The sequence below is a fragment of the Danio aesculapii genome, chromosome 13 (genome assembly GCF_903798145.1).
Source record: "Danio aesculapii chromosome 13, fDanAes4.1, whole genome shotgun sequence".
Lineage (NCBI taxonomy): Eukaryota > Metazoa > Chordata > Actinopteri > Cypriniformes > Danionidae > Danio > Danio aesculapii.
In genome coordinates this window covers 32,960,387-33,096,485 of record NC_079447.1, presented here as the reverse complement: position 1 = coordinate 33,096,485, position 136,099 = coordinate 32,960,387, and the positions used below count along the sequence as shown (strand labels likewise).

General features: G+C 36.7%; 5 protein-coding genes across 5 annotated transcripts in view; 3 read left to right on the top strand and 2 right to left on the bottom strand.

Annotated features, from left to right (window-relative positions):
* LOC130239805 (BEN domain-containing protein 5-like) overlaps positions 1-2,644 on the bottom strand; it is a 3,865-nt gene extending 1,221 nt beyond the window's left edge. Inside the window, exons 1-3 of the mRNA XM_056471133.1 lie at positions 2,264-2,644; positions 2,064-2,176; positions 895-936 (exon numbers count right to left, since the gene is read on the bottom strand). Coding sequence (XP_056327108.1) covers positions 895-936; positions 2,064-2,176; positions 2,264-2,295 — 187 coding nt within the window. The 5' untranslated portion in view covers positions 2,296-2,644. The remainder of the gene's footprint in view (positions 1-894; positions 937-2,063; positions 2,177-2,263) is intronic.
* Positions 2,645-18,182: 15,538 nt separating this feature from the next.
* Positions 18,183-85,213, top strand: dctn1b (dynactin 1b). The gene is made up of 30 exons (XM_056470972.1): positions 18,183-18,517; positions 26,080-26,331; positions 26,425-26,503; positions 26,599-26,630; positions 32,460-32,480; positions 42,015-42,032; positions 45,475-45,495; positions 50,020-50,193; positions 55,678-55,875; positions 56,617-56,821; positions 58,554-58,632; positions 58,720-58,879; positions 60,547-60,651; positions 60,756-60,947; positions 63,574-63,687; positions 65,064-65,216; positions 67,075-67,235; positions 67,366-67,534; positions 69,489-69,557; positions 69,634-69,846; positions 70,441-70,602; positions 72,891-73,022; positions 73,114-73,239; positions 73,622-73,764; positions 75,652-75,821; positions 77,447-77,559; positions 77,644-77,830; positions 82,704-82,777; positions 82,858-82,947; positions 83,030-85,213. Exons 1-30 carry the CDS (start codon positions 18,485-18,487, stop codon positions 83,165-83,167), a joined length of 3,783 nt encoding a protein of 1,260 aa, XP_056326947.1. The 5' UTR covers positions 18,183-18,484; the 3' UTR covers positions 83,168-85,213.
* Positions 85,214-88,595: 3,382 nt separating this feature from the next.
* si:ch211-132e22.4 (psychosine receptor) lies at positions 88,596-89,495 on the top strand. Its single transcript, XM_056471477.1, has one exon. It carries the CDS (start codon positions 88,596-88,598, stop codon positions 89,493-89,495), a length of 900 nt encoding a protein of 299 aa, XP_056327452.1.
* A 5,423-nt stretch (positions 89,496-94,918) lies between these two features.
* Positions 94,919-111,655, bottom strand: desi2 (desumoylating isopeptidase 2). The gene is made up of 5 exons (XM_056471467.1): positions 111,129-111,655; positions 102,906-102,978; positions 100,658-100,751; positions 100,424-100,565; positions 94,919-95,852 (listed from the first exon to the last, which is right to left on the bottom strand). Exons 1-5 carry the CDS (start codon positions 111,165-111,167, stop codon positions 95,610-95,612), a joined length of 591 nt encoding a protein of 196 aa, XP_056327442.1. The 5' UTR covers positions 111,168-111,655; the 3' UTR covers positions 94,919-95,609.
* A 9,371-nt stretch (positions 111,656-121,026) lies between these two features.
* Positions 121,027-136,099, top strand: part of adss2 (adenylosuccinate synthase 2) — a 45,706-nt gene continuing 30,633 nt past the window's right edge. The window contains exons 1-2 of the mRNA XM_056470425.1: positions 121,027-121,337; positions 134,821-134,923. Coding sequence (XP_056326400.1) covers positions 121,158-121,337; positions 134,821-134,923 — 283 coding nt within the window. The 5' untranslated portion in view covers positions 121,027-121,157. The remainder of the gene's footprint in view (positions 121,338-134,820; positions 134,924-136,099) is intronic.

Below are 136,099 nucleotides of genomic sequence, written 5' to 3'. Positions count from 1 at the left end.
GCTACAAATGCTGTATTCTTGACTTATAAGCACATTTATAAAGGCTCAGTTAAATTCTAAACAGGAAAAAAGAAAATAAACAACTTTGTTCATTTCTATTCAATTGAAGATACACAAATGAAACTGTATCAAATAAAAAATAAATCTTTGCAATTTTATCTAAAATAAAATTACTGTACAGTTTAAACATTGCATCCTATTAAATTGTTAAATTATTATATTGTTGTTGTTGTTTTATCCAGTTTTGTCGTATTTTGACACTGCTGTTATTCAGCAATGTTTAAATTTTACAGTAATTTTACTTTTTAGATGAGTTTGCAAAGATTATTGTTCATTGTACAGAGCCCTTAATTGTCATTTATAAGGGATTTATAAAGCATGAATAGTCCTCACTTTAGATTAGGTCACAAAACTGCCTGAAGTTGAGTTAATAAAGCATTTATTAACATACAAATTAACTATTAGTATATGCCTGAATAATCAGATATATAAATGTTGATTTCAATAGTGTATTAATCATTTACTAACTCATTCTGAATGATCTTAAAAAGACAACTACTCTTAAATACAAATGGTTTGTAAATAATGTGATACTTTATTTAGTAATGAAAAATCAACCAGTCACAAATTATAAAAATACAATCCTTAAGCACATTATAGATGTGATTATAAGTCATTAATACAGCATGTGTAGCTGCCGTAATAAACTGATTACTAACGTTTATTAATGTGGAGTTAATGCTTAACAAATAATGAATTCACTAGATGCCAGTGCTTAATAAATGATTTATAGTGTGTAGTTATTATAAAGTGTTACCAGTTTTTATTTTTTTTATTTGCGTTCCCATACTGTCCCAACTTTTTCTGATTTTGGGCTGTGTTTGTTGCACTTACTTTGTACATTTATGGTCCCCTTTGGTTTTGGTGGTCTAGAATCTGTGAAAATTAGAAAGACAAAAAGACAAATGACAATAATCCCTTCAGCATCTCCTGGATCTACCCTGTAGATATTAATCTGGGGTCGTCTCAGTGGAATGACCCGCCAACTTATCCAGCATATGTTTTACGCAACGGATGCCCTTCCAGCTTCAACCCATCAATGGGAAAAATTCCATACACACTCATTCACACACATACGCTTCGAACAATTTAGCTGACCCAATTCATCTATACCACTTGTTTTTTTTTTTTTGGATTGTGGGGGAAACCAGAGCACCAGGAGGAAACCCACGCCAACATGGGAAAAACATGCAAACTCCACACAGAAATTCCAACTGACCCAGCTGGGGCACAAACCAGTGACCTTCTTGCTGTGAGGCGATTGTGCCACCCACTGTGCCACCGTGCTGCCCTGTAATATAATATTTTACTGATATTTTATTTTTATTATTATTATTGGTTTTCTACAGCAACTCTTTATAGCAATATTATTGTGTTTCAGTATATGCCCTTTGGGTCTGTTGTTAACAGTGAAGCTGATCGTCAGTCAGATTTAGGGCTGCTGAGTAAAATTAGTAAAAGTGGGAGAATTATTCAATTCCAAGTCAGTTGGGCCCGTTGGAAGGTAGAGTTTGTGTGAATTGAAATGGTAAATTGCACTGTAAACTGTCGCTGCTGTCGGTATACCTTGCAGAAGCAGAAGAAAACAGATGTGATATAACAAATTGGATGGGCAGTAGATGCTCCAGTCATCCAAAAGAATGCAAGTTCTGAAATGTTTCCACACATTTCAATAAATTACATAGTTAAATAGATGTGTCTATGACATCATATAATGGGGCAAAGTTTTAACAAAATATAAAATTAGTCATTATTTGTGAACCTGTTAGAAAATCTGACAAATTACAAAATTAAAAATTGTGGCAGTAAGAAGATTTTCTGTGCTAAAATAATAGTTGAAATCAATAATAATAATAATAATAATAATAATAATAATAATAATAATAATAATAATAATAATAATAATAATAATAATAATAAATAGTAGTTAAACATGAAAGATTGCATTTTTCTTTGAATGACATTCTCAGAGGTCAGCGAAAATAAGGCGATGAAAAGCTCACCAGATGAAGAGTTGAGTGATTTTAGCAACTGTTGCTGCAGTTGCATGTTTAATGAACGTAGCTGTTTATTCTCCGCCTCAACTTCTGCACTTCGTTTCATGTGCTCCTCTAGCCTATAACAAAATTACATACTGAATGTTATGACTAGCTAAAACATTGACAGAAACTCCTAAAATAATCTCTGTAAAAGCATCCCTTACTTCTGTTTAGTTTCCTGCAGTTGCAGAGACATTTTGTTGACCTGTTTTTTGTATAATAGTTGCTTTTGTCTTGCCTCCTGAAACAGTTTTTCAGGTACAACCCCACCATCATCATCATCATCGTCGTCGTCATCGCCATCATCATCATCATCATCATCATCATCGTCCACCTTATCCTCACCATCATCAACCTTGTTGGACAGGTTATCAGCTTTTGTTTTTTTGTTTGGAGTTGGGCAGAGTGGAGACAGTTTTCTTTTGTTTTGTCGCTCTTTTAGTAAGGCCAAAAGGTTTTTTCGTTTGGCCTCTTCTGCAGCTTTTTTCTGATTTGTTTGGACACATGCATAAAATATTAATTAGTAAAAGCAAGTGAAATGCAAGACTACATCCAAAAAATGTTTATATTAAAAAGACAAATATAAATATCTTAAAACAATATAATTGGCTCATTCTACATAAATGTCCTTTGTTGGTAATGAGGAGGCTAAAGGTTGCAAAATGTTTAAAAATCTATTTCTTTGTTAAAATTTAAACTTAGATCACATTATTCAATTTTAATTACCTTAGAAACACATGATGACAGCTTAATGATTTTTAATTTATTCATTCATTGATTTTCTTTTCGGCTTAGTCCCTTTATTAATTTGGGGTCACCACAGCAGAATGAACTGCCAACATATGTTTTATGCAACGAATGCCCTTTCAGCTGCAACCCATCACTGGGAAACATCCATACACACTCATTCACACACATATGCTAGCCTACCCAATTCACCTTTACCACATGTTTTTGGGACTTGTGGGGGAAACTGGAGCACCCGGAGGAAACCCACGCCAACACGGGGAGAACATGCAAACTCCACACAGAAATGCCAACTGATCCAGCGAGGCTCAAATCAGCAACCTTCTTGCTATGAGGCAATTGTGCTACCCATTGCACCACCAAATATGAATGCCTTGAAATTAATACAAGACTGTAATAAGGAGGAGGCGACACGGTGACGCAGTATGTAGTGCTGTCACCTCACAGCAAGAAGGTCGCTGGTTCGAGCCTCGGCTGGGTCAGTTGGCGTTTCTGTGTGGAGTTTGCATGTTCTCCCCGCGTTCGCGTGGGTTTCCTCCGGGTGCTCCGGTTTACCCCACAGTCCAAAGACATGCGGTACAGGTGAATTGGGTGTAGGCTAAATTGTCCTAGTGAATGAATGTGTAAGGATGTTTCCCAGTGATGCGTTGCGGCTGGAAGGGCATCCGCTGCATAAAACATATGCTGGATAAGTTGGTGGTTCAATCCGCTATGGCGACCCCAGATTAATAAAGAGACTAAGCCAAAAGGAAAATGAATGAATCAATGAATGAATGTAATGAGGAGGGATATAAGCAGGACTGTAAGACTGTAACAAAGGCAAAAGGCTTATGAAGTGTATGGCAAATAATAACATTTATTATTATTATTAATATAGGAATCAAAATTATAAATAAAGCAGCATTTAATGTATTCATATTCTGAAAATTTATGAATGTATGGCAATTATGATTACAACTAATGCTGGTGAAAATATTGGCATGAGTTAAAGTAGAAAGGAATATTAAAAATATTTAATATCATAATATGACAATTTTAACATTTTGTCCATTTTGAATTATGTGTAACTTTAAAAGTGATGCACAAAGGATATAAATACCATGATTAGAGTCTGATATTATTAGCTGATAATGGTGATAATTTGAAAACTTTCACGTGGTCGAAGACAGATTGCAGTACACACAAGATTATGGAATGGCATTACATGTTTTTTTTTCCATATCTGAGCCTTCAATGTATAATTTTTAACACAAGTAGTCTGTCAATACATTCAAGTACCACAAGATGGCAATAGCTAAAATTTCACATGTATACCACCAACAACGTTACATTTATGATTTTGGCTTCCTCTTCTTCGGAGCGCGGCCGTGGAGGTGATGAGTCCTTGATGAGTTTAACACGAACCCGCTTACCCTGCGCAAGCACTTCTTCAACCTCTTCTCTGGACTCTGGAATGTTAATAACACTTAATGTAAGTACTTAAACTACATGTAACGTAATACAATGTCTTCTGTCATTAAAAACAATGTTCAATGTTAACCCAGCTCGCTGCTTTACTAACACACTATGTTCGTTAGCTAACGTTAGCACGGACAACAGTTAACGTTAGTGCCTTGACCAATCTTTCAATGACATTTAACGTTAATAGTGGCGATATAGAGTTTTCTAAATGTACTTTTATCACATTATTAACGAACTACTGAAGTTAACATTATAATGACTCACTCTTTAGGAGCAATATTTGTCCCTTGAAATATTTATCCTGCCAGCGCACCCAGTACGTTTTGCTGAGGTCTCCCGTTTTCGGGTCAAAGTCTTTAATATCGGCTATGGGGACGATTTCCTTACACCCATCTTGTATGTACTTCACGTAGGCGAACATGGCTTATTACAAATTATAAAAATTATAATTACGTTATATTATAAAACCGAATAAACGTGAAATTACGGTAACGGAATTAACGATTTTAGGCGGGAAGTCACTGTTGATACTGTTGCCTTGGTTACAGCGACTGCAGTCACACTGTACGTTACAGTGCAGGGGTTCCATGCAGTCCTATTTATAAAACTTCTACACAAATACTTCCGCATGACAAAACAAGAACAATATTATTAATCCAATTTATCTTATTGTTAAACTAGTAAACAAAGTAGTTCAGTTTAAACATACAAGGATTAGAAGATATTTAAACAAATATTAATTTCACCTGATAAATAAAGTTTATGTGAGGACTGTATAGCTTTTAGTAAATTAATTACTTTGTATTAACCATCATACCATTCTTGAGTAGTCCTGTTAATAATTATGTTTATGTCCTTTTTAAATTTAGAATGCCAAATCGCAAGTACAAACTGTACTTAGAGCCGAAGAGCACAGTTAAATTTCCCCATGGAAGACTAAAAAGAGGACAATTGGATGTAAGTCAGCTCATTATAATTACATTATAATATATTAAATATAATTGTTATATTAAGTTAAATATAAACAATTATATTGTATTAAAAGTATGTATGAGGTGAGAGAATTATTATTATTATTTTTATATTAAAAAATAATGTTGCAATGGTCTTTAAGTAAATTTTCAATAATTAAACATATAATGATTAGTTATATTGTATTAAAAGAATGTATAACCAGTCTTACCTGCAGATGGTTTTTTTTAAAGGTGACAGAAGGTTTGGAATCACTTACTGCCGATGATGAGGTGAGAGAATTATTATTTTTATATTAAAAAATAATGTTGCAATGGTCTTTAAGTAAACTTTTAATAATTAAACATATAATGATTAATTATATTGAATCAAAAGAATGTATGACCAGTCTTACCGCAAGATGTGTTTTAAAGGTGTCATATGGTTCAGGATCACACACTGCAGATGTTGAGGTGAGAGTCATTTTTATTGGTGTTATTTAAAAGAAATAATGCTGCAATGGCCTTTAAGTTAAATGTAATAAATTTAATTATGTTCGTCATTATATTTTGTGAATTTACAAGATTCATAATTCACACTGTAGAACAGTGGTTCCCAACCTTTTTCCCAACAAACACATTTACGTTGTAGCGATGTCTGTACAATGTTGCATTTTTTCAAAGGCAATGTCGCCACTTTTGTGCTCGCTACATTGTTACAGTGTAGAAATGTAAGACCTGAGAAGGCTGTAGCAATGTTGTTGTGTGACATTCAACAACTGTGAGATGACGTTCTTACTACATGTATTATTGCTTTTTTTCCTGACGGTTTATCAGTACTGCCTAGAATACAGGATAAGCAGTAATAATTTTTCAGCATTACTTAATATTAAATATTGTTCATTCTTTTTTCTTAATTTAACAACTGCATGTGTAAACTTTGAAGTGTAAAAATGCCACACAAATAAATATAATCAAACTTTTTTTTATTATATATTTCAAAACATTTAATATACAGTACACATCTAATTATAAACAAACAGTATAAAATAGTTTAGATTATATTAAATAATTAACTATATATAAAGGGTTGGCTAAATTAAAATGTCAATTGAGAAGGTAAACAAACAAGTAAAGTAAACAAAAAAGCATTAAAATGTAAATAAATAAATATATTAAATTTGCAGGCACTACATTGAAGATCTGGACTGGAGAATACAGCAGACCAGGTAGCGCAGCCGAAGACCAGGCGTAGTTGTTGGTGCAGAGAAAGCAGTAAGAGAAAGAAATCCAAAAGAGAATCCAGTTCAGAGATGGATCCACAGCAGGCACAAGTCAAAATTGGCAGTAAAAGAAAAGAGAATAAGATCAGAGCTTAACACAACAGGACTACACAAATGACCACTGATGTCTTATTTAGCAAGAAGAAATAAAGCAATACTCACGTCTCCTCGGTCGTTAAGATGCCGAATGCTTTGTTGAAAATTAAACGAATACTGTAATGTTTCAAAATAAAAGATAGTTCGGAATCAGATAATAAATAAAACAAACAATCAGGAGCTTTCTCCTGTAGGTATCAAGGTTATTATAGTTAACAAAAACGAACAAAAAAACGAAAACTAAAATGTAAAATAATTGTTGTTAACTGAAATAAAAATAAAAAAGTTTTTCAAAAAACTAGAACTAACTAAAACTGTATTGTGTACATACAAATCTAACTGAAACTAACTAAAATTATAGCAAAAACCTCCTTCGTTTTTGTATTTGTAAATGTATTTAATACATAATCTTACTGTAAGCCTTTTAGAAGTAAATCTATTTACTCCGCGCTGCAGGTGTTTGACCCGTACGGCACCTCAGAGTCTGTAGTCCTGCTGCCATTGGCCACAACGAGCCGGTTCTCCTCCAGTAAACTTCGCTGTTGCTCCCGCGACAAAAACAACGAGTGGACATCACAGCAGCATGGTGACAGCATTACATACATACAGAGACTTATAACTATTACTTTAACACGTTTGTGCCCAATAATGGGTTTTATCTCTGTATCGCGATCCTGAATGAATCTTTTTTAACCGGATCTTCTAAGTGAACAGGTTGAACTAGTTCATCTAATTGAACTGAATCATTTGAAAAGATTCACGTCTCCAGTAAGCACTCGTCCACAAATTACATACTTTTTAACAAGCGTAATACCCCCTCTAACTCCAAATAATCCAATATATACTCTTATTCAGTTATTAGAACAGTGACGTTACACTAAGATCAAACTTGAGAAGCGGTTAACCGATAAAACTGCGCATGCGTGATTCAGTGAACCAATCACAAACAGTATGACAGCCTGCTGTAACTGAACTAAACTCAAACAAATGCAGCGCGGGTAAAGCGAGGGCTTAAATGAGAGGATCTGGTGAAATGTAAGTTTATTTCATAAAAGAAAATCGTAATGGAGTTTAAATAGGTGAATCATGCTTCAGTTGGGTTGCAAAACTTTACTGTAATAAATGTTTCAGATCATGGTGAGGTTTTAACTGACTGAAATTACTATTGCTGACTTTATATCTGAACTTCCCATCACTACTGTGTATCTAACATCAGAATCAGCCTTGCACACATATTGTACTTAAGGCTGCTGTCTTGTGGGCTATTGTATTTGAAATTGAGGATGGGTAGATGGTAGTGGTAGATGATAGTGTTCATGTGTCCTCTGAATATAGGTTTCAAAAAAATATATGACAGAGTTTTTATTATACGATATTTATTCTGTTGTTTTTGAATCATGCACCTAACAAATATCCTCATTTAAAAAAAAAAAACTGAAACTAATAAAAACTAAACTAAAACTGAGTCATTTCAAAATAGAGAAACTAATAAAAACTAGAAAATCTCCCTCCAAAACTAATTAAAAATAAGGTCACAGTCACAGACATTGCTAATAAGAAATGTCACTAAACTTCAGTAGTCTGGAGCTACTTGTTTTTTGGACTTGTTCTTTGCAAACTGCGCAGACGACTCGTGCCATCAAAAACAAGCAACACCACAAACCTTTCATCATTTAAAACAATGGCACCCTTCCAAATATGAAGATGCTAAGAAATTACAGACCCAAACAAGTGTTGGTAAACGTGGACCATTCACAAGCATCAGTGCAACTACCCAGCAGTCTCATGTCATCATTTTTGAAAGCTGTGCCTTATTCAGTAGTATATGCTTTAGCGCCAAAACAATCCATTAAGCTGTTTTCACAGTTTCAATTTAATTAATCAAGTGGTTTGAATTAGCTGGACAGTCTTTATAAAATATTTCCAGCACTAAAAGTATTCTTGGATTATCTCAGAAGAACGAACTCGGTCTGAAGTATTAGAGAACTCAAACTCGTTGTGTGAATGGAGACGCTCCATGCATGTCTCGATGTGATGCGCCATTTATAAAATAAGAGTCTGCATAGGCCTAATTATGCCAGTCTGTCAGATAAAATTGGTTAAAACACCCGTGGATATAACCGAGATCTGCGCATAATAGTGTTTTATGCATCCCGCAATATGGATAGGGCAAGGTAAACTGCACACGCTTGATTATGTAATGCATAAAGTCATGCATGCGTCTCACAGCGCAGTGTAACTGAACCCTTAAATGTCCATGCTTAATCAGTCATTGATAAGGTCTATCAATTAAAGGGTTATCGACAATCAATCGATCATCAAGTAATCGTTAGCATCCCTAAATAAAATATATTAAAGGATATTTTACCCTAAATTCACCATACTCACCATTAAAAGGAGAGTTCATCCAGAACTGAAAATTTTGTCACCATTAAGTCACCTTTTTGTTGTTCCAAACGTGTTTTAAATTTTATATTGTTTATATTGTGATAATTATCGATTTCGAATGAAATAAAAAAAAATGATAGTGATAATTTTTTTTGCCATATCACCCAGCCAGTGTAAGTAGCATAAAAATATTTATTTATATATTAAGATTTATTTTTATAGTATTTTGATGTTGTCATGTCCACATGGTGGCATATATGAATTGTTGTATATATATATATATATATATATATATATATATATATATATATATATATATATATATATATATATATATATGTGTGTGTGTGTGTGTGTGTGTGTGTGTATGTATATACAGTATATATATATATATATATATATATATATATATATATATATATATATATATATATATATATATATATATATATATACACACTATTGATTGAAAACTAATCTTTTGTATCAAAGATTTCATGCTTAACCTGTCAGTCACCTAAATGTATTTGCTGTCTTTTTGGAATTGCAATGCCCTGAACTTGCTAGGTGTACTATGGCTTTAAGAGTTTTAACTGAGATTGAAACTACAAATGAACAAATGTTTTTCCAATGTTACTGCAATGTTATTTGATTAAACAACCCCCATAATACATTGTACTGTATTTATCTTGCACATGTATGAATGCAGATGAAGCATGATCATTTATCAATGTGAATATTGAATGTACTATATATATTGTTGTGGTAGCAATACTACAGTATCAATATATCATGCAAAAATTCGGTTGCAATAAAAAAAAATTTCAAACAGATGTTAATGTTCAAGAATCTTCTTTTTTTTAAATAATTGTAATATATTTGTGTGAAAAATTAGGAAGGGGTATGATTTATTGCAGGCCAAAGATTTACAAAATATTAGTATACTTCTAAAGGACTGCTTGACAATGCTAGCTTAATTCCAGTTTCAGTATTTCTTTATTTCAGTAATTTGAACAGAAACTAGCAACTAAATGAATCTTAACAATACCTTGCTGGTAGACCAGCTTAATGAGACCTTGCTAGTTGACCAGCATGACCAGCAATACCAAGCTGGTAGACCAGCATCACCAGCAAACTGAAGCTGGTCTACCAGCATGACCAGCAATACCAAGCTGGTAGACCAGCATGACCAGCAAGCCCAAGCTGGTCTACCAGCATGACCAGCAAGCCCAAGCTGGTCTACCAGCATGACCAGCAATACCAAGCTGGTAGACCAGCATCACCAGCAAACTGAAGCTGGTCTACCAGCATGACCAGCAAGCCCAAGCTGGTCTACCAGCATGACCAGCAATACCAAGCTGGTTGACCAGCATGACCAGCAAGACCAAGCTGGTCTACCAGCATGACCAGCAATACCAAGCTGGTAGATCAGCATGACCAGCAAGACCAAGCTGGTCTACCAGCATCACCAGCAAACTGAAGCTGGTCAACCAGCAAAACCAAGCTGGTCTACCAGCATCACCAGCAAGACCAAGCTGGTAGACCAGCTAAACCAGCATTGACCAGCATAGACCAGCATGAAAATCATGCTGGTCTATGCTGGTTTTTTCAGCAGGGCAGGAACGTGGTTGAGAAACACTGATATGTAGGCTATAAAATCAACATTTTTATTAACGGGAAAACGTATGCTACTTCCATGGAAACTCCAGAGAATAATTTCATAATGTCTATTTGAATAGATTTCAGACCCCATTTTATGCCCTTTTCGGCATAAGTGCCAAAACAGCCCATTAAGCAGGCATTTTTGTAAACAGAGCGCGGCTCGCGGGCGGTGAGTCTCTCCCGCTGTGCGTGACGTCGCGCTCCTCAGGAAGTAGCTGTCACGTCCACATTGTGCGGGAGAAGACACAAACACAGCACCAAAAAAATAAAAAAAACGCCACGGTAAGTTTAAATCCATGGTTTAAATTAAAAAGCATGAACGAACCGTTGAAAATAGCCTCACATCCTCGATTTTTTTGCTACTGTAATTGCTCATCCTCTGTGAGGGATGAAGCGGCTGTATATAAATAGGCGGTGGCTAATCGATGACAGGATTGACGGGATGCTGGCGATGCCTTCAACATCCCTTTTAATAGTCCGTTTTTATTATTTAGCCTAGTGAAATTACAGTGGAGGTTGTTGAATTCTGTAATATTTATTTGTTGATTCATGGGGAACAGATGAACGAGGCGGCATGTGCTTCATCAGTTCATCATCACTGCACGGGAAATAAGCAAATGTACACAAACACATTGCTTTCGTTCTTCTTTTATACAATACACCAGTTCTTTCTGTCGTTCATTCTAACTATTTATTATTTTCAAAAAAGACAGAGTCAGATTTCTACATATAACACAGGGTGTTTTATATTTTAGTGCAATCAAGCATGCTGTCATACATTAAAATGTAATTTAGAATAACATATCGTTTAAATTCCAAAACAATCATGTCAGGCATATTTGGACAAAAAACATTTGATGACATTAAAATACTTCACTATTTTAAGATGGAATATTATTTCACCCATATTTTGGCGATTTTATTTTCACAAAAATAAGTTGAAACATAAAATAGACACTTTAACAATAACTATATATATATATATATATATATATATATATATATATATATATATATATATATATATATATATATATATATATATATATATATATAGTTGAAATCAGAAATATTAGCCCCTTTTGAATTTATTTTTCTTTTTTAAATATTTCCCAAATGATGTTTAACAGAGCAAGGAAATTTTCACAGTATGTCTGATAATATTTTTTCTTCTGGAGAAAGTCTTATTTGTTTTATTTTCACTAGAATAAAAGCAGTTTTTATTTTTATTTTTAAACATTTTAAGGTCAAAATGAATAGCCCCTTTTAGCTAAATTTTTTTTTCGATAGTTCACAGAACAAACCATCATTATACAATAACTTGCCTAATTACCCTAACCTGCCTAGTTAACCTAATTAACCTAGTTAAGCCTTTAAATGTCACTTTAAGCTGTATAGAAGTGTCTTGAAAAACATCTATAAAAAATATTATTTACTGTCATCATGGAAAAGATAAAATACATCAGTTATTAGAAATGAGTTATTAAAACTATTATGTTTAGAAATGTGTTTAAAATTTTTTCTCTCCATTAAATGGAGGGGCTAATAATTCAGGGGGGCTAATCATTCTGACTACAACTGTATATATACAGTGCTCGGCATATAAAAGTACACCCTCCCCTCACAAATCTCTGTTTAAAATTCATATTTTTAATAGGACATTTTTAAAACTGGAGCTTATTTAATAAAATAACTTACAATAATGGTCCAAAAACTTGTACACCCAAATGTATACATTAATAAATAAATTCATTCATTCATTCATTTTCTTGTTGGCTTAGTCCCTTTAATAATCTGGGGCTTCGCCACAGTAGAATGAACTGCCAACTTATCCATCATATGTTTTACGCAGTGGATGCCTTTCCAGCTGCAACCCAAATTTATATGATATAGAAAAATATTAATTACAAATTTAAAAAAGAAGAAAACTCAAAAAGCAAAAAAATAGAAAAATTTAATTGAAATTTTGTAGGTTGTAATTGTTTTTCAATATTTCAATTTCTAAATATGTTTGGTGATTAAAATATTATTGTAATAAATATATCTGTTTATTAAATCTGTTTTGTTTAAATGCACCAAAATACGTTGCCTATATTCACTGAGAAATGGATCAAAATATTCATCTTCAAAATGGGGTGTACTCAATTATGCTGAGCACTTTACACACACACACACACACACACACACACACACACACATATATATATATATATATGTATTTCCAGAGTTCACACTTAGCTGATGATTCATCAATAGCTTGTTTGGCATGCTGTCCCGGGAGAGAGCCCCGAGCTCAAGGGATCCTCGAGCCCGGGGCTTCCTCCCGTTTACAGAGCGAGAGGGGAGCCTGAGCTCGGTGGATCTCAGAACTCCCCATCTGCAGTAGCTAAGGGAACACGTGAGGGAAAAAAGGGGGCTAGACAAATGCTTCATTGTTATGCATGATGTGTATATTTGGATGGTGGGAGGAAAACGGAGAACCCGGGGAAAACCCACGCGGACACGGGGAGAACATACAACTCCTCACAGAAACACCTACCCTGGCAGGACCAGGGTTGGCAGTGTTCTTGCTGTGGGGCTAACAGTGCTAACCACTGGGCCTCTGTGCCGCCCGATCTAAAGTGAAGGAGGAGAATGGGGAGGAAGGGGGGTGTCTTCCAAACGAAGATAAAGTGGACTGAAAACTGTGGTTATTTATAGTAGCTTATGGCTCATATGATTGGATGATACTGATTAGCTTAATACGAGACCGGCTGTGATAAATCATAAGCACATGATCCTCTCGAAATTAGTTTATTAATAAACCTCACATATATGAATTGGTGTGCAAAAGTGTTTCCCTCTTACAGATTTCTTGTTTTTTGCACGTTTGTCACATGTTTGTGTTATAGATCACCAAATAAATTTATTTATTAGTCGAAGATAACACAAGTAAACACATCATGCTGTTTTGAAATGTGTGAAAATGTGTTTGTTTGCCCCTAAACCTAATATCTGGTGGGGCCAATCAGCAACAACTGCAATCAAGCATTTTCAATAACATGCTATGAGTCTGTTACAGCGCTGTGGAGGAATTTTGACCCACTTGTCTTTGCAGAAGTGTTGTAATTCAGGATGGTTTTCAAGCATGAAACTTCTCAGACTCCTATATGTAGGTTTAGCAATTTCATGTTTAATGCAAAGAGTAGGTTTTTTTTATTGCCTTTAATTTAAAATAACTAAATATAAGGCTAAAATGATCTAAAAATGTTAATTTTAGAAGAAATGTTCGGATGGTTTCCCAGTACTGGGTTGTGGCTGGAAGGGCATCGGCTGCGTAAAACAAACACGGGAATAGTTGTTGGTTCATTCCGCTGTGGCGACCCCTGATAAAAATAAGGGACTACGCTGAAGGAAAATGAATGAATGAATGAAGTGTTCAGATGACACGGTGGGGATGAGTAAAATGTAAAATATTAATATTTGTCTTATTCTGTCAACAACTAATAATATTTAAATGACAGAAAACAAATAATAACATAACAAATAAGAATATATTAAGTAAGTATCTGAAGTTAAAACACCCCACAGTCCAAAGACAGGCAGCATGGGTGAATTGGAAAAGCTAAAATTGGCTGTAGTGTATGAGTGCATGTCTGTGGTAATGAGAGAGTGTGGGTGTTTTCCAGTCTATAGTGTTTCCCAGGACTGAGGGTTTTACTCTCTGTCATGTGTTTCTGAAAGGGCATCCAGTGCATAAAATATTTACCAGAGTAAAACATTTACACATATGTGGGTGTTTGTATATGTATAAAAAACAAAATTTGTTTTAAATAACACACACACACGCACACACACACACACACACACACACACACACACACACACACACACACACACACACACACACACACACACACACACACACACACTCTCTCTCTCTCCTCACATTGTTATTTTATTATCCTCTCTGTCTCTGTATGTTACATTTGCATTTCCTATCATTCAAACCACATTCCCTACCAAACCCACAACATCCTCTGCTGACCGTCTATCTCTGATACATACGAGAGACGCTGTTTCATAGAGTGGTCAGATTTATCTGTGCATTATCTGAACGTCTGCTCTCAGACTGTCCTACAATTGCTTACTGTTTTTTGTGAGCATGCTGTTTTCAACTGTAATTGTATGGCAGTGAATAGTGAGCGCATTTTAAACATCAGCATTTGCTTTCTGTGCGCAACGTGTAATAGAGAAATAAGCCCTCAGGGGATTCGGTGCAGTGGTAGTTTATAAAGAGTGTTAATCCTGTCAGCGTGTGTATGTGTGTTTGTTCTTCTGCCGAGGTTGTGTGAGCCTCTCCTCACTGTGTTCAGCTTTATATTGGAAGCTGCGTCACATTCAAATAGGCCTGGAGAGAAACAGAGAAGCAGTCTTAAAGAGACCTGCACCTTAAACTGCCTTTTATGCCAAGGGTGCAAACATTTGTGTGTGTGAGAATGGATTTGGTGTTGTCCGACCGAGAACTGTAGTAGAAAGAGAGCTGTTAAAGCCAGTGATCGCCTCCGTACAAAGCCGTACATGTCCTTTGGTAATCCAGTGATTAATATGTGAAGGATAATAATGTACCGTCAGCTGGTTATTATCGCAAAACAAATCCTCACAGCTTGGTCTTGTACCACTCTGAAGGAGGGTATTTTGCTGTAATGAAGTACATTAGGTTGGTTTTTGTGTTTTTGTATTGTCCCTGTTAAACATGAACACAAACAAATAAATAAGAAACTGACTGCAGACGATAATCAGTTATTAACTATTTAGTCTCTTATTTTACAGCAAAGCAATGACAACATTTTGACCAATCCAAAATTATGAGTACTTAGTAGAAAGTATTTCATAGCTCAGTAACATATAATTTGATAAATTAATTGAAGTGATAAAAATTGTGATAATGGTGAAAAATTAAAAAAAGCTATTTACTTAAGGGGATTAGTTTCATTGTATATAAAGTGGCAGCCAATAAATATATTTATACAACAGTTCTGTCTGGTACTTGAATTTGATTGGCTGATAGCCATGCGATATTCTGCAAATAATAGCACTCGTCCAGCCTCTTCACCCTTGTGTATTACTCCGCCCACATACAGCAACAAGCTGAGGACATACTACAGTTTGACAAATATTGCTGCTGTTGGGCAACATAATGTACATTTGAGGCTTTTTTAGTCGAGAATGTAGTTGTTTAGATTGCATCTATGCAGTTTATTTATAAGGATAGTGGCTATTTTAAAATATTTATCATTTCTGAGAGACAGCACATTGGCTGCCATTAGCCTGTCTCTGAGCAAAGGACATTGTTTATCCACAAGATGGCGACAGAGACCGCATAATAAGCCCTAAGAGAAAATCAGTGTAATTTCAAACTACAGCTGATCAAATCATAATTAAACAGGTAAACGACTTTTCTAAGTCGATCTCTCTCTTTTGTATGTTGTAGTATTTATACAATAGTGATATTGTGATCTCCCAATTGCAACGGAGAAATACTGGGAGATATCTCTGTAGACTGAGATGGCATTTCATGTCGTTCAGCCTTATAATCTCAAAATGTGAGCAAAATCACCTGTTTTGTCATCACTAGACATTACACTAGATCAGGGGTTCTAAACCTTTTTCACTTCGGGGCCCACTTCTTTCTCCTATCATTTTTTAAAGGCCCACCTGTCTGATATTTTTTCTAAAATGTTTGTATGAAATGCTCATTTAAACCTTTATTTATTAACAAATATATATATAAATATATTCAGTTGTTTTGCCTTCTATTATTTTCTATTATGAGAATTTTATAAAAAATATATGTAATTTAAATATATATAAAACTAAAACTATAAAAAATATATTAAAACTATATATAACTTTTTTAAACATACACAAATTCAAAGTGAACCACAGGTCAACAGGGAGATTGCAAAAGACCAGCTTCTGCTTTAAATAGGACTGACTGAATATCTACTATTAAATATCTATATTCATAAATATACAGACAGATGTAAAATACAGTAAAACACCCTAAATCTGTTAAAAACGCGTCGATCTGATGGCAGTTAAGTTTGCAGCCAGATATAATTGAGAGATCGCTGACAGGAACAGTGAACAGCTCCGCCAGAGTGCGTCTGAAGCTCATACGCAAGTCATATGCATATTTTACATTATGGCAAAAACAGCATTGAGCCTTGCTAGATCGTCCAGTATGGGTGCACGTTCGGCTGTTTTTGTGTTGAGTTTAAAGTAATCAACCAGAGAACAAGAGAGAGCGCATTTCAATCCCTTTAATAGAGCATATTAATAATGAAATCCAAAAATTCTAGTATAATATTGAGTTAAATTTAAGCTATTTCGCGGCCCACCTGCAGGATCGCTGAGGCCCAATAGTGGGCCACGGCCCACCGGTTGAGAATCCCTATGCTAGAGAATCATTCAAATACTACAGTGGCTCTAAAATGACGTTGGTAAATGAGCAACGGTTTCTGCTGTTTTGACGTCAGCTGCAGATGTGAATGAATGGCAGAAGAAAGTAGTTCCTCTTACAAAAGGATTTCTGTGTTTAATTTTCTCTTTTATAAACACGATCTTGCCATTGAACTGTTGCATAAATGCAATATCACACTCCCACCAGTGCCGATATAAAGCCACATCACACTGCTGCTCGTGTGATATTGCTCATATATATTATATATATATATATATATATATATATATATATATGTATATATATATATATATATATATATATATATATATATATATATATATATATGCAGTATATATATATGCAGTATATATATATATATATATATATATATATATATATATATATATATATATATATATATATATATATATATATATATATATACTGCACAGCTGTTTTAATTTAATTGGTTGTATTTTGCATTTTGCACAGTCAGGCAGAAAATCACCATTGGTATATTTATATTTTAGTAGTCTCTATTGCACTTTTACACAATTTGTATATATTTATATATCTTTTTTTAACTAGATGTTATAATATTTTCTGCTTTCATTTTGATTTCATTTTATGTGCTTTGTAACTTGCATTTATTTTTAAAGCAAATTCATGAAAATGTCCTTTAATATACAATTGAAACCATAATAAAATAAGTTTTTTTCTATTTTTAATGGTGAAATACACACAAAAAATTTCATTTTTATAATATAATTTTTATTTAAGGCCTTTAAAATAATTAGTTTGAAGTGCCAATCAATTGTTCTTTTTTATATTTAGGTTTACCATAATAACACTGGGTCACACTGGTCATAAATGACAGCGTGTTTAATAAACAGTATTTACAGTATGTTCTCTATTTCACTTTTAATCACTCAAATTCACACACAGGTACATTTAATCAATATCCAGTGTTGGAGGGCTTTAGGACCCAGCTGCGCATCTTTTCTCTCCTGCAGCACAGACATTAGCGCAGTTGCACTGCTCTCACACACTCACCTACCAACACAGATCTGTCAGACAGACTCACACACAAACGCACACACTCACATGCATGTCTGTCTCAGTCTAATGACAGTTTACACACGTTGAGCGGATCCTCTGCGCTCTCCTCCTCCTGCATCTTCTTTTTGGGTCTCAGTCTGAAGCATCATCCTCTGGACAGAGCAGTGATGATGATGATGATGATGAGATAGAGAAGGACAGACAGAGGGACGGTGCTTTGGGGGTTGAAAAGACTGCACTGGTTGCTGAAGCAGGGCAAGAAACCTTTGTGAGTCTCTCAGCAGGAGCAGCATGTCTCAGATGAAGCGATACACTTACAGCAGGGTGAGTGTCACACACACCTCTCTCGTGTGTAACTGTAATGAAGTGGAGTGAGTGTGTTTGGTGTTGTTCATGTACAGGTGTTTTAGTGTCAGCCGTGAGAGTTTGCGTGGGCTCGCTCTTCTGGAATTTGTAAGGCTCAGCTTTTAGCTAAAATGCACTCGCTCGTGAACCGCTACGATCGAATGTTCTTGTGTTTTTGTGAGGCAGTTTAATGAGTAACACATTCAAAGGACATGCACAGATTGATGCGATGCAGTTGATTGTTGGTTCTGCTTTGATTTTGTTAATGGGATAGTATAAAAGTCATCATTTATTCACCCTTATGTCATTACCAACTAAAATATATATATTTCAAAAACTTCCATTGTATGGATAAAGATTTGCTTAGATTTTAGCATTCATCAGCATATTTTATTTTCATTACACAGATCAATGTCAGGTCAACTTTTGAATGACTTGTAGGTGAGCAAATGTTGACAGACTTTTGATTTTTAAATGAGAAGTGTTTCTGTCATGGTGGTGGTACAGTTGGTAGCGCTGTCATCTCACAGCAAAAAGGTCACTGGTTTGAGCCTCGGCTGGGTCAGTTTGCATTTCTGTGTGGAGTTTGCATGTTCTCCCCGTGTTCGAGTGGGATTCCTCCAGGTGCTCCAGGTTTTATGGGTGTTTTCCAGAGATGGGTTGCAGCTGGAAGGGCATCTGCTGTCTAAAACATATGCTGGATGAGTTGTCGATTCATTGCGCTGTGGCAACCCCTGATTACTAAAGGGTCTAAGCCGAAAAGAAAATGAATGAATGAAGGAATCTCTTATCTGAGATTTAGGTGTCTTTTTTTCTGTGTAAAAACAAAATAAAAAAGAATTTTAGACTAATTGTGGTCCTTGGTGTTTCATATATTGCATGTCAATGGTTACTGGTACTTTGAGAGTCAAAAAAGCAGGCAAAACTAAATTAATATCTGTAAAAAGTTATTTAATTCTGTCAATACATTCATTCATTCATTTTCCTTCAGCTCAGTCCCTTATTTGTCAGAGGTTGCCACAGCGGAATGAACCACAAACTATTCCAGCATATGTTTTGCACAGCGGTTGCCCTTCGCAACTGGGAAACACCCATACACTCTCATATTCACACACACACTTATACACCACGGCCAATTTTGCTTACTCAATTCACCTATACCGCATGTCTTTGGATTGTGGGGGAAACCTGCGCAAACGCGGGGAGAACATGCAAACTCCACACAGAAATGCCAACTGGGGACTCGAACCAGCGACCCTCTTGCTGTGAGACAACAGTGCTAACCACTGAGCCACCGTGCCACCCCATCAATACATTCAGTCTGGGTAAAAACTGCACTTTATTACAACATTCTTAACCCAAAGCATCTGCAAATGGTCATGAGCCCATTCATGACATACAGTAAACAAACTTCCAGTTTACAAAAGAAAGGGAGAATGCATGTGTTGTGTTCTTAATTATTGATAGTTACTGTGTTAGTTAATTTTGCTCACAATGGACTTGTAAATTGACTACTATTTTAGTCATACAAAAAAAGTCTTTAATGTCTGACTAAAGAAAAAAGTCACCTAAATTTGGACGCGAGTGAGTAAATTAGCAACAAATCTTCATTTTTGGTTAAACTATCCATATAACTTACTGAATCAAAGCCTTTAGCTAAACATCACCCTCAGCCAATAACATGGTTTAATGTAGTACATCTCGTGACATAAATCTAAGGCCATTATTCCATATAAAACATTAATTAGTCCGGCTATATAAACATAAAATCTCAGTTTATGTGGGCTGATGATGACTAGCAATGAATCCCGACAAGAAGAATAAAACCTGTAATTATTCACATTATAGGAAACAGCCAAAGAGAAAACATAATATATATAATGTCTCAATATCAAATTAAATTCAAAGTGTTTTGTGAGGATTAGGTTTAGAGGACCGGATTAGTACATTAAGTTGCCATCGTGATGGAAAAAGAAATTCATATGTTTTTGTATTTATCTTCAGATGGTCATTCCCCTTTCCTTGGTGTGGTAAAATACCAAGGAAAGGGGGGTGCACATCTGATGACCGGCTGTAACCACCAACCCTTATACAGAGTATATCCCTAACTGGTGCTGAAGGAAGAAAGGTGGGGGAAATTATGCCACTGACCCACAGCTGGTGCAGGGCAGAGTACCTGTAAAGGTGGGCCAGTTACGATGGTCCCATTGTGTTTGGCATATTTCATCAAATTTGATATACCTATGCAAACCTCTATTACACATTCACACATGATTTAGTATTTTAATCAGTTCAAATGATAGGCTTTTTGGTCACATTTTATTTTCTCGCTATTACCAAACCAATAACCATAATAATAATTAATAATTCCTTACATTTATATAGCGCTTTCTGGACACTCACATTGGGGGAATCTTCTCATTCGCCACCAGTGTGCAGCATCCACCTGGATGACACGATGGCAGCTGTATTGCACAAGACCGCACACCACCTGATTGGTAGACAGAGTGATGAAGCCAATTATGATATGGGGATGATTAGGAGGCCATGATGGGCAAATTTGGCCAGAATACCAGGGTTAAACTCCTCTTTTCGAAGGACATCCTGGGATTTTTAACGGCCACCAAGAGTCATGACCTCGGTTTAATGTCTGATCCGAAAGACGGCACTCACTGAGCAGTACAGAGTCCCCTTCACTATACTGGGGCATTAGGACCCACACAGATCGCAGGTTGAGCTGGCCTCACTAACACCACTTCCGGCAGCAACTTTTCCATGTGGGCTCTCATTCAGGTACTGACCGGGCGCAGCCCTGCTTAGCTTCAGTGGCGACCATGTGAGAGTTGCAGAGAGCTAGCTGCTAGCTATGACATTTAGCTCAACCAACTCTTAATTTGCTGCTTATTAATAGCTATTAGATAGTATATAGATAGTATAGATAGTATATTAAGATAGTAGTTGGGTTTAGGTATTAGGTAGGATTAGAGATCTCCAATAAGATCATGCAAAATATCTATTTTCTAAGTACTAATAAACAGCCAATATCTTAATATAATAAGCCACTGGTTAATAATGATAATTGTTACTTAAACTATATTACTATAACAATATTTTATTGCTGAACAGAAAATGCATAGAAATTCTACTCAAACACAGAGGCTTTGTGTCCAGCACATACATATAGAAGAGCTTCACATTTGTGAGGAACTTAACATTATTTAAATACTTTACATTATTTCGATCCAACCCAACAATCACTTTCCTAAACCCCCAAACTGCCTCAGTGAGTGATTTCTGCTGAGTCATGAGTCAGTTAATTGTAACTCGTGTCCGGTGCACATGACGTATTCTTCGTCTTATTTCAGCATTAGTCAGCAACTTCATTATATTACATTTATCTGTGGAATGAATGAAAATGTGCCACTGCAGTCAGTCTCTGCACAGTTCTGTGTTTGGGAGTTTCAGGAGAGGTGACTTCCATCACTTGTGCTTCCTTTCTATTGTTCTGGTGTAACCTAATAATGTTCCCAGCTCTTCAGAGCATTTATAGTTTACAAGTAGAGTCAGCAGGAATAAATAATAACCATGCAAATATTGTGCCTTAGACTGTTATTGTGTAACTCTGTATTTAGTTCAGTTTATAGAAATAAAACTCTATTTGGAACCCATACAGCCTCAGTGTGATTAGACCATTTAAATGTCTAAATGAGAGTGAAATGGAGCAGGTCTCTCAGGATCAGCTGGTGTGTGTGTGTCTGTGAGTGAGAGAGCTTTTTCTCACTGTGGCTGCAGGTAACAGCTCTTCTTCAAGAGTCTTCTGCAGTAAAGATTGAGGCTGCGTCACAACTTTTTAAGCTTTGTGTGCTGGTCCAAGTTTTCTTAAATAACCCTCAATTTCCTCTTAGACATATAATCTGGAGAGCATTGGAGGCCAGTTCAGATTCCTAATGAGGAGAGTGTAGATGGCTTAAATTCATTTTGTTTTTGGCTTAGTCCCTTTATTAATCAGGGGTCGCCACAGCGGAATGAACAGCCATCTTATCCAGCACATGCTTTCACAGCGGATGCCCTTTCAGCTGCAACCCATCAATGGGAACCCACACACTCTCATTCTCACACATACACTACGGACAATTTTAGCTTAGCCAATTCACCTATACTGCATGTCTTTGCCTTTGGACTTGTGGGGGAAACCGGAGCACCCGGAGGAAACCAACCTTGCAAACCTTGCATGGGAGAACATGCAAACTCCACACAGAAATGCCAACTGACCCAGCCAAGGTTCGAACCAGCGACCTTCTTGCTGCGAGGCAACAGTGCTACCCACTGTGTCACTGCGTCGCCCACAACAAAAATGACTAGACTTTAACAAGTTTGACATTTTCTTGTAACCCTTAGAGCACTGTTGAGCACGTTCTAAGATGACAGTCTAGGCAGACCTGAAACATGGGTTCACTGCTGAGCAGTAGTGTAAAAAAAATTTTTTTTTTACTTTTAGTTTTTTTTGTCTCAGCATTAATATATTCCAGGGTTCATACGGTCATGGAAAACCTGGAAAAGTCATGAAATTTCGACATGCCATTTTCTGGAAAAGTCATGGAAATGAGTTTAACAAATATCTGTATACTTGAATAAGGGCTGCGTGATATTGGAAAAATCTAACATTATGATATTTTGTATTTCTGTGATATATATATACTGCAATGTGAATAAAATTTCACCTGATGATTTAACAGATTTATTTGGATAGATTGGGGGATCTCGAATAATATATAACAAATAAATTACAAGCATAGATAAATAAAGTATATTAAAGAGAAAAGTTAATTATAGTTTTCAGGCATTCATAATTCAGGTACAGATATTGAATAATCTACACTGCATAGTCTTCATTGTATACTATTTAATCTTTATTAAAGTTACAAAACTTTTCTTGTGGCCAGATGTTTAAACTCTGAAATATTGAAACGTTCACACAGTCACAGGCCTTGAAGGAACACTTTACTCAAAGATAGACTTAAAATGTACTCACTATTTACTCACACTTCACTTGTTTCAATACTATAGGAGTTAATATATATATTCTTTTTGTGTTCCTTTAAAAAAAGAAATCTCATTAATGTTTGAAACAAGTGAAGGGTGTAATGAAAATAGGAAGTAATATTTGGGTGAACTATCTCTTTAAAAATGCATGCAGATGATAAACTTTTACTCTATTATGATTAAACTTTATCGTTGCTGAAGCGATATATCGTGCAGCCCTAACTTGAATATAGGTTAGTGTCTTTACTTCTTTTTGTGTTCTTGGTCAAAAACTTGCTCTCACATGATTAGTGCTGTGTAACCATTATCAAAATCAATTTTACAGAGATATAAAAACTAATTTAAACTAAATAGATTGTTGGCTGTTTTATGATATGCTGTAATAAATTTGAATGTCATTGTTTTTCTTATTATTTACCATGTATATGTAAACATTACATGAAACATTACATCATGAAAATGTACTTGAAAGTTCTGGAAAAGTCTTGGAAAAGTCATGGAATTTTAGTAGTAAAAATGTGTATGAACCCTGGTATTAAATATGATATTTTTTAGTGCCTTCTTTAAGTGATTGAGTCATTTATTCAACCAATTTGTTTAAAAATGCTGCTTCAGTCAGTAATGAAACAACTGTATTTTTTAATCACTGAATCATTTACTCATCCAATTTGTTTACAAAAAATCTAATTAATTCTGATTAAAATAGTGAATCTTTTTTATTAGTCAATGAATCATTAATTTAACCATTTTGTTCTAAAGCAGTGATTTATGCTAGAATTAAACAATGAACTTGCACTTTTTATTAATGGATTTTTGAATCATTAACCCAACTCATTCATTCCCCATTCAATCCATTCCTTCTAAAATGAAGAAATGAATGAACAAAACTTATTGTTTCTTATTATTACTTCTGAAATGGCGAACACGCGCATTAAAGATGACAGAGACCCGCTAGACCCACCCCATGTCATTCACCAGTTAGAAAACTTTATAGTACTTTATAATACTACATTTTTAAATAAAACCTGTATTATATCTAGCACGTTGTCAGTTATGTAGCAAGCAAAACTTGTCATAATGTGCAGTATTTCATGCATGTAGAATCGCTGGTCTCCCTCTCTCGTGCTTTGCCCTAAAGCGACAACTGTATGCTTAGTGGTTGGCCGGCAGGGTGCAGGAATTAAAACCATAAAATAAATACCGTAAAAAAGACAACAACTTCACCTCAGTAAAGCAGGCTAGGCGGAATAGCGCTATTGACTTGTGTTTTGTTGTTAAACTAAATAAAAATCTGCATTATCGATGCTATAAAAGGTCCCTTATAAAACTAAAAATAGTCACATCAATCGTTCATCTAAAGATTTCAGTGGCTGAACAACACTTCTGTGCATATAACCCATTCATAACAACAAAATCTACATTAGCTTTGTGTGACTAAAAGAGTTTTAAAACATAACATTACCTGTCTAAAAGAAATACTTCAGACATGGTGTCGTCCTTCCTGCAGCATGTAAAAGTAACTGCAATATTGATTCAGGATTTTCAAAAGTTTTGATTCAGCATTTGTTTTTACCACTGACCGCGGATCAATGTACAATCTACATTTGTTGACTGACAGTTTGGGCTACTTAGCAGAATTATGGGAATTATCGGCCCAACAATATTTAATTGGATAAATATTTTTTAGTCTTATGCCTTACCCAGAATAAAAAAATACATTTAGATCATTTACTTTAATCATTACTATTGGAATGTGAAGAGACTTTCAACCAACACAACAAAAAATGTCTCTTAAGACAATCACCTACTGCACCTTTAACCAAGTTATTCACAAAACATAGATTCATTCTTAACACTAGAACTACTGAGGCAACTGTTAAAATAAAACGTATATAACTGTAGTACTCAAAATTTTCCTGAATGTATTTCATTGTAAGAAAATAGACTTTGACTTAACATAACATTCAAATAGATTGCATTTCAGCACCAGACACACTGTCAGACATGTCAAAGGTGTCTTTGAATAGAATGAATGTGTGCCTCTGTTGCCTAGCAACTTTCTGCTAACAAAAACATTATTTCTGATAGCAAAACCAGATTTTTATTTTAGACATCAAAAACAACATTTCCACTGCAGTGCTCAGCTTTGCAGGAGGTCTAGTAACTTGTACACATTTATAGGCTTTGTTAAAAAAAGATCCTATTTTTATGGTAGTGACATTTAAAGATTACTTGCTAATATTCCTGTAGAAGCTTCGCATGTAAATATGACTAAAAACTCAATTCGATACAGTCTGTGGCCATTGTAGTAGTAGTAGTAGTAGTTATGTAATTCTGGTAGTTCCAGTGTTAAACAAATAAGTGATGGAATCATTCATTCATTCAACTGACTCATTCAAAATGCTGATTCATTTTTAATTTAAACAAGTGAACTGTGTCTCGATTTAATCAAAGGCCCTTTTATAGATATTTAAGCTTTATTGTTTCTCCGTTTCCAGACGACGAGCAGCGGCAGCAGCAGAATGAGTTCAGATGGAGGTGGGCGTCCTGTAAAGGTGGGCTCTCTGGTTGAAGTCATCGGTAAAGGTCACAGAGGCACCGTGGCTTACATTGGAAACACCCTCTTCGCTTCTGGAAAATGGGTTGGAGTCATTCTGGATGAACCCAAAGGCAAGAACGATGGTACTGTGCAGGGCAAACGATATTTCCTCTGTCAGGAGAACCATGGGATATTTGTACGCCAATCACAGGTACTGTACTTGCTGCTTATATATAAACACTGACAGGTAAAAAATAGGAGATTTTTACTTTGGGTTCTTAGAAACTTCTGTGAACTCTTGCAGATTCAGTTAGTAGATGACGGGGCTGATACGACATCTCCTGAAACGCCTGAAGCCCTCACCTCCAAAATGCTGAAGCGAGGTAGGAGAGCAGTTTCAGGCACAGACTGCAGCGTCTGCATGCACCCATACCTCCACGTAAAATTGTAATGAACTCTTTTTATCTTTCCTTCTCAGAGATAATTGAAGGCCTAAAGTCAAACAAAGTGGTGAGTGAGGAAAGGGACCTAAACAATGACGAATATGTTCTTAACAATTATGTTTCTGTGTAATTGTGTACATTCACATCATGTTTTCCCAAACAAACGCCAATGAAAAGTGATTAGTCATACGAAGTGAGAATTTTGCAGACAAGAAAGATCTGTTTGACCTGAGCCACCGGTTACGTTTAGATTTTTGAAATGTCAAGTTTATCTGCAATTGTTGATGCACACAATAATGCCTTGTTCACACAAAGGACAAGAACTATAATAATAACAGTTACTGGAAGTCTACTGATGAATAACTGAATTAGGTCCAGTTTATCAAATCTTGTTTTAACATATTTGATTTGTTATCAAAATTTCCCCTAAATCATTATTCGATGATGGTTAAATAAGTTTGCTTCTTAACAGATTTGATAAAAAGACATGTAACTTATAAAATCAGTTTTTTATTATTGGAATTATTAGAATTATATTAGAATTAGAATGTTCAATTCTCTGATTATATAAACATTTCGTCAACTTGAAATTATAAGGTTCTATCTGCGTTCTAAATGATTCTGAGATTTTGAGCTTTAAAGTTTTTGCATTCCATATAGCAAACAATATGTGTGTAACAGTTCTCTTTTATGCATTAACATGACAGAGACCCTAAATATACTCTTCATGTAAATTATCAAAATTCTCTTCAATTTGCAAATTGGGGTAAAACAAACAGGGTAAATGCAGATAGAACCTTCTAATTCTGAAAAGTCATTTTCTGCTTGGAATTATAAGGGTCTGTCTGGCAGAACATTAATTGAAGCATTACTTTTCAAGAAATACAATCAGTCTGCTTATTAATTTAATTTAAAAAATAAAATTGGTGTTGTAACAATATTTTGATGTTTGAAAAAGTAAAATTTTTGCTTTTTATAACATTTATGTAATGTTTTAAGATAAATATTTTTTTCTTGTTCAAATTAAGCATACAAGGCTTTGCTAAATATGCAGCTATTAATTTTATATAATTAATATGAATTATATAAAATTTATATGAATTATATTTATTGACTTATATGCTCCATGAATTAAATTAAGTTTTTACCCTTCAAGGCTTAATATCAAACTTAAAGACTTTAAAAGAAAACAGACAATGAACAAATGAGTTTAATAAACACTAAAAAATGTTTCAGTGACTATACAGTATATACAAAAGTAAAAATATTTCACATTAAATATATTACATTTTCCTAGTTTCTGTTTCTTTTTCAACAATGTCAAATTCAACATTTAATTTAAACGATTGTAAATCATCACATTTACACACATCTTTTCAGTTTCAGGTTTCTTCTCAATTTTGTGTGGTTGCAGCATTATTTAGTCGACTCTGATTTTGTGTTTCTTTCTGGTCTTTCCGGCTGTCATAGTATGGAGCAATCCGGTGAAATGACAAAGAAAGCTGATCCCGATTAGTCACAGAAAGAATCTTATAGAACCAAGCTAGAGTTCAACTTTATAGATAAAACTTTTTTTTTTACTTTTATAAAAAGTCTTAAAAAAAAACAACTTATGAAAAAGATCACATAATGTAAATAAGTTGTCATTTAATAAGAATATGTCAATAACTCAATTTAGACAAAAATGTCAGATAGAATATTATAATTCTAAGATGATGAATTTCTTAAAGTTTTTTAAATTTTTCTTAAAGTTTTTCTGTCATTCTGAAAACATTCCTCGAAATATTATTAGAACGCTAATTTCTCTGGTTATAGAAACATAGAAACTTTAATCATCTTCTATTATTATGAAAACACATTCATCACACTGTTATTAAAATATTTAACTATAGCGGGGAAATTAAATATTGAACACGTCACCATTTTTCTCAAAAAACATATTTCTAAAGGTACCATTGACTTGAAGTTTTCCCTGGATGTTGGTAACAACAAAAAAAATCCATATATGCAAATTTAATTAGTTAACAAATGAAGTTATGTTTAATAAAATGAAATGACTCAGGGGAAAAGTATTGAACACATGAAGAAAGGGAGGTGTAGAAAGGCAGTAAAAGCCCAGACAGCAGCTGAAATCTCTTAGTAGTTTCTCAGCAGCCCTCTGCCCTTCCTCATTATAAATTAATATTAGCTGCTTCAGTCCAACATTTACATTAGCAGGATGATGAAGATGAAACCAGGGTGGACATTTCAGCAAGACAATGATCCAAAAGAGCCAAGGAAACTTTCAAATGCTTTCAGAGAAAGAAAATCAAGCTCAGATTTGATAGACAAGACCCACAGAACCATCAAGATTTTCACACTCTGTTTAAAAACTCACACCTGAGAAAGTCATGTGACCTCATTTTCCTTATGAGAGGCGTCTTTAAGCTGCTGTCACCAAAAGAAGCCTTTTATATAAAGTATTAAATACGTTTCAGTAGTTCAGTACCTTGTGTCATTCCATTGTTATTACACATAACTCATTTTTCAGATTTTGTTTGTTTGTTTTGTTTGGGTTTTTACCAAAATCTGGTTCAATTCCTTGTCAACAGCTCCTTTAGAAATATTATTCCCAGGAAAAAAACACGACGATGTGTTCAATACTTATCTTCCCTGCTGCATATGGGTCAATTTATTCATCGTCTGAAAGGAAAGACTTTCTATTGATGTGTGGTTTGTTAGGATTGAATATTTGATGGATATGTTACAATATATGATCAAGATGTGTGAAAATCTGGAACTTGAGGGCTAAAAAAAATCTAAATAATGAGAAAACAGACAATAATTGAAATTAAGCAATTAAGCAATGCATACTATATAAAAAATGTATTTTGATACATTTACTGTAGAAAATATGGAAAATGTCTTAATAAAACATGATCTTTAATTAATATAATGATTTGGTACAGTATGGTACTCTTTTGGGTACACTTTCACTCTGGAAACGACTATAAAAGCGTACCAAACTGAACTGTATACCGTATCGTATTACTCAGTGGAAACGGGCCATTAAAAATATTATTCGCAGAAAAAACATGACATAACATGACATGTTCAATACTTCTTTTCCCTGCTGTATATGGTTATATAAACATTTTCTTAGCATTTTATATGATTATGATTTTTGAAATGTTATTTGAACATTCAATTCTCTGATCATATAAATATTCTGTGTTTATGGAAAGTGTTTTACAAAACAATTGAACATTCAATTCTCTGGTTATATAAAAGTTTAAACCACTGCTTTTTAATCTTGATTAACCTTCTCAACTTTAAAGTGGTATCCACTGTATAATGTAAATAATGTTGTCCCCATGCTTAGACGTGTGGATGCAAAAAAAGGTTATTGTTATATTTACTGCTCTTTGTGTGAATGGGCCTTAATGGTGTGGTTTGTCACTGTCTGCACCAGAAACAGCAAAGAAATGAATGTAAAAAAAAAATCTATGCTAGAAATGTTGAAAAGTGAAGAATGCATACTGTGTTTCAGTCATAATTTTGAACAAAGCTCAATATTCAGTTCTTTGCAGTTTACTTTCTACTAAATGGCTCTAATTAAATAAATGCTTTGAGAAAGAAAAGAAATCTTTGAAATCTAGAAATCTTTGGCACTTAAAAATATTATTTCCTTCTCGAAAGTTCATTCACATGGAAAAAGAACACATTGTTAAAGGGTTTTTTATTATGTAGATTTCTCACTCTATAAGACCATAGGTGCTCTTTCGTCATCTCTGATTAGAGCCAGTCAGATAGGAGCTCACTGTTTCTGCTAGTTTTGTTTGTAATATGCAATACACACATACAGTATATGCATTTTGAGGCTGACACTACTTCAGGTGAAAGTATTTTATATTACCTCTCCTTTCCAGTAGAGGGAGATATAGTAACACTCTCCTGCAATGACACACGGCTCATCCTTTCTTTGTATCACCAAAGTGAACCACGATTTCCTTCTGATTCCACCTATTACATGAATTTAACAAGCATGTCTTTGCAGTTCCTCCAAACCAAAAGGCACATATTATATACTGCATGAACACACATTTTGTCTATCCCTCTTGTGAAAAGGAAGTGTGCTTAATTGAATGTGTCACCCGCAGAGTACTTAAAAAAATTAAATGGTTATATTTTTAATATACAGTGCTTTCATGTAATATACTGTAATATTAATGAAATGAAACGAAAGACCACTTAGAAACACTATTTTCTTAAAGACTTGTTCCAAAGCAGTTTGATGTTTTATTTGCTTTGTTCTGTTGAACACAAAATCAGATATACTGTAGAATGTTGGAATCCAGTAACCATTAGCTACGTTTCAACCACCTGTTTTTCACAAATGAGTAGGATAAACATTTGATCTGCTATAAAAATTCTAATGAGCTACACTGGAAAATCATTTACTAAATTATAGCATGCCTTTCAAAAAATGATGTGATTTTGTTTTAACAAATTTTGTGATAAACTCAGCTGATGATTGATAATAAAGCGTGTTTGGCATGTTGTCCCGGGAGAGAACCCTGAGCTCAGAATATCCTCAAGCCTGGGGCTCCCTCCCATTTGAAGGGCGAGAGGGGAGTTTGAGCTTAGGTAAAACGTGTTAGAAATAGCTAAGAGATAAAACTGGCTAAGAGTTTGACTTATGATGCCACTTTGGATTAGTCAATTTATTATATTGTATGCCTTTGAACGGTGGAAGGTAACTGAGTAACCCGGGGAAAACCCACGTGAGCTTGGGAAGAACATGCAAACTCCGCACTGAAATGCTGACTGGCAGGGTAAGGGCTCGAACCAGTGGTGTTCTTACAGTGCTAACCACTGGGCCACCATGCCACCCTATCGGGAGAAGGGTGAGGAGATTCTTCAAGACGAAGATGACTGTAGTGAAAAAACTCTGGTTATTTATAGTGAGTTAGTATTCATCTGATTGGCGCAAAATGTGAAGCTGATTAGTGACCAGCCGTGATCAACCATAAGCATGTGATCCTCTCGAAATTAGTTTATAAATAAACTGCACAAAAGAGGTACAATGATTTTTTTATGTAATAAATGAGATAGAACTAAGTAACGACCATTCGTCCATCATCAAAAAACTAAACTTGCTTGAGCAGCTGCGCTAGCAAACAGCAGTCTTGTGCCTTTAAAAGGCAAAGGCCTACAGTAGCTTCTACTACCACAGAAGATCCCATTTTTCTTTTTCATATCTGGCACCAGTTAATCAGAATGTGACAGTTTTGTTTTTTATGATTTTTTCACTCCATTCAGTGTGGTCCGGATGTAAGTGTATTGTGTGGGACAGAACTGGGCCAGAATAAAAGCAAACTGTGGCCCAGAATAGGGTCAGTTCTGGTTCATTTGGTTGAATTCTGGCTGATATGTGGTATTGCTATGGCTTAATTGTGGCCCAGATCTGGCAAACAGGAGCGGACCGCCCAAGTGCCTGGTGTGGGCCGGATTTGAGCCACATGAATTTTGCTAGTTGGGATAGTTACCAGTTTCCAACATTCTTTCAAATATCTTCTTTTGTGTACAATGGAAGAAACAAACCCAAAACAGGTTTAATACAAGTGAAGGGTGAGTAAACTCTTTAGTATATGAGATGTTTCTATGAAAAGTACTCTTTTTAAAACTATGATCTAGTGTACTTCTTTTCACAAGGGGTCCTAAACATGCACTCACTAACACAAACATGCATGAACCCAAAGTGTCACAGACATTTTATAAGGCCTCTGTCCATGACTTTCCAGTTTAGATGTGAGTCTTGATGTGTTTGTATGTGAGAGATTTTGATGCTCATTACAAACACACAGGCTGATCAAACACTAATCCCTCCCTCTTCCTCCTCCATCTGTGTGTGCAGCGAGGAACCAAACCCAAAAAGGTGCCGCATGTTTCTCTAACCTCTGTTTCCATAGCAGTGGCAGCATTGAGCCGCTCTGTTGCATGGCGTCACACAAACCGCACTTTACCTGTGTGTGTGTATGTGTGTGTTCATCAGAAGTGTTTGCGTCTGCAGTATATTGTTGCTGTTAATTTTATGTACATTTATTCATGCGTGCTAGTGCTTCGCCGGCTGGATGGCAGTGTTCTTTGATGAATGACTGCTTTTAAATGGATGTTAGGGATTAGCCTGCTGTGTTTATTGCTGTAGAATGTGGGAAAAACAAGATTTTAAGTTTCTTGTTAATAATTTAATTCACTTTTTATTTTATAGGTTGTCTGTGTGAAGCATGCATATGTAGATTCATTATAACGGTCATAAAATGTACATTAAATTGCTACAGATGGCTCAAATATTAAATAGGGGTTTTCATGGTAAAGTGTAATACAGCTTTAATTTTTACCTCATTTAAAAAAATTGTACTTACAACCCCAAATCAGAAGTTGGGACAGTATGGAAATACGCAAATAAAAAAGAAAGAAGTGATTTCTAAATTTATTTTGACTTGTATTTCATTGCAGACAATACAAACATTACTTAACATGTTCCTCATGATTTGATTTGATTTTTTTATAAACACATATTCCAGTTTTGGTTCTTGCAACACATTACAAGACAAGTTGGAACAGTAAAGCATTTACCACTTTTAATGTTGCCATTTCTTTTCACACCACTTAAAAGATGTTTAGGGACTAAAGACACCAAGTGATGAAGTGTTTCAGGTGTAATTTTGTCCAATTTTTTATTCAAACAAGTCTTAAGGTAGGCAACAGTATGGGGTATTCATTGGCATATTTTGTTCTTCAAAATGCGCCACACATTCTCTATTGGAAACAGGTCGGGACTGCAGACTGGCCAGTCAAATACTTGTATCCTCTTCGTCTGCAGTCAGGACTTTGTAATGTGTGCAGAATTTGGTTTTGCATTGTCTTGTTGAAATATGCATGGGCATCCCTGGAAAAGAAGGCAGCATGTTGTGCTCCAAAATCTTTTCAGCATTATTGGTGCCATTGCAGAAGTGCAAGATAACTTAGTGCCAAGGGCACTGACATGACATGACTACAATGACAGACCCTGGATTTGTTGCTGGTAATAGTTTGGATATTTTTCTTCTTTGGTCCAGAGCACACGTAGTCCATTTCTCCCCAAAAAATACCTTATAATACTGATTCATCTGACCACAGTACATTTTTCCACTGTGTGATGGTCCATCCAAGATGCCTCCAAGCCCATAGAAGTCGACGTTGCTTCTGGACATTGTTAACATAGGGCTTTCTTTTGTATCCGGCCTTTCTTTGCTCCTAAAGGACTAGACCTTTCTTGGGTGCTGCTTTTGTACCATATCTTAATTACAATCACCTGATGACAACACCTGTTTCAAATCACATCATTATTTAGTCATATTACTCGATTACTAGCCCTAAATTGCTGGTATGAATGACAGGAAATGCTGTATATTTACAAATGAAATGAAATATTTTGTGTTCATGTTGTCTGCAATGAAATACAAGTCAAAGTAAATTTGGAAATCACTAATTTCTTTTTTTATTTGCGTTTTCCATACTGTCCTGACTTTTTCTGATTTGGGGTTGTTACTTACTGTTAAACTTAAATAATAATATTCATACTTTTTTGATTATAAATATGTAATATTAATGTTAGTGTTTTCTGTGGACTATTTAAGGTTTAAAAGATTTAAGTAAATAAATGTCATAACATAAAATGTAAAAAATATGTTAAAAGATTCTGCCCTTTTCCATAAGGTTTAGTTGAAAGTGCATGCAGGAGCATGTTTACTGTTACTGTTGTGTTCAGGTTTGTGTGTGATGAAAGACTGAGAGAGATATTTTAGTAAGTGCTTCCTTCCCTCCGGCTTGGCATTAGCTGTCTTGTCATTAGATCGCCACTGAAATATTGGACTTGAAAGCTCAGCTTGTGCATCCCTGCGTTTTCTTCTAAATGTCAGCGCTTGAGGAAATGGTATTTAAGAGGTTTTCTAGTTCAGCCTGTCAGTATGGATTGTTTTGAAGCTTTTTCTATGAGGGTTAACGTACAAATGGAGGGCCTGTGTTTGCCTGGCTTCAAACCTTCACTCATTTTGAATTGTACTATAAACATTGGTCAGTTTAGGGTTTCTTTGGCTTAATTTTTTTACTTTAATCTTTACTTATGATTATCAGTGAACGTGGTCATTTTGGTGGATCTTTGTGGAAATAGTGTCTGTATACTGTAATTCCAAATTATGGAGAAAATAATATTGACAGACAAAATGAGTAAAGCATGTATCATCAGGGAGTTAGGAGTGTGCAATAATAACAACAACAACAAAAATCATATCTCAATGTTTTTCTCATATTTATTTCATTTTTTTCTATGATCAACACGATTTTGATGATTTTGTGCAGGTATAATAAGTCAGATAATAAAACTGACAGTAGGTGGTAAAAATTAAGTAGGTGGTCTTAATTGAGCGATTCATTAAATTAGTCATCAAAGCAAATAATTTAGAATGGCCAGTTTAGGAAGAAACTTGCACTGACTAATCTTAAAATAAACTCCCTGGCCATTTTATTAGGTACACCTGTCCAACCGCTCGTTAATGCTAGATTTCTAATCAGCCAATCACATGGCAGCAACTTAATGCATTTAGGCATGTAGACATGGTCAAGACGATCTGCTGCAGTTTAAACTGAGCATCAGAATGGAGAAGAAAGGTGATTTAAGTGGCTTTGAACTAGGGTTGGGCGATGTCGACCAATTTGGCATTGTACAATGTCTAATGTGAAACTGTGTAATTAAATCATAACAAATTAATTATCTGTAGCCTACGCTGTGCTGTGTTAGGGACTGTGCTGTACTGTGCTGTACTGACGCTGTGACACATTACCTGTAAAAATTCAAAAGACAGAAGAGTCACTAGATGGAGACAAGATTAATTAAATATCACGTTTAACAACTATAGTGAGATGCAACTATAGTGAGATGTGTGTGTGCGTGTGTGTGTGTGTGGTCACGTGATGTGCGTTTTCAGCGATATAGTGTGGAAGCAGGGCTTTTTAGAAATGCTAGGTGAAACGCCAGTGTGGACGTAGATCGTTTTCGTTCTAAAATGCTATTTTGCGACGGGGGTGGGGCGGAGGATCACAATAGCGGCTCAGCATCGTCATGTTTATCGATGATGGCATCGTCTATCGACCCAACCCTACTTTGAGCATGGCACGGTTGTTGGTGCCAGACAGGCTGGTCTGAGTATTTCTGAAACTGCTGATCTACTGGGATTTTCTCGCACAACCATCTCTAGGGTTTATAGAAAATGGTCAGAGAAAGAGAAAATAGGATGAAATTATACAACACTGATTGTAATTGATGCCGCTGACGCTGCCAAGTCATTGGCATTTCACTGGTCCGTTTTATTACTCTTTTAGATGATTGGATCCTGACGAAATCCCCATAGTGGAAGTTTTCCACATAGCATTGACGTTCCCCTGCCGATGGGGAACTGCCACTCACTGGATATTTTCTCTTTCCCTGACCATTCTCACCACATATCTCAGCACGCTGCCGTCTGCTCCTCTGGAGTCATGCTCAGCGGAATTGCTGTGTCCCATTACAGGTAGCCAGCTCTGCTGGTTGCGTTGACATCGGTCAAATGGGTCAGGTATCTGAAGGCATTTTCGGTCGGCGAAATATGCCAGCTATTTGGGCCGGCCCACTCTCACGTTTTTCCTGAGACCCCGGCCCACCTAGGTGCCCTAGGTTCCTACAGCGTTCGTTTTAGACTACGTAGTGAGCCTGCAAGCTCTGCCCATGGAGGAGGCAGACCCAGCCCTTTTTATTGCTGAAGTCCTGTTCGTGCTTTTATTATGTGGACCATACTTAGAGCTTAGATCCTCTGAGCAGCACTTTGTCTGTTATGGTGGTCGGCAGAAGGGAAGTGCCGTATCCAAACAGGTTGGCCCACTGAACAGTGGATGCCATCTCCCTCGCTTTTCAGAGCCAGTGCAAGCCGTGTCCCCCAAGAGTGAGAGCGCGCATCCTTTTGGGCGTTAGCACGCTGTGCCTCTCTAATAGACAATGTAGAGCTGCGGGCTGGGTGACACCTAATACATTTGCGAGATTTTATAATCGAGTGAAGCTGATTTTCTCAGGTGTGCTGGTGAACTCCGGTGAATGAGGAAATTCGGTCTGATGTTGTAACATGCTTGTCGCACCTTTCTCTCTAACACAGAGATACGTGTGCTTTCTGTATTCTGTTTAGTTGAGTTCCCCATTTGGCGAACCCTACAGAGTTCCTCGGAGGCCCCCAGCATCTGATTCAGCGGAGGACTCATGTGCCTGGCCCATTACGTTCTTGACATGCCCTCTTGGTCAGCCCGCGTTCTGGGTATAGATGCCTGCTATGTGCGATCCCCACTGGCGATCCCATACGCTTCACTCAGCCATGGTATAGTCCCCCCCTCTTAGGCGGGCTCGTGTCTTCCCTTTCTGCTTACCATCTTCTCATATGTGTACTCCCCCTTCTCTTGCCCATATGCCTTCTTGTCACCAGGTCTCCCCTACTGGGCAGCAGGTGCCCTCCGCAGCGTCCTGCCTATTGAGACTTCAGGCTTTCCCAACGTACTGTCGTATCTTAAATCCCTAGAATTAACTAGGTGTTTTTTACGACTTTCTGAAAAATATATCTAAACCAATAAAGTTTCTCAAGTAAGTCAGATTAGTTAGGGCCAGGGGGCACGTTGGAAGGCTATCCCTTTGGTGGTGCAGGTGCGCTCATGCTGCAGCCTGGCAAACCTCTCACCAGCGACATAGTAAGGTTCAATCGTTGTGGTGTTTTCCATAGATTTCCCCATAGTGGAAGTTTTCCACATAACATTGAAGTTCCCCTCCCGATGGGGAACGCAACGCTTACTAAAGAAACCCTCGTTCCCAGAAGGGGGAATGGAAATACTATGTTCCTTCTCCACAATGATTGCCCCTTAGCTGTTAGCCATAAAAAGCTTTTTCAGCTAGCAAAGGATGCCTTGGTGTGGCTCGAGCGGTGTCATTATACACCACTAATTGTAATTGATGCCAGCTGTGCACGCTGATGCTGCCAACTTATTGGCATTTCATTGGACCATTTTATTACTCTTCAGATGATTGAATTCTAATGAAATCCCCATAGTGGAAGTTTTCCACTTAGCATTTCCACCCCCCCCCCCCCTTTCCTTTAGAAAGCGTTGCGTTCTGTGGGTGCAAATGACTTGTTGATGTCAGAGGTGAATGACCAGACTAGTTTGAGCTGATAGAAAGGCAACAGTAACCAATTGTTACAACGAAGGCATGCAGAAAAGCGTCTCTGAATGCACAACACGTCCAACCTTAAAGTGGATGGGCTACAGCAGCAGAAAACTACACTAGTAAGGTGTACCTAATAAAATGGCCAGTGACTGTATATGCCAGTGCCTTTGATTTTTGTCTCAGGATATGGACACCACAAATATTTTTATAACACAAATAAAAAATATAATAATATATATAAAAAATATACAACAGTATATAGATAAAATAACAATTAAATGTCCTAAGTGAACTAGCCCTGTTAGTGAAACATGCCCTAAATGTTTAAAATATTGTTTGTATGTTTAAAAACATTATCACATTTATAGTTTTGTTTAAAATATTAAGGAGATAATTTTTTTAAATCATAACAACCAAATCTTTGGGATATTTTTGCTTTTAAAGCTTAAAACTTTGAAGGCTATTCTAATGTTTTATCATGCAGTGAATTCTTAGCATTTGCACTTGTTAACATTATATTTTGTTCTAAACAATAACTTTGTTTTTAAAAAGCAGAGTTATTTTTAAAATAGCATAGTATTTGAAAAAATGTTCATGCTATTTTAAAAGATTTTGCAAGTTTCATATAAATACAGACTCTATGAAAAATATAGCATGTACAGTAAATAAAAAGGAAAAAGAATTCTATTTGCATATAGAAAGCACATTCTAAACTTTGCCACAGTTAAATCATTACAGGAAATGTGGAATGTTAGTAATCGTTAAGTAAGGGATAAAGTACATCCAGCCGGTTGTACTTGCAGAATAAACCCTGACAGGTGTCCAATGTGAAGTGAAGGGCTGTTGTAATAGATTAAAGGGCTTTATTTTGTGAAAACAACTGGCTAGATGTACATTATCCCACTTTTTAAATGGTTACTTTCCACAAAATTAAACAATTAGATTCAAAACTTTGGTCTGAGCAACAATAAATTACTCTCTTTTTAATTAAACGTGAAGCTTAGTGTCAGCAGTTGTTATCTGCGAATAGCACACATTGGAATGTCGTGATTGACCAATCAGAATGAAGGATTCCAGCGAGTCGTGCATAATTAGTTCTAATGAGAATCACCTCAAAACTGATGAGACCTGACAAATGCAGGCCATAGATATATGAAATGATAAATGGAGTCTAGTACGCAAAATGTAGAGTAAATCTTGTTTATTTTTCAGTTTCGTTCATCCCCCTCTCTTGTTCTCTCTCTCTGTGTTTTCTACTACACATCACTTTTCTCCCCTGCAGAGCTGTAATGTGATACATCAAGCTGTCTCCATCTCTGCACACTCTTCTGTAATGGATCCTCAAATAATGACACCATCGCTCTCACAAACCGCAGAAATGCATTTTCAGATCATACAATGTTTTTTTTTCTGTACAGTTCAGTGTGTCCTGTCTAATTTGGCCAAAAATAATCCTGTTTTCTCACAAAAAAATGTCTTAATTATTCATATTTTTTTAGCATGATCTCTCTAAAATGTCATTTAGTGTAACAATGGTTTATATCTCAGAAAATATTGTTTGTTTATAGCAAGAATCAAACCAAAGTGTAACAAAAAAAAGGCAAACATTAGCCTGCTGCAAGTAACAATGCTCACTATTTACTAGTGGCTTATTATCTGCCTATTATTAAGATATTGTCTGTTAATGGACCCTTAATTGTTTTATGTTCAGTCCACTTAACTTTGTAAAAAACTAATAAAATAACTTAAATTTTTTTCATGTTATCCCAACACAAATTGTTTGTGTTGAACCTTGCATTTTTTACAGTGCATTACGAACACCTCACGCAAGCGCAATACATTTCTTTGGAATTTAATGCAAAGATTATATAATGCAAAGTATAGCTTCATAAATGTATAGGTTTTTAAAAAAAATTATATTAAAACCTTTTATAGGATTTGAGTTGCTGATGTCCGTTAAATGTGTTATAACCCTCTTGTGAAAAGGGTCCATTAGTACTTATAAAGTAACATATTCTGCATATTAAGTAAATATATTCTGGATGATCTTATCCTACATCCCTAATCTAACACCTAAACCCAATTACTACCTTAATAACTGTAATAACCGTAATAACTAATAATAAGTGTTAGTTGATCCAAAAATGGAAAAACAAAAATTGTTATTAATCACTAACCCTCGTGTCATTCCAACCCCCTGAAGCCTTTGTTTGTTCTCAGAACAGAAATTAAGATATTTTAGGTCTGAGTTTTTTTTTACTTTTATCTGAGTCCATATGCCTTTTGGTATTTTTCTGGACTTTGAACGAGCCGGGACCCCTGCTGTCTTTAGAGGATGAGAGAGCACTCAGATTTAATCTAAATACCTTAATTTGTGTTCTAAAGACAAAAAAGGTCTCAGAGGTTTGGAAGGGCCTGAGGGTGAGTAATTATTAGTAATTTTCATAACACTTAAATAAGCAGCAAATTAGGAGTTTATTGAGACAAAAGTCATAATTATTGTTTTAGTAATAGAAAGAACTGTATCACTTTATTTTGATGGTCCCTTTCATGCATTTTGTTGAATTTAAGTTACATCTATATGCCAACTAATTCTCATTAGATTATTAGTAGACTGTTATGTTGGGTTAATGTAAGTTGACATGTACTAGCAAAGTTTCTTATAGATAAATGTCTGTTGAAGGAGCAGTATCAGCAGATATTAGGCAGACAGTCTACTAATACTCAAATTAGAATTAATTGGCATGTAGTTGTAATGCAACTTTTAGTCAACAAAATGTGCAATAGGGCCCATTAAAATAGTCTTACCGAAAGAACTGTATATTAAAATAAAGCGTGACCAAAATATGTTTAAAAAGGAGGGTAGTGAATGACTCCCAGGTTACTAAAACCCAAGATATATATCTAATACGCATTCAGTGTAGACTGTAAAAAATATCCATTAATTAACAGTTTCTGTATTTTGTGATTCACAAGTGTTTTCCATTGATTTACAGTAGTGTTACATTTCAGTAGTTTGAAATAATATAATCTATACGAAATAATACAGAGAAATAAGTCTGTAATATCACTTTAAACTATTAAAAATCACTTTTTTAGGTTAAAAGTAGTTGGAAGAAAGATCAAGGTTCCATATTGCAATTCAAAAGCAAAAACAAATTCATAAAAAATAAATAAAAAACAAAATATGAATCCCAAAATACAGAAAACTGCTAAATTACGGATATTTTTTAAAGTGTACAGTTGAAGTCAGAACAATTAGCCCTCCTGTTACATTTTAATTTGTTTATATTTTTCCCTTATTTCTGTTTAACTGTGAGATTTTTTTTCAACACATTTCTAAACATAAGTTTGTTCTGTATTTAATTGAACAAAATGCTTAAGGGGACTAATAATTTTAACCTAAAAATCACAATCCAAAAAGCACAATCCAACATCTCTTCTTTAAACCACCGCCAGACGTTATCTAGAACTTGTGCCTTGAAATACATCTATAAAAAACTAATCACCAAAGCAGGTACAACAACAGCATCACAGTCTGCCTACACTTTCACACAGACCTGCTGCTGCTGCTGCTGTCTGGAGAGCCTATAGGATACTAATGTGGAGTGTTGCTAGGAGACCAGTCAGACTAACATCAGTCCCTCCCTCTGTCTCTCCTTCCTCTTTTGTTACAGCTGTCTCTCTCTCTCTCGCTCTCTCTCTCTCTCTCTCTCTCTCTCTCTCTCTATCTGTGTCTGGAGGGAGGGTGGTATTGCGTAGTGATGTAATGCACTTGCTAGGCAGTCGTTGGCACAGCCGAGCGGCACTGAGAGCTTGCGAGTGGAAAGACAAGCAGGAGAGATGGATACAGACAGAGAAAGACGGCATTACAGTCAGAGAAATGCTTAGAAAAGGAGCTCGCTTTCCTTCTTGTTGGAGCAAAAGGATTCAAATTACTGCAGTCATTTGAGCTGCAGCAGGGACGACCTGCAACATCGTCGCTCTGTGTGTGTGTGAATGTGTGTTTGTCTGGCTAGCACTTGCCAACTGCTGTATGAGTGTGTTTGTGGCTTTGCTGTGGGCTTGGCCTGCTCTCATCTCGATCTGCTGTTAATGTGACTCAATCCTTTTTCCTGCTCTTTTTCTGCACCTGGTGTGTGTGTGTGTGTTTGCACCTGTCTTTCCTCTTCAACCGTCAATATGATGAGACAGGCACCTACGACTCGTAAGGTACAACAGATTGTTTACTACCTCAATGGCATGCAAATTTCAGAGTGCTGTTGTCTTGTCTTGGGTGTTTGTGTGATTCTAGAGATTTTCTTCTGTTGGTATGTCGGTGCATGTTGCGATGATAGCTTGATTTTATTGTTAGTTTTATTTTTCAGTGAAAGGTTGATTTTAATAGATTTTTCTGTTCTATTTCTTGTGGTCAAAAGTTGTAACTTCAAAATGTTCAACATCTGAAGTGTTTCTTAAATCTGAACATAATTTATAATCATAATAATCAATGAAAGAAATATGTTTGCCTTCGTATTCGCTAGCATTATAGATATATCATTCAAAATAAGTGCTAATGTGTTTTTGAATTCTGGTAACACTTTATTTTGATGGTCCATTTATTATTAGTAGACTGTCTGCTTAATATCTGTTGATACTGCTCCATTTAACTGACTATAAGAAACTTTGCAAGTACATGTCAACTTACACTAACCCTAACCCCAACCTTACAGTCTACTTATAATCTAAGTTGGCATGTAGATGCAATGTAACTTAATCTCAACAAACAGATGTTTGACCTAAATTTTTGTGTGTGGATCTTACAGTATAGGCACAAATAGAATGTATCTTTTGCTACCATCATTGAGGGTCTGTAATTAATAACATAATTTTCATTTTTGGGGTAACTAATCCTTTAAGATCCCTTATATGTAAACTTAACAACTACCTGTTAATAAGCAGCAAGTTAGAAGTTAGTATCTTGAAAAATATCTAGTGAAATATTATGTACTGTCATCATGGCAAAAACAAAAGAAATGAGTTATTAAAACTATTATGTTTAGAAATGGGCTGAAAAAATCTTCTCTGCGTTAAACAGAACTTGGGGAAAAATATTAAAGAACTTAACAGGAGGGCTAATAATTCTGACTTCAACTTTATTAGATGGATATCTTGGATTTTAGTAAGCTGGGTGCTATTCACTGCTCTCCTTATACATTTTTTTTGGTCACGTTTTATTTTAATGTACAGTTCTTGCTTATTGATAAACCATTAGTTATTACTTTTTCCTCAATAAACTCCTAATTTGCTGCTTATTAAAGTGTTAGTTCACCCAATTATGTCATCAAATTATGTTAGTAATTACTCACCGTCATGTCGTTCCAAACGTCTGAGGCCTTCAATTGTCTTTGGAACACAAATGAAGATATTTAGATTAAATCTGAGAGCTCTTTCATCCTCTATAGTCAGCAAGGGTTGTGCATTTTGAAGTATTTCTTAAATCGAATGAGTCCTGAACATAATTTATAAACAAAATAATCAATGAAAGAAATATGTTTGCCCCTCGCATTCGCTAGCATTATACTGTAGATATATCATTAAAAATAAGTGCTAACATATTTTTGAATTTTTTTGTGGATCATACAGTGGAATGTGTACAAATTTCACCATTGAGTCTGTTTATTTACATCAGTAAATGTACATACAGTAAATATATATATTTTCAGTTTTTATATTAATTTCAGTAATCTTATTGACTGATATGCAAATGTTTATTTGATTTATTTATAGTAAAGTTTGTAAAGTAATATTTTCTGTCTTTTAGTTGATATACTATTGTGAGAAACTTGTGTTTACCAAAAAAGTTGATCTAATTGGATTTGCATTATAGGCCATTATAATAATAAAAGTTATTTTTTAATTTTATGTTTTAAGTCTTTAGTTACTTCACTCCCAAAATCATTCAGCATTCTGCACAGAAATAGCAAAAAACATACACAGATTCTGTTTGGCCCTAATCATATTTAAACTTGAAGGGATGGGACTAAACCTTTACAAAATTCAATTTAAACTTCCACAATTTCACCTAAAACAAAACAAGACAAAGAAACTTCATGTAGAGTTTGAAAATGAAAAACTGAAATATTATTATGTTATTATTATTTTATTTTGAAGTCCTCTAATAATTTTGTAAAACTAAATTGTTGGAGGACTTCTCAAAAAATAATATAATAATATTTCAGTTTGGATTTTTGCAGTTGAATGCAACTGATAAGTGTGACTTTTGAGATCAGTAAGATATACTTTAATACTGAAATGAATACTTTTGTTTGACAAAGATGCAATAAATTATTTAAACATGACTGTATCCACATTTATCATGTTAAATAAGATTTAAATTTGCCAGATTTTCGACAACAATAAAAGAAAAAAATGTTAAACTGTTTTAAATATTAAAATATGTTTCCTGAGGTGCTAATCATCATAAGGAAAAGACATCTAAAGCATGATGTTACTAAAGACTGGAGTAATAAGGCTGCAAATTCACTTTTGACATCCCATCAATACTTTTGTTTTATTTATTATTATTATTTTTTTTTTACAAAATTTTATAATATAAAAAAACAGATTTTTTATTGTAATAACAGAATGTATGTGGGGTCTTAAAAAGTCTTAAAATGTCTTAAATTTCAAACAAAATTTTAGACCTTAAAAGGTCTTACATACACTGAAATATGTTGTTGTAGGTAAATAATTTTAAATACCTTAATTTTTTTTGTCCATGTACAGCTACCTGAGCAGTACAGCCAACAATTCATCTAAAAACATTTATCCAAAGTTTTTTAAACGTAAGTCATGCTGAAAAAAGTATTTGTTTATAACTAGTTTGCTTGCGACAAATTATTTAAAACATGTATTTGAATAATTCAATTACAATTTTAATTGGGCAAGCAAAAATCTTTTCTACAGGTCATTAGAAAAAAATCCTTAGTGTTTAGTCCTGTATAAGTCTGAAATTTAGTTAATAATTGTCTTAAAAATGTCTTAAAAAGTCTTTTCACATGATGAAACCTGCAGAAACCCTGAATAATATGTAACAATATTACTGTTTTTCATTTTTGCTATACTTTTAAATGCAGCCTGGTTAAGAATAAGAGACATTTTTCAAAACAAATCTGTCGCCAAACTTTTGAGTAGCAAATGGCAAACTGATTACTGAATATGTCATGATTATACGTACTTGGTTGTCATAAAATCTTTGTTCAACAGATTTTGTTTTCCGAGTTGTAACCGTGCATTGATCTGTACTGCAGTGTGTTGGTCATCTGTGTCTGCATGCTTGTATATTCATGAGTACTTGTTTGGCCCATTTGGTGTCAGGCACGTAGCTTTGTGAACAGACAAATCCAAATATTGTGCTAGGGTTTGACTCTTTTTGTGCTTAAAGAACAATTTGATGTAGAATTTGATGTATAGGATGAGACAGAGAGCAGACCTTATTAATATATTGAAGTAAATATGTAAAGGATGGCTCATGGAGTGAAGAATAAAGTTCTTGTTAAAGTGTCTGGCTTTTTCGGGTTCTAATCTTTACTGTCTGTTTTCTTCTGTTTTGTTTCTCTTGTCTCTGCTTTCTTCATCTTTCTACTGAACCGTGATGGTCTTCTCTCTTCAGACCACCACCAGACGGCCCAAGGTGAGCTCAGTCCTGCAGGTCACATCTGTTTGTGTTTGCGTTTGGTAATTAACTTATAAAGTTTACAGTTTTTACAATCAGGTAGTATGTGATGACTTTAAAAAAAATCATCTTTATTAAACACCAGGAGGTTCAAATATACATGAATTTTAACACATGAACAAAACATAAACTATGCATGGTTGAAATATCAGGTGGTCTGTGACACACCAAATCAAAAATTCTATTTGAGCCCCCCCCCCAAAAAAATAAGCAAATTCATTAATTAATTTTCCTTTACCTTAGTCTTTAATTTATCAAAGGTCGTCACAGCAGAATTAACCGCCAACTATTCCAGCATATGCTTTACACAGTGGATACCCTTTCAGTCACACTCCAGTACTATATATACATGTAGTGTTAAATTTGATCACAATGTTGGCTTTTTTTATTATTCCTTGTGGAAATTTGTTATTGGCTTCACTGTATATTTACATATAACTTCACTACATGTCACCTAAAAAAAGAACAATAAATAACACAAATACATCATTACATTAAAAGCCATATAACACAATCAGCCCTACTCATACTCAAATCCTAGTATTCAAAATCCTAATAGCAGTTGACTTAAATGACATTTGATACACATTTTTCCTTACTCGGTGTTGCCTAAAAGGTCTTTTTGATGGCAATAGCTAAAATGTAATATCAAAAGGATGTGAACAGTCTTTGATAATCACATAAACTTTCTGTTTAACTTTTATTTGATTAATTTCATACAGTTGTCTTTGTGGTTTACCAACAGGTGCTCTAGCAATTTTAACTACTTGACACAGTTTCTGCTTTTCTTTACTGGCAATAATCCACACCACATTGTCATAGTAAAACACACTCAGCCAATTTATTATCTTTACAATCATATTCTCGCCAAAACATATTGACTCACACCAAAGTGTTTTAACCTCCTAATAAGAGGAGCACTGCTTTTTAACAATCTCTATTCTGCATTTCCAACAAATGTTAATAATTTGTTACTAGTAATAGTTACTAGTAAATGTTTACGCATAAACAAGTATAACCGCCAATGATATTGCTGCATTCAAGCATTCAAGCAATATTTGCATATGTCATGTGTTTACATTATCAGACTTCACATTTATTTTGTGAAGGATATCATAATACTGGCCTGGAGCTTTGGGTATTAACTAATGTAATCTAGGAAACTAGATTCCAAGAATAGATTACATTTTGAAATGCTGTAATCCGTTTGCTTAATGGATTGCTTAATTACATAATTTGCTTATTCAGATAATGTGCTCTATTTTTTTTCTCAAACCTTCAAAATGTTGGCTTTATCTTATCTGTGCTTTAACAAGCATATTAATGTTTGCTCAAATTATTAACGATTCCTAAACTGTATTGTTAGCCATATTTCCTAATGACAGGCTGCACGATGGCGCAGTGGGTAGCACGTTCGCCTCACAGCAAGAAAGCTGCTGATTTGAGCACCGGCTGAGTCAGTTGGCGTTTCTATGTGGAGTTTGCATGTTCTCCCCATGTTCACTTGGGTTTCCTCCAGGTGCTCCGGTTTCTCCCACAGTCCAAAGACATATGGTACAGGGGAGTTGGGTTGGCTAAATTGCCCGTAGTCTATGTGTGTGAATGAGTGTATATAGATGTTTCCCAGTGATGGGTTGCAGCTGGAAGGGCATCCGCTGAGTAAAACATATGCTGGATAAGTTGGCAGCTCCAGATTAATAAAGGGATTAAACGTAAATGAATAATTGAATGTTCCTAATGACCCACTGGCTTGAATTAAGTCCTTCTGAGATTTCAGTTAAAGTATCTATTGATCTTATTCTTCATGTATGAGCAGCCGCAGCCATTAGAAGCTTTTTGGTTCGAGACTTTTGCTCACATTCACTTCCATTGATTATTATACGTACGTTAAAAATGGTTGATTGTTCTCCTTGATGTTGCAAACGGATATTTTCTTATTATATTATTCTACTATTTATGTATAGTCATGAAACACACATGTTTGTAGAGCGAGTAGTTTGATAGTTTTCTGTGGCTTATTATTCCTACACTGTAAATCCCAACAGTCAACTTTATCAAGTGAAATGAGTGGAGTTAATTCAAAATTTACTGAAAGTTCATTCTCATTTGAAAAGAGTTTTGAACTCGGTGTTGAAGGTAATGAGTGAATTAAATACCTCATTACTTCAACTTAAATAGAGTAATTTCACAGTACTCATGTAGATTAGTTTTTTACTCAAATGGTTTGTAGCAATAGGTTTGAGTTGCCTTAACTTATTGGGTTTTAAAGTACTCAGTTGGTTTGAGTTCTCTTCATTTATTAGGTTTTACTGTGCTCAGATTGCTTCGTTTACTCAAATGGATTAAGTTCAGAACTCATTAGGATTAGTTTTTGAATTTAAATGGTTTGTTGCAATAGATTTTCTCAAATGGTTTGAGTTACCTTAACTTTTTGGTTTTACAATGTAGTCATTTCTCCCATAGCCAGCTGAATCGGAAGTACTAAATCAGTCGCAAAAACGACCGTACTTCTGCATCACAGAATAAGGTCAATAATTTAGTCGGCTTTTAAAGTTTTTTATTCCAGCATTTTAATGTACTTTCATCTGAAAAAGATTTTTGGGTAGGATCGGAGTTTTCTTTTTGCACACCATTGCCTCATAGCACTAACTATTAAGAGGAGCATGGCTAAAATGATTGTGGCTATCAAACTGACATCATCAGAGAAGGACCGCCACACCAAATCCAGAAGCAAATATTCAGACTGATTTTTTTTTCAGTGGATTAACTTGCACAGACGGTGGCTCAGTTGTTAGCACTGTCGCCTCACAGCAAGAAGGTCACTGGTTCGAGCCAGTATTCAAATAAGTAAACAAATACAGTATGTCTGTTTTGTTAAGTGTTTTATTATCACTGTTCTTACCGCGAAATGACACAAAAAAATGTATTTCATACTATAAGAATTTTCATGTAATTACGGTAAACTACAATCCCATTTAAATCTAAGGACTAAATTTGATCAAAAGCTATCTAAAAGGAATCAAACGTAGTCAGAATATTGTACCAATCCCAACAATATGGACAATATGCTCTGATCTCGTTGTGTGAACTTTGTCCATTTGGTTTTTTAAATGCCAGGAGGTTCAAAATATGTAAATATTATCACAGAAACAAACAATGTGCAAACAGTCATTCATTCATTTTCTTTTCTGCTCAGTCCCTTTATTAATCAGGGGTTGCCACAGCAAAATGAACCGCTAACTTATCCAGCAAATGTTTTATGCAGCGGATGCCCTTCCAGCCACATCCCAACTCTGGGAAACACCCATACACTCATGCATTCACACACATACACTACGGCCAATGTAGTTTATTCAATTGACCTGTACCACATGTCTTTGGATTGTGGGGGAAACCAGAGCACCTGTAGGAAACCCACCCGAACACGAGCAGAACATGCAAACTCCACACAGAAATGCCTACTGACCCAGCGGAGCTTGAACCAGCGACCTTCTTGCTGTGTGGCGATCGTGCTACCCACTGCGCCACTGTGACGCCCTAATGTGCAAATAATGCTGTAATTTCTTATTTCTAGGTACTTTTTAGAACCAGACATGACATTGAAATGCAACAAGTGACAGTGCTGTTTTCTTTTCTGACACACTGCTGTAGAAACAACAACATACAATCTATAACAATGATAATCACAAGTACCGAGTTAGTGCGTTATTTAATGTTAACAGTGTGAGGTTGAATTCAATTTAGCTATATAGCTTTTTTTAAAGTCATACTGAAAGCAACGATGAGTATGATGATGGCTCAGAAGTTCGCACAGAAGGTCACTGGTTTGAGTCCCGGCTGGGCCAGTTGGTATTTCTGTATGGAGGTTGCATGTTCTCCCTGTGTTTGCGTGGGTTTCTTCCGGGTGCTCCGGTTTCCCCCACAGTCCAAATCATGCGCTATAGGGGAATTGGGTAAGCTATATTGGCTGTAGTGTAAGAGTGCATGTGTGAATGCGATGTTTCCCAGTACTGGTTTGCGGCTGGAAGGGCATCCGCTGCGCAAAACATATGCCGGAATAGTTGGCGGTTCATTCTGCTGTCACGACCCCTGATAAATCATGGACTAAACCGAAGGAAAATAAATGAATGAAGGTTAAAACTGTGACCTCTGTCAACAAAGAAGTGTATTACAGAAGAAGGATTGTATCACAGTCCCTCAGTAGCCTATGCATTTTTAATCATGCTAAAATGTTCTCATTTCCTAACCTTTTAGTATGCTTATCTGAATGCCTGCAATTTTTGATTGATTATTTTGTCACGTCTCATAACCATGTCCCATCTGACGCGAACAGACTAATTGATTGTTGCTGAAATCTCATCCCATCACATCTGGTCGGGTGTATTCTTACAGTGAATTTTGGCTAAAATGGTCCCAGTGGAGAGGGTTGCAATATCTTTTGCTGTGTTTGAAGCGTGAGTGAGCTCTTGGTCTGTGTTTCAGCAAACGCGGGCCGGTGTGGGGGTGAAGGTAGGCTCTGGATCAGCTTCTGCTGGAGAGATGAGCAGCAGTGAACCCAGCACTCCTGCACAAACACCACTGGCTGCTCCAGTTATTCCTTCACCTGTGGGAGCGCTGCCCTCGCCTGGAGCTCCTCCAATCCCCGGACCCAGCAAGGTCAAACATGGTTATAGACCCTAATATAACCACCATTTTTTGTTGCAGTATTATTTTGTGTTTTATTTTTAACTAGAATGGGTTGCAGTGTGCTGCCAAGTATTCACTTATGCATCTTTTGGATTTTGTGAAAAGCTTCTGACCTGCTTATTTCCGGCAAAAGGGTGTTTCCTTATAATTTTGTGAGCATTTAAGGCACACTACTACTCAGAAGTGTGGGGTTTATTATGGGAAAGCAAAGAACATTTCACACACTGTGGTAATTCAAAGTGCTTTACATTAAAAAGAAGATTATAAGAATTATAAAATGACCACCAAAGTCCCTTTAAGGCAAGTCATTTCACTCGGCGACCATCTTTGAAACACCTGTGGGGCAGTATGCTCTGGCATTCTGTCTGAATAGGGAACATTAAGTTCTCCAAAACTGTTAGCCAAGCTTACGATTACATTACATATTTGGAATCACCAATCAAATTAAACAACAACCGTCTCATAAGTTCCAATTCTAAACATTCGAATCAAACAAAATCAGCATTTTTTCGGGTTGCCCGATCGCATACATAGTCGAAAAGAACAAGATCAGGATTATGGCCGTTCTACACATGATCATCTTCTGGATAATGATCATCTAAATGTCATGCTCTTCTGATGTAATTCACAACTTGGTCTTGATGGCGATCTCCTTTAGAAATAACAGCGACTCTTAGTGTACAAGTTTGTGGGCATTTGAGTAGCTGCTGTCATGTAATGTGCATTTGACAGGACGGACTGTACCTCGCGTTTGTTTCATGCAGATTATAAAACCAGAAAACTTTTGTTTTATTTAAAAGTACAGATTTGAAGCTTTATGTGGATATATTTCGCTGAGATTCCAGTGTGTTTGCTGACCACATAAACTGTCATAAAAGCACATGTCTGGTCTGAGCTTTTCCCCCAGAGAATCGTCCTCTATAACGATTGATGATTGGCTCCTGTTGTAGGTGGAGCTTTATTCGCCATATAGATCATTACACTTTTCCCCATTCAAAATATGAGTAACATGTTTTGGGTATTCTATAGTCTTTATGACCACACAACAATTTTAAGAAATAAAAACAACAAATGATTAAAATGATTAAGAGAACAGATTAAAAATGTGTGAAAACAAGATCAAAAGGAATTTAAAAAAGTAAGAAAGACAAAAATTATGTGATTGGCACATTATTTATAGATTTTTTGAATTATGGATTTATTATTATTTTTATTACTCTTTGGAAAAACATAAAGGCTGCATTTATTTGAAAAAAAAAATGAAGATTATAATATTGACAAATATTATTACATTTACAATAAATAATTTCTCCCCTAAAATACTTTTAAATGCAATTTAATCAATTAAATTAAGATTAATAAATCTCTCTTCAGTGTTTATTTTATATAATTCTTCAGAAATTGCAATGTGACCCATTTTAATATGTTGATTTGAGATATTTTTGCTAAGTGTTGATTTTAAAAAAGGTTTAAAATCAAAATCAAAGTTTTAGAAATTTATCAACCAGCAAAGCACAAACAAACAAAACGGTTGGGGGACACGGCTCGCCCTGGCTTTGATAAGCGAGGGAGATGGCGTCCACTAACCAGTGGGCCAACCTCTGTTTGGATACGGCACTTCCCTTCTGCCAACCACCGTAAAAGACAAAGAGGATCAGAGGATCTAAAGCTCTGAGTACGGTCCACATAAATACGCAAAGCACAAACAGGACACAGCAAAGAAAGGGCTGGGTCTGCCTCATCCGAAGACAGCGCTTGCAGGCTCACTACCTACTGCACATATTCAGGTCGGGGTCTCAGGATCATGCCCGAAGTCCAGCCATGCAACTCTGGCAAGTTTGGGGGTCTTCTCGGTGAGAAGCGCACCACTCAGTGAATAGACTCCACTACAGGGCATAGGCATGCCTCATAAAGGGTGCTCTAGCCTGAGTGATGGTGTTAACCACCGCCATTGGTAGGTCACCTAAGTCTTCCTCGCTGCGTCTATGGACCAGACGTGAAGGTTCCAGAGATCTGGGCGAGGGTGCCAGATGGTGCCCTGTCCCTGAGAGAGAAGGTCCTCCCTCCAAGAGATCTGCCAGAGGAGGCGTCGCGAGGAGGGAGAGTTCTGATATCTAGGTCCGATTGGGCCAGAGGGGCGCAACTAGCAAGACCTGCTCCTCGTCCTACCTGACCTTGCACAGTAATTGCGCGAGTAAGCTCACTGGGGGAAACGCGTATTTGCGCATGCCCCAAGGCCACCTGTCAGCCAGTGCATCCATGCCGAGGGAGCCCTCAATCAGGAAAAAAAAACACTGGCAATGGGCGCTCTCGGTGGAAGCAAACAGGTTGACCTGGGCTTCCCTGAAGCGCGCCCATATCAGCTGGACAAACTCGAACTGGAGCCTCCATTCTCCTGGGCGTGGAAGCTGCCGTGAGATTATATCGGCTGCACAGTTAAGCTTGCCCGGGATATGAATGGCACACAGCGATTTCAGCCATGTATGACTCTAGAGGAGCAGCTGGGGAGCAAGGTGAGACATGTAGCGGGAGCAGATACCCCCATGCAGTTGATATACACCACCTGACCAGCACGCGTTTCCCTTTAGCACCGGTGAAAAACGGCGCAGAGCGAGATACACTGCCAACAGTTCTAATCAATTGATATGCCAATGTAACTGAGTTCATTTCCACAGACCCACAGCTACATGCTCGCAACACATGGCCCCCCAGCTCGTACTGGAAGCATCCGTTGAGATGACAACATGCTTGGACACTTGTCCTAGAGGTACTCTGGCCTGTAGGAACGTAGGGTCCGTTTAGCGGCTGAGGGCGCAGCGACACAGCACAGTGACAGTCGCTCGGTGTGTACCCATGTGCCTTGCATGTTTGGGCACCCAATTGTGAAGCCAATGTTGAAGCGGTCTCATATGGATGACAGCAGCTGCAGATGCCATATGCCCCAAGAGACCGTAGTTTTTCTGTCAAACTCCCTCACACAGTTCAGCATCAGCTCGGCACGCCTCTCCCGTGGTGACATGGTGACAGAGTCCAGCTCCAACCTGAGAAAAGAGATGCTCTGCACGGAGCCAGCTTGCTCTTTTTTCGGTTGACCTGAAGCCCCAGCAGGTCGAGGTGCTGAAGCACCCTGTCCCTATGCATAATTAATTGAAGCGGACGGTGGTGTGGAAGAATGGAAACATGAAAGTACGCGTCCTTCAGGTCTATTGCTGCAAACCAATCCTGAGGACGAACATACCGGAGGATGCGCCTCTGCGCAAGCATTCTGAACGACAGCCTGTGAAGACAGAGGTTCAAAACGTGCAGATCTAGGATTGGCCGTAGCCCACCGCTCTTTTTGGAGACGATGATGTACAGGCTGTAAAACTTGCTCTTCATCTCTCAGCTGGAGGGACCGGCTCGATTGCATCCTTCGCCAGGGGAACAGCAATCTCCTCTCGCAAGACAGGGGCGGATGCAGGGCTGACCCTAGTGAAATACACGCCCGTAAACTTGGGAGGGGGTTTTGCAAATTGAATTGCATCGCAGAGTTTGATCATACGAATGAGCCATCTCGACGGGTTGGCAAGCGCTAACCAGGCTGGCAAAGCCCTCACAAGTGGCACCATAGGCACGATTGCTGACGCACCAGCGGTGGGGCAACGCAGAATGGGAGGGCTCAACCGAGGAGCGCTGGGGTCCCACGGAAGAGCATGGGGTGAGAGATTCATTCTCACCTCACACCCAGGGTCCTGAGTTGGGAGTGTGAGAAAAGAGAGACCATCCTCCCACACTCTGAAAGCCACTGGCGAAGTGCACCGATCCTGCAAGCGGGCTGTCACATCCACGGAAGGGGAAAAATGCTTTTTCCTTGAAAATTTGGCCGCTGCTGGCCATGAGGTCAGCAACCTGGCATTGAAAAACGCTATTGGATGTTGTAGAGCCCAGCCCTCCACCAGGGAAAGAGCAAGTTCCCTCTTCTCCGGATGGCCCATCTCAGGGACGCTTCGCAGACTGTTTACTGGACTTAGCGGTGCCCTGGGGCGGGGGCACTGGACACGCGGGCATAAATTGACCGCAATAGCACGCTCAATCTGTGGGATCGACTCGTACCCCCTGGCTCCGCTCTCAAGGGTGGTGAAGGCGGAAGCACACGCAGATCGCACAGAGAAAGGTGCCCTTCAAGACTGTGTGAGCTCACTGTGCACCTCCGGGAAGAACGAGATGGGAGGCTTAGAAGGTCTTGCCTTCTTTTTAGCCTCCAAATAACACGCTAGTCAGTCCATCTTCAGACCCACAGCTGAAGCAGTCCGGGAAAGCACGGCCATTATGTTTGCTTCTAGATTCAATGCCACGCTCACTACTCCGGAGGGAGGGAGCGTGTTCGAATCCTCATCAGACAGTGTAGCCCGTCCTCCTATGCAGCAAGGACATCTGCTCCTTGGTGTCATCAAATGAAAGGGCAACCATCCGGGAGGACGGAGCGCTACTTTCACTTGAAGCTTTGACAGAGCGCGTAGAGGAGTGAGAGGTCTGCAAGCCTGAGGGCGGCGATTAACTCCCACTGTGACCCTCGGATCTGCCCGAGTGCCAGCCGCGTTGCGGGGGACAACTGCAAGAGTGACCCTTTTGCAAGAGCGATCTTAACTACGCAGCAGACATGCCATCGCAGTGACGGCATGCACTGCCCACGAGCACCACTTTAACCCCCAGACATGAAACGCAGTGCTTGTGCCCATCATCAGGGGACAGGGAACCACTGCATCCAGAAACGCACGGTCGGAACAACATCTTGAAAAAGACGTGCTGCTCGACCACGTTGCTCTTTTAGGAAGCTTGCTACAATACAAACGGCTCTGGTGGACCGGACCCAAAGAACGCCAGGCAAGGAATAAACCCAGCTCGACCATCTGCCGCAACGTATCGAACACTTTGGACTGGGAGAAGCAGCCAGCTTTCTCTTTCTTTCTCTCTCTGTGAATAACACTCTGAGAAACCCTCAAAGACTGTCTCTGAAGTGTTAAAGGCTCTGAAAGCGAAAATGTGACTCAGTGTTGCACGGCTGGCATCTTTATACAATATTGATTGACATTGCTGTCAGCTCTGCACACTGACGCCGCCAACTCATTGCCATTTAATTGGCCTGTTTTATTACTCTTTCAGATGATTGGCTTCTGACGAAATCCCCATAGTGGAAGTTTCTACATAGCATTGAAGTTCCCCTCGCTTTTGGGAACTGGCATCCCATGTGCTCCAATTCACCCACTCACTCTTTTTATTCACTTTTTCAGGTGGACTATATTAGTGTACTAATGTATGGAATAATGAGTAAGGGTATTGGGGTGATTTGGATACAGCATATTTCCTTAATAACTACTGAGCAATAAACAACCCAATTTTCAGATATTGAGGTAAACGTGAGAGCTCTTCTTATTCATTTACAATCTCTGTATGTCTGCCTTCACTGTCCTGCAGGAAGAGGAGTCTCTGCGTGCGCAGGTGAAGGATCTGGAGGAGAAGCTGGAGACGCTGAAGATGAAGAGGACAGAGGACAAGGCGAAGCTGAAGGAGCTCGAGAAGCACAAGATTCAACTGGAGCAACTGCAGGAGTGGAAGAGCAAGATGCAGGAACAGCAGAACGAGCTGCAGAAACAGCTCAAGGAGGCCAAGAGGGTAACAACTACACTTTTTCTCCACAGTACTAGTCAATAATACACTCAATGGCCACATTAGATACACATGATTAGACATATTTTTCCTTTAGAACTGCCTTAATTATTTCTGGCATGAATTTAACAAGGTGCTAGAAACATTCCTCAGAGGTTTTAGTCCATATTGACATTTTAAAAGCACAATATATAAGATATTTTTAATAAAATATCCTAAAACCACTAGAACAATCATATATATTATGCTGACTTATGAACTTACATTATCTCAAATGTTTTGAAGAATGTTCAAATACGAAGAAATAGGCAATTTTACCGAATGATATGGACCATGTCCTGTGTTGCCATGCTAATGAGATTACACCCTTGGTGTCTGGTTTAATTTTAGAAAACAGGAAAACACCAAAGAAGCGGTTTACTGTGGCATAATAAAAGCTGATCTGCTTTCATGCTGCATCATATTTTTCTCTTATAAGCAATTACTTTAGTCTCGTTTCACTTTGGTGGCTAACGAATGTGTCTTAGCTTGCTCTCGTTTGACGCAGTGCTCAAGAATGGGTTTTAAAAAGCACAGCTTGAGGTCCACATGACGTGATATTATGAACGTGAAATAAACACAGACCCATTAGAAAAAGGGAAACAATATGTGTTTAATACGTTAATGCCACTAATAAAGTGTCTGATGAATGTATATCATTATAAATATAGAGACTGAAAATGGCTGATGTCCTGTTATGTACTGTAGGAAGCTAAGGAAGCCCTTGAAGCTAAAGAGCGTTACATGGAAGAGATGGCAGATACAGCAGATGCCATAGAAATGGCCACACTGGATAAAGAGATGGCTGAAGAGAGAGCCGAGTCACTGCAGCTGGAGGCCGACGCGCTCAAAGAGAGAGTGGACGAGCTCACCATGGACCTGGAGATACTCAAACATGAGATAGAGGAGAAAGGTACAGATAAATCTGTGCACACAATACCAGTTAATAAACTGGGCTGGTTTGGGGTAGTTTGTCCTTTATTCCTGTGACGGCACAGCTGAATTAATGCATTTATTCAATCAAAAATACAGTAAAAACGGTTGCTTTCTGTAATATCTCAGCACTTTATCATGTCCTCCACGCCACCAGGGGGCGCAGCGATATTGCCCTATACTTCTCAACATTAGTTGGTGGCTGTGACTCTTGTTTCTTTAAACTCCACTGTAATCAGCCTAATCACCACCACCTGCACTTTGCTCTATATAAGACTGCTTTGTATCCTGCTCTGTTCCGTCCTGAACCCTACCTCTTAGCTGCCTCGACTAGTGTCCACTTAAGTTGTTCTCAAGATTTTTTGCTTGCTATGCTCTTATTTGATTGTTCTGAGACCCTTGTGTCTATTTTATTTTGTATGTATTTTGGGAAGCTCGGCTTTCCTATTTTTGTTGTACTTTTTCAAGCCTGGCTATAGAGAGATATTGTCTTTACTTTTTGTAAATTTCTCTTCAGTAAAGACTGTATTATTTTTGCAATTCATACACTGTGGACTACCTTTGTTCCTCCTCTGCTCTTGGGCCACCAGTCGCTGACTTGGCTCATGTAGTAAGAACCACTGTTAACCACACTGTAGACCTGGGTTTGATTCCCACTCAGACCATTACACTTTCCATTCAAAATTTTAAAAAGAACATTTATTTGAAATGAAACCTTTTAAAATAATTTTTGATCCTTTTATTGAATTTTGACCCTATTTTTTGAATGATATACAGTTTATATCGAGATTATAAATTAAATAAATATTTGACCTTTAAAATGTAAAACTCCAAAAGATTGCCTAAAAAAGATTACTCCACTATAGGCTAGACTAGGTTACAATGAAACTACCAATTTAATGCTGAAAACAAATTAAACCAGAGTAATATATAATACCTTGTAATACTCATTTGTCGTTTTATTATTATCTAAATCAGAATAGTCTGCTGGCCAGCACTTTTGGTTTGGTTTTCAGAGCTGCTGCGAACTCCAGTAATAAACAGCGCTCATCAGTGCAACGTGTGATTTGACACATTCTGGGGACACAAAAGACTTATATTAAATATGAAAAAAGGGGTAACCTATGTGCCCTTTAAACTATATGTTTTCTTGCTGCAATATAATGTATTGTTGTTATTACTTTATTATATACATTTAACCATTGACTTCAATCAGTCAAAATGCTATCAAAGAACAAGCTATTATAAATAGTGTGTATTACAGGGCAGGGTTGTAATAATATGAAAAAAAATTGTTGTTGATTGCTCTTAATATTATGATAGTGATTCTTCATGTTGATTATCAGAATACAATAAAAACATTTTTGTGTTTAAAGGAACAACACATCAGACAGAATATTATGCTAAGCTTAGCTAAAGCTCAATTAAAGCTCAACATTTTGTTTAAATGATTTAAATGTCTAAATGTAATGTTGTAAATTCTCACTCTTGATTTATTTTTACATTTCACTGTAACCACTCACTTACTATCCTTCTTGATGCTTAGTTCCTGATTTATCAGGGGTCACCACTGGGGAATGAACTGCCAATTACTCTGCCCTTCAAGCCACATCACTGTAATCACATTAGTTATAATTGCTGTTAATTTTTTAAACTGAAGTTTAGCACATAAATATCAACAATATGTGCTTATTAATAAACCGTGTCTGCAGGTTCAGACGGAGCAGCGTCTAGTTACCATGTGAAACAACTGGAGGAACAGAACGCTCGACTGAAGGAGGCGCTGGTGAGGTGAGTGTGTGTGTGTGGTCAGTCCTGCTGTGTTTGTGCTCGTTGTGTTATTGTGAAGATCCTCATGTCTGCTGCTCTGTGCATTAGGATGCGTGACTTGTCAGCATCAGAGAAACAAGAGCATGGAAAGCAACAGAAGCTGATGGAGAAGAAGAATTTCGAGCTGGATGCACTTAGATGCCACAAAGAGAAACTTCAGGAGGAGATGAAGATGGCTGAGAAAACCATTGATGAGCTCAAAGAGCAGGTCCACAACATGCATATATATATATATATATATATATATATATATATATATATATATATACAATACATTATTAAAATCGTAAATTTTTTAATTATTTAATTGACTTCAGCAACAAAAAGTAATTGTGAAAGAACATTTTTAATAACTTCCCTTAAGCAAAGTAGTAGAGTGCTACAAATGTTCAACAAATTTGAGCATTTTGTTGACTTATATTACTAATTATAAAGTGTTACCAGTTAATAAGAGTTTAACATGAGCTCAGACAGTTACATTTAATTAGGGTAATCTATTACCCTAACAAAACAACGGCTGTGTTAAATTCATGCTACAGTTATGGCAACATATGGGAATGTCATTGAACTTGTATATACAGTATGTACCATGGAACAGAATAATAATATGGCACTTTGCCAAAAAAGCAAGGCTTTATTATGTGGTACTTTATTGTACTTCAAAGAATACTATATATTATTATGTGCAAAAAGATGAGATTTAACATTACATTTTTGATTGTTTTACCTTGGTTTCATTCTTAATGACAGTTACAGTACGATGGTACTTAATGAATATTATATTCATGTACCATAGTAGGGCATCACGGTGGCGCAGTGGGTAGCACAATCGCCTCACAGCAAGAAGGTCACTGGTCAAACCTCAGCTGGGTCAGTTGGCATTTCTGTGTGGAGTTTGAATGTTCTCCCCGTGTTTGCATGGATTTCCTTTGGGTGCTCCGGTTTCCTCCAACCTCTAAAGACATGCGCTATAGGTGAAATGAATAAACTAAATTGGCCGTAATGTATGTGTGTGAATGCAAGTGTGTATGGGTGTTTCCCAGTGTTGGGTTGCAGCTGGAAGGGCATCTGCTGCGTAAAATATACGCTGGATAACTTGGTGGTTCATTCCGCTGTGGCGATGCCAGATTAATAAAGGGACTAAGCCGAAAAGAAAATGAATGAATGAAAGAATGTACCATAGTACCATAATTATTTCTAAATATAATAATTATTGTTTAATTATTTTCAAATGATACTTAATCATTATATATTTTTTCAAAATGCAATATATTTACATTTAATATAAAACATTTAACTAATACATACGTATGTGCTGATGACTATGGAAGCATATCAGGAAGAAAATTAATTTTGACACGCCAATGCAATATGCAAAATGGGAATGTATTTCTTTAATTAAACTCAATGACATGTGTAAAGTTTGGTACAAAATGAAAATGATTATTAAATGATAGCATTTACATCTGTCATTTACAACCACAGTTTTAAAATGCAAGCTACATACTAATTCTAATGCTTTATGAGTTGCGAACTTAATTTGATGTTATAATTTTCAAATTGAGTTGGATGTGTTTAACGTACAAGCAAAAATTGTAGCAGAAGTATCACTTGCCCTAAATTCATATGAGGGCATTTTCATAATTACACCGTGGGATGTTTATAACAAAATTCAATGTGTATTTCATAATAAATTATGAGCCAAAGTTATATTAAAATATATTTTAAATGCATTGCCAGTCAAGCTTGAGTTGATTTAGAGGTCCATTTTCCATGAATACATTATATAGTATAGATGATATAATATATGTAATATATAATAATAATATAATAATAAGTATATAATATATGTGTGTGTGTTTGTGTGTGTGTCAGGTGGATGCCTCTCTCGGAGCAGAGGAGATGGTGGAGATGCTGACGGAGCGTAATCTGGACTTGGAGGAGAAAGTGCGTGAGCTCAGAGAAACAGTAACTGATCTGGTAAGTGATGGAAGAGAGTGTAGAAATGTGATCCTGAGTTTATGATGGATGTGTGAGACTTATATATTTATGTTGAGCGTTAATTGTGTCATTTTCTGATGCAGGAAGCCATCAACGAGATGAATGACGAGCTCCAGGAGAACGCCAGAGAGACGGAGCTGGAGCTCAGAGAGCAGCTGGATCTGGGCGCTGCTGGTGTCCGGGAGGCGGAGAAGAGGGTGGAGGCGGCACAGGAAACAGTGGCAGACTATCAGCAGACCATCCAGAAATACAGAGAGCTCACAGCAAATCTGCAGGTGCTGCTGTGCTACACCACACACAGAGCACAACACGTTAAAGTCAGCTTGAAATCAAAATTGAAGAATTTTTACTTTGCTAGCCCACATTGTTATACTTAAAGGGGTGGTCCAGAGTGTATTTTCAAGGCTTGGTTGTGTTTATGGGGTGCAAAGCAATGTGTGCTCATGCTTCACTTGTAGAAAATCATGTTATTTTTTCATTTATTCTATTTTGATTATATTCTGCTACTCTGCTAACATGAAAACGACTGTCACATTTCCTAGTTCCTCTGAAAGGCCCGCCCTCAAGTGGCTGTGATTGGTCAGCTAACATAATGTGCTGTGATTCACAGATCAGCTCCACATCACTAGGAAGCATCTCTGTTATAACATTACGGCGCCTCTGGCCACACCCCTTCGCAGCGCAGAGTGTATGTGGGTAACCTCAAGGGTTTGTGACATCATTAACCCGGATGTATTTTTTTGTAGTCCCCAAACTTTGTTCACTCTAGGCTTTGCTAAGCTAACTCTATAAAAGCCAATGTCTCCCTTTGCATTGAACTTTGAGCATCTTAGATTCAGAGATGTTGTTTATGTTTACACAGCAACATTACACATCAACTAAAGTTTCAAATATGATATCGTAGTGGACCACCCCTTTAAGGTGAATAAATCATTAAAGTTAATCCACTGTTTTTTTGCTAATCTTCAATGAAAATCTGATCATTTGCTTCTGCATTTGGAGTGGTAGTCCTTCTGTTCCATAGCAACTCCAAATTAATACCCTCTCTTACTGTTAGTTTGCTTTAAGGCAGAGATGCCCAAACAGGGCCCGCAGGCCAAAGTTAACCCTTGAGTTAACTTTTAATTAGGCCCGCAATCCAGTCTTAGAAGAAGTTTCTTTCTGGTTGTTTGTTTTATTGTTGAGCTACAAAACAGCAAACTGAAATTAAATGTTTCAACTACATTTGTAAATGAATCAGATTTAAAAATACATTGAGACTGATGGATAGAAGACAATGCAGAAGACATCAGCAGAGCTAGGTGCAGCTTCAGTAGTGTTTTCAGCATTGATCTACATTGTGTTAAAAAAACACAATTAAAAAAATATACATTGCATTATTTAATTTGATTAAATATATTAATTAATAATCTAAAATAAATTAAGAAATTACCCATTCATTCATTTTCTTTTCGGCTTATTCCCTTTATTAATCTGGTGTTGCCAAAGCGGAATGAATCGCCAACTTATCCAGCATATGTTTTTATGGAGCAGATGCCCTTCCAGCTGCAACCCATCACTGGAAAACATCTACTGTATACACAATGGACAGTTTAGCTTTCCCAATTCACCTATAGTGCATGTTTTTGGACTTGTGGGGGAAACCGGAGCACCCAGAGGAAACCCAAGCGAACACAGGGAAAACATGCAAACGCCACACAAAAATGCCAATTTACCCAGCTGGGGCGATTGTGCTAACCAATGCGCCACCGTGCTGCCCAGAAATTACCCATGGCAACTTGTTACACATGGCTTGATCAACCGACTTATGTAAAATGAGCTCATACAACACAACTTAGTTGTTTTATGTTTAACCCACTAAAATGTATTAACTTAATTGATTTGGTTTTGGACAACCTGAACGAAGTGTGTGGAGCCCTGCATTTTTTACAGTGCAGTTTGGTATATTTACCTTCAGCCTATTGCCCTTAATCAAGTTTGGTTTTTGACCTTTCATAAGAAAAAGTTCGAGCACCCCTGCTATAAAGGAATGATGTGCAAAAGAAAGCCCCGGCTCTACTCAATATTCTATTCCAGATGGAAGTACATCAACACGTTGAAATAAAAGTCCCAGAAATTTCTGGTTGACGGAAAACTTTAAAGGCTCATGAACTAAGAAGTCAGCATTCATTTTTGATCTGTTTTATTTTACTATTTTTAAACATTCTGTAAGTTTCAGAACTCAAATCTTTACTGTTCGTCTAATAACAGCTTTTCCTGAAGCTAATCTGCCAAAATGACATGTTGAGAAAGTGCCACTTTATTATGTAATAATATGACTAAACTCCACCTCCTCAGTTAAAGATCAACGCCCATTTTGACATCACTGCATGTTTAGCTCCACCTACTCAATCACACTATATAACTGATAAAGATGCTGTTTCGTTTCCCTCTGAACTCAACATTAGGAAAGAGTGGATGAACTCTAATTTTAATTCTAGACCAGATCAGTAAAGAAATATTGAATCTAAACGCCGACTATATTAGATCTGACAGAAATGTCACACCAAGCAAGTATGATTAACTGTTTTTATTATTATTTCACTTATGCTTTTTCTGTTAGCACCGATGCTTTGATATGCAATGAGTATTTAAGGGTTTTAAACTAAAAGCACAGCAGCATCCATCTATGAACATGTCACACATGCAGAAGATTACACTGGTGGGCACAACTGTCTTACCAAGCTTTTAAAAATGATTAAATATACAATAATATTAGCCAATCATTAGCATAGTCCAACACACTCTTACAGTATTTGAGGTGTGTGTTCTGATGAGGGTGGTTAAAACAGGACCGAAAATAGCCTATTAAGTCAAAATAGTGATCTGACATCTGTGCGCGTGTGTGTATGTGTGTATCAGGAGGTGAACAGGGAGCTGATGAGCCAGCAGGAAGCCAACTCCGAACAGCAACAACAGCCTGCAGAGATCTTTGATTTCAAGATCAAATTTGCTGAAACCAAAGCCTACGCCAAGGTAAATCCAGTAAACACATGCAGAGTCTGAGGTGAACAACAGCATGTGAGCTAGTATTCTAAAAATACTGCAGCAGAGAAGAACCCGAATTACTTATTATTAACGCTGATGGTGAGATTCTGAAGTGCGCGTAGACTAAACACTCAACCTTCCCATGATGCTGTAGGAGAGGACTTGTAAATAACAGTGAAGCAACACAACTGATGTGTGCATCTGCACTTCATTCATACTAAATAACATGTACTTTTTAATGTTTTAAACGAATGTTAATCACTGTAGTATGCAATCTCTGATGCTGCAGCGTTTGCACATTTCAAGTCTTTGGATCAGATCTTTGGATGAATGTTTGAATTTAGCATCTGAATGTTTTTCTTAAAAGAAGTAAATATTTCTATTCATTAAAGAAGCTTTAAATTGGTATCAGTAAAATTTTAAAAAGTATCAGTAATTTGTTACAAGATTTATCTTTTTTTTTTTTTTTTTTTTTACAAATGACAAATATTCTTTTAGCAGACACTTTTATCCAAAGTGACTTACAAACCAGGTAAAAGAATCACCACATCACACTTCTGGTTATAAATATTATTTTGGACATTATATTCATTGCATAAATGTATTAAAGAGAATAATTTCTTTCTTCGCCCTGAATGGGAAGAGTGGAATGGGTTTTATTAGCAAAGAGTTTTGATTACTCTATGTAAAATGTCATGAATAATTTTAAAAAATTATTATATTCTCAATGTAGTTTTTTTGCGTTCGTTTTTTCTGTCTGAAATTACCACAAGAGGCACACTAGCTACATACCATACCCACCAAGCAATTTTGTGTTAAAACATGTCTCATAGATGTCAAAACATAGATATCTTGGCTAAAACAATGCGAAATTTGGTTTGTCTTTCTAAATTGTCAATCTAACAATAGTAGTCAATAACAGTCTCATCCAATAGTCAGATTAGACAGGATGTGTAGTCAATCATTCCTGTTTATTTGATGACTTGTCTATTCTTTGGTAGTCTACACACAAATGCTCTCTGGGAAGAAGCTGCAGTCTTTAGTGTTCTTGTTAGTGTGCCTTTTATTCCAGAATGGCAGATTAAATCTTGCTTTTATCAGAAAGATCATCTATGCATGCTTTAAAATCTTACTAGTAGTATTGGGTCATCTTGAAGATTTTCTTATTTTGAATATTTTGAAATTACTTGAATATTTTCTTATTAAATTTTGTAACACTGTTTTTCATCTACTAAATAGTGCTGTCATTTTAGATGCAGCCTTTAATAGGGGTTCCTTGGTCTCTGCTGGTAACACAAATCCTATAGAAAACTTAACAGCTGTATGTGTCTCTCATATAAATGTGTGTCTGTTTGTAATTCTAGGCCATAGAAATGGAGCTGCGTAAAATGGAGGTGGTTCAAGCGAACAGACAGGTGTCACTGTTGATTTCCTTCATGCCGGACTCCTTCTTGAAACACGGAGGAGATCATGACTGCATTCTGGCACTTCTGCTCATCCCACGACTCATCTGCAAGGTCAGCCTTCCCCATATATCTGTGTGTGTTTATAATTTAACGAGCCTGTATTGCATTTGCAATGATAAATGTATGTCATTTTGTATTAAATGTAAATTATGTGCATAAACACTGCAGAGTGTTGCAAGGTTTCTTCCTGTTTTGTGAGGTTTAGTATTGAAAAAGTAATTTAATGCATTTTCTTGTTTTCCTTTTTCATTAGTGTGGTATGTAGCTGCTTGTGAATGTAATAAATCTGCAAAATTACAAAACTCAAAGTCCACAAATGGATTCTTCTTAGCATTTGCATAATGCTGCCCAAATGTCTACAAAAAAAAAAGATGTGATTTCAGTATATAACAGGGTTTCTCAATTTAAAGGTCTGGAAATTTGTTTTATTATTAAACTTGATTTTAATAAAGATGCACTTACATAAATCAACTTTAAAAAAAGTAAATGCCTTCTGCATTTAAAAATGCATTAATAGCAAGACAGAATGACAAGTGACACTTATTGCAAGTGACAGCAATTTCTATCAACAAAACACAACCAGTGTAGGTAGGTCAGGGTGAAATGGTATAAAATACAGAGCAGTCTAATGTGAGAAATAGCACTCGGCTGCCTAAACTTTTATTTCCTAGTGGCATTTGACATTTCCACTCTTCTCAACTTCAACTATCTCATTAATATCCAAACAGAATAGTTTTGCTGTGGACTGGAGCAAAATTAACCTCTATTTTCTTTTATTTTTTCTGGAAACTAGCATCCATTCCTTACCCAAACGTTCATTGCTATGAAGCATGTCCCTAATTACAGCAAAAGATATATGCTGACTGAATGTCATGACAACAACTTTAAATATTTTATATTTGAATATACACATTTTCATTTCAGACCATCACTAAAAAGACATTAGATTACAAGATAACAAGTTTAACATGTGTTCACCAAAGTAGTAAATTTAGATTTTAATCCCTTTCTGCCAATTAGAGCTCTTGAATAAGGCATTTTCATATTATACATAATATTTATACCCTCTCCCACCCTATACTTAAAGGGGGCGGAGAGTAACAGCTCATTTGCATTTAAACGTAACATTATTTGAATAGTATAAAAAAATGTCTGTTTTCTATTTTAAAGTAATGTTTTACAGACATATAATATTACAAATAACATTACACATATTGTCAAAAGTGTGGTCAAATGCCAGGCAACCTTTGCCAAGGTAAGGCAGGTCCTTTAAGATAAACCCAGTGTGAAGTTCGGCATTCTGTATCCAGCAAAGCTGTGGGTGATGTACGGTGAACAAGAGAAGCTTTTCACCGACGTGAACAAAGCATGGGGATTTGCAATCGAACAGTTTAGCACAGATAAGTAGAGCTAAATGCTGAGCAATAATCCTGAGACTTTAAGATTGTTGTTTTGTTTAAGTTCTTGATAGTTGGCACACTCACTGTTGAACTTTTGTGAAGTGCGGAGGTCGGCTTTTCTTTTCTCTTCGTTTATTATTTGACTTTTTTACCGCCTTCTACTTCCTTTGTATTTACAAGTAAATGTCTGCTAACATTTCTAATAATGAAAATATTTAAACCATATCAAAAGTGGAATTGTATTTTCTTTTTTCTAATGACATGTATTAGTACGAGGACAGCAATAACAAAACAGAAGCATCCAATCAGGTCCCAACAAACCACAAGAAGCTCCTCCCTAAAATTGATCTCCATAGAAAATTTATTTCACTCAAATATTACTCACAGTACTAACAGTTACAACTTTTGTTTCAAGCCAATTTAAAGAATGCAACCTTCACAAAAATGAGCATGTATGCTAACAGCTAAGCCACACTTCTAATCCGGGTTGGTTTGAATGTGTTTTGCAGTCAGAGCTGATCAGCAAGCAGGCACAGGAGAAGTTTGAGCTGACAGAGAGCTGCTCTCAGAAGCCTGGCATGAGAGGAGCTGTTGGAGAGCGCCTGAGCTTTGCTGCGGGACTCATCTATTCTCTCACACTGCTACAGGCGGCGCTGCACAAATACGAACAGTACGTTTACCTCCGCTTACTGCAGCATTAGCAAATATGCTAATGAGTAACATTATTCACCTGTGTTGATGTGTTTCCTGTTGAAGCAGGAAGTTGTTGTGTTTTTAAGATGTGTCTCTCTGTGACGCAGTGCTCTGAGCCAGTGCAGTGTGGATGTGTATAAGCGTGTGGGATCTCTGTACTCGGAGTTGAGCGTTCATGAGCGATCCCTGGATTTCCTCATTGACCTCCTGTACAAAGACCTGCTGGATGAAACCGTCAATGTGGAGCCTCTTACCAAAGCTATTAAATACTATCAGGTATCACAGCAAACTGACATTTTGTAGCCTTCACAAAACTGTAATTCTGTCATGACAACTCCGAGAGGTTTAGTATGCTATTGAATATGTATAAGGCAATGTTTATGTTTGGTTGCGGTGGCAAAGATCTGCTTCATTGCTGCTGCTGCTGCTGCTGCTGCTGCTGCTGCTGCTTTTTTAGTGGTGACAAGCAAGTACCGAGACTTACTACTACCAGTATGTTCATAAACATGCTGTCTGAGAATATAACACACACATAAAACATTAGGTAAAACTTTATTTTGATGGCCCTGTTGAGTATTAGTAGACTGTCTGCTAAATATCTGTTGATACTGTTCTACATTTAACTGACTTTAAGAAACTTTGAATGTACATGTCAACTTACACTAACCCTAACTCTAACCCCAACCTAACACTATACTTATAATCTAATGAGAATTAGTTGTCATGGAGATGCAATGTAACTTAAATTCAACAAACGGACCATTAAAATAAAGTGTGACCAGACATTATATTAGATATATACACAGGTGGAGCTGGGGTGGAGGAGGGTCTGAAAAATTACTACCGCAAATCAAGCTGAGGCATTTAAATGTTGAAAGTCATTGGCTGCTGAGGCAACAACAACCAATCCAATCACCTGTGCTATTTAGTTGAGACCATATTGGATGAGCTTGTCACAGTGCATTGTCACTTTTGCCATTGACAAAACTTTGTATTAATATTCCTCATTGACAAATAGAGTAACGTCAAAACCTGGAAGAGTAATTTATGATTTAAAAATTTTATAGTGGGTTTTTTGTGAGTAAAAAGGCGAAGAGCTCTGAATCTTAAAAGGAGGAGAGGCAGCAGTGGAAGAAGAGACAGGACAAAGCCTGGCTGTTTCTCAGTATGTGTTCTTCAGCGTTCTTGTGTCCTCGTGTTCTTGTGTAGCATCATCATCAACTGCCAAAGTTCAGTTCCAAAACTCAAGACTGCAAGAACGGAGGACGTGTGAAACTTCCCGGGTGTGTTCTTGATATTGAGGATGCATCAATGCAGACTTGAGAGCAAAATTCGCTCGAGAAGTCCCAAAAGTCATTGCGACTGAATAAAGGAGGTGGGAAGCGCAGCATTTTATATAGATTTATTATTAAAATTCAGAAATATAGCTTATTTATCTAAGGGGTTTCCCTAAATGAAATGGTTAAAGTAAACATTACTATGAAATCTTAATAGAGGCATAAACACATTAAGGGTATTTATTTGCTCAAATTTGTATTCAAATTTGTTTTATTTCTATTGTGCAATTTATATTTGTAAGGTCTTTATGCATAGTATATAGTGTGAAAAAGGGAAAAACAATCAATCGTAGTATGAATGCTGTAATGTTGAAAGAATTTCCCATTAAAAATGCGCTAAGGTCACGTGACCATCAAGAAAAACGCAGAATCTCATTTCTCACAGGACGCGTTCTCTGTTCTCGCGGTCTCCCGAGTAACCTGGCAAGACGGTCTCCACAAGAACACGAGTCTGTTCTCAGCAATCTTGGAATTGAGAACCAGCCTTTTTATATTCCACTCCTTTTAAAATCCAGAGCTCCTCAGTGAGACTTGAGACAGGGGGTGCACACAGGTGATGGTTGTTAGCACTCTGTGTGACTGCGTGAAGTGTCCAACATTCCACATTTCTTTTTAAATAGTGAACGCACTACTTACACTATTTATACTGCAAAATGACATAGAATAGTGCATAAGTATACGATTTGGGACGCACCTCTTGTTTTTCTCATAAATTGAAAAACCACACATTATAAAAAATTAATAGGGAACCAACTTTGAGGGAGCAAGTGGTGAATTAGTCTTGGGTTTTAATAGCATGACCACAGTGCATGATTATTTATATACAGTATAGAACTAGTGTTTCCTTCAGGAAGTGTAAATTAAGTTATTTACTGTATTTCTCTTTGTTACAGCACCTCTACAGTATTCATCTGGCTGAGCAGCCTGAGGACTGTACCATGCAGCTGGCAGATCACATCAGAGTAAGACACACACACAGAAAGAGTGAGATCAGCTCCGCCACACACATCTTTAACTCATCTTCACGTGTGTCTACAGTTTACCCAGAGTGCTCTGGACTGTATGGCGGTGGAGGTGGGCCGTCTGAGGGCCTTCATACAGTCAGGACAGGATGAGGAGGCGTTTTGTGTGCTGCTGAAGGATCTGGACACATCCTGTAGTGACATAAGGCAATTCTGCAAGAAGATCCGCCGTCGGATGCCGGGCACAGATGCACCAGGCATCCCAGCTGCCCTCAGCTTCGGCCCACAGGTAATGCACATCCACATCTCTTTATTATACTCCACGCGTTAAGAGCGTCATGACATATTGTTATTACTTTAACTTATTTATTTAGGTTTTTATTCATTTTTACACTAAAAGGTATTATTTTCAACTCTCAACCTGACTCGCTTTATGAAAAGACTCTATTTACAGGGGGTTAAAGGTCAATAAAGCTTAAAAGAATAGTTCACACAAAAATATATAAAAATGTCTTATAAATATAAATGTCTTTCTTCTGTTGAACCCAAAATAAGATATTTTGAAGAATGTTGAGGAAAAAATCAATAAATGTGAATAAAGTGAATATATATGATATATATTGACATTCTGTTGGGTTTTAGTCGAATGTATGAATAATGTTTGGGTATAATATGTCACAGTTTACCTTATTTTACCTTATTCCTCATATACATTAATGAATTAAATTAAAATAAAGTTAAAAATATATAGCAAAAAAATATATCTTTTGACTATATGTCGAAAGATCAAGACAATTTTGATTTGACCTATTCTGATGACCCCTCTGAATTTTGTCTTGGCTATTTATGCATTGATCGTGTGTGTGTGTGTGTGTGTTTGTAGGTGTGTGAGACGCTGGCGGACAGCAGAAGACAGCTGGCCTGGGTGAATGCGGTCCTCCAGGAAGTGGCAGCAGCAGCCGCTCAGCTCATCGCTCCTCTCAGTGAACATGAGGGACTTCCAGCACTTAAACTGGAGGACATGGCCTTTAAAGCAGCTGAGCAGGTGAGTTTGAGTCAGTCTTGTGAAGAGCATACCTGTGTCACCACACAACTGAAATGAAAGATGAAATGATTATAAAATATAAATTGTGCAAGCAAAAATAGATAATGGCGAAATGGTGGCTCAGTGGTTAGCACTGTCACCTCACAGCAAGAAGGTCCCTGGTTCGAGTCCCGGCTGTGTCAGTTGGCATTTCTGTGTGGAGTTTGCATGTTCTCCTCGTGTTCACATGGGTTTCCTCCGGGTGCTTTGGTTTTCCAAATTGAAATAAATATATTGAATTGAATAAACTAAAATGGCCGGCAGTGTTTGTGTGTGAATGAGTGTGTATGGATGTTTCCCAGTACTGGGTTGCAGCTGGAAGGGCATCCGCTGTGTAAAACATATGCTTGAGAAGTTGGCAGTTCATTCCACTGTGGCTACCCCTGATGAATAAAGGGACGAAGCCAAAGGAAAATATAAAATATAATATGGGGTAACATGAACAGGGTGTTGATAAATCTATCATAAACGTTACTGTCATTAGACCATTATAGTTGTTTAATGAATTTTATAACGGCATCATTAATATTTTTCTTGACCTCAAAAACTGAATTTATCATTAAATGTCATTTAATATTAATGACACTGTTATAAAATTATTTTTGACACTTTTACTGAGAAATTTTAATGCCAAAAGTGATTAAAAAAATATCAATTACACAGTCATGATGTCTCATGTCAGTGACTATATTTACATGGACACCAATAATTCGATTTGAATGCGATACTTGAATGCGATACAGACAATACTCTGATTAAGAGTTAACTACAGTATGTACACAGAGATTTTTGATTAATTTAATCAAATTAAGGTCATAATTAAACTAAAGAGAAATCGAATTAAGGCGTGTGGAGTATGCCGATTTTAGTCGCATTATTGAAGTGCAGTACAGGCATGTAAACACCTTAATCGAATTATTACCATCATGTTACCATTCGCCGTGTTCTGCGACAGGATAGTTCGCACACACACAGCTGTTCGACACCCTTTGCACCTACCCAGTCAGTGCAGACCACAGACACCTGCATCGTGAAATCTGGAGTTTTTTTCTTCCATTCAGCATGTGGTATGAACTTCCATTAAAACACTCTTCCAGCAGTTCATAGTTGCATCCAATATCTCGTTTGTCATGGAGGGCGTGCATGAAATGTTCCTGAATGAAAGTGAAAGTGCCAAACTGCAGTTAAAGTCGACAATTGCATGAAACTCCAGAGGAAACGTGGATAGCATGGTGGTGCAATGACGTAATGGAATTATGGGCTGTAATATGTAAAACAGGATCATGAAAGGAACACTCAAACTGCAACTCATGTAAACACCTTAGTCTTATTATTCTATTAATTAAATTAAAGCAAATAATTCGATTACTGATGTCCATGTAAACGTAGTCAAATACACTGACAGGTTTTGCTGTCCTGGTAATGTTTAGTGTCATGACAAAGGGTTGAGATTTATTTGTTTGTCAAGTTGTCATAACAAAGACATCTCAAACAATGTCACCTTTAAATGACAAAACTGAGCTAATGGCACCTAATGGCAGTTGCTATTGTTACAAACCTCAATTTATAATGCTCGTCTAGGGAGGGGTCAGCAACATAAAACGCAACTCAAGAGGTACAATTCTCTATTTATTTAGAGACAAAAATACGTGTCTTTTAAAATGGCAACAATATATATATATATATATATATATATATATATATATATATATATATATATATATATATATATATATATATATATATATATATATATATATATATATTAATTAATTGTTTTGATTGACTTAATCTTGCTTAATTTATATATATATATATAGACTACAAATCTGTGTGACTAATTACAAACTCACACAGCTGAAGCTGCTTAAGCACTCATTACATGGATTATTTATACAGCACACACATACACAGACATTGCTGAGTCTTGTTGTTACCTGTACACATTATGAAGTGTTTCTCTTTGCCTTGCTCTGCCGTGTTTGATTTTTTGCCTTGTTTATTGTTTTCTGATGCTAGCTGCCTAGACCGACCTCTTTGCCTGTTTTCGACTTCTCTTTTGGATAGTTCGCATAATACTGTTTGCTCCTGTGATCGACCCTTGCCTGCCTGACCAGTCCTTGTATAATAAAAACTCTGCAATTGGATCCTTACCTCTTTTGTCACATCCATATTGTTACAATAGTATATTATAATATAAACAAGTGGGGTTGTAATTTAATCTCTTAGTATCTGTTTTTTTTTTCCAGATCTATGGGTCGCAGGGCATAAACGCCCAAGAGTGTCTGCGCCAGTCCTGCAGCGTTGTCATTGCAACCATGAACAAGATGGCAACCGCTATGCAGGAGGGCGAATATGACTCTGACAGACCACAGACTGGGGTATGACTGCATTCTCTGTGCTTGTGTTTATCAGTCTGTCTGCATTGCACTATGGCTGTTCATTTGCTTGGCTGTTTGTTTTGTTGTGCAGATATCTCCTGTTGAAGTCCGAGCGGCAGCACTGAGGGCAGAAATCACTGATGCTGAAGGACTCGGCCTCAAACTTGAAGACAGAGAAACAGTCATCAAAGAGCTCAAGAAATCCCTGAAAATAAAGGTAGAAGCTCTCATACTCTGACATACTAAGAGACATACATATCTTGACCAATCAAATGCTCACTAGTATCTGACATGCCCCGCCCCCTTCAAGACGCTTCCCAATTGCTTTTTTATTTGATGTGCTTGATCTCAACCACTCTCACTGGCAGAGCTGTGATAAAACGCTATTGGCTGTTTTTTTAAGGGGACATAAAGCTACTCTATGTCCCACCCTTTCTTCATTTTTCACTTGAGATTACGTCAAACATCAAATTAAAAAATGCACATTTCAAAGCACTTGACGGAACCTTTAAGAACAGTAGCAAAGTAAACATATTTAGTCACTGTACACCACTTTAAGAGGACCAGGAATGGTGTGAAAATGCTGATCTTGTTCACAGGGCGAAGAACTGAGTGAGGCCAATGTACGTCTCAGTTTGCTGGAGAAGAAGCTGGACAGTGCGTCTAAAGATGCAGATGAGCGAGTGGAGAAGATCCAGGCCATCTTAGATGAGACTGATTCACTTCTGAAAAAGAAGGAGAAGTAAGAGATGACTGAGAGGGTTGCTGCATTTATTTTTACAGCAGCTTCTTACTTAAATTCCTAATATGGGTTTAATGCTTTTTCAGCAGCACTGCTTCTAGAAATATTTTAAAGTAATTTTTCCCAAAGCAATTCTAAAAGTCTTTTTTAAAGCGTTATAAGAACTACAATCCCATGAAGCGTTGAGAATGATACAATCAAATTAAATAAAAATTGAATAAACAAGCTATACATTTTTTCAGTGTATCTACAGTGCATCTGGAAAGTATTGATAGCGTTTCACTTTTTCCACATTTTGTTATTATACAGCCTTATTCCAAAGTGGATTAAATTCATTTATTTCCTCAAAATTCTACAGACAATACCCCATAATGACAATGTGAAAAAAGATTTTGGAAATTGTTGCAAATTTATTAAAAAATAAAAAAGCTGAATATCTCATGCGCATAAGTATTCACAGCCTTTGCTCAGTACTTTGTTGATGCACCTTTGGCAACAATTACAGCCTCAAGTCTTTTTGAATATGATGCCACAAGCTTGGCACACCTGTTTTTGGGAATTTTTGCCCATTCCTCTTTGCAGTACCTCTCAAGCTCTATCAGGTTGGAAGGGAAGCGATGGTGTACGGCCATTTTCAGATCTCTCCAGAGATGTTCAATAGGATTTAGATCTGGGCTCTGGCTGGGCCACTCAGGGACATTCACAGAGTTGTTGTGAAGCCACTCCATTGATATTTTGGCTGTGTGCTTTGGGTCATTGTCGAAGATGAACTGTCGCCCCAGTCTGAGGTCAAGAGCACTCTGAAGCAGGTTTTCATTCAGGATGTCTCTGTACATTGGAGCATTCATCTTTCCCTCTATCCTGACTAGTCTTCCAGTTCCTGCTGCTGAAAAGCATCCCCCACAGCATGATGCTGCCACCACCATGCTTCACTGTAGGGATGGTATTACCCTAGTGATGAGCAGTGCCTGGTTTTCTCCAAACGTAACGCCTGGCATTCACTCCAAAGAGTTCAATTTTAGTCTCATCAGACCAGAGAATTTTGTTTCTTATGGTCTGAGAGTCCTTCAAATGCCTTTTAGCAAATTCCAGGCGGGGAGTGGTTTCCGTCTGGCCACACTACTATACAGGCCTGATTGGTGGATTGCTGCACAGATGGTTGTCCTTCTGTAAGGTTCTTCTCTCTCCACGGAAGAATGCTGGAGCTCAGACAGAGTGACCATCAGGTTATTGACCACCTCCCTGACTCAGGCCCTTCTCCCCGATCACTCAGCTTAGATGACCAGCCAGCTCTAGGAAGAGTCCTGCTGGTTTCAAACATCTTCCACTTACGGATGATGGAGGCCACTGTGCTCAGAACTTTCAGAGCAGCAGAAATGTTTCTGTAACATTCCCCAGCGTTGTGCCTCGAGACAATCGTGTCTCGGAGGTCTACAGATAATTCCTTTGTCTTCATGCTTGGTTTGTGCTTTGGCATGCACTGTCAACCCTGGGACCTGATATAGACAGGCGTATGTCTTTTCAAATCATGTCCAATCAACTGAATTTACCACAGGTGAACTCCAATTAAGCTGCTGAAGAGGATCACTGGGAGATCATCTCAAGAGTGATCAGTGGAAACAGAATGTACCTGAGCTCAATTTAGAGCTTCACGGCAAAGGCTGTGAATACTTATGTACATGTGATTTTTCAGGTTTTGTATTTTTAATAAAGTTGCAACAATTTCAAAAAGTCTTCTTTCACATTGTCATTATGGGTTATTGTGTGTAGAGTTTTGAGGAAATAAATTAATTTAATCCATTTTGGAAAAAGGCTGTAACATAAAAAAAAATGTGGAAAACTATCGCTGTAAAAACAGTTATCTAATATAGCTATTTTAATCCCTAGGGAGTTTGAGGAGACCATGGATGCTCTCCAGGCTGACATAGACCAACTAGAGTCAGAGAAACTAGAGCTAAAGCAGAGAATCAGCAGCCAATCAAAGATGACCATTGAGGGCCTGAGAGGAAGTCAAGCGTCTGGCATCGCCTCCATTGTGACCTGTGGCATCACTGCTGGTAAGAGACCCATAACACTGTCATATAACTGTAATATAACTATAATGTAATCAATATAACTACTGTATAATATAACTGTTTCATATAAAAATTAAGTCAAGATGTCTTACTGAAGTCTTTTTGTTAGACATTTTAACATCTCTGTTCATTGTTTGTGTTCCTTTTAGAAGAACAAAAAGGTAAAGTTGATGCCACAAGTTGTGTGATTTAAATATCTGTCCCCTCTTCTCATCTAAATATCACTCTCTTCCTCCCACTTGTGGTTTCTGTATGTGTTGCATGTGTTCATGCTAGAGCTTGTCATTAGTATAGGACAGTCATTTACCGCATGGCTCTTGAATACTGTCATTTTGTACAGAATGTTTTAGATTGGCAAGACAATAAAAAAAACATTCTCATCTCAAGTACAGTTAATTCTGCTAAACTTTATCACTGACTGATTTCTGTAATGGTAATTTCTTATATCGCATAAAATTTTACTGTTACTACACATTATATAGTTGAAGTCAGAATTATTAACCCCCTTTGAACTTTTTTTCATTTTTAAATATTTCCTAAATGATGTTTAACAGGAAATTTTCAAAGTATGTCTGATATTGTTTAAAAGTCTCTTGATTTCCAAAGCTCCATTTAACTTATCCAAAATTCATTCATTCATTCATTCAATCATTTTCTTTTCGGCTTATTCCCTTTATAAATCTGGGGTCGCCATAGCAGAATGAACCACCAACTTATCCTGCACATGTTCTACTCAGCAGTTGCCCTTCCATCTACAACCCATCACTGGGAAACATTCATACTCCACTGACAATTTAGCTTACTCAATACACCTACAGCACATGTCTTTGGACTGTGGGGGAAACCCAGGCGAACACGGGGAGAACATTCAAACTCCACACAGAAACGCCAACTGACCCAGCAGAAGCTCGAACCAGCAATCTTCTTGCTGTGAGGCGATCATGCTACCCACTGCGTCGCCCCTGATCCAAAATACTGTAATATATTATTATAATTAAAATTTGATTTAAACAGTGGGGTGGCATGGTGGCTCAATGGTTATCACTGTCGCCTCACAACAAGAAGGTCGCTGGTTCGAGTGGGCCAGTTGGCTATAAGTGTACAGAATAAACTAAACTGGCTGATGTGAATGAGCGTGTGTGAATGCGAGAGTGTATGGGTGTTTCCCAGTACTGGGTTGCCGCTGGAAGGGCATCCACTGCGTAAAACATATGCCGGAGTAGTTGGTGGTTCATTCCCCTGTGGCGATCCCTGATGAATAAGGGACTAAGCCGAAGAAAAATAAATGAATGAATTTAAACAGTATCTCAAAATGTTGTTTATTTCTGCAAGTCTGAATGTTCTGCATCATTTGTCCAGTCTTTGCATGATACTTCAAAATTCATAATAAGTGCTCTAGAAACATTTAATTTTATTATAAATGTTGAAAACAGTTGTGCTGCTATGATATATATTTTTTTTCTCGTCTTTAATAAAGTTCCATTGACGTTTTGTTCCATTTTAATTGTAGCATTAATTTCTTCATTTACAGTAGTTCTTCATTTGAGAAATACATCAGTCGTCTCTGTCTTAGTTAACATGTAATTATGTGTGTGTTTCTATTGAAGGTGTGTGTGCGGCAGCAGGACTGCAGGTGATTGATTCTCCACTGCTCACTCAGCAGATTGAAGCTCAGAGACTCAGTATAAAGCACTTGAAGAATGAAAACAACAGACTGAAGGTCTCCCCTACTTCCCCGCAATCACATTCTCCCAATGTGGGCTCAGAGGATTTATTTACATTTTTGTTTTTTCCATGTCCACAGGCGGAAAGGATGCGTGCTCAGCTGGCATCTCTCCCTCCTCTGAATGTGCCAAAGCTGGGCTGGCGAGAGGGCTGCAGGCCTGAGGTGTTGTCCAGCGCCCTCTACCGCAAAACTGACCAACTGCTGGACACGCTGCTCCAGATGAGTGCCAATGTGAAAGTGGTGGACATCACTGGGAGATCTCCAGGTGTGTTTTCATTTCGATCCGAAGGGTTCGTTCTCCTCACAATGTAAATTATGTTAGTAATTACTCATTGTCATTTTGTTCCAAACCCTCCTGAGACCTTTGCTTGTCTTTGGAATGTAAATTAAGATGTATACATTAAGATATATCCAAATACAGCATGATTCCAGACTGGATCGAAGTCTAGAAAAATAACAACAACAAAAAAATCTTCCTCAAAACAGACTGTATGCCTTCATTGTTCGATAACTGAGATCATCTTGAGTGGTTCGATCAGAATATTAGCAAGCTGCGATAATACTTTTGTGCACACATAAAACATAAGTAACAACTTTATTCAACAGTTTATTCTCTTCACTGTCAGTATAGAGCGCGCATTCATGCATTATTTTGCGTTAATGAAAATGTTTTTGGCCAGCAGTTTTAATCTTATATATCAAATAACCTTGGTCCAAATATCCTAAAATGGAAACTTCGACCAATAGTTCTAGGAAGTATGTGCGAATAGCCTCTGTCCTGACTGTCAATATGGGATAAGGAGTTCTAGTCTGGAGATTAAAGCAACTATATGGTTCCTTTTTAAGGCATTTCAAGGCATTTTAGTTCCATATTTTATTCATCTTGGTTTTTCAAAAGTGGGTATGTGTGCTTTTTAGAATGATTTGGCGTGAAGTGTGGCATTAATAGGGTTTCATTGTCCACAAAGATTAAAGCTTGTACTCTTGAAACTCGAACATCTTTTTAAACGGTCATAAAAGCCTAAAACATATACAGATGAAGTCAGAATTATTAGCCCCCCTTTGAATTTTGTTCTTTTTAAAATATTTCCCAAATGATGTTTAACAGAGCAAGGAAATGTTCACAGTATGTCTGATAATATTTTTTCTTCTGAAGAAAGTCTTCTTTGTTTTATTTCGGCTGGAATAAAAGCTAAGTTTTATGAACCATTTTAAGGTCAATATTATTAGCCCCTTTAAGCTATATATTTTTTGTCTACAGAACAAACCATCATTATACAATAACTTACCTAATTAACTTACCTAACCTGCCTAGTTAACCTAATTTACCTAGTTAAGCCTTTAAATCTCACTTTAAGCTGTATAGAAGTGTCTTGAAAAATATCTAGTCAAATATTATTTACTGTCATCATGGCAAATATAAAATAATCAGTTATTAGAAATGAGTTATTAAAACTATTATGTTTAGAAATGTGTTGAACTAATCTTCTCTCCGTTAAACAAATTGGAGGAAAAAATAAACATTTTTTCCATGAGGTAATTGTACAATTTCTAATTGGTAAAAGGCCGCCAGTACACAGTAACGTTATCTGGTTTTCAGAGTTAATTCTTGAATCACTGTGCACTATTATGAATGAGATGTAACTTCCCTATTATGCATGAGAAAGTTTTGTCTGACTCTTCCATCTTACCTAACAGTGATTAACTCACCTGTTACAGTATCATTGCTCAGAGACACAGGCTATCCGTGCTCAGTTTCTAAGTATGCTAACACAATTTTATTATTAGAGTACAGGCTACAGGCCTTGAGTAGTGAGTGTATAGGGCGTATCGTGTTGATTTGACTGTCTCCACAAAGTTGGTAATTGTTTGCATTCAATTCAATTCACCTTTATTTGTATAGCGCTTATACAATGTAGATTGTGTCAAAGCAGCTTCACATAAAAGGTCACAGTAAATTGGAACAGTGTAGTTCAGTTTGTAGTGTTTAAGTTCAGTTCAGTTTAGCTCAGTTCAGTGTGGTTTAATAATCACTACTGAGAGTCCAAATATTGAAGGGCAAATCCAACGATGCGCAGCTCTACAGATCCCGAACCATGCAAGCCAGTGGCGACAGCGCAGAGGGAAAAAAACTTCACTAATGGCGGAAGTGAAGAAAAAAAAAAACCTTGAGAGAAACCAGGCTCAGCATACTAAAACATAATTTGTTTGTTCATATGGCTATGTAAGATATTATCGTCAAAATTACTCTTATCATTTTTAAAGACATAACTTAGTCGAAGTGAATGAAGTTACTAATTAGTTTGCTGTAATATTACTACAATTCTGTGGGTAATATATAATACAATACAACACAATGTGCAACATGACATTGGTGGCCTTTGTATTATTTATTTAAATATTTTTAATTTTTTTCCCAAGTGACAATTGGGAAATAATACCATTGCAAGACTTTAATATGCACCTTTTCCGGAGAGTTTTCACTTTCTCCTCTTGTTTGTGTACAAAGGTTCATAAGGCATTGTATACGGTTGGGTATCGTTTGGGATTATTTCGATACCAGTGCTAAATTGATACTTTTAAAATGGTACCGGTGCCAAAACAGTGCCTGAACCAATACTTTTAATCACTATAATTGAACAAAATAATTAAAGTTTAAAGTAAACATCAATTCATATTTTATATATTTGAATTGCATTAATATATTTCTTTTGATCAATTGTTTATTAGCATGAATGAAAGATTTGCATTATGCAATTAACATTACAAATCAGGGAACACCTTTTTTCATATTTGCCTTAATCCAAATAAGACAATAGTATGATTAAGGTGTTTATATGTGTTGCTTTTTGAATGTTCCTTTCATGATCCCGTTTTACAAGTTATAGCACATTTGCAAGTTGTTCGCATTCGCAAGACTAATGTAATTGCTCCACTAGGGTATCCACGTTTGCTCTGGAGTTTCATGTAAATTCATTCATTCATTCATTCATTTTCCTTTCGGCTTAGTGCCCCCATCAATCCGTGGTTGCCACAGCGGAATGAACCGCCAACTTATCCAGCACATGTTTAATGCCCTTCCAGCTGCAACCCATCTCTGGGAAACATCCACAAACACTAACTCACACCCATACACTATGGACAATTTAGCTCACCCAATTCACCTGTAGCGCATGTCTTTGGACTGTGGGGGAAACCGGAGCACCTGGAGGAAACCCACGGAACGCAGGGAGAACATGCAAACTCCACACAGAAACGGCAACTGACCCAGCCAAGGCTTGAACCAGCGACCTTCCTGCTGCGAGGCAACAACACTACCTACTGCCCACTGCGTCGCCCCCTAAATTCCGATGTTTCATTTTTACATTTTTGGACTTTAACTGCAGTTCGGCACTTTCATTCAGGAACAAAGACAAACTGAGGCATTGAACAAGAATATGATGTAAGAACTGGTAGAAGTGTAAGGTGTCAGTTTAGGTGAGGATTGAACCTGAGTCTCTTGGACACAAAGCTGGGGCTTTTCCCTGCCGAGCAAACTCTTTACAGATGAACCCAAGAGCAGAAGGTTAATGAGGGAACTTGAGACTTTGGTTTCAGAAAAAATAAACAAATGACTTTACTTGAAAAATAGAATGCAAAGTACAACGAAATGACTGAAGCCAAGCTTCCAGTAAACAAGTAAAACACGATGGTCAAAAAAGGCACAACAGTAAAGTGTCACTTAGCTTCTCTAGACAATCTGGAGAACACCAGGCAGTAATGACTCAAAACTGAACACAGCAGCTTGTAACACACACTTATAGGGCAAAACACAGGTGTTGCTAATCAAGCTTGAGTGGTGGCACACAGCAGATGGTGAGTAAGTGGTACCATCCACTGTTCAGGAGGAAGCATAGAAATGGGATCTTGTTGTGCGAGAAGACAGGAGCACCTCCTTCTGGTTAGGAGGGTGAATACAGCTTAATGATTTCTTACAAGAAGAGTGTTGTTTTAATGGAATTTAATACCGCACGCCGAATGGAAAGAGAAAACCTCATGTGGTCTGTGGTCCTTTAAGGTAATCAAAAATCACTGTTTACATGGTCGACACTTAATCAGAGTATCGTCTTAATAATTTAAAAATCAGAGTATTGATGTCCATATAAACCTAGTCACTGAAAGTGCCAGATGATGTCCAAGCTGTCAAAGACATTGCATTTCTCATTTCTCTGCCTTTAAGTTAATTCCCTGAGCCCTCAAATGTTTGCATCTGTTTTACGTTACTGTGTCAGAATCCTTGCTTGTAAAATATAGCGATACTTTAGAACGCTTAGTTTAAGCAAGTTTGATGAACACGATCATGCTTGTTGATGAATCTGAAGGGAGCCGTTCACCGGATGTGCTGTATTGCGCGCGTTGCCTATGTGCCTGCGTTTCCTAAGCAACAACAACACACACAGCTAATGATGTCCAGCTCCCTCAAAGTTGTTTCGAATTATATGTTTAGAAATGGTGTGACAAAACGTGTACCTATGTGTTCCTTTGATGATGCTTACAACCTTGTCGCAGCATCAGTGGCACCGAAATTAGGCACCGAAATTCGTATGTTGATTTGGTCCGGTACTTACAGGTTACATAGGTATGGCACCAGGTTTCAGTACCCAACCCAAGTGGTGTACCTGCACTATATTCCGTGGACAGCACTCTCAGAAGCAGCTCTCAAAATTACTCTTCATCTCCTCAGCGTGTGTATAGGGTTTGCATTGACGGTATGCAAATTAACTGTTTTATGCAAATAATGAAACTCTCCTTTTTATGCAAACCCTTCCCTCTTTCCACACACGACACTTCCACCTCCACACAGCTGGAAACACCCCTTTTCCTAGCTTTTTCTGAATTCCTGCTGAGATGGGGGGGTTCATGACCCTTTAAAATGCTCCATGTTAGGTACTGTTAACTGCCACATGGATGGGAATATAAGAAAAGGTTTTGAACCAGAATAAATGATCTCTTATTGTGGTACAAGTCATAAAAGATTGGCACAAAATAAAAAGTAAATAATGAGTGAGTTTTCCTTTTGGTGAAATGCGCATTTAAAAGTACTGATTTCTGTTGTTTTTACATGGGTTATTTGACATTTGATGTGTTTTGGTTAACAGTGAGTCCCAGTGCGCAGCTCCTAGAGCAAACAGCACGACTGCAGTCGCTCAATGACACTCTCGATAGGCTCAAGGTAAAACTAAAATGTCTCATAGTTATCATTGCAATGTCTCTCGTATTTGTTTTAATAACTGAAGTCTTATTTCTTTGAAGGGTGAGGTTGCTGAACATGTAGTGACTCACAGGCCTGGTGCTCAAGTTTCGTCTGATTTTGCCACTTTTCCCTGCACCTCTTTTGTTAAGGTGAGCTAAACGCACATTTTAATGTTTTTCCCCCACATTGTTTAGGTGTGCATTCAACTTCTCGCTCTTTCTCTCTTTCCAGGCAAAAGAGGAGAAGAGAGGAAATGCTGTATTAGTGGGTCGTGTGATGATGCCCTGCGCTCGAGGACAGGAGCAGGTGCATCGGCTGGTGCTTTCGCAAACACAAATACACAGAGTCCATCGCCTTCTCCAGACTTAACATGAACGCAAACCAAAAAGACCAAACCTAAAGTCAGTATCCAAAACATGAGAATATAAAGACACATGTATCTGTGGCCACAAACCAAGAACCATAATAACAATATATGCTTCATTACTGTAGATCACACAAGCATCTGTAAAGCCAAAATTTGTACAAAAGGGCATGCTGAGGACATTTTAACTATCGGACTTTAAACATGGCATGAGATGGATGATACAGCATGACTCCAGCTGCTTTACACTTTAAGGGATAGTTCACACAAAAATGAAAATTGCGATCTACTTCTTCCGCTTGTTCCAAACCTGTTTGAGTTTCTGTCTTCTGTTGAACACAAAAGACAAAAATAGACTTCCATAGTATTTTTTTGTTCCTAATATGGGTGCATCATTTTTCCCTACATTCTTCAGAATATTGAGTTTTGTGTTCAGCAGAAGAAAGAAGTTTATAAAAGTTTACAACCACTTGTTGTAATGTTCATTTTTGGGTGAAGTATCCTTTTAACATTTGTCTTTCTCTTCCTGATTTGGAATACCATTAATCCTTTGATAATATTAATATAACTCAAACCATATATGTGTTTATTTAAATGATCACGACTTAACAATTTTCAGCCGATGGAAATTAAACAGGAAAAAAAACACTACATTAAAGAGGAGCCTCATGATTTAACCAGTAAACAATCAACTGAATACCTAGCAACCACTTGGCTGTTGCATTGCAATAAAAACCAATCAAAACAATAAACCTTAAAGCAACGATCTGCTACACAAAGCTACACTGCTACACTAATTTTGCATTACACAATAACTACTGACATCACTATCAGAAAATGTTGGGATCTTGAGAACTGGCAATAGTATTGACGGTTGTTTTGCTAATCTTTGTGGATGAGATTGAGATTTAGCATCCTTTAAATGCCAAAAAAAAAACATTTTTTTACGTTCGCTTTTGGAGTTAGAAAAATAGTAAATACGAATAATGTGAAATGAAAGCGCATTTGCTGAATAAACTCTGACGTAGCCAACATTACAACCACGTGACTAATCAGCTGTCTCCATTATGCTTGCTTTGTTTACTGTGTTGCTAGGTTACCAACACTACAGTCAGCCACTCTAATGGGGTGTTCACATTGGACGCGCCTTGCACAAGTACATCATGCTATTTGTGCATAATTAAATGCTTGAACATGGAGTTTATGAAATTTAGTTCACAACAGATGCGAAATTGCTTCAGTTTCATTGCAAAAAGCTGACATGGATTTTGTTGAGGGGGTTGTGCTTTATGTGCTACGGAAGGCTGAAAAACGCCATGGACTCAATCGGCACTGTTTCTGGGTCCATCAGATCCTTAAGAGGCATACACAGCTTTGGTTGAGTTTCACCAACTTCTAAAGGAACTGCACCTGGATTAGAGCTGTAATCAGGCCATAAAAGTTAGGCATGATAGGGCCCGAGCCTGACAGAATCTGCCCCGAGCCCGACAAGTACATTTTGATGGATAGCTTTTTAAAAGCCTGAACCCATTTACAGCCCGACATTATTCAAATGTGCACATGCACACAGCTCTTGTTTTTCAAGAATGACTTGTTTATATGTTTTAACATAATTTATTCATAACAAACGTATGAGCCACTCAGAAGTTGGAAGTAAAAAGAAATAAAATAAGTCCTCTGTAACATCGTAACATCTCAGCACTCTAAATAGGCCTATGTATATAGGCTACACTTAGCCTTTAAATTGGCCAACACACCAATAAAAATAAGTATTTCCTAACAAATTTAATTAAATAAATTCTAAATTATGACGGGTATTTGGCACTAAGAAAATTAAGATAAAGGCTCTGCAGGATTTGTTTCGCCACCTTTCTTCACAATCTGGCCTTAAGGTGACGGTGAAGCTGAATATTAAAAGAATAATGCCGACATTAGCCTATATACTCTGACTACATCATGCATTTATGATTTAATTAATATTTAGTTATAATTTGAAAATCTGCTGCTGCTTTCACTGCTGCTGCTGCTAGCTGTGATGCATACAGTAGCACTATTGAATATTGGATGACTATTGGAATCACTATTGGATTCTGATGTTGTAACAAACAAGTTGATTACTTCCTCGCGCTAATCGAAATGCATCACGTGACTGTTCATTCACTGCGCAAGCCAGAGCACAAGCCCGAGCCCGGCCCAACCTTGTGTAAAATGATAGAAATTAAGCCTGAACCTGACGATCTTCAGCTCTAATCTGGATAACAGCCACTACTAGAACTCCTAGACACTACTAGATCTCCTGATTGCTTAACACGGTGCGAATTTTCGACAAAGTTCAAATTTTTCAACTCGAGCAATTCATTTGAATCATGCCTTTTGAGTGTCAAACACCCAAAATGCTTAATTCCACACCGCAGGATGTCTATCGTGTCTTTGCATTGACTTAACATGTAAATCCCTCACGCTTCATCCGTGTCTGGTGTGAACACACCAACTTGATGGAAACACACCCTAATTCTTATTTAATTATATTCATACACACAAAACGGTCCAGAAAATATGCCTGTTCCCTTTTGACATTTACCATAACAGCTAAAGATTTAACAGCCTTGTGTGCTTGACTGCAATGCCTCAACGTGCCACACCATTGTGCTTTTGTAAAGGAAATACAGTTGTCCTTTTAGAGCGAATGATTAAACAAGTCCCAGCAGGGACAAGGCAAAACAACAATAAAGAGGACAGTAGACAATATTTAACTGTAACTGTTGTATATTTGCTACATGAGATTGTCAGTATTCAACTGTTCTTAAGTCAGCAGTGGTTTGCTCTGTTACTATCGTGTAAGTTATTAACCTATTAACTGTGTCAAACGCACACCGTTGCTTAAAGTATCATTGAATGTGTTGCCATCTTACATGTATACATAATGTGAGTGAATTAATTTAAATAAATTATTATGCCAATAATTGCTTGTTTTAATGTATGTTTATTTTTAAAAAATGTTTTAACTTATACTACAGGCTGTTGACTAGTGGTAGAGGACCCAATGGGAGTTGGGGTACAATGGAGTTCAGAATCCAACATGCAGCTTTATTAAGAATTGTCAGGCATGCAATGGTCAAAACAGGAACAAACGACAAATAACAGGAACAAATGGTAGTCCAAAAAGCATAATTAAGGTCACAGGTAAAGAGGTCAACACAGGTGGCAAAACAACATAAACGAGGAAACAAGGCAAGGGTCAAGAACACGGAAAGACTAAACAAGGAGAACGCTTCATAGTGTTACAAACTGCAACTAGACTCAGCAATGTGTGTTAGAATATGAGCTGTATATATAGTCCTGGTCATTAGCCCTTACAAGCTTCAGCTGTGTGCAATCATGGGGGATCTGGAACTGGTGTGTGTGTGAGGTGTCTGATGGGAAATTTAGTACAGTTCAGTGGCAGATTTGCAGTTCGGGTGATGGTAAATGTCCTTCAGTGATCTATAAGGACTAGATCACTGCTGAGTAGCATCCATGGGCGTCACTAGGCCTATTTTAGGGAGGCTGTAGCCCCCCTATATTTATACTTAGCCCCCTTAAAACTTTTCCGATTAGCTCATAAACTATAGACCAAATTATCGCCTCTGTCTCCTTTAAATTTGATATGAAGACGGCGACAGAATTCGGCTCCTCCCCAACTTTCCTTTTTCATTTTATCAGCAAACCACAGCTGTGCAGAGAAAGAACAAGGTGTGTGTTTATCAATAAATTGTTTTAAAATATGCTTTTTTGCTATGGATACACTTGTATCACTTGTACCCCAATGTCAGATAGGAGCAATCGAGTTTCCAATCTATTGTTTCCTCCAGCGAAAATGTGACTCTTAACAAACATTTTACTATTTTTATTTCAAAATGAACTACCATTATAAAACACATAACAGTGCATGTGGCATTATTTATACCACAGTCATGCACAGAAAGTATTAAAGCGACAGAACCACTTAGTGAATGTACTCATTTTAACTATCAGAGTCACTGACAGAGATAGAAACATCATGTGTTGTCTTGTATTAAAAATATTTCCTATTTTAATATTATGATTTAGTTCGTGAAATATGTGAATTAGCCTGTAGGTTAAAAAAAAATATTTTTATATGTATGCCATTTAATTAGAAAAGTAGCAGTTTTATATATTAAATACATGGAAACAAAAACTGTACTTTAACATATAAAGTGGCTTTTACTACAGTAAACAGGTTTGTTGAGCCTATTTGGCTCATTCAGAACTCAAGTGACTATGCACATCTAAACAATACAGTGGAATACTGCTAGTTTAGCAAACAATCCTACCATGTTAGTCAAACATTTTTAAGTGGATTATTATTTAATTATTACTTATAAATACATTAGGGTTTTATATATATATAATTTTTTTTCTCATATGGAGCTGACTCCCCTAAAATGAAAACCCTAAAATCGCCCCTGGTAGCATCTAATAATAAAATTAAAACTAGCATGTAAAATTCAAAATACCCAATGTAGTAGATATCTGAGGAATTAGTAGTATTTACTAGGACTTTTCACACTTGAAATTATTAACCCTGGGTCATTTTAAATCCAGGATACACTGAATCTAAAAACTAAACTGGTGCTAACCCTGCTCCAGAACAGGGTTTCATAGCCCTGGGTAAAATGCAGTGCTTCAAATATCAGGTGTGAAACCCAGGGTTAAAATTGGTGTTTAAAATCACAATAACCCAGGGTTACTCGCAGTCTGAAAAGCCCAAATGATTAAGTTCTAGTATTTTTATGTAATAGTATCTAAAAATGAAATACTACTACCTATCAAATAATACATTGTCCCATAGAGTGAACTACTATATAAAAGTATATACTGTACTACTCAAGCTTAAAATACATAATCAGAACTGAGCTCCACATAGAACACAATGGCAAAAATGGGAAATGTTACTTGTAAAAACTAGCACTAATAGCTAATGAATAAGTACCAGTAGCTGATGAATGAGTATCTAATAAATAACCACTAATATCTAATGAGTACAAGAATATATTGTACCTTAAAATAAAGCGTGATCTTATAATTTTATGGTCTTGTCATCAATTATTGCTTGCGTTTTTAAATATGCTAACTTCTCACAGCTCACAGAGACAGACGTGCTTCAGAAGAGAGCTTCCATGCTGTAGATAGAACATATTTGCATTGACAAACCAGCAATGAAAGAGCTTACTGGAACAGTTTACAGAAGAGCCATAAAAGCCGTGATAACCGAAACTTTGAATAAACGTGCCCTCTTTATTTTCCTCCAACAAAAACTGTTTACCACATTACTTTCTGACATGGCGCACGACCAGCCGCATCAACTGGGACATATTCATTATATTTTCCGCAAAGCTGAACAAAACTAGAACCAGTACAATCCTCCAGCATATGGAGACCACGGGAATACTGGTCAATAATATCACGACGCTTCTTAACAATGGCACCATCAGCATCAACAACGTCCAGGAGATCATCCGATGGATCACATTCGCGGTTGGGCTTCCTAGCATCGGCTTTTCCATCTACCTCATGGGCATGCAAGCCAAAACGGGCAAAGCAGCTCCGGTTTACCTTATCAGCCTGCTCGCGTCTGACATCTTCAACATCCTCGGACGGCCCAAATCCTCAACGGGGGACGGCCAACACATGAGCATGTCCAGCATGGACATATCCTCCCTGATGTTCTACTTCGGGATCATCTCCAACATCGTGTTTCTGGTCTGCGTGGCTCAGGAGAGATACCTGCTGGTGACCTGTCCCCAATATAATGCCTTCTGCGTCAAACTCAAGCAGTCCAGCATGATTTCTTTGGCCATCTGGGCGGCTCCATTCGCAATACTCTTCCTGGCCTACCAAGGATATGTCATCCTGTTTGCCATTTCTCTCCTTCTCCCATTGCCCTTCCTTGTGTTTTTCTTCCTGGATTCCTTCAGGGCCTTGTGGTGTACGAGACGTCCTGCATGCGTGTCTAACAGAAATAAGATTCTGGGTATGCAGGCGGTGATTTTAAGTAATTACACCATGCTTTATCTGCCGTTTGTCCTCAATACGCTGCTCACCGCGTTGTCTCTAGGCTCTTATGTCTATTATTTGGGGCTTGTGTCTGATCTTCTGTTGTATCTCGGTCCACTGGTGGATCCGTTGCTCTCGGTCCTTCTCACCAATGGAATGGCTGACATTTTAAAGGCTTTTCCATGCTGTGCGAGGAGGACAAACACACAGGAGGAAGTGCAGACTGTGGATAATGACACGGTGGAAACGGTGTCAGGGACTTTAACTCTGTTCTGAGGAGACTGGACTGATGATTTTGTATTTGTTAAGGCTTATTTTAGTTTATTTTAGCTTATTTTTTGGGTGTTTTGAAAACTTTTTTGCTTGCTTTCATGTTGTTTTAAATGTTTGGAATCAGTATGGGTTTTTTTTTACAAAAGAAATTGGCTGTTTGTTCTAACTGCTTATTTAAAATGAGCTGAAACAACACAATTCTTGAGATTTTTTTGAGGACAACTTCATTGTTTTATGTTCAATCCACTTAAATTTGTTAAGCTAACTTAATCGATTTGTGTTGGCACAACATGAATGAATTGAGGAACCGCATTTTGTGTCAAAGTATTAAAACAATAAAGTGTAACAGTTTTCATTTGTTTTCTCTATACATTAGAACAGGGGTGGGCAAACTCGGTCCTGGAGGGCCGGTGTCCTGCACAGTTTAGCTCCAACTCTAATCAAACACACCTGCTTATAGATTTCTAGTGATCTTGCAGATACTGATTAGCTTGTTCAGGTGTGTTTGATTAGAGTTGGAGCTAAACTGTGCAGGACACCGGCCCTCCAGGACCGAGTTTGCCCACCCCTGCATTAGAATGTCTTTTTTAAAGGGAAATTTCACCACAAGCTGAAAGTTCTGTCATTACTCTCCCTTTGATTTGTTGTTTGAGGTTGTCGTTGTTTCGTTTTGTTTTTTGTTAGTTTGTTTTTTATTTGTTCTGTTGAAGACAAAGGAAAATTATTTTTAAAAAGTTAGAAATGTGTATCCATTGACATCCATCATAGGAAAAACAAATACTACGGATGTCAATGGTTACCGCTTCTTCTTCAACATTTTTCTAAATATCTTATTTTGTGTTAAACAGAACAAAAAAGGAGACTCAGACTGTCAAGGGTGAGTAATGTCAGAACTTGAGTGAACTATAAGTATGTGAGAACCGGAAGTTGGTATATTTTAGTATGTTGATGTACTTTCAACTGAAACAGAATACTCGATTCTCATTGGACCGATAGTTTTATATTTGTTAAGGCTTATTTTAAGGAGTGTTTGAAAACTTTTTGCTCGCTTTCATGTTTCAAATCTTTGGAATCAGTATGTTTCAAGTGGCTTTTCAAAAAAATATTTGGCTGCTTGTTCAAACTGCTTATTTAAAATGAGCTGAAACAACACAATTCTTGAGATTGTTTTGGGGACAATTTCATTGTTTTATGCTTTATCCACTTAACCCTCTACCGCATGGTGTTGCCATGGCAACATGATATTTATGTTCATTTCCCTGCCACTGTTTCTTTAAGACCAACGTTCTAATTTTTTGTTGGAAAGAGAAGACCTTAGTTTAGCCAATGATGTGCTTTGGTTAAGTCACGTGACATGAGTCCCATTTTCTGTGGCGCAATTTCTGACAGACTGGTGTTATTGTGAGTAGTTGCTGAATGCAAATGTAAACGTCAATAAAAACAAAGGATCAACTCATGTCAGAGCCACATAAAAATCTGAAACATCATCTCCAGTAATTTATGATGACATATCCACAACTTAATGTGTGAATCGATCAAATGCCAACACAGTGTGCAATAGTGGAACGTCTTTCGCAAGTGGAACGTCTACTTGCACAGCTGACCTATAGCAAGGTCAGCTATGAACTTTTAAGTTGTAACAATAGCAACATGAAACTAGTAATATATTGTTGATTAGTCACATGGTAATGGCATTTGAATTATGGATAAAATCACATTTTAATGGCAATACTACTTTTGAACAGATATAAATCCAGGGAGTAGTGTATTAGCGAACATCACCATGTTCTATGGTAAGTGAAAGAAGAAAGAGACAGAACTGGCTCTTCCTGCAGATGACAGTGAGAATGAGATGGGTTTTAGTGACCATGAGAATGATGCAGACTGGACATTTGATAAGAGCAATGATGGAGACAGATCAGGTAAGTTAGCTCAGAGGCAGATAAGACAGGCGTAGTGTAGTATATAGTATAATATTTAAACATTGTTAGATTGTTGCTACATTATTCTGATGCATCTGGATATACTAGACTAGTTATTTATTTGTTATAATATTTACTGGAGACAATATTTATATTTACTGTATGTTGTATACATGACAATACAATATTAGGTTTGTTTTTAATAATATTTAACAAAAAAGAATGGAATAAATGAAAGCTGTTGGATTATCAGTTGTTGGAAAGTATGTAAAAGGTGTCATTTATAAGTTCTGTGTTAAAGCTTATAATACTGCAACACCAATTAAATAAATTTAAACTACAAAATTATTAATTATAAGGAAAATTCTAAATTAGAAATTTCTACGTTGACGTCACTATTGGACGTTGTTGCCATATGGCAAGGTTCTATCTGCGTTCTGAATGATTTCGAGAGATTGAGCTTCAAAGTTTTTGCATTCCATATAGAAAACAGTATGCGTGTAACATTTGTTTTTTTAAATAAAAAAGTCTTAAAATGTGAACAACATAAAAAAAAAATATATATATATATATATATATATATATATATATATATATATATATATATATATATATATATATCTCATGATGTAAATAAGTTGTCATTTAATAAGAATAACTCATTTTGGACAAAAATGTCAGATAGAACCTTATAATTGTAAGGTGAGGTAAGATAAAAACAAATTCTACATTTTTTTACAGCACTTTGTTAAGTCATTCTAAGTAAATAAAAACAGTCAATTGTTTTTTTTATAGACCTATCATAATGCATGTAGTAGAGGGTTAAATTTGTTAAATTAACTTAATTTGCGTTGGGACAACATGAATGAATTGTGGAACCATTTTTACAGTGTGTGTCAAAGTATTAAAACAATAGAAGTGTAACAGCTTTCATTTGTTTTCTCCGTGCATTAGAATGTGTCTTCTTTTTAAATGGATAAAGTTCTTGACTTGTTCCAACCAATGTTGGAAACACGTATCCATTGACATCCATGTCAATGGTTACTGTTTCTTCAACATTTTTCAAAATATCTTATTTTGTGTTAAACAGAACAAAAAAAGAGACAAAGTGTCAAGGGTAAGTAGTCAGAACTTGGGTGAACTATATATTTAAGGCACAGGTGTCAAAGTCAGTTCCTAGTGGGCCGCAGCCCTGCACAGATTGGCTGTTTCTCAATTCCAAGAATGCAGAGAACAGACTTGCGTTCTTGTAAAGCCTGTTCTAGCCAGTCACCTCGGAAGAATGAACTCGAGAGACCACGAGAACAGAACGCGTCCTGTGAGAAATTAGATGCTGCGTTCTTCCTGATGGTCACGTGATCTTCACTCATTTTTTATGGAAAATTATTTAAACATTACAGCATTCATACAACGATTTGTTTTTAACTCTTTCACACTATATACTATGCATAAAGACTTTACAAATATACATAGCACAATGTCAATAAAACAGATTTTAATACGAATTTCAATAAACAAACACCCTTAATGTGTTTATGCCTTTACAAAGATTTTCATTGTGAATGTTTATATTCAGCATTTCATTTAGGGAAACTCCTGAGGTAAATAAGTTATATCTCTGAACTTTAATAATAAATCTATATAAAATGCGGCGCTTCCCACCTCTAGTCACAATGACTTCTCGGTGCTTTAGACTGCATCTATGCGTCCTCGATATCAAGAACACATCCGGGAACTTTCACGCATCCTCCGTTCTTGCAGTCTTGAGTTTTGGAACTGAACTTTGGCAGCTGATGATGACGTTACACGAGAACACGAGGACGCAAGATCGCTGAAGATTGCATATTGAGAAACAGCCTTTAGCTTTAACCCTAATTAAACACACCTGGTCAAACTAATGTGCTAGAGTGCTTCAGGTAGGCAGGAACCCGAAGTTGGTGACATATTGGTATGCTGATGTACTTCCAATTGAAACAGAATACTGAGGGGACGGAGCTTTCCTTTTGTACATCGTTCCCTCATAGGGGGAGGGGGGTTAGAATATTGCAGTTGAAGCCATCAAACTGACATCATCAGAGAAGGGCCACCATTTTTAAATGCACAAGCAAATGATCAGATTTTGATTGCCAAAGATTACCAAAACAAACTCGTTTTTTTCAGTGGTTTTACTTGTGTAGTATAAAAGTTCATCTGAAGAATGACAATGTCCTCAAGCAAAATACACATTGTACATTTTATTTTTAATGCATTTTTTGTGACGCACGTGTGGATAACAGTGTTCTGCTAACATGCGACAAAAATATGTTTGTATGGAACATTTTTTACCCGAGAGCTTTTCGCATTTGGAAATGGTGAAATCCGAATTTGCCACATCTCATTTTAAAAAAAGACACTGTTCCAGTTCGTTTGATTGTCTTGTCTCTACGAATTTGGTAAGTGTGTGATTAGTGGTCTTTGTTTATGTTTATTCAGATGGCAAATTTAGTATCGTCAGCAGTACTCTGTCAGTTTTTAAAGACATAAGTCAAAATGATTTAGTTACAAAGTTTACAGTACGTTAATATCACTACAATATTACTGACTGAAAGATCCACTGTAGTTGCTAAGTTACCAAACATGCAGAGGGGGTTTTACTCCCATACGGCGTGCGGTATCAAACATTCCATTAAAGCTACACTCTTCCAGCAGTTCCTTGCATCCAATATTTGTTTGTCACGGGGGGCATGCATGAAATTTTCCTGAACGAAAGTGAATGTGCCAAACTGCAGTTAAAGCCGACAAATTAATAATTTAGCAAATAATTTGATTACTGATGTCTATGTAAACATAGTCACTGTCTTTCTCCTCTGCGTCTGTGTTTGTTTTGCCTCCGTATAAATCAGCGCATGCCCGAACTGAAACTCCCCTTTTCATGCAAACCCTTCCCTCGTTCGCCACTTGGTTCATGGCCCTTTAAAGGTCCTGTGAAATGTTTTGAAATGTGCATTTTGACGTTATCTCAACTAAAACACAAAGAGAGAGAGGAACAGTGTAGCTCTCCCCTTTAAAAAAACAGCCAATAGTGTTTCGTTTCATCACTGCTCCGCCAGTGAGAGTTGTTGAGCTCAGGTGCATCAAATGAAAAGCAAATGTGAAGCGTCTTGAAGGGGGCGGGGCATGTCAGATACTAGAGAGCATTTGATTGGGTACGATTAGATTAGAAACTGTAGTGTGTGGTGACGTGAAAAAAAAAAAAAAAATGATGATCCATTTAGGCCGAAGTGAAAAACTACAAGCTTTACATTTTTATATCAGTTTTCAATCTTCTAAATGCAACTTTTGTTACGGTTTGGAGCTCACTAGCTTATAGACATCTTAAAAACTAACAATATTGATACTAACATTTAAAAATCTGTATTTTAATTTTATGGGACCTTTAAATAATGACAGAATTTGTCATTCAAAGTGAATGGCTTTGTATCTGCTAGACATGCATTTCAGAAAGACTCTAGTTTGAGAACAGAGGCTTGTAGATTTTCTTTAATCATCATAAAATGCAATACAAATGTCGTCTCAAATACATAGAAGACTCTAAAAACTAAAAAGGTGTAAAACATCCGAGGAAGGTCTCGTAGGATAAGATGTCTGCACACACTCTAGAGCAGACTGAACAGGTAGAGAACTGTAGAGAAAGAGTGCAGAGCTCTCAGAGCACGTAACGGTAAAAATCTTCAGGCACAGTCACCACACCGCGGCATAACTGTGAGTGTGTGTGTGTCCATACAAAAGTGTGGAGATTTGGCTTTCAAACTCCGCACACAACACCACAATCATACACCGACTGGAACGCAGGAAATCTGTAAACAGACGTTCTCCATTTTAAAAAATACAGTCACTGATTAGGCGCTTTCTGTAGGAGTAAGAGGCTAGCAAGCCAATCCTGCATAAAAAACAAACAAACAGTGATTGAACAGAGCCGTGGTTTTCAAGTCCTGAGTTCTTAAAATAATGTAAAAGGCCAAAAAAAGGTTGAGTTGAAAACACTGATAAAGGATTGCAGGCCCGTAATGCTCATTTGAAGTAAAGCACTGAACACAGAGGGAGGTTTTTCCATCTGGTGAACTGCTAGTGTGTGTCAGGAGGAGGAGAAGTGAGGGTTTGTTGGCAGCACAAACGGTGGTTCAGCTCGATCCAGGAATGGCGTGTGATGGAAGGCTCATCGGCGCGGCTGGTGTCGGGCTGGTCTTGGAGCTGGAGCCACGGCGCAGGAGGGTGTGGAGGCTGAAGCTGCAGCATCTTCTGCCTCCTCCAGCTCTCCCTGGAGCTCCTGACTGACACTGGACTGCAGTGCAGCCGGAGTCAACCACTCCTTTGGCAGGCAGCTCTGCAGGAAGGGCACACAGGAGCTGAAGTAGGCCAGCCGGTTCACCCAGCGTGGGATCTCTCGACCGCAGAGGATCTGGTTGAGACATAAGGGAAGATTGAGGTTTTTTTTTTTTTTAAAGAGCCCATATTATGGCTTTTTGAAAATGCCCTTCCATGTAGTGTGTAACACAGCTCTAAGTGAAGTGAAATATCCAGCTAAGGCTTAAATCTGTAAGTGTACAGTGTTTAAAACTATTGATTCATCTATAAAAGAGTCGACTCATAGTGCTTCAAACGAGTCGTCTTGATAACGAGTTATTAGGTGTTTCGCGATGACGCAGCTAAGAAACACAAGTAGTTGCACGCGCAAGCCCGGGAGATTTGAAACCTGCGGCTCCACCCACTAACAGAAAAAAGTCACACACACACAGAGACACACACAGACACCGGTAGAATGAAGTCACGCTGTGCAGATGGAGATTATTGACAGTTCACCCAAAGATGAAACCTTAGCATATAGCCTAGCCTTGAGCAGATCGAGAGCCTCTGGAAACTACCTGCTTACAAAGAAGACTTCATCAGTTTGTTAAAGGAAGGATCGGTAAAGACTTTCAGAACAAGGATCAGTGGATCATGAATCAGTTTCTTCCCCCATTTCACCAGTGTAAGTACGTGCGATTAAAATTGTTGCCTCGTTTACTCTAGCTTGCAAATTATGCATTTAGTTGTGTTTTGTTACTTGTAACCGCGTGTGCTGTATCAGGTTAACTCTTTATATTCTCATATCGCGTGTAAAGCTACGTTGAAAACGCGACGCGTGCCGCTTTGTTTATGGATAGTCAGCTATGTGTGTGTGTGTAATGTGTGTGTGTGTGGCTCCTCTGAGGACGGTCGTTTGTGTGAGTGTCTCCTCTTAGGAGGTTGATCTGTGTGTGTGCGTGTCTCTGAATAGGGTAAAGCTCTAGGCAAAGGGTGATCAAAGGGACCCGTTTGTAAAGTGAGGACTTTAGGGGGTGTCGCGGTTGAAATCTTTGGGTTGTAATCGCGGATGTAACTGAGGACGCGGAGGGGGAGGGAGGTGTCGCCGCCGCGCCGTCTCTATTCTGGACGCGCTGGCCCTGTGTGTGCGTGTGTGTAAAAAGAGCAAGTAGACTGCTAGGACATATCCTCGCCAGTTCTTGGACTTTTTGCTTGATAAAATAGTTAGTCGTCAGTATTTTCTAGTCCATCGTCTGTATTTACATTCACCCACTGGCAGCCAAAATCCACTATGAAGCGTGTGTACACTGTGACTACTTTTATATTGTTGATAATCTGCTGGGCATTTCACTCTGTCTCGCCCTGAAGCCTGTCAGTGTCGTCGACCAATCGCAGCAGCCTGTCATTGGTCCAATCAGCGCAGATTAGCTTCGCGCTGAGGACGGGTTTGGGTACAAATGAATCGCTGAACGATTCATATGGGAGTCGCTGGGATAACTAGGTAAAAATAAATGCATATTATAAGACCATCAAAGTGTTGTTTGACCTTGCATGCATATTAGACTGTTGTTGGAGACCCTTACAACCTAAATATGACCCTATTTCATCTATAATATGGGCTCTTTAACTCTTTCAGACTCATTCTAAACCAGTGGTTCTCAATTCCGCTCCTCTCATTTGACACACAAGGATCAGCTCATGGATCTCTCTCTGTTAACGAGCTGATGATCTGAATCAGATGTGTTCAGACGAACAAAGGCTGTGTCCGAAATCACCTACTACTCAGTAGGTACTGCATTTGAATTTAAATGTACTACTCGGCCATTAGAGAAGTATGTTCTATACATTATGAATATGAACAGCATAAATGCAGCTCGGACATACTATATATCCGCCATTTTGTCATCACGTGACTTACCTGCATCAATTACATCGCTTCATCGCTCCAATTCATGAATTCTCTCGCAGTGCATCATGGGATATTGTTGTGTCTATCAGATGCGCACTTCAGAATCTTGCTGGAAGTAGTAGGTCATCCAGGTACTTCTCGCACACTGTTCTTCAAATACTACAAATTCGGACACACTACTCCGCTCGCATACTGTTTCTAGCGTACTACATAGTATGGAAGCATGCGATTTTGGACACAGCTAAAATGTGCAGGGCGGGGGATCCCGAAGAATAGAATTGAGAACCACTGCTCTAAATCCAACATCCAATTCTCTGACTTTCACTGACTAAAAAGCTGAATTCCCATGACCTATCATGAATGGAATTATTGGGTGCTATTGTAGATTGAATAATATTAATATATAAAATGGTTTGGGCTTGAATATTAGTTTTCTGTTATTTGTTTTATAACCCAGGTTTTAAAAAGACATTAAAAGAAACAAGTGTACCAATTCTAACACCCAGTCTTTGAAATTGTCATTTTGTAGCTCTTGAAATTGGCACCCTGGATCTAGTTAACAGAATAAATTAAAATAAAGCAGAAATTGTCTGAGTGTAATAATAGGCAAGGTCATTAATATACAAGCATAATTTTTCCCCACATTGGAATAATACACAACTAATACAAATGCAATTTTGTTAAATTATTAGTTTTACAAAAAATCAATTTGGTTAGTCAGTTTTATAATAAAGATGGTATACTTTTCTTACAATGAATTCCTTTCTCATCACAGTATCTCAATAACCCTGCAAGTTTTCAACTGTTATTGGTTCAATTCCTCCAGAGACCCATATGTTATTTAGTGGTATTAATCAAGACCATCGTCTTTTGATTTTACTAAATCTTATGTTGCAAAACTTGTTTTACAGTAGATACCAAGAGTAATAATAGAGCTTTTCCAACTCTTTTCCAAAAAGAAATCACTACTGTTCCTTATACCTTACCACAGAAATATCAGGCTAGAAACTAAATTAAAGAAATATCCTATAAACTTCGCCACAGATTTTAACCAGCAAAACATTATTTGCAAAAATGTAAAAGTGGAATTGATGTAAATTGTATTTTTGTAATGAATACGAGGAGACGGTTTTACACTTATTTTGGCATGGAACATAGTCAAAAGGCAGAGGTGCAAAAAATTATTACCAATTTTCAGTGTTCAAAACCTCTTTTATCATTGTGGGAAAATGTACTTTTGGGCTTTACTGTCTATCCTTATCAAGAGGAAAATTGTTTTTATTTAATTTACTTTTATTGTTAACAACATTGTACATTCATAAATGTAAATTTACTAATAAGCAACCAAATTTTAATGTATTGATCACTAAAATATGCTTGTATATTACCAGCATCAGAGTCTCTTTAAACAAGGAAGCCTATCCACTTTAAAAAAAACTGTGAACTCTATAATGTATTTATTTCAATTGTACATTTTGTATATTTGTCTTTTATTTATAATTACCCCCTGGCATGTATATTTTTTGTGTTGTAAAATGTTATTTGCTGTTCTTTAAATAAATAACAAAAACATTCAAAGCAGATGAACTGGAACATGAACTAACTTTAACCTGAAGATTCAGAAACACACCCTATACGCTACAGACGGACTGTTTTGAAGATATTTGCTTTAAAATTAAAAAATGTAGTAATTAGTGGAAAACTGAAGTGCTTTAATAGAATCGTATTCAAACACTGAACACCACAACAAATATCTTTATTTTTTCCAGCGAGTTGGAGCTAAGTTATGTTTTCAGACTTGAGTAAACCTTACGAGCATTAAGCAACCTGTCATTATGGGCCTCCTCGTTCTTTCGCATTGACCGATAGCAACTCGCCTGTATCTGACCTTGAATACAAAGAAAGGAGGGGGTTAGCACAGCTTACGGACAACTACAAACATAAAACTAATCCTGCTGGATGTTAAATAGTTATTTTTGCTAATGAATGGCTTGAGTTAGCAGATCTTATGCTGTTGGCTGCGTACCTTACTGTAACTTAACGTTGCAAACGCTTCGTGTAAGACACATTTTCTGCACAAATTCCTTTTAAATGCTGTTGTATTTAGGCTACGTTAGTTTTACACATTAACCAAGCGAACAACGTGTTCTTGTCCAAATTATAGCAAAGTTGACAGTGAAAATGTCATCCAATGTCCTGAGGCTGTCATATTTCTGCGACTGTTAGCGGAACCGGAAAAAACGATACAGGCAGCGCCCTCCGAAGCAATGTATTCAATTCCGCTGTGAAAAAGGCCTATTACGCCAACTTGCCTAATTACCCTAGTTAAGCCTTTAAATGTCACTTCAAGCTGTATAGAAGTCTCTTGAAAAATATCTAGAAATATCTTAAAATATTATTTACTGTCATTATGGCAAAGATAAAATAAATCAGTTATTAGAAATGAGTTATTAAAACTATTATGCTTAGAAATGTGTTGAATTTTTTAAACAGAAATTAGGGAAAAAAATAAAGGGGGGGGGTAATAATTCTGACTTCAACTGTATGTATTTTTACATAATAAATGTCTTTACTTGTAAACAATTGACTGTGTCCTTGATAAATTAAATTAAATACATTTTACTGTAGACTGTTACTATCATTTTCCACAAAAATACAAAGCATCCCAACAGTTTTTAACACTGACAACGATACAGCAGATAAACAAGTAGTGATGCTGAAAATGCAGCTTTAAATCACATTTAGTTTCAGTAGTGTATAAACTTGATTTTGCTTACCTCTGATAGTGCTGAGGAAAAGTGATTGCAGTTCTTGTGCATGAGATGGTAGGCGTTCCCCTTATATTCCTTCCCCATTTCTTCCACAATTCTCTCCACATCCTCTTCTGTGAAGTCTGTGCTCCCCAAAACAATGGCCTCTCTGAGAACCGAGCAGAAAGTGTGAGAGAGGAAGAGGTTTTACAAACGTATGCTTTCAGTCTGATCGGTAGAGAGATTAATATGATGACTCACTTGAATTTGAATGTCTCTCCGAGTTCTGTGGCGTCGCCAGGCGTTATCTCAAATATACCTGAAAAAGGATAAGGATGTCCTCCATAGGCAAATTCTGCAATGAACAAGAAAGCATGATTAAAATGTCTCCACGATATGCCTATACATAGAGATGTTATCGTACTGCTGTGGACATTTGATCATTTGAGTGCACTTTAAAATCTTCCTAGTACAACTTTTCAAATGATTTTACATGCATGCGGTACTGACATGAAATGAAGAAAGCCAGCTGTCAAACACTGCCTGAGCAATAAACTAAAATTATCTTTCGAATCTAATTTGCCTGTTAAAGATACGGAAGGTATATAATTTATTTCATTATACATTTAGCCCTCCTGTGATATTCAGATATGATATATGATGTTTAATAGAGCAAGAAAATTATTCTTTTATTATCATTATTTTTATTCTCAGGTTCTGCTGGTTGCATTTCCCAAATTTTTTCATTGCCAATCTTAAGCCAATTATAATAATTTGTTTTGGTTCAATTTGGAATTTCCCCAACCAATGCAGAGCCCAGCAGATCAGAGTGAGCAGCTCTGACTTGGCCCCACCCTGATGCGAGCATTGAAATACTTATGAACTATTTCATATGATATTTTTCCCCTAGTGAAAGTCTTATGTGTTTTAGTCACTACGGTCAATATTTTTAGTCCCCTTTTTTGATTGGCTACAGAATAAGCCACTGTTATCCAATGCTTTGTCTAATTACTCATACCTTCCTAGTTAACCCTTAAATTGCACTTTAAGCTGAACGCTTAGTCAAATATTATATTGTCACCATGGCAAAGAAAAAATATTTTAATTATTAAAACTATTATGTTGAAAAAAAAAACACTTTATTGAATTTATTTCACACAGTGGCAGGAATAGTGACTTATTTTGACAGTATAACATGTAAATTAACATTTATTTACCGCCTATAAACTGTAATTCAGATGCCTACTATGTTAATATGCGATAGGTCAGATATTTATCTGGCTATTTGAGGCAATGGCTAACTTGGTTGGTCAGTATCTTATGCTGGTACCAGTAGTGCAATTCAAATCACTACCAGAGCCAGATCACCCTGCAGCCCAACACCGGTGACTCATTGATGCTACGCAGGGCTGAGCCTGGTCAGTACCTGGATGGGAGACCACATGGGAAAACTAGGTTGCTGTTGGAAGTAGTGTAAGTGAGGCCAGCAGGGGGCATGCAATGCTCTAGTCCTAATGCTCCAGTAAAGTGAAGGGGATGCTACAGACCATTTTGAGGGATGTAAACAACAATGGTCCCAACATATTTCCTGGTTTATATTTTTTATTTCTATAGCTTCCGAGAATACAAAAAGAGCCATATATTGATAAATAACGTTATGATAGCTGTTTTAACGTTAGGTCATTATTGAATTGTCTCGTGACAGTTATGAAATAGTTTGATAACAAGATGAAACCGTTTATGGGCCAATGACATGATCACATTGAAATGGTCTATACTGTCAGGGAGCATCGTCTTTCAGATGAGACTTTAAACCGAGGTCCTGACTCTCTGTGGTCATTATCCCATGGCACTTCTCATAAAGAGTAGGGGTGTAACCCCAGTGTCCTGGCCAAATTCCCTCCATTGGCCCTTACCCATCATGGCCTCCCAAACATCCCCATCCACTGAATTGGCTCTATCACTGTCTCTCCACTCCCCTATAGCTGGTGTGTGGTGAGCGCACTGTCGTTGTCCTGTGGCTGCTGTTGCATCATCCAATTGGATGCTACACACTGGTGGTGGTGTGGAGAGGCCCCCCCCTTATGATTGTTAAGCGCTTTGGGTGTATGTACACAATAAATGCGCTATATAAATACACATTACATTACAAATCTATTTTTTTTTAAATCAAATACACGGTGCACAGATATAAACATAACCTGTAAAGCCGTATGCTCTATTAGTCATTTTGTTCACACAGACAACATTCAAGAATGCCAATGCAAACTCTCTAGATCTGCCAAATAAATCATATCCTCTTCTTCAAAATAAACCGAATGCCTATAGAGGTGGAAACTGTACAACATGTCAAGGTCTTTTCTTGTTGCATCAACAGATCATGATGATGTGAGGTTTAGTCATATTTAGACACCCCCCACCCGCTTTCTCTGTTACAGTCATGAAAGTTAAACACTGGATTCTTAAACAGCTTGACTCATTTGTGTCTGAGTCATAACATGAGTCTTACCTCTGCCATAGATCTCAATTCCTGAGTGAAAGACTCCGATTCCCAGAGAGGAAGTGAACTCATTGATCCAGTACTAGAAGGAAACCAAACAAGTCTGAGTCACAAAGTCAAATGGTAAAAGTGTTTAAAGATCGACTGGGTTTCTGTTTTGTTTAGTGGTTACCACCTGGAGGACACACACTCCCCTCACCGTATGCACTTTCTAATCATTATTTTTTTTTTTTAACATTGTGCAATTCTGAGTATGCTCCACACAGGTGAGTGGGCTTGACAAACCACCTGTAGAATACACTCTCTTCTTTTCCGTATGCTCAGAGGAAAACTTTTTAATTTGTTATAATATTTACATTAGGGCTGCACAATATATCGTTTCAGCCTTGATCACAATGTGTGTCCCAGCAATAGTTACATCGCAGAATATGAAGTATTGAGCTTGGATAATTATAGTTGATCAGCACCACAATTCCCAATACATGGTATCTGTAAAGTCAAAAACCAAAACAGAGTGAAACGTTATCCTTTGCATGTGTTTAAAAGGCATTTCAAAACAGTTTAAAGCATTCAGGCACAAAAATACACAACATTTGTAACTTTCTACTCAATTATTAATACAATGAAATCTATGCTTTATTTTTTAAATATCTTTATTTTACTTTACGTTTGCTTATTCGAGTTCTGTACCTAAATAATGTTTGACTCTCCAGAAAACCATAAAGTTCTTTATTTAACTTTTTCAAGGCTCTATTGCATTTATTTTTGCTTGCAGTTTATTTATTATTTTTCCATCCATGATGCACACTCTTACAAAATCACCACGATCAGTCTAAATTCATTAAACCATCAGGTGAAATTTTATTCATATCGCAATATAGAAATCGCAGAAAAACGTGTTGCGACATCAATTTTTTTCAATATCGGGCAGACCTATTTTACGTACTGCTACTCTCTGATGATTTGAAGTGCTTCTTTTATCCTGAATTGTAATTCACTTTGGATGAAAGCGCCTGCTAAATTAAGAAATGTAAGTGCTCAAATACGCAAAGGGTGTTAACAGGTCTTTTCTCAGTAGATTCTGGTTCTCTATAACAAACCTTTCTCAGTTATGAAAATGTAATCATGTATACAGTACTACCAAACACTTATGAGCAGCTTCAAGCTTTATTAAAACAGAATATTCAATAAACACAAAGGGGTGAGGGATGTGTAAAACCAAAGTGCCTTTTAAAACAAGCCTGAAAGCAGCATTATTTGCAACGCCTTTGGGCAGCCATTTTGGGGATCTGAAACTGAAAACTATCAATAGGACTTAGTCATGTGACCTCTGCTGGGACCTGGCGGGGGAAAAAAAAACAACTGGCCATAATGGCAGCTATACAAGGAGATCCTAGTGTATATTTCCATCTGCTGCAAGCTACAAACATTTGAATAACATATCAACAGAACAGAACCGAGATATGATCACAAACTGTAAATTGTGGGCACTTGTGATCCATAATCTGAACCTGTAGCTGTTTTTCAGGCATTTAAAACCCTCATGTCTCTGTCAGAGCTACAATTTGGCCATGTTTACATCTATCTAGTCTAAATTCATCAGCTATTTTGTCATTAGTGACAATGTTGTTGCTCGTAAGTGTATGCTTTTTAATTTTGCTATGCTTTTTTATTTTGATTTCAAAACAGGTTAAAATTATTGTATATTTTACAATAAACTTTAAATGTACAATATCAAAAGATATTTTTTAAATTGACAGTTCTCTATTGTTTTGCAATGCTTAATGGGACTAGTTCTTTTCCTCACTCCTATAAATTCACAGTGAATTACGTTTACTTGTCGTCTTCCCTATAGCTTTTACATTTTGCTTATATCTTGCAATAAACATGAAATGTATAGTTTTGTCTGGATGCAACCAATAACTAGGCCTGTCATGATATCCATGTTTGTTGTGCAATATATTACACCAAAACATATTGCGAAAAATTATATTATTGACAATTTATACCACTCGTTTTATAATGCCATAATGACAATATAATATCATCATAACGCAAGTGCACTATTTTAAAGGACACGTAATAGTTTGTTCTTAAGAATATTTTATTATGGTCATTTTAACAATTTAATAATTAATAATTAGTTACAATTAAAGTGTTTTTTAAATAAACTGACACCTCCAACAGAGATAGAGATGAAGCAAAATCAGCTGAAATGTTGCTAGAATTGGTTATGTATATATTGCCGATATATATTGCATGACCAAAAATGATTAAGGTCATGTCCATGTGTTGTGCGATAAGTCGATATATTGATTTTTGTGACAGGCCTTCCAATAACTTTAAACTAATAGTTTTATATTTGTTATTTTTAATATGATTTCGTCTTTAGAGATGCGTCATGGGTAATCATAAGTCAGCTACATACCTTTAAAAACATTCATAATATATTTCAGATTTTTAAAAGCAAATTATCTTCAAAATTAAAATAAAATGAGCAAAATGTACAACAAAGTAGCATGCTGATTATGTCCAAACAGAAAATGTGACTTAATGTTTAAAAAAAACCTGCGTGTTTGCACCTAAACACATCTCATTAACAAGTCTGTTGTTTGAGGACGTATCTGCCAGATGCCCCCTATTGATTATGTGTCAACAGTAAATAATGTCACTGAACCAGCTGACTGCTAGATATCCACTTTAAAGGCATTATAAACATTGCACTAAACAAAAGCTAATGTCTTGTGTTCACCAGATATGAAGATGGGTTTTGGTCTCAAGATAAGAAAAATCACATTCCCATCAATATCTGGTCTTTTAATCCATCTTTATATTTGCACCACTGTCCTAAATCCAATGAGGTGAAGGTCTATGGGCAGGTGTATGTGTGTGAACTCAAAACATTTTAGACTCTATTCAGACTTTACACTAACACACATTAAAACTAAGCCTATATTTATAGTATATTCAAGGCAAAGTCCTAAGACCCAATGCAAAGTAACCAAGATCCTTATAGCATGTACCATAGTAAGTATTTTGGCAATCTAAAGTGTGTGTGTCTGTCACATATCAGGACACGAATGTATATAATGACGTAGGTATGATAAATGGATTAACTATAGGTAGGCCCACACGTAATATGCGCGTGCAGAATTCCGCAGATTTCCACAGATTTTTAGCCCATTATAAATTCTGTTTATTTACTTGAGTAAATGTGTGTAAATCTATATTTATTCCATTTTTAACTTAATTACAGTAATATTATTGACTAATATGAAAATGTTCATCTGATTTATGTACAATGCAGTTTGTACAGTAATATTTTATGTCTTTTAGTAGATATATGAGAGACTTTGTTTACCAAATAAAGTGAATCTAATTGGATTTACATTTTAAACATTAAATAAAAAGTTAAGAGATATTATTTTTTTGTTTCACATATTAGGGGTTTAGTTATGATACTCTCAAAATAAATCCGCAGAAATCTGCAGATTTTTACCAAAATTCTCCGCAGAAATAGCAAAAAACGTCCGCAGATTCCATCTGGCCCTGACTATAGGTGACTTATGAAAACATTGCCAATGTCCACATACTTCAAAAGGCTCATACATCATACAGAATGAGTTATTTATTTTTCCTTTGGATATAGTTACCTAAGAGTGTTGGGTTAAGGGATAATGTTGTGGTAGGGCAATAAAAAATACAGTTTATACTGTATTAAATCACTGCAATGTGCCCACAATTCACAAAAACGTGTGTATGTGTGTATGGTGTCGTGTGTGTGTGTGTGTGTGCGTGTGTGTGCGTGTGTGTGTGTGTGTGTGTGTGTGTGTGTGTAAAGAGAAGAAACTGAGCAAACAGACAGTTCTCCAACTCCTCATTCAGGGTTGTGAAATAAGACACTTATCCCTTTGGCCTCAATTACTTCAAAGCTTATTATACATATCCTTCATCACAGAACTGGGGATTAGTCTCTCTGTGATCAGCAACTGGCACTAAGTGTGATTTTCAGCAAGAGTACTCTCATGCCAATAGAGCCGCGATTAGATGATAAAATCGTCAAGCTCTGGCATGAACTATGTGGGAGATCTCTCATGGATAAGTTCCTATGGGAACTGCTGGAAGCTGACTTTTCATTTCAATAAAACTAAAAAACTTGAAGTCCTGATAAAATTTTGGTTTATGATATCAAATTGTGAAGACATACACAGCAGGACATGAGATCGCAAAAATCTGACATTGCGATATTTTGTTTTGCTGCGATTATATGATAGAATATAATTTCACCAGATGAATTGAATAGCTCTATTGGAAAGATTTCAATTATTTAGATCAACTGGGATAATTAAATATTTTTTTATGCAGTGTATCGGCATAAAATATAATAAATTACAAGTGTGTGTGTGTGTATATATACACACATACATATATACATATATATATTTATACATACATACACGCATTTTAAAAAATAATACCTTTTAATGTTTAATAAATCAAATTTTGCGATGTGACTTGTGGATACACACTTATCGATGCTCATATTATATATCGTCCAGCTGTAATACACAGTCATCCATGGATTTTATTGGGTTATAAGTCACATTCATTATGAGTTAGTCTCAAAATTGTGAACTACACTTAAAAATCACATTCCACTAGTCTGTCAAAGAAGATTTCCCATTTCCACCTTCATGGGCTGCAAATCTTCTGCATGGTTTAGAAGCTATGGGGATACAGCTTGTAACGGGACTTCCATCCAAATTAAGATTACCTGACATCTTAGAAAAAAACTTGAAGCAGCTCACATTTCTTGTCTTCATTTTTATGTGAGAACATTGGCCATTCACTCATGTTGGGCTATTTTGAGGTTTAGGAAAGTATACATTTCCATGACCCTGTTTCAAGGGGTCAATGAGATACACGAGACGGACTAAATCTTTAAATGGGCACTATTCACGTTGACATTCAGTGATCAATGACACTTAGAAGGTAAAGTCAATATTTCCAGTCAATTTTTATAGTCTCCTTTCAGGTCCACAACGCATTTGTACATCGGGAGTTACATCACTTTATATTAATATTAATAAAGTAGAAGTGACAAGTCTGGTTTGAAAAGAAATCTGATATTTTAGCACGCACTCAGCCAAAACTAACAATTTTTCTTGTTATTTATGTAAAAAAAAAAATTGCAGTTGTATTAATGTGGAAAACAGTTGCTGGGTGAACGAGTGGCTGTTCTCAGCCTCAGGTTTACCATCTATTAATAGTGTATGGGGGAGGAACGCTTCAGATTCTAGAGAGCCTTCGCCTGGTCAGAAGATCTGACTGCAAGCTGAGCTGAAATGCAGAGTGATGTCATCAAAATTGTTGATCTGTATCAGGGGAAGTGAGAGACTGTAATTCATACATCTTCTTATTGCAAAGATTGTCATTGTTTTGAAGCACACTAGCTTATAAATAACCTTAAAGTGATAGTTCACGCAAAAAATAATAATGTACTCACCCCTCAAGTAGTTTTAAAACTTTTGCATTTCTTTATTCTGTTGAACACAAAAGATATTTCAAAAAATGTTACCTGTAACCATTGTCTTCCATAGTAGAAAAAAATAATAATAATACTATGGAAGTCAATGGTTATGGGTTTTCAGCATTTTTCAAAATAACTTATTTTATGTTTAACAAACAAAATGTATATAAGCTCAAACAAGTTGGTGAGATGTTGAGTAAATGACAGAATTTTTGGTTTTGTGTGAACTATGCCTTTAAGGCATATGTATGCAGGAAAATGCCTGAAAATGTAAATATTGGTATCATTGGACCTTCAAGAGCTGGAGCAGGGAATAGAAAACCCAGAATGAATCAACTCACTCTGAGCAAGTAAAAGAAATCCCTGTCACTCGGCTTTTTTTCTCTAAAGTCCAAGGTACTGAACTTTCTCTAATGAAACATCCCTAGCAATCCTGCTGTAGTACAGAGTATTAGCAGAGTCCAAACACTCAAGTGATACGATTTAAAGGGCACATAGGTTACCCCTTTTTTCATATTTAATATAAGTCTTTTGTGTCCCCAGAAAGTGTCTGTAAAGTTTGAGCTCAAAACACCCATCAGATTATTTATTATAGCTGTTTGAAGTGTCTATATTATAGCTGGAAAAAAGGTTTTTTCTGTTTTCTTTGTACTGGCCCTTTAAGGCTAGTCCTCCCTGCCCACCGTTCCCACGTGCCTGTCAGCAATCGCCGCCCTCGGCTGCCTCAGGAAGCAGATAAGCTTTGCATGATTGCAAGATTTTTATGTGACATGATACTGGTAATATCCACTGCTGTATGGATATCTGTTATATTAATGTACAAAATAAACCTGATTTAACGTCCACAAACCGCGATTGAAGCGTCTTCCTTTATAATTGTTCTGACACTGTGCTGATTAAGTGCATCTGAAGTGAATCGCTGTAATTCATTACACACGTGCTCTGTTTTAAAACATTTTAAACTTGTGAAACTCACTTTTGATCACGAATGATGATGATTGATGATCCTAGCGAACTGAACACACCTTTTATTCCCGGTTGCTTTGCGCTCGTCCTCTCTTGATGATATGATTATACACGTGACTACCGGACATGTTAATGCGCGCAGCTGTCAATCAATATTGGTGGGCAGGGGGACTGCTCTCCTACGTAAAGTTGCGGTCGATCTGAAAACCGCTCCAATTGGTCCACCGTTTTTATGTTGTTAAATTTGAACAAAAAGGACTGGGTGTGTTTATTTCACCCCAATATGACAGTTTATACACTATACTTACACACATTTGTGTCCAAACAGCTTGAAAAGTAGATTTTTCACCATAGGTGCCCTTTAAAGGGTTAGTTACCCAACATTTTTATATTACCTCATCATTTACTCTCCCTTGTGTGGTCTTTAAACCTTTATGAGATTCTTTCTTCTGTTGAACTCATAAGATGATATGTTGAATAATGCTAATTGCTGGGATTCATCAAGTTTTATAGTTGGGAAAAAAATTATTATGGAAGTCAATGGTTACAGCTACCAGCAGTTTTCAAAATATATTTTATTGTGTTCAACAGAAGAAACTGATTTTAAACAAGTGAAAGGTGAATAAATGATGACATTTAATTTTTGGGTGAACTATCCCTTTAACTGAAAGGGTCTGAGAGTAACGGAATTTCAATTCTCTGTGCGTCCTGTACATGTGATTGAACGGACAATAAATCTGACTTTGAGTTTGAATTGTTCTCTTGTCCTGTGTATGTTTATAATGACACCTCCACAGCTGTCTCAGATCACACAGCTGGATTGAAATGACAGTTGAATTAACTGGGTCACAGCTTCTTCAGCTAGACAGTCACATCCCAAACAATACAACCATAAAAAACATAAAAAAACCACAAACCTTGCATTGATCTGACTGGAAAAATGTACAGTTAATGAAGGAAATAAAACATCTGGGTCATGTCTGATAAGCTGCTAAGTATTTCCTCAGACTTTAAAACTTTCTTTTCTTTAAAACATGGGTCTCAAACTCGATTCCTGAAGGACCGCAGCTCTGCACAGTTTTGTTCCAACTCTAAGTAAACACAGCTGATCCAACTAATCAAGGTGTTCAACACTACTAAAGACCAATAATCTGGTGCAAGTCGGAGGTGGTTGGAGCTTAAATTAGCCCAGATGCGGCCCTCCAGGAATTGAGTTTGAGACCATTGCTTTAAAAGGGTAGTTCACCCAAAAATGTCAATCCTATCCTCATTTACTCACCCTTGTTTGAAATTCTTTCTTCTGTTGAACACAAAAGAAGATACTTAGAAGAAAACAGGAAAACTGTGTAACCACTGACTTCCATATTTGTTTTCCCATTATGGAAGTCAATAGTCACAGACTTGCAGCATACTTAAAAACATCTTTTGTGTCCAACAGAATAAACAAATTCATAAATGTTTGGAACCACCTGAGGACGAGTAGATAATGAGTAAACGTTCATTTTTGGGTGAGCCGTCCCTAGTTGTTTTAAAATGAATGAGAGCGGATTTGGCTGCGTCTCAAAACTCGTAAGCTGACTAACGTTGTGTACAAACGATACTGAGTAGTAATGCTACCCAAGTAGACAGCTCGCTAGATTTTTGACACGCAGCCAATGGATGTGCTGAACTAACGCCAATGCTACACACTTTAGTCAATGAAACGAGTTATCTATATTTGTTTCCAAGGCACTTACCATATCATAAACGTTCAGGATAACCGGCTCGTTTGCCATCACAGGAATGATTTGTTTTTTTTTCCTTCACTTTAGCTGCCGACCAGCTGCTGCTGCTGCTGCTGTTTCTCCTCCTCCTCCTCCGTTTTCCTTTTCACTGTTTCTCAGCACCTGGAACTATCGTCTTTTCGCTCGTAAGCACCTTTGCAGCGTCTTCTTGACATTTGCTGGTTTATAACAGTTCAGATTCATCTAAGCGCTGGTCCTGAAGCGGCTTTTCATTGATTGAATTTTGTTAGTCCTGCTACAGGGAGTAGCGACGCTGCTATGCTAACTGCCATTTAGCTTCATGGCCAGCGAAGACAAAAATGAACAGCACACAAGAGTACGATAAGAACATACGCCATTCAGACGACGAAGTTATATTTGTAGTGAACGGAAATGAAAGTAGACGCACGTCAGTTAAAAAGGAAAACCCTTTAGCACCCGAGAGATGAGCAGCCTCCCCCGTTTTGTGTGTGCGTTTATATGTGTGTGTGTGTGTGTCAGAAGATAGTGAGGGTGAAGTGAGCTGAATGCGCGTGCATGATTATGCCCAGCCTCACAGCAGTGCATTACTGCCACTCTGATGCTTTTGTAGAGCAAACATCCTCCATACACGAACATTGTATGAGTATAAAATGAAAATCAAGCATGTCAACTTTCTACACAGCATATGTTTTATTTACTTTTTTTTAAGCACAAGGATGTTTTATGCGAGTATATGAGCACGTTATTTGTGTGGAAAATATGACAGTCCTTTAGTTATTATTAAAACCTATAATTAATTATGCATATTAAATAGGTATGAATGGACTGTTTTGATTAAATTCTTACAGCAATTTAAAGAATATCAAGATTAAAACAGAAATCTCTTTAAGTTAATGACAATGAATACTAGGGTTAAAGGGGCAGTTCACTTAAACAATCAAAGTTGGTCATTTACTCTTCTTTCACTTGTTCTAAACCTGTTTAGGTTTCTTCCTTCTGTTGAACACAAAAGAAGATATTTTGAAGTAAGCAGAACACTTTAATCAATGCCTGCTATTGTGTTTTTATTTTGTCATAGGGTTACAGGTTTTCAGCTTTCTTCAAAATAACTCCTTTTGTGTTCAACAGATCAAAGAAACTCAAACAGGTTTGGGAAAAAAGTGAAGAGAGAGTAAATGATGACAGAAATTTACATTTTTGGGTGAGCTATTCCTTTAAAAACACATGTGCAAGTGCTGTTCATGGATGGATTACCATAAAATGAATATAGTTTTAATTCTATATGTTTGAACCGCAGATGAAGATCCCACAGATGAGGGGAAGGAAAATATAAGATAAACAGCTCACTCGCCAAAGAGAGTATCAAGATCCTGCCATCAAGTGGTCAAGATCATCAACTGCAAACTACAATTTATTCCCACATGATAAATAATGCTATAGTAAAGTGTATTATACTGTACAGATTATAGTAATTACAGCAGTTTGTTAATAAATGTTACAGCATACTGTTGCATTAACTAGAGAACAGATAAACTAATAAACATACTTTAGATTTTACTACAGTAAACAGTGGTGTATTGTAGTCGTGTAATACTACAGTATTGGGTGATTTGTTTATTTAACTATAGTTGTTTGTATTACCAAAGCAACTGTCAAAACAGATTAAATCAAGTACTTTACTATAGTAGGTTATGGTTAGTACAAATAGTTTTTATAAATTACTTTAGTATTTTTATATCATAAAATATAGTATATTTTTCAAAACCAAATTATGTAATTTACACTTTAAAGTCTAAAAGAAAAAGGGGTTGTTTACGAATATTTGTGCCAAACTGATAATGAATGTGAGGGTGGCATGGTGGTTCAGTGGATGGCACTGTCACCTCACAGCAAGAAGGTCACTGACTCATTTGTTTGAGTCAGGCGATGTCAGTTGGCATTTCTGTGTGTAGTTTGCATGTTCTCTCCTTGTTCGTGTGGGTTTTCTCCGGGTTCTCTGGTTTCACCCACAAGTCCCAAAAGTGAAGTGAATTGGATGTACAAAATTGGCTGTAGTGTGTGTGTGTGTGTGTGTGTATATATGTGTGTGTGAATGTGAGAGTGTATAGGTGTCTCCCAGTAGTGGGTTGCGGCTGGAAGGGCATCTGCTGCATTAAACATTATGCTGGAATAGATGGCGGTTCATTCCACGGTAGTGACCCCTGATGAATAAGGAACTATAAGCCGAAGCAAAATGAATGAATGATTATTAATGTTTGCGAAACAACAGCAATTCAAAAACACTTATGCTAAAATGTTTTATAAATGTAAAAATGTAGGAAAAACTAAAACTGCAAATTTGTAAATGTCACATGTACTCTGGTACCTTGTTTAGCAGTAAGATGTGTATTTATCGCTCCTGTCACAAGTGGACTAATGCAGGCATAAAAGGGGTCTTAAATATTTGAGCATATTCTCTGAATGTCAACCACTTCCCGTTGTCAAAAATGCTTTTGATCAGATTACTTTTCCATTCAGACTCAAATTACTGATCAAACACTTGGGATGTCATTTTGGGATGTGTGGTGCGACAGCTTAACAAAACAAGGTTTTTCATAGTTTGCTGCATCTTTGTGCCAAAACACACAGATTTTGATTAAATCATAATTGCCCCACTCAAAAGTCGGGCCAGACAGAATCTGCGCACATTTTTTGTTATTTCTGCTGAGAATTTTGTAAAAAGAAATCTCTGGATTTATGCGTGATGATTTTAGGAGTATCATAACTAAAAACTTAATACATGAAATCAACAAATAATACATTTTTTACTTTTATTTAATTGTTTACAATGCAAATCCAATTAGATCCACTTTATTTAGTAAACAAAGCAAGTCTTATTTAATATATCTACTAAAATACATATTACTTTACAAGCTGTATTGTAAATAAATCATTTGAATATTATTATTATTCTATCACAATAAAATGAGTCAAATGAATTTAACAACTGAATAAATATAAATTCACGCACATTTACACAAGCAAAAATACTCATTGATGGGCTAAAAATCTGCGGATTTCTGTGCGTGCAAATTCTGTGTGGGCCTACTCATAAGCCGTGTAACATACAGTAGATAGTGCTCATGCACCACACAAAAGTTCCTGCAAAAAGACGCAGAGTGAAATAACAGGAAAAGATCCCAATCAAATCTGAAGAGGTCACAAGAGATGCGTTTGAATGCCTGTTGCCATGTGGAAATTGTCTCAGCTGACCACTTGTAACTGAATCACTGAAAACGCAATGGAAACAGGGTCTGTGGCTGGGTGAATTGTTAAGATTCAGTCATTAGGGTATTTCATCCTAAAGTCAACATAAAAGTATTCAGAGTCGTTTCCTTCAAATTGAGAAGTACATTCAAGTTACTTATCAAAATGATATTTCCAGTCACTTATCGAAAGAAAAAAGGGCTAGGACGGGGCGTTATTTTGTCATTCAGGAAGTGATTGGATGTTGTGGTTTGCTATTGCCAACAAATGTTTGTAAAAAAAAAACACTAATGATCTATAAATATAAGAACTGTCATTGTTAATTTCATGGTGACTTTAAACATTTCAACCTAAATAAAGGATTTAAATTAAAGTTGCACTAGTTTGACCATGTTTTATGCAAATCTTTAACATTAAGCATGTGTGCACCCATTTAGAGTTAACACAATGTTTAAACAACATATTTTCTTTACTAAAAACAAATTTTTAAAAGATTTATATTTCATTTTTATTTATTCAACAGCATTTTGGAGGATCCTGAAAATGCAACCTTTTCAAAATACGTATCGAAGTATGTCCGAAACACAAAAAAATTAAAAAACATGGTATTTTGAAATCAGTGTCATCACAAGTATTGCATCTTTACTTTGAAAGTTTTAAATATTTTTAATTGTTTAATATTTTACATCTGTTCTTATTATATATAGCTGTAACTTCTTTAGATTATCATTTATATTATTTAGTTTTTTGGTTGTATAAGCATTTCAGTGCATACCATACAGTGTATGACTGAGTATGTGACAAGTAAAATTTGAATTTGAATTTGAATGAGCAAAGACTTGACAACCAACACAACAACGCTAATACAGTCATGCATTTTGTTCCATTTTGTCCATTTACAAGCCTGGAATGTGCAAAATAACATTTTTAGTCATTATAGTGGATCTGTTTTAACAACCGGGATATTAATTACAACATGTCTGTCTTTATAAGAAATGCAAAGGAAAAATAGTACTTTATTACTTGGTTTATCTTTGTTTATATGGACAAAGATGCCTACCAGTTGAAGACTGCCTAAATGAGATGATCTCAGTTAGGATTCTCTCAAAATGAATAGGTTAACCTGAAGGAAATGCAGAGTGAACTAAAATTTGCTGAGAAGAACATATTTAAAGGGTTTAAACTCATCCTCATTTCATTCCAAACTCCTAAGACTTTAGGTCAACTTTAATATATATACAGTTAAAGTCAGAATTATTAGTCCCCCTTTGATTTTTTTTTTCTTTTTTAAATATTTCCCAAATGGTGTTTAAGAGAGCAAGGAAATTTTCACAGTATGTCTGATAATATTTTTTTCTTTTGAAGAAAGTGTTATTTGTTTTATTTTGGATAGAATAAAAGCAGTTTAAAAAAAATTTAAAACCATTTTAAGGTCAAAATTTTTAGCCCCTTTAAACTATACATTTTCTTCAATATTCCACAGAACAAATCATTATACAATAACTTGCCTAGTTAACCTAATTAACCTAGTTAAGCCTTTAAATGTCACTTTAAGCTGTATAAAAGTGTCTGGAAAAAAATCTAGTAAAATATTATTTACTGTCATCATGGCAAAGATAAAATAAATCAGTTATTAGAAATGAGTTATTAAAACTATTATGTTTAGAAATGTGTTGGAAAAAAATCTTCTCTCCGTTAAACAGATATTGGGGAAAAAATAAACAGGGGCTAATAATTCAGGGGGCTAATAATTCTGACTCTGAGATTAAATCTGAGTGCTCCTTCCACATCCATACAAAGCTGGGTTAAACCCGACTTGTTCAGAAAACTAGCTGAAAACATCCTCAAAACAGATAATATACATTCAGTGCATGGTTCAATCAGAATGTTTTAAATCTACGAACATACTTTTGTGTGCATATAAAACAAAAATAACGACTGAGAAAAACTATCCCAAAACACATAAGTCTTGTTTCTAGCTCAAAATGACAAATGAATCCAATAACAGCTACAAATAGGAACACAATAAGCCAGTATTGCTGCAATATTCATTCATAATCATCAAATAATCATGGCGTTTGTGATGGTTTTATTGGGAATTGAATATGGTTTAATGGAAGCTTTAATCATCCCTGTGGGTCTCTGCAGGAAATGTGTTTCCTTCTATTGGTGGCATTTTAAAACCACCTACTGGAATTAATCCCACAACACTAGAAACAATATACTGGATTTAAAGGAAAAAATGTGATGTTTTAAATAAAATTTATACCTGTACATATAAATTTGGATCCACGAGGTTTTCCAGAGCTGTAAACAATACAATTCCTGTAATTGAAACACATTCCTTCTTTTTAACACATTCCTCCACACGTCCTTTAAACACGTTCCTGCTCTCTAATAAACCACATGATTGCTCATTTCCCTTGAGCGAAAGGCAGGTTATGAACACTAAACTGAGATAAAACTGTAAATGATAACCAGATGAGGTCCCCAGGCCTTTTCATGACGTTTTTATAAAACAGCATCAATTTCAAAAGTTTGGGCTTCATGAAGGCAGGCTACCTACAGAGCCGAACACACACACACACACACATACACACACACATGCATGCACACTCACTTATAGCTGTCTGCATTTTTACATTTTCAAAATACTGTGTGCGTGTGAATGAGAGTGTATAAGTGTTTCCCAGTGATGGGTTGCAGCTGGAAGGGCATCAGCTGCGTAAAACATATGCTGGAAAAGTTGGCAGTTCATTTTGCTGTGGCGACCCCTTATTATTAAGGGACTAAGCTGAAAAGAAAATGAATAAATGAACTTCATTCTATTATATTTGGTCCCCCCAGCGTAAGGAATACAAGGTGCACACACACAGAATCATAAATAGAAAACAACAAAAATTATATTATTATTATTATTATTATTATTATTATTATTATTATTATCATTTAGCAGAAAATAAATGTGTGTGTGTGTGTGTGTGTGTGTGTGTGTGTGCGTGCGTGCGTGCGTGCATGCGTGCGTGCGTGTGTGTGTGTGTTGTATTACTATAAGTTAAAGAAGGGTGTTTTTTTAATTCTTTAGAGTGTAATTTCGCTTGTGTCAACCACAGAGAGGCATAATTGTTAGGGAATTTCTCAAAATACAACTCAAAAACCTCTTTAATTCATAAAACTCAGGCTGTAAGACATTGGGAGAACTCATGACTATCATCAGGTTATTTTTAATAGAAAAACCTTTCGTAGCAGCACTGGTCCTCATGGTTGCTTTGTTGTCTTTTATTTATTTGGCAAACCCACCACTGTGCTTCTCATACTTCATCTAATCATTGCTAATTAATCTACAGCATCGACATCTATAAATGCACCCATGTGTTGTGATGAATTGCTAACCACAATTCTGTAAACTACAGTATACATTAATAAAATGTAAAGGAGGGCAGCTATTCTGTAATTTACTCATGTTTTGAGCACGATATAGATTTTTCCATTACATTTTTTATTTATTTAGAAATTATGTGAACACTAAAAATATGACATAGACAATCAGCATATAACAGTGAGCATAAAAAATACATGTAATAAACAGAATACACGAGGTTGTTAAATAATAATATAATAATAAAATCAACAACAACAATAATAGTGAAAATAAATAGGATAAACTAAAAATTAAATGAAAGAGATATACTAAAACAAATAATATACTGGATATGAAAAAAAAATTCTACACCAAAAAGAGCAATAAACTATGTGATGTGGATCACGATATAGATATTTTAAAATGTAAAGCATACTATAACATGAACAATAACAACACTGGCCCCCAGTGAGAATTAAATTCTGGTTTAAAAAGGGCAAGTAAACCCATATAGGAATATGATACATGAAATATATATGCAAATCACATACAGTGCATCTGGAAAGTGTTCATTTTTATTAAAAATAAAAAACCTCAAAAATCACCTGTACACAAGTATTCACAGCCTTTGCCTTGAAGCTCTAAATTGAGCTCAGGTACATTCTGTTTCCACTGATCATTCTTGAGATGTTTCAGCAGCTTAATTCTGGAGTTCACCTGTAGTAAATTCAGTTAATTGGACATGATTTAAAAAGACATACACCTGTCTATATAAGGTCCCAGGGTTGACAGTGCATGTTAAAGCTCAAACCAAGCCTGAAGACAAAGGAATTGTTTGTAGACCTCTGAGACAAGATTGTCTCAAGGCACAAGGCTGGGGAAGGCTACAGAAACATTTCTGCTGCTCTGAAAGTTCTAATGAGCACAGTGGCCTCCATCATCCGTAAGTGGAAGATGTTTGTAACCACCAGGACTCTTCCTAGAGCTGGCCGGCCATCTAAGCTGAGTGATTGGGGGAGAAGGGCCTTAGTCAGGGAAGTGGTCAATAACCCGATGGTCACTGTGCCTGAGCTCCAGCGTTCTTCTGTGGAGAGAGGAGAACCTTACAGAAGGACAACCATCTGTGCAGCAATCCACCAATCAGGCTGGTATAGTAGTGTAGCCAGACAGAAGACACTCCCCGCCTGGAACTTGCTAAAAGGCATTTAAAGGGCTCTCAGACCATAAGAAACAAAATTCTCTGGTCTGATGAGACTAAAATTTAACTCTTTGGAGTGAATGCCAGGCGTTACGTTTGGAGAAAACCAGCTCATCATAAGGCTAATACCATGCCTACAGTGAAGCATGGTGGTGGCAGCATCATGCTGTCGGGATGTTTTTCAGCAGCAGGAACTGGAAGACTAGTCAGGATAGAAAGAAAGATGAATGCAGTAATGTACAGAGACATCCTGAGTGAAAACCTGCTTCAGAGTGCTCTTGAACTCAGACTGGGGAGAGGGTTCATCTTCCTGCAGGACAATGACCCAAAGCACACTGCCAAAAACTAAATGGAGTGGCTTCACAACAACTCGGTGAATGTACTTGAGTGGCCCAGCTAGAGCCCAGACCTAAATCCTATTGAACATCTCTGGAGAGATCTGAAAATGGCTGCACACTGTTGCTTCCCATCCAACCTGATAGAGCTTGAGAGATTCTGCAAAGAGGAATGGGCAAAAATGGTGGGACAGGTGTGCCAAGCTTGTGGCATCATATTCAAAAAGACTTGAGGCTGCAATTGCTGCCAAAGGTGCATCAACAAAGTATTGAGCAAAGGCTGTGAATACTTATGTACATGTGATTTTTCAGTTTTTTTATTTTTATTTTTAATCAATTTGCAACAATGTAAAAATTCATTATGGGTTATTGTGTGTAGAATTTTGAGGAAAATAAATGAATTTAATCCATTTTGGAATAAGGCTGTAACATAAAAAAATGTGGAAAAAGCTAAGCGCTATGAATACTTTCCGGATGCACTGTATGCGACACACACATTCGTATTTGGATTTCACATATATTTTTTGTTAAGTTTCATTGTCATTCTCTTATTCCGAGAACGAATGACACTGTCTGCTTGTCACGATCATGTTTTGTTTAGTTTTATTGTCATGAATTTTAGTTTCTAGGCAACTGTTTTATTTGTCTTGTCTTTTACCTCAGTGCTAGTTTATTGTTTGCTTCCATGGATTTAATAGTTAGTTCCTTGCCTGTTCCTTGTTCTGTTGATTGTCATGTTCAGGTTTCTTGAGCTGTGTTTGTTTGTTGACAACATTATGTTAAAGGTCCCGCCAGTCCGTGAAGTGCTTTGAAATGTGGACTTTTATTAAGATTTTAAGGTAACCTCAACTGGAAGAAGACGACGGGGTGTGATAGAGAGGCTTGCCCCCTTTTTCAAAAACAGGCAAAACTATATCACAACAAATACCTGTTTTTTATTTAAGACATAACTTACTTTGAGTGAATCGAGTGTGTTTAAACAACTAAAAAGGATCAAAATAGACAATGTTTCTTTATTAAGAATCGAGCATATCTGGCAGAGACACAATGCTACATGATTTAACTTATTTGAAAATTAAGAAGGGCAACCAGCATTGCTTTAAAGTGAAGAACTGAATGCATCATTGTGTTTTTGTAATCGTTAGAAGCCAGATTCAGTCATTAAAACCCTCTTTGAGAGCAAGAGGGCCCCCTGGTGGTTCAGGGGCTCTTTGCAACTTGTATAGGCGTTAATACAGGGAATGGACCAGCACTGCAAGGGATAGTTCACACAAAAATGTTCAAACCCTATTTGACTTTCTTTATTTTTTTTAACCGTCGTCCAGCACCGTTGTGTTACAGTTGTTGCCTAATCATAAAAGTGATGGCCATTAATCAACAATAATGATATATAATCAATAAAAGAAAATCTGGTTGCTAGAATTTCAAACACATCTTACTATTTCTAAATGATAGTAATTTGATTATGTAATTCAGGTTAAATGTAGGTCTTATCAGTATTCTGTCTGTGAGTACAAAATGTGGCAATGTTTAATAATTATGAACAAACACAGGCCTATATGAAGACACTTTAGACATTTTTATAAAAAATATAAAATTTCTAGAAGAAACAGCACGCTTTACAATTACAAACAGGATTGAAATGTTAGGCTATACGCTTGCCTATGTGTTGGTGACATGAGGAACAACTGGTCTACTTATAAAAAACATTTGCACTGTAGCTACTGTATGGTGTGGGTGTGTGTTTGGAGGCGCTGTGCTCCGCCCTCGGTCTCTGCTCAGGTGTGTGTGTTTGTTTGAGTGTGTGTGTGTTTGTGAGTGAGTGTGTGTATGTCGGAAGAGCATTGCGGAGCTGCTGGAGGATTATTGGGGAGCCGGTCATGTCAGACAGCGGGGACGCACAGCCGCAGGACGGAGGCGACAGCAACCCGAGCCGCGGGAAGAGCCCCAGTGTGGGCAACAGAGTGACCGTGGTGCTCGGAGCGCAGTGGGGCGATGAAGGCAAAGGGAAGGTGGTGGACCTGCTGGCTCAGGACGCCGACATGGTCTGCAGATGTCAGGTTAGTTTATGAACACTGTACTTCATGAATATGCAAATATATATTGTGTAGTTTTTGGTGCGCATCAACAGCATATTTGTTTGTAGGCTATCGTGGATAGCCAGTGAGGTGTTTATATATTAGTGAATAAATGCTGTCAATGATCGAGTTGTAATGTTATGTGATTACATGACTCGTTCGGTAGCTTGCTTCAGTATTATTAAAGCGGAAATGAAAACGGACGCGCTTCCATGATAGTCGATCTGCACGCGAGCGACGTCGCCTGCTAAGCGTCGCTAGCAGTGTGCACTATGTAGGGTGTTTGCTAATGTCACCTTGACTTTATGATATTGAAGCCGCTTTTATTTGATGTCTGACCGCAGGCCAGCCCAATGTAGCTTTCAAATCTTGATGTGAACACACACTCTGTTCGCGCAGGACTCTATAAACGCCTGAAGGTGTGTGTTCTAGCTACTAAACTGAGGATTACAGTCACGTTAAGAAATCGAAGAATATCTTTCTACAGAACATTAACCGCTGCTTGATTTTTTAAAGATTGATGTGCAGTCCTGCAGCTTGATGTTTCTTCAGAAAATTTCTGTTGAAATGTTGAGGAGGGTTACATTAGATTTTATATAGCCTACTTAGTAACAATAGTGACCAGATGAAAACAGCGTAAATGGAACTGCATTGCACTGCACATCATTTATTTACTAAGAAAGAAAAGCTTTATATACAGTACCAAAAAATAACAGTAGGCTAACACTTTAGTTTAGGTCACAGTTAACAATCAGTTAACAGTTAACAGTTAACACAGTTAATTCACAGTTAACAATCCTTTCACTAGGGGTGCCCAAACTTTTTGTTATTAAGGGCCAAAAACCAAACTTCATTGGGCCGTGGCCCGAAGATAAATATATACATGGTGATTTCCTCATTTATTACAAATGAAACAGAAAACATTACTTTAATCATATTAACTGAATCTCATTTAAGTTTAATGCTGAATCCACTAGTCAAGCTGCACCTGTCTTTGCCTTGATTTGAACACTTCTGAATTGTAGTCTATCCATTGAGCAACAGTATGTGAGCAATTCCATGCAAATGTCAACCTTGCCGTGAAAAAAAGTAAGTTTTCACCAAAATATGGAATGAAGTTTTTTAGTGTAAGCAAGTATTTTACAGTGCTTTCGGAATACTCAAAACTGTTTCTGTCAATGCTTTCTAAAGTGTTATATTTAATTTACCAAAGTCACACAAGTGGCAATTTCACATTGGTCACATCCATAACGACACTTTTTCCTCATGAATACAAAAATATAAAATAAAATAAAATCAATCATTTTTGTTCTGTAGTGAACCAACTTTTATACTTTTGACTATCATTATTTCTTTTGGGTTGTGCAATTTAATTCACAGAATTTCTACAAAGTATGTTGTATACTGTAAACTCACAGACTTTTTTGGTCACATCCATAACGCATGTTTATTTTCCTCATTTTTACAAAACATCTTTACAAATTGATATTCTTGTAATCCCATAACTCTGTGGTTAGTTGTTCTGGAAAATATAAACAGATGTTTTAATGTAATGTTAACATATACTTCACTGCAAATTTCACTCCAAATGTCACATCCGTAACGCTGGAATTGCTCATGGTCATTTTTAAAATTGGATTCAATTACAGTTAATTGAAACATTTTTTTTTTGTGGGTTAAAAATAAAACTAACAAATGAAATATTATGTTAAATTAGAAATGACAATATGTATTAAAAGGATTATACCCAGCCCTTCCCCAAATTCTCCCTCTCAGATGAGATGGTGTGCCAAATCAAAGGTTACCATGGGCCAACTTTGGCATCTCTGAACTAACACTACTAGCTTAGTAGACTACTAATTAGCTGTTTATTAATAGGTAGTATGGTAGAAGTTTCGTTTAGATTTTGGAAAAGATTATGGATGCAGAATAAGATCATACTTTATTACTACTAATGAACAGTTAATATCTTAATAATAGGCAGGTAATAAGCCAGTAGTTAATGTAATGTAATGTGTATTTATATAGCTTATTTATTGTGTATGGCCATACACCCAAAACGCTTCACAATCATGAGGTGGGTCTCTCCACACCACCACCAGTGTGCAGCATCCACTTGGATGATGCGACGGCAGCCACAGGACAACGGCACCAGTGTGCTCACCACACACCAGCTATTGGTGGAGTGAGGAGGCTGTGATAGAGTCAATTTGGTGGATGGGGATGATTGGGAGGCCATGATGGCCGATTAAGGGACTTTGGCAAGGACAAATTAATTATGTGTTACAAAAATAAGATTTTACAGAATAGCATTACCTTTATTCCACAGCTGCAGGAAACTTTTCTGGTGTTCATGCATTCTGGAATGTCGGGAGTCACTGACTTGCATCTGATATTTTAAATACAGCAGCTCAATTCATCTAAAAATAAACAGTAAATTAACAGCAAATTTTACTACACCTTTAGCTACACCTTTTTTCCATTAAAAAAAGTAGTAATATAATTAAATTAAAGCTTTTATTTTCTGCGAGTTTACCATACAGGTGATGGGACAATTATGAATTGTTGTAAATTTGAAATCTTTTTCCAAGTGTAGAATTGCACATTTTTATTTTAATCCCCCTAATCTGTATTTTTTTTACTCAATCTTTATTGATGAAAAGTGTTGTAACTGTGAAACATGTCAAAAGTTGATTGTTGTATTTCTGTGTTTTATAATGTCAAATGTTGCAGGCCAAGAGATTATATATTACAAAAATACCTATCTATCCTTAAACAATTGTTCTAGGTAATAAAGTACAGTTTATGAATGATATGGCTCCATATCAACTTGTCAACAACTCTCTCATAGCTCATCAGAAAGGAACAGGTGTCACTTTATCAGCCTTATTGCTGATATATATTATATTACATGCACACACACACATTATACACAATGTAATTACTTGCTACACGATTAAACGTGTGTGTTTGTAGATATATTTATGTATCTGTTGATATATTTGTATATGAATATTAGCAATTATTCTTAGTGTTAGCTTGTTGATTTTAAATGTTTTATATATCCAAAACTCATAATGTCTCAGGGCCGGTTTTACAAACAGTGCTTAGCTTAAGCCAGGACTAGGCCTGCACTAAATTATCTAATTAAGCAGCTTTTATAAATAAAAAAAACTTGTAATGTGTTATAAAAAACACTAATGTGTATCTTGAAACTATCCAATGCCACTGATTCATTTCTTGTTTTTGTCACTACAAGTTATTTTTAGTTAAAACCACTCATACCTGCATTTTAGTCTAATAATAACCTTAAGCCTTGTCTTGGAAACTGGGAGATAATGTTTAAATTAGTCCAAAAATGAGAATGAATGTGCAAAGTGTTGTAGTATGCTTGCACTATTGCTTGTTATACTAGAAAGCACATTGCTGCACAGTGCTAGCAGGCCTCTTTAATCCCCCCTGTCACTATGCATGGTATTGATAACAGGTTCACATTGCAGGGATTCTCTCCTATAAGAAGTTTGTATTGAGCCAAGGTTGTGACTGCTTTTAAATAAGGCACTCGATGCTGCACTGTGTGAATTGTCAAGTGTGTTCTGTGGAAACGGATGGAAAGCAGATAGTGTGGTGGTCTTTTTATAAAAACACTGCACTCAGCAGTCTCAATGGTTTTCCTTACGGGCAGATGGAATGGAAAAAAGGCCGTGCTGTTCCATGTCACATAAATCCGATATGTTGGTCTAGAAACCAGAGGATCAAACACGACGCATGCTGAACAGACTCTAAGCATTGTACCTTTTTGTGATTCGCAGACAAGTGTTTGGAGATTAAACAAGCCTATGAGCTATAATCTATAGGAGTGTTCATCCTTTAGTTAAGCTGTTCTTCTGGTATCCAATTTCTTTTTCGATGTGCCACCGTAAACACCAAGTCTGACAAGACTGAACGGCCATCTGTTGCAATAACAGATAAGCCATGTAGTCATACGAGTTTGCTGTGTGTTTACTTAGTAATCAAAACTACGGTTCTAATTAGTTTCAGACAATATATCTGGTAGTATATTCTTTTAATTTAATAGTCTTAAAGTATTCTGGCTATAAATGTCAGGCATGTCTAAATCCCTGGGCTCTTCTTGATCATGCAGTCTCTGTGGAGATCTGTTGACTGCGGTGGTCAGGCATGTTAAATGTGTAATGTTCAGCTGCTTGCTTAACAGGGAGTGCAAGTGTGTTGCTTGCTGATAATAATATATCTGCTGTTTTTAAACCCAGTGTTAATCAGTCAAGTCCCAAATATTTGATAATAGGGAGTACTGTACAATTATTATTATTATGGCTGCACAATATATCAATTCAGAATCGATAATGTTATTATTGTTATGCATATTAATATTTGTTTTAATAAAAACAAGTTTAGATTTGTCCACCAGTCGGGTTTTGAAGACGTCTGCATCACCAAATGGGGCATAAGAATAGGACGTGTGTTTGGAAATAACTCCCTTTGTTATAGTTGATAATTTATTCGTTTGCTAGAAATTGGAACTGAATTTAGAAATAGTTTTGAAACAAATCTTTGCTTAATTGTATTTAATTATTCCTATAATAAAGAGTATAGTAGATGTCAAGATTTGAGGTGGATCCAAAAAGTTTTTCAAAATTGTCTTTAGACAGGAATGGGTGTTGTTCAATGGTTTTAGGACAACTTTAATCCATTTCAAATGTTTATGACTGCATAAAGTGTTATTTTACAATTGATTATTGAATTTTTGTACCTCAATACTGTTAGACTCTCCAGAAAACCATAAAGAAAGTATCTTTCTTTTACTTTGTTAATTTATGTTTATAATTTGTTTGTTATTTTAAATGTAGATTCACTCCCCTACAAAATTATCACAACCAATGTAAAAAATTATGAATTATTTCCAAAAAGAGTTATAAGTCAATAAATCTTGTGAAATTACCTTCATATTCCAAAATTTATCGCAGAATTACGAAATATTGCAATGTCAGTTTTTTCCAATATTGTGCAGCCCTAATCATTACTTGTATTATTATTAGTTTTTTATTTTTTTTGTTTACATATATATTTTTTTATCAGCAAATTTAGATTTTTGGTGTTTTGCCTTTTTTTTTTTTTTTTTTTGAAAAATGTTTCTTTTAAGACTGTATCAGCAGACATTAGCCCTGCTTTTAGTAAATAGCTGATCATTTCCGGCAGCAGTGACAGTTGGTGACAGCATGTGGGTGTCTGCAGTTGACATAAATTCAACTTTACGCAAACACAAAGTGAATTTCAAAAGTCATGAATGACGGTGCGTTGCTGTACATCACAGAGACAAGACAGAAAAAGAATTGATGGTGCTGTTTCACTGCTTTGTGTGATTTTTCTGAAAAACAACATTGAAACATTACATGATGTGTGGATAAGAAAATGTTACAGCCCATTCCAGAGTTCTTAGACACATTGACCTAGAAAATATCAAGTTTTCTATTTTTCTAGGTCTTAGTACACAATGTAACAACAGAAGGGTCCGGCTATAAATAGGAAAATTATCAAAACTCTTTATTCATTTTTTTGAGCTAGATGCTAATGGTCTAATCCGATTCAATGAGTTTTGCTAAGCTAAAAGTGCTCTCTCCAGACCTGGATATTGACTAAATAGAGTCAAAAATGGTAAAACTCAACTGTTTAACTCTTGTTTAATTTGTAAAATGAGCCTATTTTCAAAAACAAAGTGGAGTGTTCCTTTAAACTACATGTTTTAATTGTGGTGGACCACCTTATGAACCGTGTTTCATTGCGGGTGAGAAGGTGGCAACAGTTTTACATATTCAGCCCTTGTTCCTCTTTAAAAAGTCAGTAAAGCAGATCACTCCCTTCAGCCACTTTTAGGCTTGGTTTGGAGCACTGGCCGTGATCCAACAGAGCCCCAGAGATAGTCATGAGAGCAAATGCGACAAACATTGTATGAAAGAAAGGTTTCATGTTATTGACTTCAATTATAACTCTGCCCTTTTGGATTTAGCTCTGAATTGAACCAAATGTTTTTGCTTTACTTTAAAGGCCCCATTTGGAAATACTGTGAGCTATAGGTTACATAGAAATTATGACGTTTAACTGTTAAGAGTATTACATCTTGGCTTAGCCGTTTCAGAGGCTAGCAGTAGCAAGCTAGCTTTGAAATTATAATTCACACCTTTTCAGAGTCATCTACAAACCATTGAAAAACTGTCAGGGCTTCAAAGTGCCATGACAAGAGATAACAACGGTCAAACACAACACATTCACATTGCCTTATTTCTCATCGTCCATGACAGTACAAAGCACAGTGTTTTTGATGTGATCTTAAAAATAAAAGTATATTAATTTTTACGCTATTGCTAATAGCATTGAGCAAATTCATGTACAAGGTGAGGTGTACAAGCTGTAAAAGCGAAAAATGTCATTACATTAACAGAATCCATTAAAAATAAATCAAATTATGTAATTACTTGTCCAAAAGAAAAACTGCAGCCGTGACTTCTTTCAGGTACATTAAGTTCCAGTTGTCTCCAAGTAAAAACCAATGTTAATTCAGGTTTTAGCATTATTTTTTCTTCTTTTTTTTGAGCCAGGTATGATTAGTTAAGGAAGAATGTTTTTTTTTTTATTATTTTCATTTAGTGTACATTAAAATTAAAATGATTAAAAAACTGAAATTTACTAAATTACATTACACAAAAAATAAATAGACACATAAGACAAGAAGTAAACCCGAAAACGAAGACAAAATTAAATAAATGAATGCATGAAAAATAATGAAAACAAATAAATAAATAAATTAATTCTAGAAATGACAACAGTTACTTATTATTAAAATTAAAATCGATTAGGTCATGTTTAGGGTTAGTACATGTAGTTCACATGCTTAAAAAGGTACTTATAGACAGTAGAATGCCTGTACAGGCACCACCACAATTAGTGTCTACTAATTGTATACAAATAATTATATCATATACACACATATTTAAACAAGTAACAGATTGCCTTAAACCATTTCATTTTAAAAGCTCATTATACTAGGACTGCATGATATTGAAAAAAAAATTAAGTTGCAAGATTTCGCTTTTTAGCGATATACATTGAAATATGAAATATACTTCTCCAGACGGATTGAATAACTATTTGTGAAGAATTCACTATTTCAGAATGGTTGGGCTGATTTTATTAATTGCGTAAATTATTATAATTGACTTTAAACTAGACTTTTAAGGGGGGGAAAGCAGAATTTTAAGTCTTAAAAGCAGTTGAACACAAATATTTTAAAATCTATTGTAAAAGGACACTTGGCAGTCTTCACTATAAAAATGAGATTTATTTCATTGTTCAAAGCTACAAATGCATGTTTCTTGTGCCTGAATGCTTTAAACTCACTAGATATGTTTAACACAGGGTGTCCGCGGGGTCTTAAAAAGTTCTAAAAGTATTTTCATGCTTTGTTTCTTCTGAGCTTATTTGAGTTCTGTTGCATGGTTGTGCTCCATTGATTTATTTAATTACAACTGTTTATTAACAACTGTTTATTAAGTTAAAGGTTTGATACTAATTAGAACTTGAAGGGGCGATAAGGTCTTAAAATATTCTGAGAAGGTCTTTAAAAAGTCTTTAAAAGGTATTGATGTAGCCAGTGGTACACCTGGCTTCATTTTGTCTTTAAAACGAACGCTACAGGGCAGTATGATGCCGCTGACAGCTTCTGTTCATTTTATCGATACCAACTGAACGCTTACCTCCATTCGGACGGCTTTTTCGGTGTTTGCTTTTTCAGTGGCTTTCCGCAAATATTGGCAGACTTGGGATGCGAAGGGAGTTGACCAAGATGACAGGGTTTGAGTCTGGCGAAGAACGATTTCAGAAACCAGGTAAAACGAAAGCAAAAAATAAATAAATGCATAAACATGGTGAAATCACGTGGCTGCCGCAGCTTTTCTTATTGCGCCCTTTGGTGGATTTACGCGAGAAGAGGACGCGTGAGAGAAATTTGTGATCATAAAAAAAGCATACACAGCAGCCCATGGTGGATTTGCAAAAACAAAAACTGTGAGCAGACATAACAAAGGTTCATATTTTGCTGTCCCCAGAAATATAGACCTGAGTACTAACCAATAAGCCTGGGTTGCTTAAATTTAAAGCAATATTTACTTTTTTTTGCTGCTAGTTATTATTTATTGTTACGTGCTAGCAAATGACATGATTGAAGTGTGCACAGCTATGAAATATTACTAGTATTTCTGACAGAATATTCAAGTTGCACAAATTATTTGTTACAAAACTTTCATTACATGAACCCAGTGTCGATATGCTGCTCAGAACAATGGGAGGTTTGAGTTCAGTCTTTGATTACAGCACTCAGGGCTCTTTGACTCAATAGCAACCTTGTAATAGGAGCCCATACAACACGTCCTGCAACACTTGTGGTTACCATGGGCATGAGAACATTGTAAATGGATCTAAAAAGGAGAGGCATCCACACACACACACACACACACACACTATAAAGTGAGACTGTCCAGAAATAACTCTGTCCTGTTCATTGCTGGATATAAGACTGATTTATTGAGCACGCTTTGTGACATGAGGTCATATTGTCTGAACAGCGACACATGTTGAGGACTCTAGAGGTATCTTAAGGATGGTAACAGTTGGTGTGCCAAATGTGTGCTTTAATTTGTAGTTTTTAGTCACGTGTTAACAAGGAAGCAATCAGTTTGCATTCTTTGTCATTGTTTAGCCAATTCAGGTATTACAGCAGTTGAACATGAAAGAAATGTAACAACAGAACAGGTGACTGAGAATCTACACATGTTCTTTCAGTTAAAAGATTAACGTTGTTGTGATTTTAGCCATAAATATTGGAATGCTGTAATTTCAGATGTATTTTTGATCTATTGTTGTCCGTTCTGTGGTATAGCAGAGAATTTGTATCACACAGAATGACTAAAATGCAACCCTAAAAAAGTAAAAAGGTTTTTAAGGTTATATTGCAGGCTATATAACATCACACCATGAGCTTGAGCTTGAGGAGAGTTAATCACATATACAAATTTTTCAAAATATCTTATATGTATGTAGGCTCCCATCACAAGTTGCCTAGATTTTGCGTTTTACAATTTTTAAAGAGCCCATATTATGGGTTTTTGAAAATGCCCTTCCATGTAGTGTGTAACACAGCTCTAAGTGAAGTGAAATATCCAGCTAAGGCTTAAATCTGTAAGTGTACAGTGTTTAAAACTATTGATTCATCTATAAAAGAGTCGACTCATAGTGCTTCAAACGAGTCGTCTTCATAACGAGTCATTAGGTGTTTCGTGATGACGCAGCTATGAAACACAAGTAGTTGCACGCGCAAACCCGGGAGATTTGAAACCTGCGGCCCCGCCCACTAACAGAAAAAAAGTCTCTCTCTCACACACACACACACAGAGAGACACCGGTCGAATGAAGTCACGCTGTGAAGATGGATTTTATTGACAGTCTAATCAAAGATGATATACAGCAATATAGCCCAGCCTTGAGCAGTTCGAGTGCTTCTGGAAATTACATGCTTAAAAAGAAGACTTCATCAGTTTGTTAAAGGAAGGATCAGTAAAGACTGTCTGAACATGGATCAGTGCATCATGAATCAGTTTCTTCCCCCATTTCACAAGTGTAAGTACGTGCAATTAAAACTGTTGCCTCGTTTACTCTATCTTGCACATTATGTATTTAGTTGTGTTTTGTTACTTGTAACCGTGTGTACTGGATCAGGTTAACTCTTTATATTCTCATATCGCGTGTAAAGCCACGTTGAAAATGTGACGCGTGCCACTTTGTTTACGGATCGTCAGCTGTTGCTACACGCATGCAACGGTCAAGTTTTAAAATAGTTCAGCTCAGTTTTCGAGGTGAGGTGTATAAATTGCACCCAGCAAGCTGAACTGGCGCTCTAGGCGTGTGTGTCGTGTCCTCGGGGAGGATTGTAATGTGTGTCATGTGTGTGTTTGTGTGTGTGTGTGCGTGTGTGTGTGTGTGTGTGTGTGTGTGTGCATGTGTGTGTGCGTGTGTGTGTGTGTGTCTCCTCTGAGGGTAATGTGTTATAGGGTGATATAACTGAGCGCCGCGGATATAACGGAGCGATTCGCGGATATAACTGAGCGCCGCCCCCTCTCTATTCTGCCGCTCTAGGTCTCCTCTATGGACGCGCCGGCCCTGTGTGTGCGTGCGTGCGTGCGTGCGTGCGTGCGTGTGTGCGTGTGTGTGTGTGTGTGTGTGTGTGTGTGTGTGTGTGTGTGTGTGTGTGTGTGAAAAGAGCAAGTAGACTGCGACGGGACGGGCTAGGAGATCTCCTCGCCAGTTCTTGGACTTTTTGCTTGATAAAATAGTTAGTCGTCATTATTGTCTAGTTTATCGTCTGTATTTACATTCACCCACTGGCAGCCAAAATCCACTATGAAGCGTGTATGCACTGTGACTACTTTTATATTGTTGATTATCTGCTGGGCATTTCACTCTGCCTCGCGCTGAAGCCTTGTCTGTGTCGACCAATCGCAGCAGGCTGTCATCGGTCCAATCAGCGCAGATTAGCTTCGCGCTGAGGAGGTGTTTGGGAACAAATGAATCGCTAAACGATTCATATGAGAGTCGCTGGGATAATTAGGTAAAAATAAATGCAGATTATAAGACCATGAAAGTGTTGTTTGACCTTGCATGCATATTAGATTGTTGTTGGAGACCCTTACAACCTAAATATGACCCTATTTCATGTATAATATGGGTTCTTTAAAATTGATTAATCCAATCTCTGGGTTTAGAGCACTTTTAGCTTAGAATAAATCATCGTATCCTATTAGACCAGGCATGTCCAAGCTCGGTCCTGGAGGGCCGGTGTTCTGCAAAGTTTAGTTCCAACCCCAATCAGACACATCTGGGCTAGCTAATCAAGCACTTACTAGGCTTTCTAGAAACATCCGTGCAGGTGTGTTGAGGCAAGTTGGAGCTAAAATCTGCAGGACACCGGCCCTCCAGGACCGAGTTTGGACACCCCTGTATTAGACCATTAGCATCTCTCTCAAAAATGTCAAAAAAGATTTTTGATAATTTTCTTGTTTAAAGCATGACTCTTCTGTAGTTACATAAGGTATTAAGGCAGATGGAAATGGTGTAATAATCAAGGAACTTATTAGATGCAATTATATTATGCAATGCTGTTACCTTGTACCTAGCTGGGGACTATACATGGTACAGAAGCAAAGTTCCTTGGTTATTATTACACCAGAAGAAGAGTATTGTGAAGAAAGCCCAGCAGAGACTGTACTTCCTTCGTCAGCTGAGGAAGTTCAACCTGCCACAGGAGCTGCTCGTACAGTTCTACTCAGCTGTCATCCAATCCATCCTCTGCACTTCAATCACCGTCTGGTTCGGCTCAGCTGCCAAAACTGACCTCCGTAGACTACAGCGAATAGTCCGGACTGCTGAACGAATCACTGGCACAACCCTTCCTACACTTCAAGAACTGTACTCTTCCAGAGTGAGTAAAAGGGCTCGCAAAATCACTCTGGACGCCTCACACCCAGCACACTACCTGTTCGAACTGTTACCGTCTGGTCGGCGCTTCAGAGCACCGAGCACAAAAACAGCCAGACACAGGAAAAGTTTCTTTCCTCAGGCTGTCTACCTTATGAACAGTTAAATATTCCCCTACTGTGCAATAAATATGTGCAATACTTTCTCATACGCACTTGTACACAGCACCTTATATCAATATACAATGCAATACTTTCTACATTCGCACTTGTACACAGCACCTTATAACCTGTATATTTATAACAATCTGTACATACAACTCACATCCAGGTTTCTTCACTAACCGCATCTGTTTAATGTTCATCATTTTTTATTATTATTATTTAATTTTTTCAGATTATTTTGTGTTGTCACATGTCACTTTATGTACACTGGAAGCTTCTGTAGCCAAAACAAATTCCTTGTGTGTGTGAAGCACACTTGGCAATAAAACCGATTCTGATTCTGATATTAAAAGGGTAAACTTGACTGTTTAATTTAACACAGGCTCATTGTGTAAATGTGCCCAGGATTACATTTTTGAGAACTGACAAACATGTGCTCACTGGTACATTTGGCTGCATTTTGTGTGTAAAACGAACGCTATGGCTGATACCACTGACTGCTTGTCTCTGTAGGGACAGCTTTTCCAGCATGACTGGTTTTCTTGGTTGCACGCCACAAACGGGATTAGACTTGAGATGCCGAAGCGGAAAGCATTGGGGTTTGAGTCAGGTGAAGCACCAGAAATCAAGTTAATCAAAACCCATTAAAGCAATATGAGATTGCGGTAGAATCACACGGACCACAATGGCTTTTATACTTGCTTTTGAAAACACTCTGTTGGGTTTAGGGAAGAGGGTGTGTGGATCAGTTAATATCAAGTTGATATATATGCACAACGAGAAGCCGACCAGCTTCTTTCATGGACACGCTTGAAAAGCATGAAAAGGAAAAGGACAGCTGCCCCTGATGGATTTTACGAGAAATGGCACGTACGACATTGTCAAAAATGTACACGGTGCCCTCTAGTACATATTGATTGGTTCTCAAAAATGTAGCATTGGGCACATGTTTCCAATGAGCCTGGGTTGGTTTAATTCTAGGTGACTTGTAAAAAGTATGGTGTTAAAAATTTATTTGATAGTTTGAGCACACTGGGAATTTAATTAAATTTAATTTAATTTAATTTAATTTAATTTAATTTAATTTAATTTAATTTAATTTAATTTAATTTAATTTAATTTAACTTAATTTATTTTATTTTATTTTATTTTATTTTATTTTATTTAATTTTATTTTATTTTATTTTATTTTATTTTATTTTATTTTTAATATAAATGCCCAGTGTGCCAAAACTATCAAATGATTTTTTTGGAAATGCATTTTTCGTTTTGTAATCTGATTTGTTCCACAAAATATCCCCCCAATGTTCATGCAGTAAATGTAAGTCTGTGGTTTCCACTTGAATATTGTCTAACTAAGTAATAGAGCTGTTCAATGTTAAACCCATACCGTACAACTGAAACTAGCATGGTTTACATGCTTCAAATTTTCCATTTCACAACTGCATGTCAAATCATGTCGATACCATACCATAGTAAACCTCAAAGACTTTTCTGAAGGAATACTTCATTCACAAAAACATACTGTCCTTCAGGAGTGCAAATTATTACTTTATGTCTTTGAGATCAAAATGCAGTATTGGAACTCCTTAATTTCCATTGTATTGACAAAAAGCACACGAAGACACATCTTTTATGTTTCATGAAATAAATACATTTTGAATGTTTTGAACATGAGGATGGATTTTAGTATTTGGGCAAGCTGTTTTTAGCCTAATAAGTTTGATTTCTCAAGCACTGAAAGTTCTTCTCTCTCGTAGGGAGGCAACAATGCAGGACACACAGTCGTGGTTGATTCAGTTGAATATGATTTCCACCTTCTACCCAGTGGGATTATCAACCCTAAGGTCACTGCTTTCATTGGTGAGTACAGAATATCCAATTACCTTCATTATCTTCCACCTTGTATTGAAATATGTCTCTTGTGACCACATGTGTTTGAATTTTGTAGAGACGCTTTCTTCCCTCTTATTTAGTCACTCTCTACATCCATTTCAAAACAATGTTCAGTATGATGCATGAGTATAATTTTTTTTTTCTCTGAAACCATTGGAGAGTTTCTGGAGAGGTTGAGAAGTTTTGGATCATTGTCTTGCTGAAATGTCCACCCGGGTTAATCACCCTGCTTTTGTAGATGTTAGACTGAAGCAGCGAATATTAATTTACAAGGACGATGGACAGAGGGTTGCTAAATAACTACTGAGAGATTTCAGATGCGGTCTGGGCTTTCACCGCCTTTCTACCCCTCCCTTTCTTCATGTGTTCAATACTTTTCCCTTTGTCATTTCATTTTATTACACATAACTTCATTTGTAAAGTAATTAGATTTGTTTTTTTTTGCATATATGCATTTCTTTGGTTGTTATCAACATTTGGTGAAAATTTCGAGTCAACAGCAGCCTAAGAAATATGTTTTCTGAGAAAAATGTTGAAAATGTTGTGTTCAGTGCTTGTTTTCCCAACTTTTATAATTATATATATTTTTCTGTACATATGTTTATACATACATGCATGTGTGTATTAATATACATTATATATATATATATATATATATATATATATATATATATATATATATATATATATATATATATATATATATATATATATATATATATATATATATTCATTATGTATATAAATACACACATGCATGAAATATATATGATATATATATATTTATATATATATATACACACACAGTACGCAAAATACAAACTTTTATTTTGTATGTGATAAGTTGTGATGAATCATTAAACAGCAGTACCATTGAATGAACAGTTCGTTACATGGATTTTGTACTTGCGATGAAACCATGGAACCAAACCATGTTCCAAAAGAATCACATTTTTAGGTCAGTAGGTGGCTTTATGGCCATTTGAAAGCATTCGACCACATGAGCGTGGACACCTCTCAAGCAATATGATCAAAGGCATTCACATTACATCTAGAAGTCAAAAGCTTTTTAGACCCCAGACCCAAAGTGTTTTAGACCCCATTTAGTGATCGAATTGGCAAAAATGCATCTTGATAACAGGT

Bases quoted from the DNA above. Each gene is read 5' to 3' on its own strand.
- dctn1b (XM_056470972.1), top strand. From the start codon at position 18,485: ATGTCTCAGATGAAGCGATACACTTACAGCAGG. The intron at 67,236-67,365 runs GTACGTTTACCT...TCTGTGACGCAG, and splicing joins GCGCTGCACAAATACGAACA to TGCTCTGAGCCAGTGCAGTG. The intron at 73,240-73,621 runs GTAGAAGCTCTC...TCTTGTTCACAG, and splicing joins AGAAATCCCTGAAAATAAAG to GGCGAAGAACTGAGTGAGGC.
- si:ch211-132e22.4 (XM_056471477.1), top strand. From the start codon at position 88,596: ATGGAGACCACGGGAATACTGGTCAATAATATCACGACGCTTCTTAAC.
- desi2 (XM_056471467.1), bottom strand. From the start codon at position 111,167: ATGGCAAACGAGCCGGTTATCCTGAACGTTTATGATATG. The intron at 100,752-102,905 runs GTAAGACTCATG...TGTTCATTGCAG, and splicing joins AATTGAGATCTATGGCAGAG to AATTTGCCTATGGAGGACAT. The intron at 95,853-100,423 runs GTAAGCAAAATC...TGTCTCAACCAG, and splicing joins TTTCCTCAGCACTATCAGAG to ATCCTCTGCGGTCGAGAGAT.